This window comes from Cinclus cinclus, chromosome 29 (genome assembly GCF_963662255.1).
Source record: "Cinclus cinclus chromosome 29, bCinCin1.1, whole genome shotgun sequence".
Taxonomy (NCBI): Eukaryota; Metazoa; Chordata; class Aves; order Passeriformes; family Cinclidae; genus Cinclus; species Cinclus cinclus.
This window is the reverse complement of record NC_085074.1, coordinates 683,534-822,413: the sequence shown is the minus strand read 5'-3', so window position 1 is coordinate 822,413 and position 138,880 is coordinate 683,534. Positions and strand designations below refer to the sequence as shown.

Genomic DNA, 138,880 nt, shown 5'->3' with positions numbered 1-138,880 from the left:
GCCTCCCAGTGTGAGCAGTTGCTGTGGAGCTGTTTGTTCTCCCCAGCTCTGCCAAACAACAGCAGATTGAAATGTCTGTGCAGGCTCCAGCAGACACAGCTCCAGCCTCCCTCAGGCACCCAGAGGCTCTTGCTCTCCTGTTTCTGTGTCTCAGCTCAGCTCAGAATGCCAGCTCAGAAATGCCACTCTGACCCAGGAGAACCCAGCAACCTGTCCCTAAAACATCTCCATCATGTGCTCAGAGGGGAGGCAGGTTCCTTTCTGAGCAGCAGGAAGTTCTGGGGGAAGGCCAGAACCACCCACTGAGTTTTGTGCTCCTTTTGTGCCTAGCTGGTGCCTGGTGCCTTTTCCTCCTTGATTTCCTGAAAGCAACAGCCCCTGAAGTGAGTGCTGGGGGTCCCAGCAGAGGGGGAGCTCCTGCTGAGTCCCAGGGATGTGTGATTTCCATGGATCCTGTGTGATTTCCATGGATCCTGTGTGACTTCCACGGATCCTGTGTGTGCAGGCTGCGCCTGGCTCCTGACACATCCTTTGGCTAAGCCAAACCAAGCTGGTACTCTGGGATCGGGGGATGAATTTTCTCTGCTGTTTCAGCCACTCTGCAAACATTCCTGCTTTCTGTGATGTTGTTATCTGCTAAAGGTCTCCAGTTTTAGGCATGTCCTGATTTCTGTGCCTGTTTTCAGCTGGTATGTGGAATATGGTTATTTTAGGATGGGGAAGGGAGTCCTACAACAACATGAATGGAACCTGAGCTTTTTGTAGGTTTGTTTTTTTTTTTTTTTTTTTTCAGACAACAACCAAGCAGCCAGGTGCCAGCTTGGTGGGGGGACATGACAACTTGACCTTAATTTCCCTGCAGGTAATGTCACAGCACAAGACCAGGGTAAAAAACACTTGCAAAAAGACCCCCAGTGCTTTTTTGGGACCTTCCTGCAAATCAGGCCTGGAAGTTTGATTTTCCCCTCTGGTTTTTATGATCACCAGACTTCTCTTGTTTCACCCTCCTGAGCTGCAAACCCCTGGGTGAGAATATATTGTAATTTGGGAGTTATGGGATGAATTTTGGCTGTGATGTCACCCTGGTGGGTCTGGGGGACACAGCAGCTCTAGAGGTTAAAGAGGGGAGAGGAATAGAGCAGTTTTCCCAGATGTAGGAATTAAAGCCCCTTCTGGAAAACATTGAGGTTTTCATTACTGAGGCCGCTGGGTTTGTATTCATTAAATTAATTGCATTTGTTTTGATCCTGCAGATGTTCTCAGAGGTGAGAACAGAGGTACAATTGCTCCATTTAGACCCAGCAGTCAGCTCTGTTGCCTGAAAAAGCAACACTATTTTCCTTTCAGCATTTATTTTACAGTAACATTTTCTGTCACAGTTTTTTGTTAAAACCTGGCAGGAAGTCTTAATAAAACAGTGCCTGGAAAGGAAAGTATCTAAATAATGGCATTTCTTGAGCTAATTTAATCTGCCAGTATTGAATACTTTACTATATATCTATACTGGGTAGAAAAATTTTGGCAAGGAGAGAGCAGGCTCATTTCTATGGCAACTGAGATAATGTCGTGGATATTTGTGTAAAAAGCCCTGTGCACACGGCTTCCTCTCTGAGAAAACCATGTCAGTGTGAACACAAATTTCTTGCCACCCTCTTGAAGGAGTCGAGTTGTTTAAAGAAAGCTCAGATGAATTCAGTTCTCTGTGTATCTTTTCTTCAGGATGATAAAATATCTGTTGACAAATGCTGCACGGAGCTGTTGATTTCATGAATAGAAAAAGTGGACAGGTATCTGGATTTTCCCAGCTCTGGTTCAGCAGTCAGGACAGACAGCCCTTGCAGAGATTTGGGGTTTTACTTTCTCCTCATCACAGCTTGTGTAGAAATCAAGGAAATAGGATAAATCCCCATCTTGGCTTTATTCCTGCATTCCTTTTACACATGGTTCTGTAAGAAGCCTTCAATACTGAGATGATAAATGGAAGAAGGAGCCCTGGGCTCACCTACAGGGTTGGACAAATAAGCCCTTCAATTGAATAACCCCGTAGTGGTTAAAAAGCCCCACTGCCCGTGGGAGCAATGCCCTGGGATGGTGATCCTGGAGGGGATATGTGAGAACTGTCCCCAAGGCAGTGCCTCAGGGTGGCCCCAGGCAATGCCACAGGTGGCTTCAGTGGCCCACCCCGGGGTGCACTAGCACAGGCTTGAACACATTATTTAGCACCCACTCAGCTGCTTAAAGAAATTATTTGTAGACAGATGGGGACAATTTGCATAAAAGGTATAAAAATAGTGCCAGTTACTGTAGCCTATATCTGGCACAATGTCCTATAAAATCTGGCAGGGATCAGCTGATCTCAGTCCAGGCTGTGACAGGGACCAGGCTGTGACAGGGATCAGCTGAGCTTGGATCAGACTGAGCAGGGATCAGGCTGTGACAGGGACCAGGTTGTGACAGAGATCAGCTGAGCTTGGATCAGGCTGTGACAGGGATCAGAGTGAGCAGGGACCAGGCTGTGACAGGGTCCAGGCTGTGACAGGGACCAAGTTGAGCAGCAGTCAGGCTGTGACAGGGATCAGGACATCAGCTTGCTTCCACCATCAGGTTCCTCATTTCTTGAGCTTTACTTTCATCACCTTCCCAGGGTGGAAGTGAGGAAGGCACAAGTGCTCTTTCCCTTTCTTTTGGTCTCTGAGCATTTTGGGAGGCTTCTGATCCTCCTGGCCCCAGGCAGGAATGATTTTCCTGCTTTGCACTTTGGGGAGTAAAACACAGGGACGCTGCTTGGATCTTTTACCAGGCTGGTGACCTGTATGGGGTGAGGGACACCAGGGCTGTGTGAGAGACGTGCTTGAGGATTTGGAGTTTAGTACAGAGGAGAAGCTGTTTTTGGTCTGGCTGGAGCTATTTCCATCGCTCCCAGGGGAGTTCTGGAGAGAATCCTTTTGTTGGACAACACTTTGCAATGGGAGCAGAGGCTGGAGCTAAATACAGAGCACAGATTGCCCAAAACCTGACCTGTGCTGTGCTGCAAGATGCCAAATCTGTGCTCTCCAGGGAGTTTTATAATTTCCAGTCTCTTTGCCTGCTGCCATTTGCAGCTGCCTTATGGATTTGTGTTCCCAGGTAAATGGCACTAAATCTCTCCAAAATCTGAGGTCCAAATGGATTTTATGGGTCAGTTAAAAAACACCTGAATAAAAGCCAGGTAGCATTTCAGTGCCAGCTCCCCAAAGCCATATGAGGGCTGGCAGAGGTGCTGGGCTGAAAGCAAACCCAAGCTCTTCCTTCCCAGCGGATGAATGGAAAGGAGGAGCACAGAGGCAGGTGACGAGGAGATGACACTGGGTACTACTGGTGGTGGCTTATATCCCTGGGAATAATCTCTGACATCACCGAGGTATTTTTAGCTGCCTCCACCTGCCAGTGCCTCCCTGTCCTTGTCTGATTTCAGATCCTGGCCTGCAGCCATTGACACGTTCCACCTTGGGGAGTAATTACTTTTTCCTGTATGAAATGAGAGAGCAGCTCTGGCCTTGCTGCTCTGCTGAACTGCAGACACCCCCACCCATGAACTGCACCCAGCAGATCTGATTGTTCTGGAGCTGCCTGGAAGCCCCAGGGGATGAAGTGTCACTGTTTGCAGAGCTCCCAGCATTTGTCAGCTCAGCTCCCTCTGTGCTTTTACTGCAGGCAAAGTCACTTTTCGGGGAGTTTTCAGAGAGCCAAGGCCATGAACTCTGCCTTGCCTGGATGCTCCCCAGGGCGTGGCCTTTTCCTTCCATGCTTCCAGGAGCAGGATGAAGCTGTGCTGCTTGAAATGAGGGGTGAAATGTGGAGCTGTGTTTGTCCTCTGTTCAGGGGCTGGGTCAAAGTGAGAAGTGCCACTGGGAAGAGCCAGGACTCACCTGGAATCCCCTTCTCAGGGCTGGGCTGGGGCAGAGCCTTCAATAACCTGCCTCTCCTGGGTTAATTCCCCCCTCAACACAGGACTTTGCTCGGGGCTGAGTGCTGGAGCAGTCCAAGGGGCAGGGAAAACACAGAGCATGTGTGTCCCTCTGCAGCACCTCGGGTTTCTGCTGGGGCCAGAGGGGATGGTTGGGCCAGGGTGATAAGCCAGGCTCTTCCTCCTCAGCTGCCTGACGCTGGGCTTGGTGTTTGGTGTCCTCAAGTAGTCAGCACTTCAGGAGGCTGTCTGGAAACCTCGAGCCTGTCCACTTGGAGGCCTTTCTTCCTGGCTGATTTGGGCAGTGTTACATTCTTTGAGAACTGCCTGGGGATTGGGACCTTGTAAAAATTCTTGCTAACAAGCCCTGGAGCACTTGCTGCTCTTGGAGATGCTCATTCATCAACCTCGAGGCATCTGTAACTGCGTAAGGGAAACAGGCCCTCTTCTGTGCCTGCTGCTGAGGCTGAGAGACCATCAAACCCCTCCTGGATGCCACCTAAAACACCTGGGGATGTTTCTCATGTGTTTACCCCTGTGTAATACCCAGAATATTTTCCTCTGCTCCCTCTCTCGTGCAGAAGCAGAGTGGTGGTAGGTGTTGGAGCCAGTGGGTTGGCCCAGGTTCCTCCAGATTGGCTGCTAAAGCTCTGTGGCTCTCTTTGTCCTGCAGGAGTCAGAGTCTGAGAACAAGCTGGATGGAGAGACAGCATCAGACAGCGAAAGCAAATCTGAGTTTGGGGGTTCATCCCCAGTGCCGACCTCGGATGACACCCCAGAAGTGCTGAACAGGGCCCTCTCCAACCTGTCCTCGAGGTAACACTCCCTGAGCAGGCTCTGTCCATCCTGTCTGTGAGGTGACACTCCCTGAGCATCCTTTTGTGCCCTCCCAGGGCACAAAAAGCCACCCTGTGGCTCTGGGGCTGCTGGAAGCTGGAGGAGCAGCCTCTACCCAACCCCTTCCTGCCCCTGAGGCCATGGGAAGCAGCAGGGTCTGGGCAATACTGGGGTGGAGGTGTCTCTGCTGCATCCTGGCAGGTCCAGGCCTTGGTGGGGCACACCCACAGAACTCGTGGGTGGCTTTGGCAGCACAGGTTTGAGCTGTGGGGGTTTTCAGCCCCTGCTGTCATTGAATTCTGCAGGAATGCTTGAGGAGTTAAGGACTGTTAAGGACAGAATTTGGGAACAGGCTGGGGATGTTCTCCACAAACTGCCTGGGGGAAAATTCTCCTGTTTATATCACAGGAGAAGGTGTCGTTCTTGAGTCTGCTGTGAAGATGGGAGAGGGTCTCAACAGGAAAGCAGTGAGGGTACAACATGTAAGAGACTATTTGTCCTCACGGAGAGCAGTGTAGAGAGGGGGAAGAGGTCCCCATTTTATTTGAATTTATCCTGCAGCTTGTCCGAGGTGTGGGAAAGCTGCAGCAGGACAGAAACAGAGGGTGCCCTGGCCCATCAGTGTCCTGGGAGATGCTCAGCTTTCTGCATTTAGTGAGGCTGGGGTGCAGCTGATGCAGCCAGGCCTTTATCAGCACATCAGGGTCTCTCTGCACCACTGAGAAGAAACTTGGGCTTTCCAGGGCTCAGTTTGCTTCCTGTGACACACGGAGAGAAGTGCTGCTTTGCTCTGTCTTGTCTTCTTTTGATGTTTTCCTTCTCTGTGGCCCAGATGGAAGAATTGGTGGGTGAGAGGCATCCTCACGCTGGCAATGATCACCTTCTTCTTCATCATCATCTACCTGGGCCCCATGGTCTTGATGACAATAGTAAGTGCTCCAGAGAGGTGTTCTGACCTTCCCTGCAGCAGGGAGGGGTTGCTGGGGAGCTCAGGGCCTCCTCTTCTAGAGATTCTGGATTCCTGTCTCCATGCAGGAAACCTGAGAGGGATCTGCTGGTCAGTATTGGACTGCAGTTGGAACTCACACAAGGGGTTGTTAAAAACCTCCTGCAGAGCAAAGGGGAGGGAAAAAAATGCCATCCTGAGCATCCCATGTGGGACTGGGAGGGAAAAATGACCCCTTGAGCTTTCCATGTGGGATTGGGAAGGAAAAAATACACCCCTGAGCTTCCCACGTGGGACTGGGAGGCTCCTGCAGTGCTGATGGCAACTGCTGAAGGACCTTGTGCTCTGCACATGCTTGGTTTTTATCTCATCAAGGGAAGAGGTGTTTAACCAGCAGGAATTCCAGTGCCTGAATATCCTTTCTGTGCAGGTGATGTGTGTCCAGATCAAATGTTTCCACGAGATCATCACCATTGGCTATAACGTGTACCACTCCTATGACCTGCCCTGGTTCAGAACGCTCAGCTGGTGAGTGAGGGGCTGCTCTCCCTCCCCTGTGGACCCTGAGCCCTCGGCTGGGCACATAGGGGACACAGAGCCACATCCCCTGGGCTGCCAGTGACCTGTGCTGGCATCGCTTGGAAAGGAAAATCACAGAATCCCAGTGTGGTTGGGCTGGAAGGGACCTTAAAGCTGCTTATTAAGGCAGCTCGGTGCCACCCCTACCCTGGCAGGGACACTTCCCACTGTCCCAGGCTGTTCCAAGCTCATCCAACCTGGCCTTAGACACTTCCAGGCATCCAGGGCCAGCCACAGCTTCCCTGGGAATTCCATCCCAGATTTTGTGAGGCACAGGATGGGGGATTCTGGGAGGCAGAGGCCAGTTGAGCATTGCCACCTGAAGGCCAAACCCAGAGCCCAGCTGTGACCTGTCCCAGCATGGGGTTGAGAGATGCAGTCACTCCTTGGGATGAAGGAGACATTTCCAAGCTGGGGGAGGTAGTTCTGGCTGGCAGAAGCAAAACCAGTGTCAAGACCTCAGGGATCAGCCTGAGCCTTTTAGGGCTCCTGCTGATGAAGTTCCTGCCCTCTCCAGGTACTTCCTGCTGTGTGTGAACTATTTCTTCTATGGCGAGACAGTGACAGATTATTTCTTCACCCTGGTGCAGAGGGAGGAGCCCCTGAGGATCCTCAGCAAATACCATCGCTTCATTTCCTTCGCCCTCTACCTGACAGGTGGGCACCACCCTGAACAATGGCTGGGCTGGAGGGAAGAAATCTGCCCTGGAGTGCTGTGTCCAGAGCAGGATCTACACATGCAAATCATCTCTGCTCCCCAGGGATGCTGGAAGCTGGCAAATCTTTTTGTAGTAGTGGTGGCAAATCTTTTCCATGAGGTTCTGGAGGAGAAAACTCCGTAATCTTCATGGGGGAGCCAGATGGTTCATCTGTCCAAGTGCTGCTTGGTGTGACTTCCAAAGCAGTGCTTTCCCCACTGCACAGGACTCCTTTATTCCAGTCAAACCCCCCAAATTCTTTATTCCAGTAAAATCCCCAGCAGCTGTGCAGTATTGTGACCCAAATGTTGTTCTGGCTGTTGAAAGCACATTTCCCACCTCTGACTTTGCTCCTGTCTCTCCTCAGGTTTCTGCATGTTTGTCTTGAGTCTCGTGAAGAAACACTATCGCCTCCAGTTCTATATGGTGAGGCTAAATTCAGGGCCTGGTGAGGTTAAAATATGTGCTTTGGTGAGGTTACAATCAAGGTCCCGGTGAGGTTAAGATTCATGTTTTGGCGAGGTTAAATCCAGGTCCTGGTGAGGTAAAATTTGGGGTTGGAAAATGAGTCAGTCAGAAATCCAGCTGATCTGTTCAGATCTTCCTTCAACAGTGAGATGGTTATTGGCAGCTGGGAGGTGCCAGGCCAGTGTTGGCCCCACAGGGCCAGAATAACTCAGTACAAGACAGCTTGTCCTGTTAATCTGGCTGGTTAGCAAACAATAGATAATAAATGAGCTTTCTGAGGGGTGAGGTGCCCTGGTGCCCTGATGCTGGAGTTGTTCTGTGGAGCTCTCTGAGCTGGGCAGTGGCTCTGGGCAGGCTGGACAAGGTGCTGTCCTCTCTTGCAGTTTGGCTGGACCCACGTGACGTTGCTGATTGTTGTTACCCAGTCCCACCTCATCATCCACAACCTGTTTGAAGGAATGATCTGGTGAGTTTGCTCTGCCCCCTGAGCTGCTGTGGTTTCTGCAGCCTGAAAAAATGCCTGTGTTTTCATAGAATCCCAGACTGGTTTGGGATGGAAGGGGCTTTAGTGATCATCCAGTGCTGTGGGCAGAGACCCCTCCCATTGTCCCAGGTTACTCCAACCTGGCCTGGAGCATTTCCATGGATCCAAGGGAAGTCCAGAACCTCTCTGAGCAGCCTGTGCCAGGGCTTTACCACCATTATAGTAGGAATAAATTCCTAATACCTAACTTTTTTAAATCTCGAAACTTGGTTTGGAGTTAAAATTGTTCTCTCAAAAAAGCAAATGGCCAAGGAGGAGGTGCTTCCTGTGAGGGACCAGTCTTTTCAGAGCAGCAAAAGATCAAGGGAGCCCTCAGAGACTTAGGCATTGCTTTGTTCCACTTCACCATATAGAGAGATACTGTAAAGGAGAATTTTGTAAAGTTGCTGTGGGGTGTAGGGACCTTTCAGGTGTCTGGCATTGGGTAGGTGCTTTCTGCTGATTCCCCAAATGGCTGGGAAAGTGCTGCTCCTCTGGTAAAAACAGCACTGAAGGGCAGGAGGGGGAACCTGCCACACTCAGTGCAGCTGCTGTGCACAGGGGAGGCCTCTCTGGTGCTCCTGCCAAAACCACCAAGGCCAGTAATGAGTTCTGGCCACTTGAGGGTTGTGTGTTCCTCAGTGTGTCACACCAGCCCAGCGTGCTCTGGGATCCTCCTGCTTAGGGCTAAAATGCAGGAAATATTTACACAGGAGCTCAGGAGGGGGGGTGTCCCGTGCCTTGCTGGCTGTAGCTAAAGAAAAGCTGCTGCAAACAGGCCCTTCTGGGGATACAACCTGCTTTTTAGTCACTGGAGTCACCCCCAGATTCCCCTTGGAGCTTCTCTTGGCTGTTCCTTGCACTGAGCTGGAGGAGGGGGTGTTGGGGTGGTGGCCCCGCAAGGTGCCCTGTGTTGGCAGCTACTCACTGAGCCTTGGACATGTGTTGTGTTGGCACTTGCCAATGGTTTGACTCTTGTCCCCTGCAGGTTCATTGTCCCCATCTCCTGTGTGATCTGCAATGACATCATGGCTTACATGTTCGGGTTCTTCTTTGGCCGCACGCCACTCATCAAGGTTTGGGACATTTTGAGGGACAAAATGTTGAACTTTGGGTCTTAGCCCTGTGCTCCCAAGCTCCTGCTTTGTCTGAAGCAAGTGTCCAAATTAAACCTGGTGTACATCCAAGTCTTTGAGGCTCTGAAATGAAATCACTGAACCACTGAGGCTGGAAAGATGATTGAGTCCAGCCATGAATGAGCCATTTCATACTGAGGCGTTGGGCTCAGCTTCTGACCAAACTCCTCTTTGTGGGTTGGTGGCATCACTTTGTGTTGCCTCAGCAGTTCACAAGTGAGGAAGAGTTGCAGAGGTGTATCAATAATTGTCCCCTTTGCTCTCTCTTTCTGGCAGCTCTCCCCAAAGAAGACCTGGGAGGGTTTTATTGGAGGATTTTTTTCCACCGTTCTGTTTGGATTGCTGGTAAGCGCCCATTATGGTACTTCCTCCACTGGAGTTTTCCCTTCAAAGGGTCCCAGTGTTCTGTTTAAAGAATGCAGTCGGGCTGAATCTCTGTCAGATATGTCACCTTTTCTTGCTGCCCAGGTTTGAAGTGGCCCCTGGCTTGTGCAGGCACTGCTGATGGAGCTGAGTGCTGGAGGAAGTTTTAAATCCCTGTTAGACCCTGTGACATGCTCATTGCAATAATTAACCATTTTCCCTCTGCTGCCATTGGATGGTGCTGTGCATCATTTCAGGGGCTGTGTGGGGAATTCCACACTCTTGGAATGTTTTACCGTGTTTTTATGACCCTCTCTGTGGCTGCTGTTGCTGTCCCTCCACCTCAGGCTGCAGCCTTGCTCTTCCTCTGCCTTTAGCCACTTCCTGCTGCTCAGGGGGGTAATGTCCTTAATGAAGCTGGGAGCGTGGTTCCCTCCTCCTTCATCTCCTTGCATGGCCTTTCTCCTTGGGAAATCCCTGAGGAAAACATGAATCCTGTTTTTTTTTCTTTTTCCTGGAGCTGTCCTACGTGATGTCTGGGTACCGCTGCTTCACCTGCCCTGTGGAGTTCAACAACGACACCAACAGCTTCACTGTGGACTGTGAGCCCTCAGAGCTGTTCCAGCTGCAGGAGTACAACATCCCCGTGGTGCTGCAGTCTGTGGTGGGCTGGGTACGACCCTCTCTGCTCCCTGGCTCTTACTTAGTGGGGTAGGATTACGTAAAGTAAAGAGTAAAGAGCGGGGCTGTATTCTGAAGTGAAAGAAAAAAGGTGCATCCCAAAAACAGGGAGATTGAGAGCCCAAAGGAATTATCCCAAGTCTGGTGGGACATTACCCCACCTGAAAACCAACTGAGCTGAAGCCTGGGGGGCAGAGAAGGAGGGGCAGGCACTGAAAATCCTCCTGTGCTGTTTGTCCTGCAGAAGACTGTGCGGATGTACCCCTTCCAAATCCACAGCATTGCCCTCTCCACCTTCGCCTCCCTCATTGGGCCCTTCGGGGGCTTCTTTGCCAGCGGCTTTAAGAGGGCCTTCAAAATCAAGGTGAGGAGCAAGGTCATGGAGATGTTGGGGAGGAAACACAAAGTGGGTGCTGCCACTCGGGGGGAAGGGAGGTTTGTTCAGTCACAGATGAAATGCTGGATCAAGATCTGGGTTTTTTGATCAAAAGGGAAGAGACCTTAAAGATTTTAACCATGATATTCTAAACCCTGCTGTGGTGCAGGTAGAGGAAGGAAGACCTAGCCAGGAAATTTTGTAATCTGATGTTTCCCTTGATGTCTTGCAGACTGATTTCACATATAAACAGCCTGTGCTCAGTTCAGATGCCTTGAAAGTTAACACAGGGTGGTAGCAGATAAACATTTGCTTTCCCTGACCTTTGAGTAACAGAGCTGAGTTGAGCCTCACTGCCCCTCATGCACCAGCAGCTTCATAAAGGAGAAATTTCCAGAACCAGGGAGACATTAAACAAAATATTTCCTTGGTCTGACTTTGCCTTCTGGGAAGGACTGGGGCAGGGGATGAGTGTGGTGAGTGGGGGTACCAAAGCCAGCACAGATGCTGGGAAGGGCTCAGTGCCATCCCTCTGCTTTGCCAGGACTTTGCCAACACCATCCCAGGGCACGGGGGGATCATGGATCGCTTCGACTGCCAGTACCTGATGGCCACCTTTGTCAATGTGTACATTGCCAGCTTCATCAGGTGGGTGAGCCCTGCTGGGTGGGGCTGCTGGCACTGCCAGGGCACGGGCAGGCTGGCATCAGAGCCACTTGTGCTTTCTGACTGATTTAACAGCTGAAAATACAAGGCAGAGGAAGCTGGGGCTTGGGGAAGGGAAGGATCTTCAGCAAAGCTGGAAATGCAACCCTCATTTCCCATGGGCTGTTACTTCAGTCCCACTGTAAACTCCTCAGTGTCCCTTCTGGGAATCCTGGACAGGTTTCTAGAATCAAACAAGCAGGGAAATCTAATTTTGAAGCACTGACAAGCATTCTGTAGCCAAGCACAGAGGAAAGAAGCCTGTGGGTACATAAAGGATGTGCTGGGGGAGCTGAGGAGCTGGCTGTGTGTGGCTGCTTTAAATTCTGATGGGCAGCACTCAGAATTGTGCTGATAAGATGCACAATCCTCTTCAGATAGATTGGGTTTGGGGGTGCTATTTTGTGTTTACAGTTTACCCTCTCGTGCCTTTTGAGTCCATTTCCAGATCCCAAATGGAGTTAGGCTCCCAGGGTAGGGCTGGGGAAGGAATGGACAGCCCAGCAATGAATGGAGCCCCATTGCTGACAATGCTTTTGTGTTCCAGAGGCCCCAACCCAAGCAAACTGATCCAGCAGTTCCTGACCCTGAGGCCAGACCAGCAGCTCCACATCTTCAACACGCTCAAAGCACACCTGGTGGACAGGGGAATTCTGGCGAGCCTGGAGGATGCATAAGACAGGAGGTGGTTGGAACAGGACTGAGAACAGACAGGCCTCCTCCAGGGAATTCCTGGCTTGCCCGATTTAAGACAATAACATGGCCTCATTTCACTGTAACTTTTCTTCCTTTCTTGGTAAATGTTTGCATTTGTGGTTTATTTTTTTAAATAATATATTTATGGAGCTTTGGCTCAAATAAGCAAATCTTGGGTTTGTAGCTGAGAAGGAGTTAAGGCTTGGAAGGGTTGAGTGGAGTAGGAGGGTGTGGCTATTCTGGTGGACTGTTCTGGACCCGTGGGGAGTGTGGGCAGAGCTGAGCTTTCCCTGAGAGTGGGTTTGGCAGGGCATGCAGAGCCTGGCAGGGGAGGGGGGCTGAGCTGTCCCCTGGCTCTGGGAGCATTCTCCTCTCCAGGGGCAGCTGGGGGTGCAGTGGGAATTGTCCCAGCAGTTCCTGCTTGTGGGAATCCCCTTGCACAAGGAAGATCTTGTACTAACCCAGCCCCATTTCCTCTGCCCAGCCCTGTACCTGCAGCTGCTCTCACCTGCTGCTTAAGCAGTGCTTCTCACATTCCCTCCCTCCCTGATTTGGCAAATCAGATTTTTGTAACCAATCAAACCAGAAACACACTGGGGATGAGGAGTCAAGGAAGTGGCAGTTGTGTGTGGGAATGTGGGAGGTTCAGATTCCTCCAAAACTGGTGCAAGTAAATAAGTTTTAAAGAACATTGAAGTTTAATTGAACAATTCCTGCCAAGTGAGAACAAACTTTTAAATCACTTGGTTTGTTTTCGCCCATTAAATAACCTTTAAAAACCACACTTCTTCATTTCTCCAAGGTTGGAAACCCCACACTGGGATATTTGAAGTAACCTGGGGAGCAGTTTCTAGCCAGTTTTGTTGCTGGGTGGGCTCCAGCTGTAGCTGGGGGTTTTGTTTTCTTTCAGGAATCATGTCTGTTCCTTACTTGAGTTGTAGAAGTCATGCTGCTGAGTTTACCACAGTCTGTGTTGCATTTCAGTCTGGCTTCATTTCTCTGCAGACTTCTGTCCTGCTTTTCTCACTGAATCTTGTCAGAAATAGTTCGTACTTTATAGCTGCAAGTTTTATTGAAGTCCTTTCCTTTATTTTGTCATACTTTTTTATTATTTAAAAGCAAGAGCCCTAAAGATTGAAAAACTTTCCTTATTTTTTTTTTGTGGTCAGATAGTGAAAATATCCCCATTTACACCTCATGCAATGTTCCCAAACATGAGGTGAATCTAATTTTCCTTCTTTCCGTAGTTTGTGCACGGGAGAGAGAAACTTTACCTTATTTTAACCTGGGGAATGAGTAACAGGGAGAGCTCATACAGAAGTACACTGGTGTTTTCAAGCAGTTGCTGCCACAAGCCTTTAGCCACAGACCCCCCACGTTAGCTCTGCACCTGCTGCATGCTGGCTTGGCATCAACAGACAATAAACCACCTGAAAATGCCCCAAATTCAGAGCTTTTACTGCATATTCTGATTATGCCACTGCTTCCATGTACCCTGAGTGTGTGTAAATACACAGCACAGGTCCCAAACTCTCTCCTTCATTTCTGTAGGACTGTGGTGGGCTCTGCTCTGCCTCCCTGAGCAGGAGCTGAGGTTTGTGCTCCAAATGCAGGTGTTTGATGGAAAACACAGGCTGCAGACAAGGCTCTGTTCTTACAAAGTATTCTCAAATGGTGCTGGCAACGTTCTGCACTGAGTCAGTTCAGGACTGGGTTTGGTGTTCATACAGATTTTTCCTGGTTCTGGAAACTGTTCCTTTCCAGCTTGAATTAGGGAGGGTTTTTTTTTTTTTTTTTTCTGTCGATGGAACAAAGTTTGGTCCAAGCCCCTGACACAAAAACTCTCGGGGAGAATTGAGATGCTTCCATCTGGCATTGCCCAGGGACAACATTTGGGTTGTGTTTAATGAGGGCTTGCTTGAGTTCAGGGAGGCACAGTGGGGCCCCTGCCACAAGCACCCATGGGAGCAGGGTGGAAGTGCTTTGCCCTGGGGGCTATACCAGCTGGTTCTGTTCTGAATTCTCCCTGCCCATTGCCAAAATCCTTTCTTGTGGCAGTTGGGCCACAGGCAGAAGTGACAATGTTGATAAATATTACAAAGGTGTGCTCTGTTCATAGCGAGAAATTTCTTTGGTGGGTCTGTAGTCTCCTGCTTTAAACCTTCTGTTCCTCTTCTGTTGTCATCAGTAGGGCAAAGCTTTGCTGCAGGCTCTGGTTTGGGGCAGGTCTGGGCCTTTCCCGAGGATGTCAATGCTGGATGTGGGCACTGGAGGGCAAAGCAGTTCCACGGAGTAGCTGCAGGAGAAGCAGCAGCAGCTCTGCCTGTGGGTGGCTTCCCTGGTCAGAAATTCCCAGACAAGGCCCTGATCAGCTTTATTCCTGCTTCCTCCCTTCCAAACCTGGGCCTGCTTCTCACAGGGAAAGCTGCCTGGGACGGGTTTCCTGCATGGAAAAAAACCCCCTTAAAATTCATTAAAGTGAGTGGGAACAGGGGTGCAGGGAGGAGGAAGGGAGGGAGGTGGAGGTGGTCGAGATTGTTTGCAAGTTGTGCACCTGCACTCATGGGATCAGGAGTTGGATCCTGGGTTTGGGTTGGAGGGGGCCTTAAGGTCTTGTTCCACCTCCTCTCCCATGGGCAGGGAATGTCTCCTCCAAGTCTGATCCTGAGCACTACCAGGGACAGGGAGGTTGTGACTCCCTGGGCAAAGATGAAAAGCTGCTGTTCCTGCCTTTGGCTATTTCTGGGGGTGGAGCTGATGTGCAGTAGTAACACATGTGGCCCTGCAGGGCCCTGGTGATGCTGCAGCTCTTGAGGATTGTGGAGGGGCCAGAGTGACCCCAGGGATGCAGGGAAGTTCTGCAGCTGCAGGGCTCAAGCTCAGCATGGCACAAGAAAAATGGTTCCCAGTGGGCTCCTACAGCAGGGAAGCTCCAAAGGGAAGGGGAGGTGGTGCCAGCTGGGATTGGTGTGTGACAGGAGGGATTTGTCTGGTGTGAAGGTCACAGGCTGGTGTGGGAGCCACCTCTGCACCAGGGTCACTGGCCAGGCAGCCAGGAAGGTGGGATATCCATGGGGATGGCCCTGGGCAGCTGCTGGGGTGTGCTGGGCAGGACACTGGACATCCCCAGCGTTTGTTTTTTAGGGGCTGCTTAGGTTTGGACATGGGTTTGACCCAAAGCTGAGCTGCACCTGTGGACACCTGTGTTGGGAATTTGCTTTTCTCTGCCTGCTTCGAGCCCAGGTGAGAGGCAGGAGGGGAAGCACCAGACCTGGTTTCTGCAGCCATGCTGTGGGATCAGCCTGGTTAAACAGAATTCCCAGGGTTAAACCCACATTCCCTGGGCTCAGCAGTGCCCCTGAGCTGAGGGGCAGCTCTCATGTGGTTTGTGGAGCTGGGATCCTGCAGCAAAAGCCCCCAAAACCTGGCTGTGGAATCCCAGTGTCACATTCCAAGGAATGTCACATTCCAGGGAATGTCCCCTGTGTGCAGGGAGCCCCTCAAGTTTGGCTGTGGGGGGGTCTTGCCTTCTCTCCCTTCCCCCTCAGTGGGGTGGGAGCAGGGCAGGGCTGTGTGGGCCCATCCAGCCCCTCCTGGGGACAGCTCAGTCCCAAAAGCAGCACATGGAAGTCCCAAGGTGGCAGCTCTGTGCTCCTGTGCGATCCCTGTTCTCACCATAGGCTTCTTTCTCTGTGCATTGTTATTTTGATTCCAGTTTTAGCTACACAACGTAGAGTTGCCTCTCTTTGAATGTTCAAATGTGAAATATTGTATATTTTAAAGTATTTACCCTATTTATATACTGTATGTTACTGTTAAATAAATATAAATTCCATTATCCGGGGAGGAGTTTCATTCACTGCTGTGGGATGCTCCATGTTTTCCAAGCTCCCATTCCCTCATTCATTGCCCTATGCTCTCCTTCCTAAGGGATATTCTGGGGAGCAGACCTCGCTGTGGCAAGGACACTGGAGCTGAACATGAACAGCCACATTCCCTGTGGGATTTGTGGTGACCCCTGGCTTGGATCATCCAGGCTCATCTTGATCAGTGATGAGGGAAGTTTGGCACTGCACCTCCCCACACCCCCAGCAAAATCAGCTCATTCTACCTGAAGATTTCACTGGGAATGTGAAAAATCCTTGCAAATTCCACTTGCCATAAATTATTCCTTAATTTCAGCCCTTTCTCCTGACTTGCTGGGGGTCAGGAGGGCAGAATCCTCTGTTTACCCAGCAAGATGCTATTTTTGGTTCTGGTGTTATTTTGTCTGTTTTTTTGACTTATCAGCTAAGCCAAAGCAGCCCCTCAGCTGCCTCATAGGGCTTCCTGTCACTGCGTGGGCACTTGCAGACAAATTCAGCCTCCAGCAGCAGCAGAGCTGGATGGAAACCATCGAGGTGACTGCAGACCCAGCTCCCACATTCACCAGGGGCAGCAATATTCAATATTGAGCAAGATGTGGAGCAAGTTGAGGGCTGACCAGTCCTTTGGGGATAAATCTGCCAGAAAAGGGACTTTGGGGTGCTCAGGCAGCCGTGGTGTTGTCACATAGGCACTGGGGCTGTGTGACAGTGCCAGGCAGAGGTGATGGCACAGCCTAGCCCAGTGCCAGCCTTTCAGCCAGGGCTCCCCCCTACTTTCTCCCCATCCTGTGCCAATTAAATTTGGTCACACTTGGAAAACTGCAGATTCCCAGTGGGAATCCTGGTTCTCGCTGTGCTCCAGCCCCAGTGAGCCTAAAGCCCAGGCTCCCTCCCTATGACCTGCTGTGCATGAGATCTTGATGGAAGAGGGATGGAAAAAAAAGACAACTTCAGGGGTTCAGATTTGCCCTTTTTAGGTCCTGCTGAGGCATGGAAGGTTTAGATGGGATATTGGGAAGGAATTGTTCCCTGTCAGGGTGGGGAGGCCCTGACACAGGGTGACCAGAGAAGCTGTGGCTGCCCCTGGATCCCTAGAAATGTCCAAGGCCAGGCTGGACAGGGCTTGGAGCACCCTGGGACAGTGGAAGGTGTGGAAAGGGGTGGAGCTGGATCATTCCTCAGGTCCTTTCTAACCCAAACCCATCTGGAATTCCATGGTTCAGCTCAGCAACAAGCTGCCCTGAGGGGTGGCTAAGAAAAAATTCAGTCTAGTGTTATCCTTCCCCAGTTCTGCCAGGTCCCTGAGCAGGAGGGGCTGAAGCAGCTCTGGGGTGCTCCCAGGGGCTGTTTTGGGGTGCCAGGGAGGGCTGAGCTCTATGGTGTGACCACAGCCTTGGGCTGAACTGCAGTTTTGGGCTCAAGCAGTTTCCGTTCTGGAGGAGGGGACAGGGCCGCGTGACATCCTGCCCGTGACATGGCTGGGAAAGGGCTCCGAGCTGCCAGAAACTGCAAACAGGGTCAAAATGTGTGAGCCCCTGGAGCTCCTTCTGGTGCCAAAAGAGGCTGCCTGGAACAGAGGCTGGACAGAGTTAAAGGAACAACATAGGGATTTATAAAAAGGCTTCAAAGGATTCACCTAGGGCAGTGCAAGAGCCTGGCCATGGCTCCACCCAAGATGGATCCTGGTCACGAGTTCTCACACTTTTATAAGTTTTGGTCCATTTCCATGTTGGGGTTCATTGTCCAATTCCAGCTCCAGGTTCTGCAGTCTCATCCTCCCAGATTCTCTCCTCAATTCCCTGCTGGTTGCACTTTTTGGGGCTGAAGCTGCAGCGGTGTCCTTGGTTGTGGGGTTGGAAAAGGATTGTTTCATGTGACTGAGCTGTGAGGAGAATTTGTAACACTTTATATGGAGTTCAGAGTCACACACCAATGCAGGACAGAATCTGGGAAATATAAAAGTTAAACCTTAAGGCATTACTTCAGCTGTGTGCAGATACTACTGAGAATTAAAACTGGTGCTTAATCCAAGGTTTACTCAAGACCTTCTGCTTGGGGAACAGAAAGGGAGCCAGTTGAGGAGTTTGGGTCCAGAGCAGGGTTTTGGGTTAATCTTGTCAGGCTGGGGGAATGTCCTGGAGTGCTGTGCTGTGAAATTCCACACTGTCATATTCTCTGCACTTTGGGCAGTGGAATCTGTGAGTTGGGGATCTCTGAGCTGGCTCCAGTCACTGCCCAGAGCAACAAAGTCGTTTTTCAGCTGTGATTAACAAGTTAATAAACCCCAGTGGGCTCCACCCTGCCTGTGATGGGGCACCCAGCACTGGCTCCAGCTCTTCCCTTTCCTCAGTTTAAGTCACAACACTGAACAAAATCCCCTTTGCAGGTGGCTCAGTGGCTCCTGGGCACAAAGCTGGTCTGGGAATCCCAACAGGAACTGATGGCCACGTCCTTGTTCATCCCCCTGCTGCTGTTCCTGCTTCTGCTCGGGGCAACTTCCCTCTCCACAGGGCCTGGGCTTTTCCAGGGTGGGGGAGATGGGGCTGGAGCCTCCACCAGGCGTCAGGGGGACCGTGCCATGGCTGGGAGGTCAGAGAAGTTCCCATCAGTTGTTGTGAGATTTGGTGGAATCCATTTCCTGAGCTGTCACTGCTGGCTGGCTGGGCACAGTGGGGATGAAAATTTTGGGAGAGCAAAACTGCAACAGTGCTCAAGCTCTGCTTGCTTTTATCATTGCCAGGTTTTAGGGTATTTATGAAATTTAGGTTAAAATTAGTTCAGGTTAAATAAATTCTGGTTAGATATAGGGAAGGACTTGTTCCCTGTGAGGGTGGGCAGACCCTGGCACAGGGTGCCCAGAGAAGTTGTGGCTGCCCCTGGATCCTTGGAAGTAAGCAAGGCCAGGCTGGACAGGGCTGGGAGCAATCTGGGAGAGTGGAAGGTGTCCCTGCCCATGGCAGAGGGCGGCACTGGGTGGGCTTTAACGTCCCACCCAACACAACCCCTTCCATGGCTCCAAGATCCCTTGGTGTTCTGATTTCCATGCCCTTTCCTCCCACAGCTGCCTCATTTCATCCCCATTTGGCTTTTACCACTGTAAAAACCTTCAATCAGCCATGGGGACAAGTCAGCAATTAACAGGAAAAATCAAAGCCCCCAGTGCCATCAGGGGATGCCCCAGCACAGGCACAGACGTCACCTTGAGCTCACACCTGAGCTCTGCCTCTGAGAAGAACACTTCCCGAGTGCCCCGAGCTGGGCTGTTCCTGCTCAGAGCAGCTTTCAGAGCCCCAGGAGACACCCAGAGCTCCTGACACCACTTCCTCAAATGCCCCGAGCGGCACGCGGGGAGCGGCCCCGGCCTGGGCTGCGTCCCCTCAGCCAGCACAGGGGACAACGAGGGCAGCACACCTGGCATCACCTGAGAGCATCGCTGGAAAAGCCAGAGCTGGGCAGGAAAGCAGGGCAGGAAAGGACTTTTATGGGGTTTTGCACAGCTGCTCTCAGAGGCAGGAAGCTCGCTGGCAAAGCAACCCTCGCCGAGCTGCTGCTCTTTGTGGGGGGACCCCCCGAGACCATCAGGGCCTGCTTCCAGCCCATCTCCTAAGCAAGCTCACCTTGAAGAAAAAAACCCAAACCTTCCTGACCCAAAATGTCACTCAAGTTGCCACGGAACTGGGATTTCAACCTGAAGATGGATGCTGCAAAAATAGGTACTGTGAGTGTTCCTTTGTGCCCTCCTGTGCCTGAGTGGGTGCCCAGGGCTGGGCCAGGAGCTGGGAGTGGCTGTAGCCAAGCCCAGCTGAGATTTTGGCTCTGGCCTCAGTGGGGGGACCTGGGCCCCAAGTGCCATTTTGGAGAGAGACCGGATGGTTTGCAAAAGATTTGCAAGAAGTGATTTATGAAGCTGTAGGCTAGGGATGCTCTGGGGACAGAGGAACAGGGCTGCTGCACCCCCAGTTCCAGGTTTTGGAGGACTTAAACCACGCAGGCCTGCTCTGGAGGCACAAACCCTACAGAGGCAAGGCTCAGGCTGAGGGATGTGGCCCAGGCTGGAGGGAACAATCTGGTCCTGGCTCGGGTGTCCCAGCCCCTCTGACATCTGTGGTTTCCTCTCAGGGGTGCTGAGGAGCTCCCAGGGCCATGGGACAGCCTCACCCTGGGATCTCCTGAACCCCCTCCTGCCCCTGGCCAGGCTTTGCAGGGCTCTTACCCACCCTGGGATCCTTCTCCAGCCTGGAAACCATGGGAGAACACCTTTGGGAAGGGGTGTGGGATCCTTATGTGGGCTCTGAGCACAGAACCCCAGAGCCTGGGGCTGGGTCAGGCAGCCAGGGAGGGGATTTAGGGTGATGCTGGTGTTGTCAGGGAGGGCTGCAGAGCCCAGCCTTGTTCATGCTCTGAGGTCAGACCATCCATGCTCCTGGCACTGGTGCCAAAACGTGGCCAGGGCCACACTGGGGCTGGATTTGTCCCCAGAGCAGAGGTTGGCCCCAGCTGCTCTCTGCCAGGCAAGGGTGGCCTGGGTGGATTTTTGTGCAAAGACAACTTGGATTTCTATCTGAGGCCACTTTCATCAGAGTGGCCAAACCATTCTCTGCACACAAAGCCCCAGATGAAGGGATGGAGGCCCCAAATGCAAGATAAGATATAGGATGGCCCAGAAACTCGAGCTGGGAGAGGCTCAGTGCCATCTCCCACACTCCAGGGGAGAAATCCCCACAGAATTATCACAGAAGCATCCTGGACTCCTGCACTGCTCATTCTTAGGACAGTTAATATTTCTTTTGCCCAGAGGCTATGGAGCAGTGAGTGAAGTCAATCAGCAGCTCAGAAAAAAAAGCTGGGGGAGACACCAAGGGTTCAGGGGAGCAGAGGGTGGAGATGGGACACAGGCTTGAACCTGTGTTAGTACCAGGAATTGCTGTTTTTCAAGAAAATTTGCTTGTGATGAAATCCCTGGTGCTTCTTGAAGCTTTCAGCTGCTGGATGAGCCTGTGAGTTTGTGTGTGTGCACTGTCTTCGGGAGCGCTGTGACTTCGTTTGCAGAAATGGAAAGTCACATTTGCGAAAGTTTGCAATATTTGCAAATTGCCATTGCCCTCATTTGCTCCTCCTGGCCTGGGGACGCTTCCCCCTCCTCACACCCAGCCCTGGCTGTGGCACAGGAAGTGTTTGGAAAGCCCAGAAAACTGCAGAGCTCTTTATTCCAGCAAAACAGAAATTACTTGGCGAAATCTTTTACTGTTTTTTGTTACAGGCTGCCCAGGTCCTTCCCCTGGGGCAGGAGCAAGGGGTGCCAGGGAGGCTCCTGCCCAGGACAAGGCTCTGGCCGGGGCCAGTGTTGGTGGTGGCCCCTCTGCCCTTTCTTCTGCCACACTTTGGCTCCTGTTTTTAGGGAGAGGGCAGCAGGATGTGGGCTCCTCTCCCTGCTGGAGATCCTGGGGCTGCAGGACCTGAGGACATTTTGGAGGAAATGCCCAACCCCAGCGGCCGTTAATGCAGGAAACACTTTGGGGGCACCACCAAGGAGGTTTCTTGCTCTGGGTGATTTGGGGAGGGGAAGTGGGGAACCCCACTGGAGCCCTGGCTTCCAAGTGTTTTCCACCTCAGGAAATCATCACGTGCAGACCCCAGTGAGGCTGAATTCCCCTGCAGCCAGGGCATTATTTTTGCCTTGCAGCTGTAAATGCAAATTCTGCCCAGCTGGGTTGGCTCGGGTTGGGGGGGGCTGGGGGGGGGGGGGGTGGGCGGTGGCGGTGGTGCAGTGCCTGGTCCAGAGGCAAAAATTCAGTCTGGATGTGATCCCTGCAAGGCATTTACTGTCACAGAGGCATTTGGAGATGCCACAGGGCCGTGCCACAAGCCCTGGCACCAGTGGGGCCACACAAACAACAGACAGGGACACTGCTTTGCCCAGTGCCAAATCCACGCTGGTGTTCTTTCCATCCTTGGAGACTTTCCAGGCCCATAAATGTGAGTTCTGCCCCCCTGGGACCACCAGGCTGTCCCAGAGCAAAGCTGTGACCTCCAAACCTCTGCGGTCGCTGCTGCTCTGGGGAGGGCACAAAACCCAAACACTCCCATTAAAAATAAACCAACAACCCCAAAAAAATAGTGCTAATGATTTTGTTGTCACTTGCAAGACAATTCCTCCCACGCAGGAAAAAGGAAGCACACGCTGGCAGCTGCTGCAGCCACTTCCTTTGTAAACTGGGGCCAGTTCTCGCAGCAGAGCACAGGGCCGGGAGCCTCTCCCCATGTCCCTCTGTCCCCACCCCCTGTGTCTCTCTCTGTCCCCACTCCTGTGTCCTTCTGTCCCCACACCAAGTGTCCCCATTCCCTGTGTCCCCGTCCCCATTCCCTGTGTCCCTGTCGCCATTCCCTGTGTTCCTGTGTCCCCACACCTGTGTCTTTCTCTATCCCCACCCCTGTGTCCCGTGTCCCCACAGCCGTGTCCCTGTCCCCACTCCCTGTGTCCACAGCTGTGTCCTTGTCCCCATTCTGTGTCCCTGTCCCCACAGCCCCTGTCCCCATTCTGTGTCCCTGTCCCCACAGCCGTGTCCCTGTCCCCATCCCGTGTCCCTGTCCCCATTCCCTGTGTCCCCACAGCCCGCTCCCGGAGTGTGATGAGTGGGGACCCCTCGGGTGCCGTGCCAGGCTCCCCCAGCCCTGGGGTGCGGCCGCTCAAGCTGGGCTGGCTGAAGAAGCAGCGCTCCATCGTCAAGAACTGGCAGCTGCGCTTCTTCGTGCTCCGGGGACAGCAGCTGCTCTACTACAAGGATGAGGACGATGCCAAGCCTCAGGTAGGGCCAGGCCACTGGTCCCAGTCACCCCGGGCTGGGCATTTTGGGCTGTCATGCCAAAAGAGGCTGACCTGGAACAGAGGCTGGACAGAGTTAAAGGAACAACATGGGGATTTATTAAAAAGGCTTCAAAGGATTCACCTTGGGCAGTACAAGAGCCCGGCCATGGCTCCACCCAAGATGGATCCTGGTCACGAGTTCTCACGCTTTTATAAGTTTTGGTCCATTTCCATGTTGGGGTTCATTGTCCAATTCCAGCTCCAGGTTCTGCAGTCCCATCCTCCCAGATTCTCTCCTCAATTCTCTGCTGTTTGAACTTTTTGGGGCTGAAGCTGCAGCGGTGTCCTTGGTTGTGGGGTTGGAAAAGGATTGTTTCGTGTGACTGAGCTGTGAGGAGAACTTGTAACACTTGATATGGAGTTCAGAGTCACGCAATAATGCAGTGCAGAATCTGGGAAATATAAAAGCTAAACCTGAAGGCATCATTCCCTCCCTAGGGAATTGGGAGTGTCTGCACTGGAGTGGAGAAACTTTGGGGTGATTTAATAGTGGCCTCCCAGTACCTGGAGGGAGCAGAACAGAAGGATGGGGAGAGACTTCACCAGGGCAAGGGGGAATGGCTTCCCACTGCCAGAGGGCAGGGATGGATGAGATTTTGGGAAGGAATTCCTGGCTAGGAGGCTGGGGAACGGCTGGGATGGAATTCCCAGAGAAGCTGTGGCCGCTTCTGGATCCCTGGCAGTGCCCAAAGCCAGGTTGGTCATTGGAGCTTGGAGCAGCCTGGGACATTGGAAGGTGTCCCTGCCCATGGCAGGGGGTGGCACTGGGTGGGCTTTTCCCACCCAAACCATTCTGGAATTCTGTAATTCCATGAAATGTTTTGGGATGGGTCTAGGGTTGGGTATTAAAGGAATTTTCTGCCTCTGGACAGTAACAGAGATGAAACGTCCTGATCAGGAACCTCATTGATGCATTTCAATTCCTCAGGTCCCACAGAGCCCAGCAACTTGGGTACTGGGAAAACTCAGTCCAGTCACCAACTGGGCACTGTTACCATTTCCCTGGAGAAACGAATTTTATTTTATTTTATATTTTTTGTTATATTTTATATTGCATCGTGTATTTTATTTTATTTTACATTTTATATTTTATTTTATTTTATTATTTTATTTTACTTTATTTTTTTTTATTTTCCCACCATTTTCTCCATGCTGTAACTCACTTTTAGAGTACCCACCACCTTTTCCTCCTTTGGAGAAATTTCAGGGGAAAGTCCCCTCTGCTGGAAAACCTGTTCCCCCTACAAAATTAAAAAAAAAAAAATTATAATAATATCTTGGTAACCTCTACAAAGTGCTACCAGAAGCAAAACTCATCTCAAGACAAAAAGAACACTCCCAAAGGGAAGGTGATCAGTGGATCCTCGGGTGGGAGCCTTGTGGGATCCAGCTCCCATTTCCAGGGTGATGGGGAGGAGCTGGAAGTGGGATGTGGGAACAGCAAAGGTTTTCATGGCACTTCTGGCAGCATCCAGCCCTGCTTGGTGCCTTCAGGAGGCTGAAATTGCTGAGAAATTTCATTTCCTGGCCCTCGAGGCCTCCAGGGCTGAGTCACCCCAGCCCCTCCACCCACAGCCAGGGGAAGGAAGGACCACCTGTTTTTCACTTTATTTATCAATTTCCTATCCGTTTTCTCCTTTTTCTCTACTCCTCTCCTGCCAGCTTTGGGCTGGCTTTTGGGTTTAAGTAATGCTGTATTAAAGGAATGTTTTCCTGCCCCTGCCCAGCAGAAACAGCATGTTCTAGGGTTCTGCCCAAGTCCATTCTCCTTCGTTCTCCCTTCTTCCCCTCCCAACAAGGGCTAAAAGGACATGAGAAGTGAGGAAAAGAAAAATAGGAAAGAGCAAAAAAACCAGTTTTCTCTTTCTGAGAATCGCTCCACTGGAAAAAGTGGCATTTAAGAAGTGACCCTCATTGCCTGACAAGTCATTGAGTACACCTGTAGGAATATATCTGTATAAAATGATCTCCTGGAAGGTGCTGGAGGGCAGGACTGCCCGCCTGGGTGGCAGTGTGACCTCGCAGAGGTGGCACTCAGGGCTTTGCTCTGCTCTGTCCTAGGGATGCCTGTCTCTCCAAGGCAGCACCATCAAGGTGGTGGCCACTAACCCAGAGGAAGGAGGGAAATTCATCTTTGAAATCGTCCCAGGTGAGGATGCTTCACTCCTCCTCCTCCTTGCAAGTTTTTGGGCTGGGCTGGCCACCCAAAACCCCTCGGGAAACCCCTTCCCTGTCCCTGTGCTCCCACTTCTTCCCAGAGCACTGCGCCATGGCAAGATGAATTTCTTGCCCTCGATATCCAGAGCCCAGGGCTGGGCAGAGCCCAGGGTGAGGAGCAGCTCTGCCAAGCTGCAGCTGCAGCAGTTTCTGTTCCTTCCTTGCACATCTCACAGTGGGAAAGCCAAAGCTCCGCTTCCCCTGCAGCCAGCGGGGCTCCGAGAAGCACTTAACAAAGAAAACAACAAGGATGTGTCTTTTCTGCTCCTGACATGTGATTTTTTGCAGGAGTGGCTGGGGAGCAGAGCCGGGCAGGGCAGGACTCGTGTGTGCTCATGGCCAGCTCGCAGGCAGAGATGGAGGAGTGGGTGAAATCCATCCACAGGGCACTGGGCTCGGCTGCTGGAGGTAAAACGGGAGCAGGGACAGCTCCTGCAGCCGGTCTCCCCCTGTCCTCCTGCACTTCTGGGTGAGGGTTTGGCTCAGAAATCCCTGGAAAATGGGGCTGTAACATGTCTCTTGTGACTGCCCCGGGAGCTGCTGCAAACAGAAGCAGTGGTGAGGAGCCTGGATGAATATTTCTGGGCTGGCTTCATCTTCTTTTGTCAACTTCCTCCTGAGCCTTTTGACGCTGAAAATGTTCTTGAGAACAACCCTCATTCAGCGATAAAGCTTTGAAAAAAAGGTGGTATTTCACCTGCAAACCCCCTGGCTTTGCTTTTCCCCTGGCTTTTCTTGCTCAGCCCATCCTTTCTGCCCCCATTTCCTCTCTAGCCTGCCTGGGTCACACCCTCACCCTCCTCACACCCAGGCCTGGAACAGCTGGGAATTCCTTCCCAGAATCCCATCTAAATCTCTCGTTCAGCTCAAAGCCATTCCCTGTGTCCTATTCCTCCATCCCTTGTCCCCAGTCCCTCTCCAGCTCTCCTGGAGTCCCTTCAGGCCCTGCAAGGGGCTCTGAGCTCTCCCTGGATCCTTCCCTTTTCCAGGCTGGACACCCCCAGCTCTCCCAGCCTGTTTTTCCTATTTTTCCATTGCATCCCTGAGTTTTTCTGCCTCCAAACCAGACCAGGCTGTGCCCTGGGGGCAGCAGCATCACCCAGCTGAAAGGAGCATTGAGCCAGGAATTTCCAGGGCACTGTCGAAATGGGCTCTAATATTTAATGACAGCTCCGCCCCATCCTTTTTAAGCTTAGGAGGCTGTTGGTCTCTTGCAGCTCAATTAAGTGACACTACATGAAAGAAAATGCAAATTTATAGCAGCACAGAGGACAGCAGAGAAGTCAGCGACTATGGAGCTGCATTTTGTGACAATACAGAGGTTAACAGATCCCAAAACTCCCAAAACTTGAGGCTTTTGGCTTCAGTCTAAGCTGGGGCAAGATGAGCATTTAGAGGAACCCCTGCATGGGAGAGGTTTTGGCCTGGGGAGGTTTGGGCATGGGGAGCAGCCCCATGGCCCAGGTCCTGTGAACTCGTTGCACACTAAGAAGCAGAAAAGCTGCAGAGTGTGAAAAAAACTGCAAAAGCATCTCCAAGATCTCGGTGTGGTTTTGCAGGGTTGGCTGCCACTCCCACGGCCCCGGGGAGGTGTCCTCAGAGCAACAAACCTGCAGTGAAATAACTAATTCAATATCAGCTACCAAGGCAAAGAGGCAAAAAAAAGGAGAGAGATTTGCTCCTGGTGTGCACAGGGACAGGTTTATGGTCATTATTTACAAGTGTGACCCGGTGACAAATGAAGAAGCCCCAGGAGCAGGCAGGTGCTGACAAGCCTGGTGGATCCAGGTGAGACGCCCTGCATTTTCCTGCTCTGGGAATGATTTCAGCCTTCAGAGGTAAGCACACCACAGGCACACTGCTAGGGCAGGAATGTGGCAGAGGAACAGGGGACCCTCTGCCACTGACATTCCAGAGATTAAATTGGGATTTACCATGTCTCTGGCCATGGCCCAGGCTCTGAGGAGGAGGAGCTGGGATCCAGGCTGCTGCTCCTGCTGCAAGTTCAGGAGGAAAATGCCACTTCTAATGCCAAGGGAAGGTACCAGCCCCTGTGGAGCACAGCTGCCCTCAGAGCAGGACAGTTTCAGGAGAGGGGACGGGGAAGAAAAGCAGCTGGATCAGGAAGAATTCCAGCTCCAAATCCCTGCAAGGATTATTTCTTATTTCTTGGTGGTCTCCTGTGCTTTCTACACCTCTCAGCTTTGTGGGATGAGCTTCCTTCCCTCTCTGTTCCCTGTCCCTCTCTCCCTCTGGATCAGCATCCTCCTCACAGGCAGCAACCCCCAGGACTTGCCTTCAGTAGTTTTGAGAACTGTCAGCTATTTGGAGGAGCAAGGAGGTTTTGTTTTGCCATTTTTTTCCTCAAGAAAAGCTCTGCTTCCTGCAGAACTTTCTTCCTGCAGAGGGGTTTGCAGTGTTCTGCTGCCTGTCAGAGCAGCAGGTCCTGCTGGCCCTGACACCTGGGGCAGGTGAGGTGTCCTTGATGCCTTGAGAGGCCACCTGGAGCAGAGGCTAGACAGTGTTAAAGGAATAAAGTAGATATTTATTAAAAGACCTTTAAAGGATACACCTTGGGCAGTACAAGAGCTACACCCAAGATGTAGCCCTGTATCCTGGTCACGAGTTCTCACACTTTTATAAGTTTTGGTCCATTTCCATGTTGGGGTTCATTGTCCAATTCCAGCTCCAGGTTCTGCAGTCCCATCCTCCCAGATTCTCTCCTCAATTCTCTGCTGTTTGAACTTTTTGGGGCTGAAGCTGCAGCGGTGTCCTTGGTTGTGGGGCTAGAAAAGGATTGTTTTGTGTGACTTAGCTGTGAGGAGAACTTGCTGACACTTAGTATGAAGTGCAGTGTCACACACCAATGCAGTGCAGAATCTGGAAAATATGTTAGCTCTGTTCAGCTTTAGTTAAAGCTGAACTTCAAGGCATCCCCCAGAGCTGAGCTCTGCCCTGTGCCCTGTCCCCAGCTGTGTTCGGGCAGCCCCTGGCAGACACCATGGCCTACGAGCAGAAGCTGGGGCAGCACCAGGTGCCCATCCTGGTGCAGAAAAGCGCCGAGTTCATCCGGGAGCATGGTGTGGGTGAGGAGGGAATCTTCCGCCTGCCTGGCCAGGACAACCTGGTCCGAGAGCTCCGGGATGCCTTCGATGCCGGGGAGAGACCCTCGTTCAACAGGTAACACTGCTTCCCCCTCTCCCACCCCTGAATTCCAGGGAAAAGCAGCCAGTCCCACCCCCTAGAGCCCAGAAGTGCCCTGCAGGAAAGCTGAGCCCTCCAGAATGGCTTGAGGAGGAGAGAGGACTCGGCAGAAAACACAAGAACAGAATCAGAGGGGAATGAGAGTAGATTCCTGGAAATAAAGGAAAGCACACAGCCAGGGCAGGATTGAGGGGGGATGTTAGAAAGCTCTTGCTGCAGTCCAGGCACCCAGGGTGCCCAGTGGAGGATATTGGTAGGTCCTACAAAAACACAGCTCTGAAAACGTCTCTCTGTGTTTATGCATGTTTGTGAAAATAATAGTATTTTACAACCCCAACCAATACTAAAAATAACTGACCTGGGGAACTTTTGCTTGAAGTTTATAAGAGTTTAGCAACTTCAAGGTAGGTCAGATCAGAAGCCCATGGTCTTGACAGTGTCCCCTTGACAGGATATAAAAATACAAGGTCTGCAAAGCTGCAAACATCTGTCCTGGCAGAACATCCCCAGGAATTGCTGCTGCTTTGAAATCCCAGAGCTCCATGCTGGGGAAGGTGGCTGAGCAGGGGAGGATCTGCACCTGGAACCCTGGGAGCCCAGCACTGGCTTTGCTTGGAGTGGGAGTTGGCAGAAAGGTTTTGCCTGAGATGGGACATGGGAGAAGGGCTTTGCTCCCTTCTCCTTTGCTCTCTGCCCCTTTGAATGCAGTGACAAGAGCCGGGCTGGTGCTCCAGAACTGTTAAATTGTAAAATAAGGTGGTTCCGTAGGTAAGTGAAGAAAAGTGTTTTTAGGTTCACAAAGCAGAGCAGGGAGATTGAGACAATCCCCGTGCCAAGGGCACCTGCTCTTGGCTTTGGTTCCTGCAGTGCCCAAAGCTGTGCCCAAAGCTGTGCCCAAAGCTGTGCCAGGGTGGTGGAGCAGCCAGAACAGGCACTGCCTGTCAGGCTCCAGGATGTATAAGGTAAGGGCAGCTGGGTAAAGCTGAGACTGTGACTCTGTGCTTGCTCAAAACTCGGGTTTGGGAGGGGGCAGGAGACCTCTAAGTGAATTTCCTGCTACCCCAGCTCAGCCCAGGTGTGGACACTGGGACCTGCTACTGCAAGGCAGGGAGAACCTTCCCCAAGCCTTTATTTCCCTGGCTTTCCATTCCCTGGGTGCCCCCAGGTTGCTCTGGCCTCCCTGTTTCCATCTCTCTGTCTCCACAGCTGCACACAGAGCTCAGGCAGAGCACTGTGGGGACCTGCTGGGTTTGAGTTTCCCTTTGCACGTTGCAGGGACACCGATGTCCACACCGTGGCCTCCCTGTTCAAGCTGTACCTGCGGGAGCTCCCGGAGCCCGTCGTGCCCTGGCTGCAGTACGAGGATTTCCTGCTCTGTGGGCAGGCTCTGGAAGCTGATGAGACAAAGGTAGAGATGCTTTTGTTTTCCTCCTCCTGGCCTTAAAATCAGATTCAATGCCAGGGCACGCTGGTGAGCTGGAGGTCCCGTGTGCATGGCAGTATCAGCACAGGTTTGGAATCTGGGGAAGGAAAAAAGAAAAAAAAATTAAAAAGAAAATCTCCCCCAAAGCCACTGGGGTTTCCCAATTTGGCCACATGGGCTTGTGAGTTTTAAAGCTTAAGTTTCTGCTTTTCTTTGGGGTTAAAGGTGTTTCCACACAAGACACCGGAGGAGATGAGGCAGGATCAGCTCTTGCAGAGCTCATCCTGCACATGCTGGGCTGGAAGGGACCCTGTTCTTTCTGTGGCTGCCCCTCCTTGCTGAGCCCTGCAGAACCTCTCTGTGTCCCACAGAGAAATGGAACTCCAAGGGGAGCAAATGCCAGGAGAATCAGTCATGGAATAACTAAGTTTGGAAAAGATTCCCAAGATCATCAACTATGACCCAGCTCCAGACCCAGGGTCACCACTGACCCCTGTCCCCCGAGTGCCACCACCCATGTCTGGAACACTCCCAGGGCTGGGGGCTCCCCCACTGCCCTGGGACTGGGGGGTGGCAAGGAGGAGACCCCACACAAGCCTGGCTGGGGTGACCAAGAGCTGGGTCCAGACATGCCTGTGAATCCTCCTGGAGCTCTTTTTCACCACTTAGGGCCACCAGGAGCTCCTGAAGCAGCTGTCCCTCCTCCCCAGAGACAACTACAACCTCCTCAGCTACATCTGCAGGTCAGTGCTCTGCATGAGGCATAGACAGCTCGGGTTTGGTGTTGGGGAGCAGAAATGTCATCCCAAAGGACGACTTCTCCAGGCAGAGCCTTCTTAAGCTGTGCTTTGGGTCCCTTTGAGCCACCAGATCCCAATTTCTGTAGAGAATTTCAGCCCCTGGGATAAGCCCCCTGACAATGTCTGAACATGAAGCACTACCCTCAAACTCACTTATAAATGAAAACCAGGTGTAGTTTTCCTGGACAAAAGCCTTGTGCACCAAAACTTCTGGGCTTCGCCCAACCTGGGTGGTTTTTCTCTGGTTGGAGGTTTGAGGCTGGGATTCCCTTCTTTTTTGATTTGTTTCTGAGGAGAGCAGCTCCTCACATGGTGGTTTTTTTATTCTGGTGCCAGTAAGACCCAGCTCCAGTTTAGTTCTAAGGCTGAGTGTTTCTGTCCTTGTGACTGAGAGGAAGAGCTGGGAGGATGAATCAGGATTTTTTCACCAGCAAGGCTTTTTGCAGTCTTCCACCTCTGATGTGAAATATTTGCTCTGGAATTCTGGCAGGTTCCTCCATGAAATACAACTGAACTCCAGCATCAACAAGATGAGTGTGGATAATCTGGCAACAGTGATTGGAGTGAACCTCATCAGACCCAGGATAGAGGACCCTGCAATTATCATGAGAGGTAAAAGGGACTCCTGAAATAACTGCCCTAGGAACACCTGGCATGCTGAAATCATGAGCTGCATCCACAGCCTCAAAATTAAAGATTTTCTGTGGTGGAGCTGAAAGAAAGCCAGAAATGTGCCCAGGCACAGTGAGTACACAGTCAAGCCATGTGTTTGATGGGCTGTAAAGGTGTTTATGATGGCAAAAACCCCTCAGGAACTGACAAAATGACAAAAACATCCCACTGCATGTTCCCTTCATGGAGTTCAGTAGGTTCAGGAATTTGGTGAGGTCATCTCTGTGCTGCTTAGAAATGTGGTTACTAATTTCCTTTTGCTCATTATTTACTTTCTTTGGCTTTATGATCCTGCTCCTTGTTTTCTGTTCCATCTCCATTTCAGACACCAGAAAGACCAAGCAGAAAACCCAAGTGGTGGGAGGGATCCTGTGGCACTGGGTTTGCCCCTGACAATCTCTAGTTCCTCCAGGCACACCCCAGGTCCAGAAGGTGATGACTGTGCTGATCAGTGACCATGAAAAGCTCTTTCCCCCATCCAAGGATGTGCCTCCCTCCCCACTTGCCCAAAAAGCCGAGAAGAAAGCTCCTGTCCCTCGCAGCTCCGTGGGCTGGGGAGCTGCAGAGGACCCCACAGTACTCAGAGGCTCCACCCAAAGGCAAATGGTGAGGATGGATCCCCCGGGGAATCATCAAAGCTAGTTAATTGAATGTGTGGTTAACTGTGGCAGGCTCTGACAGGGCAGTGAGCCCTCCAAGCATTAGCTATTAATAGGCTAAAAAGCTGTGTCTGTCACTCGTGGAATATTTACATCAGGAAAATGATGTAGATAAACTTTCCACTTTCCTGTGGAAAATCTGCTGTTCTGGGGAATATGAAAACTCCCAAAGCTTTTTGGCTGAACAGCCAAGCACATGAAACCTTTTCAGCTCAGGCTGATGAAGGGAAAACACTGAGGATTAAAGGCTTTTTTTCAAAGGAATCTCTGCAAAAGTGGTAAACGTGGTGCAATTCAAAATGGCTTTTTATGGAAAAGTATGGCCATTCTGCCAGCATGTTGAAATGCTTTGTAAAGCTTGCAGTGACAGCAATGGCTGTGACCTGTCTACTCCAGGGCTGTTTTTCTGTTTTCCAGAGGGATCACCCCAATTCCAGCAACACCCCTGGCCCAGCTGCCACCTTGAGTATCCCCAGGGAGGACACGGAGTCCGAAGACACACTGGGAACGTGGAATACACAGCCAAGGAAAAGAACTCAGACTTTGCCTATGAGGAAATCCCTCCTGGCAGTGGCTGCTCCGGGGGAGAAGGGCAGCAAGGAGAGAAATGATGTCCTTGCCAGTGACTTTTGGAAAAGCAGCACACGCCCCATGGCCTCCGATGGACACAAGAGAACGTTGTCTCATGATCTTTTTAAACTGTTGGACCTGCACAGGGCTTCAGCCTGTGAGAGTGCTCCCCCCTCCCAGGCAGAGAGTGGTGGGGAGGGCAGCGGCTCCAGCCCCAGCCCTGCCAGCAGCATCTCCGAGAAGGAATTCCTGCCCTGCTTCAGTCCCAGCCACGAGCCAAAGGAACCAGCCAGTCCCACCAGCAGCCCTGCTGAGAACCCCAGCCCGGAGCAGGAGAGCAGGGAGTTCCTGCAAAGCATGATCCTCAAGCTGGAAAAGGACATGGAGGCACAGAGAAATGACTACGAGGAGCAAATTAAAAGGTAACTGCAGGGAGCTGCTTTCTGCAGAGTGGGAAATGTGCAGCTCATGTTGTGACAGCAAACACTACCAGCAATGTCAGGTGGTATATAATTGCAGTGATTAATGATGAAACACAGTATTCAGCAGGCTGTCTAAAAATCACTGTGCTGCACTGCACGAACTGTGCTCTCATCACAGTGGGTGATGTATTATTACAACATCAGTACTCCACAGCTCTTATTACATCATTCAATGGCACTGCAATGTTCCTACATTCCTTTGCACTGTCATAATACCTGTTATTACCATGACATTGGCTGTTAGACTCTCCAGAATTCACCAGTAGCATTATTACACCATTGGTTGTAACCATCTGCCCCACATGTTGTTACTATATTATGATTATTATCCCATTATCAGTACACATATATCACATTTATTGATTTATTACATCAAGTTATGTGGCCACTGGTGGGCTCAGGACAGCATCTCTGGCTTGTTTTGGGGCTGAGGTGAGACTCCCTGAGAACCAAATGATTTCCCAGCCCTTTTCCAATCCAATCCAATCCAATCCAATCCAATCCAATCCAATCCAATCCAATCCAATCCAATCCAATCCTTTTGTGCTTTGTTTCCCTTCACAGTCTCCAGGAGGAGAACTATGAAGCCTGGGCCAAAGTGGTGAGGCTGAACCAGGACATGGAGCAGGAGAAGAAGAAGTGTGGGGAGCTGGAGCTGAGGCTGATGAATGCAGAACGCTCAAAGGAGGAGCTGGAGAAGAAAACCAAGATGCTTGAGGAGGAGTTAAAAAACTTAACCCACAAGTAAAACTGGTGCCAAAACCAACTAGGAGGAGACACCCAGCTTTTCACAGACCCCAAATGCAGGTGCACAAATGCATAGGAACTGCAGGTTCAGAGCCAGGGTCTTGTATTGTCCACTGTCCTGCTCCTGCCCACAGGCCAAGGGGGAGGAAGGAGACCAGAGCTTAGAGGCTGGTTCATGCTCTGAACTAGAAAATCTCAAAAATATCCTTTAGTGCTTTTTTGGGTGTGTTTATTTCAACTCTTCTTTCAGCTGCTCAGGTTTCCTGGAGAACAGACCAACACTTCCTGCTGCTCAGTCAGAATTGCACTCAGAAGTTTGGGTTATGGGCACGTTGTGCCTTGACAAAAAGAAATCAGAAGTGTTCCTCCTCCAGCTGCCTGTCTCCTTGCTGGAGATATGCACAGGCAAAACATCCATGGATCCTGGATCTGGGCAGGCAGAGGAGTCCCAGGCCCGGGGAGGCACAGCCCTGGCTGGTGGCGATGTTCACATCAATCCCCAGCTGGTTCCTGCTCTCCTGGGGCAGCACAAGGCTCTGAGATCTCCTGCAGCATCACCTGCTGTGCTGTGCCAGCCCCCACACCAAGGCTCCAGGAAGAAAATCCCACCATCACACAAACCTCTTCAGTTCGGGGCTGTCCAGCTGTTCTGAGTCACTTCCCCACAGCTGGCTGTTCCTAAATGCAGCACAGCTGACAGAGCTTGGAAAGCACCTCACCCAGCTGTACCTGCAGCTCTTTGTGCAGGAGTAGTCCATTAGCAACTCCAGCACAGAAATCCTGCATTTTCCCTGATGGACACACTTCAAAGGATGACAAATCTGGACTTTTTTAAGGCCCCTGCTTTGGAGCTTTGTTGTTTCTGAAGTGTAGAACAGGATTTCCTCAGCCGGCTTATGGAGCCCTGGGTTTGCACCCCAACGAGGATGTTGGGTCTTTCCCCACCAGTGCAAAGATCCCCTGGACCCAAAAGTGTCCCTGTGGTTGTTTGTGACCTTTCTGCTTGTCCTCACCCCTGCCAGAGTCCTGGCAGCAGCACCACAGTGCTACCACAGCTTCTGGTGGAGGAAAGAAGAATGACAGGACTCTGGACAGTTATTTTCTTCTACAGTAAAAAAACCTTTCATTTATTTATTTGAGTAGGGGGAACATCCCAGCCTAGAGTCTTGATGGGGACAGGAAAGGGAAAACCACAGAGATCTGCAATTTTCAAGTAGGGCCAAGCTCTGTGCCAGGAATGGTGAGGGGAATCACAACTCTGGGTTCTGCCTGCTGAGGACTTGGTTTTGGTGAGGTGAAAGCTCACCCCCATACAGGCTGCAGAGCTGTGTGACAGGGAAAATGAGCTGGAGAAGAAAGGAACACAGAGGAAAATGTGGGAAATGAGGGGAGGTGGGAGTGGGAAAATGTTATTGGAAAATAAAAGCCAGTGTTGGCTATAAAGCACTTGCTGCTCTCAGCCTTTCTGGGGGTAGGGGGCGACTGGTTTAGCCCTAAAACTGAGCCCAGACTCATTCTCAGATACAGTTTGGTGCATTGAACCCACCTTTGCTCAGCTGTGGATATAAAGTCTGGGGAAGGAACAGTTTGTGAAAGCTGAGCTGCATTCAAAAACCCAAGCCCTGAGTGGCTCATTTGACCTATAGACCCTGACTCCAGGGGTTTTCCTTTGCACAGAACACCAGAGACCATGGAGCTTCTCACTGTCTTGCCCACAAACCTTCACACCAGGGAATGACTGTTAGAGAAGCCTCCCGGGTCTCCTGCAAAATCCCAAGGACCCACAGCCAAGGTCCTCTGCTCTGCCAGGGATCAAACCTGAGCACAGGGTTTTAAATCTGACTGAAAGGTTTCAGATCTCAGTCTTGGCGATGGGAAATCTCAGTGAAGATCATGGTGAGGATCTGCACTGGGTGGTGTGCTTGGACCTACTGGTGCAGCTCCCCAGCTTTGTGGAGGGATGGACATCATGGAGAGGAGTCCCAAAAGAGGGCAGGGTGGGCTCAGCCATCCTCCATGACCACCCAAAGCTGCCCTCCCCACACCTGAAGGTCCCACACACCATGGGAGTTGTGTCCTGAAGTCTTTTTCATTTTCTTTTTGCTGCTCTCCAAGTCCCCACCGTGGGACCTGTGACTTCTCAACACTCAGAGGTTCCAAAGTGTCTGCCACCATTTCACAGCTGCCACTCACAAGTCTTTCCTGGGATTTCAGATGACCTTGACAGAGCTACTTCAGTGTTTATTTGATTTTTTACCTCTGCAAGAAGCTCCTCAACAATCTGAGCATGAGGCCCAGGAGTCATTAGGGAGAAACTTCTCTGAGGAGTTCAGGAGCAGCATCGTAAACATCTGGGCTGGAAATGCCACACGCTCCTTTCTGCAAAGATCAAAAGTGTGAAGAGGCCAGTAATTCCTTCACAGCAGACTGTAATGACGTGCAAAGGCTTGGCTGAAGCTCAGAAATCTCCACGATGAGGACAAGTGCACGTTATTTAAAATAAACTGCACATTCCTCCACTTCCTCTCAGATAGGCAAAACAGCCCCGTGGCTGTGAGGATCAGAGGGACTCCTTTGAAGATATTTCACCCATTAACATTTGCAGTGTTTATAGAGGTCATCTGTGAAAGAGAGACTTTCAAATAGAGGTCAGGTGGGCTGAAAATTCCTGAGAGCCTGGAGGGGAGAAAGACATGGGCACCTTGTGAGCTGCTGCTGCTGCCATTGGGTGCTGTAAGATAATGAGGATTTTTTTTTTTTTTTTTTTTGTAAATGAGCTTTTTCCAGAGACAGAGAACCATGAACTGCCCATTCCAGAGCGGTGAAACTGCACCCTTTTCATCCCTGAGGGGGTGGGTGCCCTCTCTGCTCAGCCCAGAGCCTGCTCTGGATTTTCTGCACTTGCACATCTTCTGTGGAGACCCCACAAGGTGAGATTCCCCAAAAACTGACTGGTGCCCATCCTGTATTTCCTCCCTCCCTCTACTTCTGCAGCCAGGCCATGAAGCTTTTTGGGGTGCGAGCAGCAGAGAATCTCTCCTGTTCCTGGGCCAGGGGTTGTAAAGGACATTATAAACTCACAGTGGGGGTTTCGTGGCCTTTCAGCTTAGCAGGTTTTGGGCGTTGATTCAGGATCCCGTGGAGAGTGTGATGCTGCTCCTGTCACATAAAAACACAACAGAATGTCTACCACAGAGAAGAAAGATCCTTTCCAGCCCTGTCCTGTAGGCTTGGAAATCCCTAAAAAGAGTTTTTTCACCCCTTAACCCTCCCAGTGCACTGTGAGGACACAAGAGCTTTACCAAGATGATAATGCTGAGATCAGACTGAAGATTTTCCTCTCCCTTTAAATGTGATGTGGCTTTCCAAATTAGAGCTATTAAACCACAGATCCCAATGCATCAAAAACTGTTAAATCATTCAATGTGGGGTGAGGGTAAGATACCATTTAGGCCATCCTTTCAGTCCCCTCACTGCATTCTTTGTGCTAGAGCAGAAAGTCTGCTTTGCTCTTCTCGGTATTTACTAAATAAATTAATTTAGGAGTTCACTCTCTTGTTGTTCGGTAGTTGTAAAATTATCCTTCTCACATTATTATGTTTGGATCCCAAGCCAGTCACGCTTATTGTGACTTATCCCCTCATATTTATCAAAGTTGTGTTTTTGGCACGATAGTAGCCTTCCTTTTTTAGCCTGGCCACTGCACAGAGGAGCACGTTGCTGTGGGAGGCGAGGTGGACGTGCAGGAAGTGTCCAGCCGTGGCTGAGGAGGCCTTGTCCAGACCCCAGGGGCAGTGAGAACATGTTGTTCTCCCTGGCAGTTCCAGAGGGATGCAGTCCATCCATCCTTCCTTTACTTGGGAGCTGAAAGGTGCCCCCAGACCAGGCTGCTTTTGGGAAGAAAACACCACCAGGCTGGGTGTAGGAGCAACTCTTCACCAAGGTGGGGAGGAAAACGAGTCCTAAAGGTTGGCAGCAGTCTCCCTGTCCCACTTCCTTTGGGTTTTCCTGCCACCTTGCTGCAGCACTGGGATCTACGAAGCCACAGTGGCCTGCAGGAGAAATAACCTGGGAAAAAGAAACATCCTGATAATGCCAGGGAACAGCAGCAGGAAGCATCTGGGGTAGCAGGGGCTAAGAGTTGTCCAAATGAGATCTTTGGAGAAAATTCTCATCTGTTCCAGCCCCAAACCTGCCAGTTTAGGAGCTGTGAGATGTTTAACTATCCTGAGTGCTGGTGTGTTGAATATGGCACAGAGGCTCCAGTCCTTGGAGAATCCATGCTGCCGAAATCTCCCTGCATGAGGATCCCCACCAAGGGCTCCCTTCGAGCAGGAATTCTGCCTTTCCTCTGCAAGGTGATTACCATGAACAGGAGTGCCCAGCAGGCAACTGGGGTTTCTCAGTAACTTCAAATACAGAGGCAGGGATTTGGGTGTGATTTTCCTGGCTGTGGGGCAGAGCAGAGGCCTTGGTGGTGCTGCAGGACTCCGGGCTGTGCTCAGCCTTCAGGAAACATCCGAGAACCCACCGAGGTGAGCGGCCTGCCCAGCAGAGAAGGAAATATCACATTTTCTCCTGTGCCCATCACGGGGGGGGGGGAAGCTTCACCAAAAGTCCTTTTCACACAGAACCCTGTCCCTAAGGTGTCTGTGCACCCCCTGAGTGGCCAAGGGCACCGACGCTCCTGGCGCCGTCAGCGGCCACTGGTGCAGCTTGTGAAAATTTGCTTTATCACGCGTAAAAACATGATGTGATATTTCATCCCTCTTCACACAACGTCCCGATAACAGGGGCTGGGAACAGGGCAGCATTCCTGTAATCTCAGCTGGCCCGAGCCTTTGCTGCATCCAGGGAGAGATTCTCCCCCAGCCAGGGAGGCAGGGGCTAGGCTTTGACCTCTGGCTAACAAAATGAGGATAAGCCTTGGCCTGGCACCTGCATTCTGAGCATGTGAGAGGTAAATCTTTCCTTTCCCTGGCAGTGCTGCCATGTTTCCTTCCTCATCTCCCTGATAAAGGCTGTCTTAGGCTGCCATCCAGCCGGAGAGGCTCCCCTTGAGCTCCACGTGCTCTGGGTGAGATCCACACTCAACCCCTAAGGCCAGTGGGGGCTTTGAGTCTTTTCAGCGACACCTTTACCCTGTGTGTCCCTTCCTGTAGCTCCAGGGATGGATCTTTGAGCGCTGTCAAGTGTTCCCTTCACATGCATCCATATTTCTGATGCCACTAAAAGTCTGGTGCTCATTTGAAGTGCTGAGAGCTCTATGGAAATGCCTTTCCAAAAGGAGTCAGGAGGTCAGCCAAGCACCCCAAGGACAGTTGTTCCCAACACATCAGCTACAGACAGCGCTGAGGAGTGAAAGGTCAAAATATCCACTGGAAACTGGATGCTGTCACACTCTGGGAAGGGATGTTTCCACTGGGGGACTGGGAACGTGTAGCTCCCTTACTATATCACTCCTATCTGGGGTAAAGAAAGCTCTGTAAAGTGTGAAATGGGGATAAATCACATTTACAGTTTGCAGGAGATGGGACACATGTTCAGAGACTCCTTAACTCCACAGAGCTGGATCTATCCCCTTGCTGGCAGGGGAGAGGCATTGGTGTGGGGTCAGGGAGAGCACAGCGGGGGATGGAAAGGCAGCAGCAGATTAAATTGCTGTCAGGCATCCTGACTTGCTCCTGCTCACCCAGAACTGAAGCCCCACTGGTGATGGCAAGCAGGATGGCTTTTAAAAATAAAATTGTCTTTGCTCCATTTGTCAGCTGTTGAGAAATCAGAGGCAGAGAGAGCAGCAGGGGCAAAGCTTCCTCACATCCCACCCCAACCTTGGAGCTCGGATGTGGTTTGCAGGGCTCAGGCTGCTCTTTGGTTCCCCTGCTTGACCTCCCCATCCTCACTGGGCTTTGGGACCAGAGCAAGGAGCCCTTGGCCCATGGTCCTGCACCAGGATGCTGCACCTGCAGTACCTGGGCCAGAGTCTGCACCTGAGTGCTCAGCTCAAACCAAACTGATTCCTCTGTCTGTCCCAGTGAAGGTCAGGCCATTGAGGGTGCACATTTTTGCTTTTCCAAAAGGCACAGAAGTGATGAAACCTTTGAAAATATCTGCAGGGTACATATGAAGCAGAGCCAAGAGTTGGGGGTCCTGAGTCCCAATTTAGAGTAGAAATATTTCTGATAATAACTTGATCACCAGGTTTGACCCTTCCTTTTAGTAACTTTGGGCTGAAGGTTTGAGGCCAGAAGTGTTAACAACATCAGTGTCTATGGTGAAGACAGTGGCTTCATCCCCTGGGAGGAATGATGCAGGAGCAGGATGGTTATTGACAGGAGAGCAGCTAGGAGTGGCCAGAGAGGTGCAATTCTCCATTCCCAGAGGTTTTATGCTGTCCCAGTGGCTCCCAGTCCCTCTGGAGCTGCTGTGTTCCCATGGCAAGGCCCAGCTGCCCCAGCTCTGTCCAAGGGGTGACAGAGCAGGGTTAATGCAGCTCTGGGAGCTTGCTAAGCCCTTGTTTAAATCCTCTGCCTGCTCTGGAGCTCATTAGTGCTGTGCACTGAGCAGTGTCAGGGCTGGTGAGGGGCAACCCCGCCAAGCACTGCCTGCTCTGCTCCCCTGCCATTAACTCCCTGCTCATTATCTCCAGTGCACTAATTAGGGCCCACAGAGGAAGCACAAGACACACAATCAATATTATTGGGCCAAATTTGCAGCTGGTGTAAATTGCTGATGGGCAGAAAACAAGAAATCCCAAGGAGAGAGGAGGGAACACATCAAGGAAAGTGACTGTGGATGAAAGCAGCTGTTTTCCCTGCCAGAATAATGTCAAAACTGGTGCAAAGCTCCAGAGAATATTTAGGATTGCAGGCTATTGCTATTTTCTGTCTGTCTCAGCAGCAATCCACTGCTGTAAGTCAAAATTGAATCACTTCAACCCTTTTTGACAGCTGCATCAGCCCATGGGTCTCACACTCCCTCAAAGAGGGTGGATCCCTCTTTTAACTCAGGGGGATTCAGTGCAGACCAGGTGAGGAGCACAGCAAGCAACACCTGCAGAGCCCAGTCCCAGGGGCTACAGGAATGCTGCCAGGACTCATTTTCCCTCCAGTTCATTTGCTCTGCTCCAGGGGTCAGCCTGGAGAATCCTCTGGGCTGAGCTGGGCATCTAAATTCGGGAATCATGGAAGGGGCTGGGTTGGAAGGGACTGAAAGCTCATCCAGTGCCACCCTCTGCCATGGGCAGGGACACCTTCCACTCTCCCAGATTGCTCCCAGCCCTGTCCAGCCTGGCCTTGCTTACTTCCAAGGATCCAGGGGCAGCCACAACTTCTCTGGGCACCCTGTGCCAGGGTCTGCCCACCCTCACAGGGAACAAGTCCTTCCCTATATCTAACCAGAATTTATTTAACCTGAACTAATTTTAACCTAAATTTCATAAATACCCTAAAACCTGGCAATGATAAAAGCAAGCAGAGCTTGAGCACTGTTGCAGTTTTGCTCTCCCAAAATTTTCATCCCCACTGTGCCCAGCCAGCCAGCAGTGACAGCTCAGGAAATGGATTCCACCAAATCTCACAACAACTGATGGGAACTGCTCTAATCTCTGGCAGATAAGGAGTTGCTACAGCAAAGCCAACATAAACCTGAGCTCCCTGGCAGGCTGGGCTGTTGTTTAGCTGCTGTTGCTAGCCAGCTACTGTACCTGATTGCAGAGACCACCCTGCCTCTAGACCTTCTCACTTAACTCGACACATACATTTTCAACACCATGTGAAGCTCCCAGCCTGGACAGGCTCAGTCACACAGAGCTGAAGGACATTGCCTGGGGAGCTTGAGGGCTGCAGCCAGCATCCCTCAGCCTAAAGTCACCACAGGCACAACTGGCAGTAGCTCCTGCAGAGGAGTTATGTTCATATGGAATGAATGCAGCTGCCCAGCTAAACTAAAACATAGTGTGTTGTCTTTGTTGGTCGTTGCAGAAAACAAAATATTTGGAGATAAGGAACAAGCCAACACCCTCCTGTTCAGGAAGCATTGCTCTGTGTCACGGAAATCCATTCCTCTTGTATAATTTCCTTTATTGCAGGCTTGTGGATTGCTCTTATCCCTTCTTTTTCCTATCTTTACTTAAAAAATACAATCAAAAGTCTTGCTAAGCCCTTGAAATGCTGAGCAGGAGGTGGATTTGTGCTGGGAACAGAATCACACTGAACATGTTCTCAGGGCCAGACAAACCTGGGTGACTCTGGGCCATGCCAGGGCTTAGCCCCGAACCTTTTCACACCCAGGAAAATCACACCATTACTCTGCATGGCTCAATAGAGGGGAAAACCCACAGCATTTCTCCTTTTAATATCAAAGTAGGAGTTTTGAGTAAGATGAGGGTCCTGTTTTGTGGCTGTTTTCTGCTTTCTGTGGCACAGCACATTCCTGGCTGCCCTGCACCCCTGACACTGCCTGGGCCAGAAACACCCAGCTGTGGCCAAAGGCCTGGTCCCAGCACTAATACCCAGCAATAATACACTCCACATCACAAACCTCTTCTTCCAAGGGGTGCTGATAAGAATTTCCATTTTTAGTCGAGGGCAAATGAACCATTCGGCCTTCATTTGTTGCTGCTGCACTTGAAGAAAGAGCAGAAGCTAATTTTTTAACTTTTCCTGTAAATAATGCATTAATGAAGACAGATGGGTCAGCAACATAAACAAAAGCTCTATCTCAAGCTGGTTTTGTTCTGGTTTTGTTTCCCAATATAGAAAGCAAACCACCACCACCCCAGTTCCCATCCTATTAACAGTGTTTGCACTCCAAATGTTGAACTGGGTTATAAGGAAGTTTAAATTAACACTGGGCTGTAGTTTTTCAAATGTTTGAAGCAGATGTTCAAGTGCCACTAAATCTTCCTGGTTTTTTTACTTCTTCCCCCCCCCCCCCCCCCCCCTTACAATCCCAGTAGATTTTGCAGGGCTTTGGCTCAGTGTGTGTCACAGAAAATCCTAAACTGCACCTCTCCCATTGTGCTGTGGGTAACCCAGGCACCAAACTGCCTGGGGCTGTCAAAAAATCACATTTTTCTTTGGTAATTGTGCACTGCTGCAGGTTCTGGTTTGCTTTGCTCTCTGAGCAGTCTCAGAAGGGTAGTGCAGTAGTTTAGGGGAGGAGGAATTTGGAATAGGTTCCAGCTGCTGCTTTGGATGATTTTTCCAAAGTGAGCTCAGATTTGGGGAGGTTCATCTCGTGCCTGTATCTCCAGAGGTGCTGCTCACCTGGCAGGGTACAGACACCTTGGAAAGAGATGTGTCCACAATATCGAGGAACACATTCTTCCCCCCGACAATTGGCATTTGGTCCCCCCCCACCCCAAACAGGATGGGCGTGAGCCGGCACAGGCACTGCAAGGGAGAGGGGTACCCTGCTGTCCTGGCTGAACAGCTCCATGTCCCCAGGCTCTCAGACCACCCCAAAGAGCCCAAAGCAAGGGCAGGGCCAGGAAAACCTCACTGAGCTGTTGGGTTTGGCACTCAGAAAGTTGGGAATCTGTATCCTCAGTCAGCTCCACTGCAGAGTGAGCCTGGACTCCGGGGTCACAGCCCAGGGAGGGATAATACAGGGAGGCTTTGGGGAGAAATCTCTTTGAGGAATTGGAGCCCACGTGCAGAAAGCTCAGAGATAGGGATCCTTTAAGGGAACCTCAACCTTCCAAATGCTTGGTGAAATCTGGCCTGGGTGCTGAGTGTTGGCTCAGGAGACAGAGCTGTCACCTTTCTTGCACAGGTCCAGGAATGAGGAGGATGTCTTGAAGTTCATGCTCTTCTGGAGGCTCTGTGTGTGTGGCTTTAGGAGCAGCAGTCCAAGACCAAAGCTATTCCCTCAGCTCCCTCTCTGACCTGCTCTCCAGGCTCTTCCTCTCTGGGATCATTTGTTTTGCTCTCACCCCTTTGCCTGTTCCTGCCTGTTTAGCCTGAAAGCACTGCCTGGAATTTTATACAGCATCCAGCAAAAAGGGGGCTCCACAACTGCTCACAATTTCTTATACATGTTCAATTAGAAACAGATAAAAGCAAAAATCCTTCTGATGCTGATGATTTCACTGAGACAGGGTTGTTTTAGTTGCTTACAATAATTCAGAGATGGATGGATGGATGGGTGGATGGATGGGTGGGTGGATGGGTGGGTGGATGGATGGATGGATGGATGGATGGATGGATGGATGGATGGATGGATGGAAAGATAGATACTTCCACAGTGAAGTCATGTTTTCCCAAGCCTTTCTAAAATGAAGACTGAAGATTTAAATAAAAAATCTGCTGACATGTTGAGATAAAATAGATCAGAAATGAAAGGAGAATAAGTGCACACCAGAATTTAATGTGACAAATAAAGTCTTTTAGAAACAGAATTCACAGTACTAATGTGGATGGGTGGATGGATGGAAGGAAGGAGCACAGAAACAAAGAAAATTAAAACATGCAGTGGAACATTTCTTCAGGGACTTGGAATATTTTTTTCAGGGACTTCTGGGACTTCCAGCTTGGCAGCCCTGGCTCTTGTCACACCCTCACCCTGTTCTTTGTGAGTGTTGTGTCTATTTGGACAGGGGTTTTAAACCCAAGCACTTCTGAACTTGTAGGAACAGCTTTGATTTGCTACCTGGGGAAAGATCTTTAAGAAATAACTTTCCCCCTGGCTTTTTTTAAAATCTGATCTCTGTCATTGAACTGCATGAACATCCAAGAAATGCCTTTGTAGGGTTATGTTGAAAAAAAGGGCAAAGGGAAGATTTTGCTCATAAAGCAGCTATGGAATCCTGACAGACACCCCTGATAAATGAAACAACATTCCCAGGAGTTCTGATCTCAGGTGCAGCTGAAGGATTCAAGAGATGCTCAGTTTTCTCCCAGAATAGCACAATGAGACACAGCTTCACTTCTTTCACCACAAACTCTGGCTGAAATCCTCCTTGATCAGCAGAACAGTCTTCATTTCTTTATAAAGAGAAGTTACTCACATCAACAGACTGGCTGCTCCCTGATTCTGATGGACTTCCATTGGTATTTATTGACAATTTTACTGATTTTGTAGAAGTTCACACATGCAGCTGATAAAATGACATATTGCCTGTGTTTGCTTTGTACCAGCAGTGCTCCATCAAATCTCTGACAGACAGAGAGTGAACCTCTGAAAGACACAGGGTGCAGGCACTTCTCTGCTTTGCAGTGTGGCCACTTGAGAATTTAGTGAGACTTTCACATGTTTATGGGTGATTGCAGTGGGTTATTTATTGGTTTTAAGGCACAGCTTTCCCCACAGCCTGTTCAGAGACTTTGGTGCTGTCAGGGGAGGACAGGGGGAAAGGCAGGAGGGCAGATCTCTGCCACGGGACCGCCCGCAGAAATGAGATGATAAAAGCAAATGTCGGATTATCTCCCTAATGCTGGATTATCACTCCTAACAAGGTGAATGGCTTGTCTTGGCAAATGGCTTCATAACAATTGTGGATAGTTTTGAAAGGGTCTGTGTGGTCACACTTCAACCGTTGGCTGCTGCAGCTGATGTCAGCAGAGCAAATGTCACACCTCTCCCAAATTCCTCCAGTGTGCCATGAGCCATGGGCTCTGATTGCTTGGGGGAAAGATCTGTCAGAGGTGTCAGTCACTCACAGGGTGAGGAATAAAGCAATATCACAGCCCAGGGTGCAAGCCACTATCTGGAGACTGCATAACTCTACATTAAACTACACAGCTGAGCACTTAGAGCTGTGATACCCCTGCAAGAGGAGCTGTAAATTGGACAGTGCTCCAGAACTCCACTGAAATCACTGCAGTGAGGGAGCAGCTCTGCAAGTGAGGAGGTAACTGAGCCATGTGGAATTTGCAAGTATCTAGGGGAGGAAAAAGAAGTCAGCAATCTCATTTTGTGTGCCATACAACTCAACAGAGGTATCATGTAAAGTAGGATCAGTACAAGGTTTCATCCAAGTGGGATCACACACAAGCACAAAAATAAAACATTCTCTATTCTACATTATATTACAAAGGCAGCAGTCAATAAATAGGTCAATAAATTATGGGAAGCACAGAAGAGTATGTGTGAAAATGGGTGAAATTTGGTTTAGCTGGTGCGTGATAAAGTCTTTGGTGTTCATTCCCATGAAGTGTTGGAGTGATTCTTTCAAAGACCCTTATCACTTCCAGGGAAGATTACTTTCCCTTAAAAGTGTAAAACAGATGCAGGGACAGTGCAGTAGGCTCTGGTACAGGCTAAAAGAGCCAACATCACTTACACTTTCCCAAGAATCTGACAAATTTGCAGCTTAGTATAAATAAAGTGACGGGTCTATTGTTTCTCAGCTCCAACACCTCCTTATCACCATGATTTGTTGCAGAAGAGTGGTGGAAACATGGCATGTGACTCCATCTGTAGAGTCTGCGGGGAGGAATATCCCTGGGAATCAACAATTCAGCACTTAGAGAAAGGTAAGATGCTTGTGTCCCACTGGCACGAAGGGCTCTGCTGTTCTGCCTGTCACTGCTGGGCCATTCAAGTTGGATTATGCAGTTGCATCTCATGGGATTTACTGACTGGGAACAGGGATTGGTTCTTAGCTGGTGGAAATTTTGAGGACAATTTTAGCTGGTACAATTCCAAGGGTTCAGGAAATTTATTGCACTTCTTTCTGCCACCTAAAGCTCTGGCCCTGGAGAGCCAACCCCCAGATGCTGCAGCAAAGCCAGAGCTGCCTCAGTGATTTTGTCATAAACCTGCATAGGGGGAATTTCTTGCCTTGGCCCATGCCTGACACTGCTCCTGGGCCATTTGCTTTCCTTAGAAAGATGGGAAAGGGGATGGTGCCCTTCTGCTCCAGATGCCAAATCTTCCCTGCCAGTTACCTTTGACTGAAACAGGGAAAGAGTGAAGGAAGTATTAAGAAAAAAGGAAAAAAACACCCTTCTTTGTGCCTTAGTGATTCAGAAGCTTCAGAATTATCAGGACATAAGATCTACAGAGATTAATTAAGAAAAAAATGAGCACGTAAAGACCTTTATAAAGATATTACAGAACACTGAACAATCTAGGTGTGATTGCCCATCACTCACATATCTTTAACAGCTCTGGAAAGCCCTGGAGATGCCAATCAACATTGATAAAGTACAAAAATACGCCTTTATTTCCGTGAATTTAGATCTGCCCTTTTGGCACCAAGAGCCCTCCCAAACAATCCAGTGATCAGATCCATGCCCTGACAGGAGGAGAGACTCAGTAGCGATCTGGACAGCGAAGAACAGCGAGAAGGAAGCAAATGGAACAAAATATACAATCCCTACATGACGTGCCCATTCCCCATGACAGGAAACATACAATTATCTGTACAGGCCTCATTAAATAACCTCATTAAATAGCAAATCCCAAATTTACAAATTTACAGACTGAATAATTAAATACTCCCCCTGTGCCCTCCCTGTGCATGCATTCCCTCCTACTATCTGCAGCCACATTCTGACACCACCATGCCCTCGTACTTGAACTTGTAGGTGACCACCCCTGCATCCAGGTAGAGGATAGAGATGGGGTCGAGTTTGGTGGGCACGCAGCAGGCCTTGGAGGCTTTCTGGGGGTTCTTCAGGTGAACCAAAGTCTTGACTATGGCATGTTTGGTTGGTGTGACGTGCTCTGTCAAGGGGTAGGCACACACCCCATGGCACTCATAAGCTTCGTACCCCGCTGGGGCAATGATCCAGGAGTCCCAGCCAATCTCCTTGAAGTCGATGTAAAGCGGAGTCTTTTTGCAGTAGTTGCCTTTGGCATTCCTCCGGATGCGGGCGGTGGAGTCGTAAATGATGTTGGAGCGCATCTGGAGCAGCGCCTCCTCCCCGGGCTGGTCGTGGAAATTACCGACCTCCAGGTTCTCCAGGTCCAGGAGCTGCTCGTGGTCTATCATCTCGTTCAGCTCTTCCTTCTCCTCCTTTTTGTCATTGCTTTGGTCGTCAGAATACACAACTAACAGGGGCACGTGCTTGGCCTCAGAGTTAATGTCGATATCGAGTTTCCCTTCCCCGTTCTGCTCCTCCCCTTCCCTGCTCTCAATGTGAACTTCCAGCCGGTGCGTGGTCAGCCCTGCCCTGCGCCAGCGCCGGATGGCCTCAGTCACCTCAAAGCTCTCCCACTCGCTGCTCGTGCCGTAGATGTGCCTGGAGGCCAGGGCCACCATCTTCCTCTCTTCCCCAGCCCCCATGTGGATGTTCTCCAGCACTTCAAAAATGGTCACCTTCCTGTCAAGCCCTTCGTAGAGCCTCTGGTCCCTCTCTACCAGGGTGTAGAGCCTCAGCTCTGCCATGGTGATTTCCTCATGGTGAGGGATGGAAATGTTGAACAGGAGTGGGTATTTCCGAGTTCCCGTAATGCCAATAGGGTGGGAATCCAAGTCTGCAAAGCACAAAAATCAAATGTTTTTGGATAGTCAATACATCGAGAAGCACACATGCTGAAGGCCATCCAGCATGCGAGGTTTCACATGGACAGCTCCAGGAAAATGTTATTTCAGCACTTCCTACAACTGTTCTTGGAAACAGGGCTGAGGTTATTTTAGATGTGTAAGGACAAGAAGTGCCCAGACAAGCTACAGACCTGGATTTAGTGATCCTCCTTCTGTCCCCAAGCTTTTCAGGGACCTCCTTGCCAACTGGAAGGTTTATATATTGAAAGCGTGTTGCCTAATATTGACGTAAAAACCACTTTTAGGTTGCTGCACAGCAACTATTTAATAAACAAGGGAAAACATTCATTGGTGCAGGAAGGCAGAAGGATGTGGCACTGGACCCAACATGAAATGGGCAACATAAAAACTGCAAGCACAAGAAATGTGTGTGCTGTTGTGTTCCTGTGCTAGTAGGAATTCCCTGCTGCTTAGACACCCCCCAGATATGGAAAGGGCCAAGCACTAGGGGAAGAAAAGCTGCTTTGGAAGATGTTTTACATCAGGAAGACCAGGTGGTGACACCAGGGTGACCTGGCAGCCATAGCTCCCCGCCATAGGCTTTGGGTGAGCAACCAGCTGCCCTCAGCCAGGCCCCCTGGGCACCTTTAGCAATAGAACAGGTGTGAAGGACAATGGCTGGTGTCACCTGTGCTGCCTGTCCTGGATGCACTGCTAGTGTCTGCACAGCAGCATTAATTTCTTCCCAGAGTGCAGGATCTGCTCACAAGGGTGTGCTTGCTGCCTCCTTGCAACCCAGAAGGCACATTGGGACACAGAGCCTGGAACTATAATTAATGCAAAGGCAAACTGTTTGTGGCCTCTTACTCCCTTCATCTCTACCTTGCCCTATTTCTGTGTTTGTAGAAAAATTACTCTGATAAAGCCACAAGGCCTGGCCATGCTCCATCAGGGCACTTAGGCAAGCCATGAACTTCAGCACATGACTTGTGCTGTTTAACTCCAGTTTGTAGGCTTTAAGCCACCTGCTCTTTCTTTTTCTTCACAAATAAAAAAAATGTGGGGGGATTCTGCTTCCATTCCCCTGTCAGCTGGTAAAGGTGGGAACAGGACCCTCTGTGCAGAGCCAGGGTAGGAGATGGCCCTGAGCACCTCTCATATAGCCAGGATGTGGCTCTGCTCTTCAGCTGCAAAGTCCATAGGGTGCCAGACCTCCTCCTGTTTCCAGTACCCTCCTGGGAGGGTTGGGAAGGGAGATTTGGAGTCCATAGAAAAATAAAAATTTCCCTTAAAAGTTTCCCTTTATTTGAAGTATTAAGCGTGATTACAGTCCCATTTACAAGTAAACTGTTATGGTCAATGGGTTAAAACAAAGAGCTAATTCCAGCCATGCCACCTGTTATATTTCTATAATAAAGGATTTAATGGATAGTAATGAAATTGAGATTACTGCCAGTTTTCAGCAGAAAGTGAACAAAACAATTCCATGGTCTGTTTCTCCTGTCCTTCTCATTGTAAGCATTTAATTTCTCTATCAAAAGAGCTCTTGAGCATGAAAGGGATAGTTCTTAATTATACAGACTTTGAGGACACATGAAAAACATGAATTACACAGTCCTTAAACTGCACGCATTTGTGAAGTTGTGTTCCCATCAATAGTCTTGCTTTGCATCTTGCCAGTTTGGATTGGAAGAGATGAGAGAAAATCTGAAATGGCAGAAATTTAAGGGGAGTTTTTGGGAGCTTTCCCCATTTTATGCAGCACTTCTGCAAGAGGCACAGCAGAACAGCACAGAGCTGCCAACACCACCTGGCAAAGACCAGTTTGTGCTATTTCACTGCTGCAAACCTGAATTTTTGCAGGTGGAGTGATTTCATATTTGCATCACTAAACCACAGGGTGTTTTATTCTTTACCACACTGTACTTGGCAATCTTTGTCCCTTTTTCAGCTAACACAAAATGAAAACAGCACCTCCCATGTGTGTGCCTTCACTAATGCTGCTGAGTAGAGACAGGCATGGCAAGGTGAGCAACTGGCCACCATTGCCTGCAGCTGGTTTGCCACCAACTCTCCAATAAATTTCTCCACGCTGCAGAAAAGGATATGGAAAGAAACTTTAAGCCACAGTGCAGAGTCTCTTCATACCAGAAACGTGCTGCTGGTAAAGAGTGCCTGGGCCTGGAAGGAGATGGGAGCAGAGCAGGGCTTTGGGATTCTCTCCTGGCATCTCACTGCCCTGCAAAACTCAAGTGACTTCCACTCAGCCTCTCCTGACAGCTCATCATTCTGAAATGGCAAACGTTGAGGAAAAAGCAATCATGTCTTTAACTTCATTAATTAAACCAACAGAGGATGAGAGAGGCCTCGTGGCAGCTTGAACAGCCACCTGTGCCCCATGAACATCAATCAAAGCACTTGAATTTGCCATGTGGATTAATGGACACTTGGAATTGTTTAGTTAAAAAATGCTTTTAGCATAAAACCTGTTGGTGCATAAAGGTATTGGCAAATTATTGAATATTAGTGCTGCAGCATTATCTCATCCTCATTGAACTGAGGGGAACATGGAAGGAAAACCAGAAGAAAACAGAGAGGGAAATGGCACAAGGGCATTTGCTCGGTTGGAGCAGAGGGTGAATAATGCCAAGGGTATGTCTTTGATCCCTGTGTGGGCCATTCACTTGAGAATTGGATTTGATGATCCTTGTGGGTCCCTTTTAATTCAGAATATTCTGCGATTCTGTGATATTTAGGTTTCTTCAGGTTTTGTTTGTTTGTTTTTATTAGGATATAGTCTCGTACTCCAAAGTAAAACCTATTGGTTATCCAAAATTCCTCTCCACTTATTTCTGGAGAAAATAAGTGAAGAAAATAATATTCTGGAGAAAAATTTTGTATTTTCTGGACTTTGCACCAATGCCAAAGGAGGAAAACTTTACAAATGCCATGGGAATCAACAGTGAAAAGCTTTAACAGAAAGCTGTACTTGATTAAGCTCATAATTTTAAAATATTGTATTCAAATATATTTATTAGAAAATACACTTTGAACAGTGTGTAAAATGAGCCTTGCTTTAGTTTCAAATATTACTTAAGGTATCCATTTAAAGAAATCAACCTGATTACAAATTATGTGTGTGACTGTGTGTCTAAAGAAATTGATACATCGAAATTACACTTGGTGCTGCACAAATGTTAAAGAAACACCTTCCCCCAAAACCCTGCAGTCTCCGGAGCAAAGGACAAGGACTCTCTCACCAGAGCTGGAGTCAGGGCAGCCCTGCCACAGCTGCTGATTTCCAAGGCCATACTCACCAAAATGCCTTTTCCCCGGCATGCTTCAGGCTCTTTACCTGGTCAGGATATTTCACACTGGCTCTCTAAAGATGCTCCTTTCTATCCACTTCTCCCAGAGATGAGCAGCTCTTACCTTCATTTTTGAAGCTCCTTATGATGTTTGCAGAAGGCATCGATGTCCTATCTGTGGCAAACCTGTTGTACAGTTCTAGCATGTACTCTGGTGGGTCCACCTTGGCTGACTCGTGTAGAGGGATGTCAGAGAGGTTCAACGTCTTCAAAAACTCATTTTTCATGTTCTGGAGCAGCGTGTTGAAATCAACTCCATCTTGCTCAGAGAGGATCTCATCAAAAAGAGGCACATCTTCCTCCAGGGAAGAGTGCTCCAAGCTGAGGATGGGACTGCAGGCTGCAAGGTGAACCAGGAGAGAGAGGACAGCCCAGAGCAGGAGAACAACAGAATCCATGGCTTCGCCCGCGCCTCCAACCGTGCTCAGCGAACTCTGGCTCTCGTGTGGGCTCGGTGGCGGTTTTATCCGCTGGGTTGTGCGCGGCTTGTGTCACAGAGGGATGACAAGTTTGGAAACTCTTGTCTTGAAACTTGTGATCTGTCCTGTCTGTCTTTCCCTTCCCCCTCCCCAAAACCAGGTCTCGGTAATTGGATCTCGCTCTCCTCTATGGCCGCCTTGCCTCTTATCTCAGCCAGTGGAAGCTGCTCACCAGATTTGTTGCTATCTCGCCATCCCCTCTCCCTTAATGAGCGTTTTGTAAACATTCTGAGCGGGACTCTCAGAGATAGGACAAGTTTCTCCTCAGAGAGGAGCTGCCCTTCCTTTCTCCCTCCCGGTAGCTGACTTTGCCTGCCGTGCGTGAACCGTTTCCATCTGCGTGGATTTCAGGCAAACACGTAAATTCCATAGAACCTCTCTCCAAATGCACCCATTTCACACCAAGGGCAAACAACAGCTCCCTCTGCCCTTTTCAAAACTACTTTACAGTCAGGTCTTTGTGTTAAACTTAAAAAGGGATTTCTTAGGGAAAAATTCTCTTCTTCTGTACTTGTGCAGTGCAAAACCTGGGAGAAGAGCTCTTGGTGCTACCACAGCACAGAGTCACCAGGGCCTGGATGCAGAGGAGAAGAGCTCAGAGTGAGCAAGGAGAATCACATCCTCTGAGGGGCACGGAGCTGGACTAAGTGATCCTCCTGGGTCACTTCTGACTTGAGGTATTCGATGATTCCATGACTGGACTATTTGCAAACGATTCAGGGAATCTTAATTTCCTTCATCTTTCATATGTGACTCAGCAAATCACAGTTATACTTGACTTAGTAACAGCAGTGGTAATTAAAAATTATTAAAAATACCAAAGGCCAACAGGTGAGTCCGATTTCAGGTTCACATCAATTCAAACAGATCAGGCACACAGTGTGGAGAATACCGAAATGGCTTTGCAAAAACATGCGCTAAAATTAATGGCGCTTTTTGTGTTAGCATGCAAATGTCAACAAAATATGAGCAGTGTGCAGGTAAAAATTGGTCTGGTTCACAGATGACATTGTCCACTTAAATCTCCCTGCTCTCCATGGACTTTCCAAAGTGCTCTTGTTTTGGCAGAGTGGCCAGAGCTCAGTGCCTGTCCCCAATGGGTTCAGCACTCAAGATAAAGAGGCATTTCTGCTCATGCTGCAGAGCTTTTCCTTGCACTAAGGACTCTACCCAAGGACTAAACCACTCACCTGCTGGATTTTCTGGACTCTGCTTTTTGTCTAAGCACATCCATTGATTTGCTGCCCCATCTCTGTAATTTTCTTCCTTCGTCATTTGCCTAAATCTATCACAAACAGCCACAACAATGAGAACCCCACTCAAGTAATGCGTGTTTAGAATCCATCCTCTATGTCTTTAATTAAATATCTGTATTTTTGTGAAAATCATGTGCAGTATGGCTATCAGGGAGCCAGACACTGTCATGGTATTTTTACCTCATTTTATTCAACTTTTCTTCTTCTGAACATGGGAAACCTGATGCTAGAGGAAAAGTGTGCTATCAAAGTCCCTGTTATTGCTACACCACCTTAGAAGTAGATATTTGAGTTTAGCAAGATTAATTTAGACCTCACTGTGGAGTTCATGGCTATCTGTAAATCCTCTACAGCCTTATCAAAAGCTGATCTCTGGATATTTTGGTTTTCCAGAGCTGAGCACAGAAATCTTGGAGAAATTTTGGGGCAGTTCCAGTTGCTTCTGTTTGTTAATAGAAAAGCGCAGTCTTCTTTTTGATGATGATTCATTACCAAATTAAGGTCTTTACTTCCACAGGAAGTGAGGTTAACATTAAAACCCCTGAGAATTGGCTCAGCCTTAACTCTTCGATGCTCCACAGCAATGAGTCCTGTAAAGAAAAGTCTTTGGGGCTGTTTGTCACAGCCAATGATGCAGGACATTCATGAGGGTGATAATGCCTCCAGAGCATTTCCTTTTTTAATGCTTCAATATTAATTTCAAAAAATGAACTGATTTCATATATATATATATATATATATATATAAATTATATATATGTATACATAAATAATCAGCTAAGCACATTGTAAGAGATGCTGCTGGCTGCACTGGGATTTGTGGAACTCCTTTCAAAGGGATTGGGTGTTTCTTTGAGGCTCAGGGTTGAAGGCTTTGAGTTTAAAAAGATTTCTTCAATATTTTTGTCACTCTGAGTTTTTTAGTTGAGTTTCCTCTCTCACTATGAACACACTGAGTATTTTGGGGTCTGCAGCTCACCCTTGATGTGAGACTGAATGAAATTCTCTGTTACTTCGTTGATGCAGATGAGCAGTTCCAGAGCCAGAGGAGCTTTTTTAGCTTTGTTCCCCTTTTCTATGAACTAAGCCTCAGCCTGTTGTGCAGCCCTGGATGTCTGAGTGCCAACAACATCACAGCATCATCCCAGCTCTGGGGTGCTGGGAGCAGCACAGGGGCAGGGCTGGGACCTCCCTGGGCCCTGCTCAGCCCAGACACGTTTGTTCTGAACCTGTCATTTCCCACCCTTGCAAGCATCACTGTGTAAAGCAAAAAGCAGTTTTGAGCGCAGGGATCTGACATCCATTTCCTCACCCACAAGTGTAATCTTGCCTCAGTGGCTCATTAGGAACACAGTTCCTGCTCAGACATTCCAAGTGTTTTTGCATTTCCTCTCTGGTTTTGATAAGTCCTTGAACAATGGTGGAGTTCAGGGCTTTGTGCTGAGTTTCCTGACTTATTCCATGTAGACCTGGCTGGGGATCTGCCAGATGAGGAATACCCAGAGAGCACATCTGGTATAAAAGCAGCTTCCTGTTTCCTTAGGCTGCAGGCTGATGATTTTAACACACTGATAATTGTTTTTTCTGAATTGAATTGTGTACCAGAGGGCTTTAGTTCATGTCACTGAAATGGTTTGTCCTTTTCCCCCCATATGCACTGCAATTGGCACATATAGTAAGTATCCTAGAAAGAAATTGCTATTAAAAAAATCAGTGCTAACTAGATCACCTGAGGTAGCGGGAGAGGGAACATTAATAAGCATCACAATTTAACTATGATTCAATCTGTAGCATCAACAGTGACCCCTTTCATCAGCAGGAGGTGGTTCATTGGGCAGCCTAGGTTACAGAAAGGTCACAGAAACGTCTCCTGGCCCTCACTGTGAGGGAGCTGATGTTCATCTCCCACTTAATCTGCAGTTGTGTGTGGGAACATGAGTGCTGGGGAAGAGCCACTGGAACTCCCAGATCACCAGGCGATCCCTCCTCACCTTCCTCCTGGATCTGCTGGTGGTGGAGAGGCACCACGGGCTGGACAGGATCCCTTCCTCTGCCATGGGAAGAACTGGAGAAGAAAATCAGCCCAGGGAGCAGAGAGGCCCTACTTGCCCCCAGTGCTCAGCAGAGAGGGCAGGAACAGCTGAGCTTCTGCAGCCACTCCTGGGAACCCCCAGCTTGTCCAGAGGGTTCATCCTGAGGATTTTGGGGGTCCAAAATCCAAAAGGCTCTAATCTCAGGCACCCCACTTCTTCCTCCCAGCTGATGCCTCCAGAGCTCCTTCTGCCAAGAGGAGCAGCAATGTGGGGGCAGGAATATGGGGGCTGGAGAGTGTTGAAGGTGGGAAGTGAGGCAGGGCTGAACCGACTGCCAAGGTCGGGATACACGAGATCCAGAGGGGGTGATGATCCTCTGGGCAAGAAGGAACATGAAGTCATTTTTGAGTATCCTCACCCTTCCTTAACCTGTTTATTGGGATGGAGGAACACCTGCTCTCAGACAGAGGCTTGGAGCAGCCTCGGAGGGGGAACCTTTCCCAGAAGGTGATCAATATTTGCTTGAGTGCCCTGGGCTTTCTGGGCATGAATAGTTCCCCAGAGGACAAGAATTCAGCCACTTACAGTGTCACATCTCATTTCCCCACCTGTAAACTCATGTGGGTTTTGGTTCAGCAGCCCATACCTTAAAAATTTCATTATCACTTTTAAATTAGAATGTTACGGCATAGTAGTCTTCTTTCAAAATGTAAAAAAAAAAAAAAAGTTTCACTGGTCCTTTTTTTTTCTTTTTTCAGGGATTTTGGGTCAAGGCTGCTCTCTAATCAGGGGCCTCAGTCACACCATTGCAGGGAAGCAGGAGAGGGATGCAAGCAGGCTGTTGCAACCACAACATGTGATTTGAGGTTTTCCAAAATACAGGGATGGAATTATTGCAAAAATGCCCCACAACGGTCCCTGTCAGGAGATAGCTGTGGCATGAGGCAACTGCTGGGTGTGAGATGGGAGATAAAGAGGAGTGTGACACTGACAGTGTGATGAGCTTGCGATGGAATAACTAAAATTAGTTTCCATTCCTGCATCTGCCCAAGTCCTTATTCCTGTATGCCTTGGTTCATGGCTGCTCTGGATTCCCTGTCCATAAATGGGCTCTTCCCAGGGGCTCTATTCCCACTTCAGATGTCACTGGAAAATGAAAGGATGGTATTTATTGATGGGTGGTGGGGGGGGGGGGCGGCAGTGGGGGGAGAAATGTGGCAGTGTATTACAGCCTGTGTGATCAAAAAAAAGAAACAGGGCGAAGAAGGAAAGGGAGAAAGCTGGGCAGCCACAAGGCAGGGAATTCCTTAACCTGAGAGACAGCAGCTCCTCCTGATCCAGGCGATTGCTTAACCTGTGTGGCACCAGCTCCTCCTGACCTGGAGCACCACTGGCTTTGTGTGGGGAGCCCAGGGCTCATCTCCCTCATCCATTCCCAGGCAAGTGAGAAGGATGGGGATCCCACAAACCAGCAGAGCACACAAACAACCTGCACTGCACTGGAAATTCCCTTTCCTCCCTCCTTCCATGCTGTTGAGGTGGCAGAAGCTTCAGGCTCCAGGCAGGGACCCTATCCATGTACATTTGCTCCAGAGCAACCTGGGCTGGTTCATGGGTCTGCGGCCACGTGGCAGCCCCAAGAAATGAGGAGAAGCCGGGAGTTCCAAGCCAGTGCAAAGCCTGAGGAACTGAAACAGAAAGAAAAGAGCTGGAAAAATAGCTGGACGTGGCCTTGCTGTCAGTGTGCTCTCAGCCACGTGCAGCAAAGGCCCTGTGATCTTCCAGCTCTTCCAGCAGATATTTGGAGGAGCTGCCACTTCCATGACTGGGCTTTGCACCCACCTGGGAAATCTGTAGCACCCACCAAGTTCACTGCTCAGCCCTGCAGTCAGAGAGGGATTCCCAGGAAATTCTTAGATCCCTTAATGAGATAGTCACGGTCCAGCACTGAATCTGGTTTTTTTCCCCTGCTCGTTCTAAAATGAATAAACACAGGCAATAGAAATACACACATAATCCAAGGGGCTGGAAGTTAATTGCTTATATCATTTACAGGATGAGACATGACTCAAAGTCTCTTGATTTTTTTCCCCTTCCATGAGTTTGGTATCTGCCTTGGTAAATATGGATGCAGTCTCTAATAATAGTAAAAACGTAATACCTTTTATGGTCACACAATTTATTAATTCAGTCCTCAATTAATTCAAATCTGGTGAGACATGGTAAAAAATAAATCAATTCCTATTTGATATTTTCACACAGAAAGGGAAAGTAGTGCTAATGAACAGAGAGGAGCTGCTGTTTAATCCCAGGGGTTTGGACTCTGCAGGTTTCTTATCACACTCCCTTCACAGAACAGTTTGACAGAAAAAGGTCAAGAGAAAGTTTTAATTTTACATTTTTGAAATTCTTTCTCTCATCATGCAGTTATTTTGTGGTGCTTTGGTATTCACGTGGGTGTTAAACTTCAGGAAACTTTCCGGGCAGTTCCAGTGACACTGATAAAAAAAGATTGCAGAAGAAAACCTTTTAGAAACCTCCCAGACTTGTCCCCTTTCCTGTCAGCTCTATGTCCAAGTAGGCTTTTTGAGGGATAGCATTCTTTTCTTTAATGAGAGCTCCATTTAAAAGCTCTCACAGCCCTAAATGAACAAAGTTCTTGGGAATAATCACTAAATTTTCTCCTTGGGTTTGAAAACTGAGGAGTCCTAATCTCCAACAATGGGGAAAACCAGACTTGGGCCAACATAAATTATTTTGTTGACAATTTTGATTAATAACATGAAATTATTTAACTGACAACTTGAGTGCTAAGCAGAGATGCAATATATTCTGGCAGTGTTGGCATGAGATATTAATGATTGATTGAGTCAACAGCTTGTAATCACATCAGCAAAACAAGAGGAAAAATTAGACAAGCATGTCTAATATTTGCTCTGTTTATTTAATGTTAGGGTTGGAATCAGAAAGGGAAAGCAAATTGCACATAACAGTAGGGAAGATTGATTCATTAAAAAATAGTTTTTTAAGATTAGCCTTAAAAATTCAGAGATGAAAGTGTATTATTCTATTTTCTGTAACTCAGTGACTGGAATTACACTGGGTAAATTAAGGTTGTCAGCAGCCTCTCTCTGCTTTGATTGCCATGCAGCTGAATATAAAATTTTTTCTTTCCCATCCTTTTTTTTTTATAAGGGAAAGTGGCTCAAACACCTCACTAATTTTGACTTCAATTGCAGCAAAAAAAATTACAAATAATTTCTGTTCCCCTTGGCCTGGCTTCTGCAACTTTGTTGTCTGGGGTGCTCAGAGTAGATGTGCATTGGTCAGGGGTCTGGCCAGAGCTCAAAGGGCAGCTGTTGAATGCTCCTCACCTGGAAAATCTTACATCTATCCAAGACAACAAACTGAAGCACTGATTCCTCTCCAAATTTCATGAGGACATCAACATGTCTTTTTTTTTTTTTCTTGGCAGCTTTTAAAAAACAGTTCACAAGCGGCAAAGAAAATGAGGGTCCAGTGGCAACAGCTCCTGCTGATGTCATTATAGGCAGGAAATTATTTTGTGGATCCATGGCTTAGTTTGTGAGGAACTGTCACAGCAGCCTGATTCCATGCCCACATCAGTTCTCATCCCAGTACCCAATACAAACTGATATTTTAAAGATGTTTTCTCTTTCAGAACTGCTACAAAAGGATTGTCCTTACGCTACATTTGCTTTTCTACCCAACAAAATATAGCTATTACCATCCTCTCTTGGCACACACCCTCAGAAAATTAACTGAAGTGGAAACTGCTAAATCACCTGTGTCTGACTTCCTCTTGGTGAGCTGCAAAAAGGGTAGGAAAAAAGACTCACAGAAGGATGGGAGACACTAAATCCAGCAGAGTATGTGGCCATGGGGAGTGGTGGCACTGGCAGGACCTGCCTGGAAGGAGCCCAGAGCTGGCTGCAGAGCTCCAGCCAGGCTCCCAGCCCCCTCTGCCCTTGGTCCCTCCTGCCGGGATTGCTGCTCTCTTGACAAGAGCTGAGCAGTTGTTAGCTGCTATGAAGTTGTTTACTGTAAAGGCGCATCAGTTGCAAAAGGCAGAGTCCCAAGTGTCCAAGTCCATGCTGAAAGCTTTTGGCATAGAGTTCCAAATGGAAGTAAGATCCTGATTAGAAGTAGAAGCAGCTCCTGGAGAGGCTCGAGTTGCAGCCTGGTACAGAGCCTTGAGAGGCAGATGCTCCCTCGTCTTTTCTTCTTTTGTTCTTTTCTTCTTTTTCTTCCTCTTCTTCTTTTTCTTCCTCTTCTTCTTCACGTGGTGGTAGTGATGATGATGGTGGTGGAGGAAGAGAGAGAGTGAGAGAGCTCTCACTTCAATACACAGATTCTTATTTACAAATTACCCAATAAGATGGAAACACGAATCTGAAGCACTTCTTCTTTACCTATTAGAATTCTAATTTCTTAGTATGAAAATTTACGTATAATCTATGCATATAATCTTATCTGATCTATTTGAAAAATGTAAGCAATATTCTTACTGTATTTTTATTATGTCTAAAACTATATTTTGGAGCTTTCACAGAGACTTGTTTTTAAGACTTGTTTTCTACACTGATATCCAGGACTATGTTTTTCAGTTCACACTGAAACTTATTTTTTAAGGCTTGATTTCTACACTGATGTCTAGTGCTTTTACTTTGTAAGGCACTTAAAACGTATTCTTACTTACTTAAACTTGCTTACTTACTTAAAACTTATTATTAACTTAGTATTAAAACCTCTATTTCATGTCTGTGTTGCTTAATTTACTTTAATCCATCCAAATGTTTTAACTCAAACCCTACATTTTGATCTCTCTCTGAGGAACTCAGAGAGGCCTCTGTTTTTCAGACTCCAACACCCTCTAAAAACCCAAATGAAAGAAGAGCCAAGAGCACAGAACCCCTATGTGGACCCTTCACACCCAGGGACAGAGCCTGGCAGAGCAGGGCTGGGCAGGGGAGGGACAGAAGAGCTGCTTGGGTGTCTCTTGGTGGCACCAGGGTGGTGAAAGGAGAGGCATAAGGAGACCTGGGGCTGCTTCCTTTACCTGTGCTCATGACTGGCCTTTGTCACACTGACCCTCCATCTGCTGCTGGCCCCCTTTTCTGAAGGTGAAAGGATTTAACTCATTCATGTTTGAGCTTGTGAGTCTTTGCTACTTTTGTTTCTGGAGCACTTGGGTATATTTGATTGATAAACCTTGTAAAAAGGCAATGTCTCATTATATAATAGAATATATAGAAATATGCACATATATTAGAGAGAAAAAAATAAAATCATTAAGAAATAAAAAAGTAGTCCAGTGACTCACCGAATGGGTCATAATTACAAGTGAAAATAAACATCCCACTGGATTGGAAACCTGAAAGAATGAATTCTAATGCTTTGTATCCTAAATCAGCTTTTACTTCCTGGGGAACAGGTTGACAGGATTAAATCTGTTTTATTTTTGAGCTCACAGTCGGTGATTTTTCCAGCCTAATGACAGCACATCTCACTTACCCACATAGGTCCCGACTGCCATCAGAAAACCCTGACTCCCGAGGTTGGTGGAACCATTTGCCATCTAGTGGACAGTGGAAACCTCACTCCGTGCTTGGCCCGAGTAGAAAGAAGTACACCTGGATTGAGGTGTATTCCTTGGAAATCTGGCCTGGCTCATTGGCCAAGGCATTCACTTTTTATAAATAAGTAATGGTGCAAGATCCAGCTCACCTCCTGATAATTTATAATCTGAATGTTTAAAATCAGGCACCTTAATTGAAGCTGGAGTGAGCAATTTGTCCTCTTTTCCTCTTGCACATGGATCTTGCTGTGCTGTTCAGTGTTTGACCAGAGCAATTTGTAGTGGTTACAGACACAGTCGAGAGGAAAAGTTTGGTCTTCTAAAATATATGACTTTCCTCTCCTGACTGTGCCTTGTTAGTCCAAAAAAAAGGGTGGGAAGACCCATGAGATGAAGAAACCCATTCACACCTTTGGCCTGCCCAGACTACCTTATTTCTATTTAATTTAGCAGGCTTAATTCTCCAGTCTGGCTTAATTTTTCCCTACTGGGAATTCTTTGTATAAGGGAAAAAGTCCCTTTTCATGACTTGATGCAAACTGGAAACCTTGTTTTGACCTGTCAGACAAGATGCATGAAAATCTGCCATTCCTCCTAATTTAAGTAATTTAAATGCATTTAAAAGATATTTCTCAACAGGGTAAGAGTTTCCACATTAATCTCTGGGTTTGAAAGAATCACCAGTAGTGCAGTTGTCACACCTTGACCTTGGTAAATGGTCCTGTACACTGGGAAATTTGGGGAGGTGGGAGGTTCACAGGCGAATGGGCTCAGTGGTAAAAGAATCTTGGATCAATGTGCAGCACAGGTGACTGCAAAATCTGATGTCTTTGGCAGTGAGGGACCACAGATGTTTCCTGCCACAAGGATCAGGAAGGTTGAGCTGCAGAGAGGTGGAGACGTGACCAGAGTGGGCTAATCCTGGTGCCCTGAATGCCTGACATGTTTTAGCTGTCAGTGGCATCAATAATACCATGGCTTGTATTGCAGGAATGCTTTCAAACACCATTCAGGCTTTTTAAAAAAAGTTGGAAGCAAACAATCAGCATTATCTTGATATTCCATTCATGAATAAATATGATTTTAATTTACTGAAGCTGCCAGTGCACACACACACAGATACTCACTCAGGCACACCCAGACACTCCCACTGAGCTCTCTAGCCTGTCCCTTCCAGCTCAGAATATTCTGTGATCTGTGATCTTCCACATAAAATAAATACCCTGCTTTTTATGGAACAAGCCTGGCTGGGAAGTTAGATAAACTAAACAGAATGTGCCTATTTGGTGGAGAGGAGCTCTTGGGAAGATCAGGTAACATTCAATATAATGAATCACATCCTGACACCTTTTCCCTCTCTAGACTCTTACAGCCAATGTGTTTTTAGGATCTAAGCTCATGCTCTGGCTCCGTTTTCATTTTAGAGACAGCTCTGGGTTCCAGTGCCAGCAAGGCAGCCCTGCCACTCTCCTGCTGCTGTTCCCAGGGGCTATGCTGGTCTCCAGGTGTTAACTTTGTGCTCAGTGCCAATGAGCTCCACCTTATCCACCTGCACGTTGACCTTGGGTGGTTATCAGGACAAGCTCTGGGCTTTATGCACTGAGAACACAACTCCACCATTGTTCCTGAGACTGGCTGCTGGGCCCTGGGTGCCTCCCATGGAAATTAGTGGGAATTTTCCATCCATCCCCCTGGAAAATCTCATGGATCACAATGCACAAAAATCCTCGACCAGAAAATGACCCACAAAGATACTGATACCTAATGAGCTCTAGGACAGCAGATGTTTCATACCAGACAGAGTGTGCTAAGTTAACTGGTTCATAGAATTAAAGGTTTGATATGTTAGTGTGTTCAGCTTTTGGCCCCTTATGGCAAGAAAGACTCTGAGAGGCTGGAGTATGTCTGGAGACAGGAATGGAGCAGGGGAAGGGGCTGGAGCCCCAGGAGAGGCTGAGGAGCTGGGAAAGGGGCACAGCCTGGAGAAAAGGAGGCTCAGGGGGGACTTTGTGGCTCTGCACAACTCCCTGACAGGAGAGGACAGCTGGCAGGGTTGGGCTCTGCTCCCAGGGAACAGGGACAGCAGGAGAGGGAACGGCCTCAGGCTGGGCCAAGGGAGCTTCAGAGTGGATACTGGGTAAAGTTCTTCACTGTGAGGGTTGTAAAGCCCTGGCACAGCTGCCCAGGGCAGTGTTGGAGTCCCCATTTCTGGAAGTGTTCAAAAAACCTGTGTATGTGGCACCTGGGGAATGTGGTTTGATGGTGACCATGATGGTGGTGGTTGGGCAGTTGAACTCAATGACCTTGAAGGCCTTTTCCAACCTTAGCAATTCCATGATCCGGATTTCCTTCACAGCATGAACATTCAGTGCAGAGCCTTTGCTGAGAGAGGGTGGATTTAGAGATTGACATCTTCAGACTACAGGCAACAACTGGATCTGATCTTCAGGGACATTTTACCTATTGCTGATTTTTACCTCTTTGGTCTTTCCCTGTAGTCCAGTTGTAATATCAAGCACCTGCAAGATAAGAAAAAATAGATTAACTATAATCCAAGACAGGTCCATAAGGCATATTGTAAACTGTGCCCTAGTCAACAAGGAATGAAATGACAGGAAATAGCAAGGGCATGTATAGTATCAATAAATAAAATATGAAACTTCTTTGTCCTGCCTAAGGCCTTTTCTCTGGCTTGTTCAGAGCTGGCTGTACATTCCTGTTTGCCCTGTGATTAGTTATTTTAAATTGAGAATAAATTTCTTTTGCTCTGCAGCCTTTTCTAGCATGATCTTTATTGTTGTTGGTGATACCAACAGGCTGAGGCTCGAGGGCTATGAATTCAGACCTGCAATTTGCCCATCTGTGTGCTCTTATGGGAACAGAGGGAAAACTCTTCCAGAGTTTTTCTCTGGAAAACTGGGGGAATCAGAGCATGGCCATATGGATTGTGTGGTTTATGGTTCTTCCTGTGCTTCCTCCTCTCTTTGTTGGGAGCTGCACCCCAAGAGGTGCAGTAGCCCTACAACAGATTTGGCCCTGAGATGTTTCATCCACAAGTTTCCTATGAGCTGGACACCTGGGCATTGGGGCTGTGAGAATAGATGGAGAGTTGAACCTTCATTTACCAAACAACAGACAGAGAGGTCAAAATGCAAACATAATATATAAAAATATATTCATCACAGGCCTGATACCATGTGACCACAAACTAAAATTAAATATAGAAATAATATTCTTCCATTTGTGAGGAAGGCCAGGAACTAACTCAAAATTAAATGTCAGATAATGGGTTATTGAGGCTGGTTTCAGGGTTCACAGAACACAGAACAACTATTCCTGGATTTAATTAACAAAGTTTGACACTCCAGAAACAGTTTTTGGATCACCAAGAACCTGCAGCCTATGGTGAATGCAATTAATAAAAAAGAACATCTTCACCATGTGTTGGGGGTTGGTTCTTTCCCTTTTCCCTCTGTGGAATTTTCCCCATTGTCATGCTAAGATACCTGTTGACTGGGCCCTGGTGACAAGGGGGAGGAGAGAGAGGAGGGAAACCCCACAAGATTCAAACATCCAGAAGAGGAAGCGGAAGGTTCTGGCTTGCCCCATTTTTCCCCCGTGGAGTTCGGATGAGAAGGACGATCTCTGCCTCAGTCCCAACCCTGCCATCCCAGTGCCGGGAGCCATCCCCACTGCTGTTGGACCCTGCCCTGCTGCCTTCTCGCTGTGAACTAGCACCATCCAGCACTCTGCTGAGCACCAGGACCCACACCATGAGCGGAGGGCTCTCTCCATCTCTCTCTCCCCCTGGGACAGCGCTGCCATCACCCCCAGCCCTCCTGCGGCTCTGCGGGACCTGCCCGCCCCCAGCACCGGGAACTGCAGCTCAGGGAAAAGGTGCCTGCAGCCAAAAAACACTGGGACTGAGTTACTGTTCTGTTTGTGGGTAATTTCATAGCTGGTGTTGTTCTTGTTTGTCTTGTTAAATATACTAGTAAAGAACTGTTATTCCTACCCCATATCTTTGCCTGAGAGCTCCCTTAATTTCAAAATCATAATAATCTGTAGGAAGGAAGGATCACATTTTTTCAGTCCAAAGGGAGGCTTCTGCTTTCCTTAGCAAACACCTGTCTTTCAAACCAGGACATCATGTGATGAAATGCTCTTTTATTAAATGAGCAGATGGTTTGACCAGGAGCCTGATTTGAAAATAACAAACTGTAGACCTGGAGCCATTTTCTTCCAAAGGAATGTCTTGCCCTCTGGCAGCCAATCAAAGCTCCAATAAACAGTGAACATACAGTCTTCATCCCCACAACCGACACCTCTTCCAAACCCTGGAGGGAAGGATGTGTGAATTCAACCATTCTCTGGGATCTGCCCCAGAGCAGGCAGGTGGCCCCAGCACTGCCCCATCCTGGATTTCCATCAGCTCCTGACACAAAGCCCTCTCCAAGGCACATGGGATACTCAGCAAGTGGTCACAGCTTTGTGCCTTGCCATTGTGTGAAAGGAAAACTTTATTCCAAGGTACAAATTTTTAGGGCTGGGACAGTGTCCTCTATCCAGGCTTGGAAAACATCCAGAACAAAAATCTCTTTGTCCCGCTGCAGTTATTCAAACTGCTGCAAATTTTCAGTGGCCCTGCAGAATTCAAGCTGCTTTGCAAAGGTGGGTAACGTGCATCTGCTCCCTCCCTTTATCTTCATTCACTTGTTTGCACCCTCCCCCAGCCATCCTACATAAGGTGAGCCAACACCTGGATGCTGATGCCAAAGTGAAATTCTCCACTGGAAAAATCTGTTATGTTTTAGTTTTTTCTCTTTATGAAGCACACACCAGTGCCTGGGCCATGCTGCAGCCCCAGCACAGGAATGAACCAAATGGAAATTTCTGCTGGGCAACTCACAAGGCCCACTGTCATTCTGGTCTGATTTTGGGTAGAAGAATCAGGCAAATAATTCTATTTATTTATTAAAGCATTATATTTATTTGTTTGTCATAGGCTTGCTATGCATCAAAGCTTTGGATAGGCAGGCTGAGCCTTGTGCCTGAGTCTGTTCCAGCTGGAGAACATGGTTACCATCACTAAAACATGCAAAAAGGCATTTCCTTGTGACAGAAATGTCAAGATCCAGTTGCAATGAGTTCTTCACAGATTTTAAGGCCCAAAATGCTTGGAATCCCGGCGCTGGCACAGCCATCAACATTCATTAGTGCTAAAAAATCCAAAGAAAATGAAGATAGTATCAGTACCAGTATTTATATCAGTTTATATCTCAGTATCAGTGTCTCCTTACCAGATGAGATCCCTGTATCCAGATAGGAAAAGTCTTAAATACACAAATCTCAACCCCCAGTTATGTCCCTATTCAAGGCTTCCATTTGTCTCAAAAATGTTGAAAACACTTGTGGTGCAACTCAACAGGAAGAAAAGTCTGCACAGCTCCAAGGTACCATGAGAATTTGGGTTCAAATGGGAGGAAGGTTCTGGGGCAGAGCCACAATGCCCTGATCTGTGACTTACGTTCAGTGGCCACCAGCTGGTAGAGGGGCAGCCCCATGCAGAGATTTTCAATGTGTTTTCCATAGATAATCCAGTCTTTAAAATCCCCCAGCCTGGAATTGCCAGGTTGGAACTGGGCCCACACATTATTTGGAGAGTATACATCCTTCATGGTCTGAGAAGAAAAGGTCAAATGCCATCAGAAATGTAGCTTTAGCTTCACTCTACTTTCAGAAGGACACCCTTTCAGAAGGTTCCCAAACATATAATCACCTTCCTTTGCCTCACTAAAAAAACATTAGATAAAGAAGCTTCATGCTTTAATAACAATAATAATAATAAATTATTCAGTAACAAAATTCACTAGATATTAATTATGTCAACACAGCAAGCCTGAGCTGTATTGCTGCCATAATAAGTTATATTATTGGCATCAAGTTTTGCTGTAAATGTGCTACTGGGATGACACAAAATGGACCAGAACTCCAGTTCACCTCCAGGCAATACTTCCAGTCTCCTTCTGAAACCTCAGCCTGAATAGGGAAGTCAAAATCCTGTCAAATAAATTGATCTCTACCTTCTGTTCTGAGGAAAAAAAATAAATCAGGCAATGTCAAGGTCAAAATATCAGCAGGACAATGGATAAAGGGAAAATTTGCCTGAACTTATACTGTGATCCTGTCAAAATAGCCATATCACATCAGTTCCAAGGACAAGGGATTGTACAGCTCAAGACACCTCAACAACTCCCCATAAAACTGCAGGGGGACCATGATGGTTTATTATCTTAAAAGAATGTTCTGCATGATATTCCCTTCAAGTTGTGTCTTGTCAGAACAATCCATCATTGCTAAGACAGCACCAGTCATTCCTGAGCTGCTTTAGGGGCAGAGTGTAGGGTCCCCCTCACACCACACTGCTCCCATCCCTTCCTTGCCAGCAGCGAGGGTTCCCCACAAAGTCACCTCTCTCTCAAAAGCCAGATGTCCAATCTCGTGCAGCTCTGGGATAAATTCCTTCTTTATTTTCATGATAAAGCAGGCATTTCGTGAAAATAACCTGGTTGCAATATACCCCTGTGATGGAAAGAATTGAGGTTAAATCATTAGAAATGGCTAACGCTGACATCCATTGATGCTCTTTACTCTTTGGGGCAATCTGAAGGAACAGCAAGTGGCTGCAGAGGCTGCTGTGGATTCACTCACATGTGTGTAGTCAAAAATAGTGTCAGAGGAGTAGACGCCAGAACGGACATGGACATCAACAATGTGCTCCTCATTGTGGATGGTCATGGTCCCAGTGACATAGTTGCTGACAGGATCTCGCAGGACAAAGGTCTTTGGTAAAAAGCACAAAATCATTGCTCATCACCTGGCTTCCATCTTTAGCAGGCGCAACAACCCCCAATGCTTTCTGCTTCCCCCAGTGCTTTAGTATTTAGTAAACACTAAATCCCTTAAGAACCCTGGACCAGTCTGAGGAGGCTCTTGAGCTGGAGGTCAGTTATCAAACACGCCCTTCTGCAGGCTGAAGAAAACCTGCATGGGATATCTCAGTCATTCTGGGCAGCAGGGACTGGCAGAAGACTGCTCCAGTCTCCAAATGTTTGACTGAGCTAAGGGGATCTCTGTCCCCCTCACTTCTTTTTACTTTGCACCTGTACAGGACCTCTGGCGAAAGCTATTTTTCTCCATACTGGACAATAAGCAACTTGCTGGTTTTAGTTTCTCTGTGGTTTTCCTCCTATTCTATTCCTCCTGGCCAGGGATCCAACACATTTTAAACACTCATGTGCAGGACAAGGCTCATCACTCTACTCACGTTCAATGCAGAAGTCTGAGCCCAAAAAACTCCCAGGCAAATGAGGGCTGCAGCCTGTGAAAGGAATCAGAATTCTCACTTGTCAGAAACACCAGGCAGTCCCATAAAAAACCCAGTCCATGAACTGGGGGAAGGAGCTGGAGCATCAGTTTGAAAAATTACCCACTTAGCATGTATATTAGCTGAAAACAACTACAATTCCTCATTATAAAGTTTTTGCTATCAGGCTCTACTTTGCCTGTAACTGAAAACGCAGAAAAACTTAACCATTACATTTCTGCAGTTTTCAGAAATTCCTCCTTGATGCCATGTTACTTCTTGATTTGCCTCTACAACTGCACTTATTAAATCATAATAAATAATAACCCTCCCCTTCTGAACAGTCACTAATTCTGCATTCTTTGCTCAAATGAGGCTTCCACTGACTTTTCTGACCCAAGAAATGTAAGTTCTCCTCTTTTCACCCAAAGAAACAACACAGAGATCATATTATTGTACCACTGTATTGCACCACTTACTTGAGCATCTTCTCCTCTATCCTTTCATTTTTAAAAGTGAGGACCTTACAGTATTAAAAGTTCAACAGAAATGGAGATACTCACAAATCTCTTCATTTTTCTTTCAGATGAGAACAAGAGGCTGCAGAAGGTAAGAACACAAGGAAATCCCAGAGACCTTCAACTTTTATATCTTGCTGGAGGTGTGGGAAACACTTGACAGAACTTTCCTTCATGACTTGAACAAGTCCATATCTACATGTCGTAAGCCTCCTATCTGAATTTTGGGTTGGCACAGATAACCTGACCCAGATATATTTAAAGCACTCAGTAAGTCTCAGTAAATCAATCACTCTGCAAAAGGCTATTATTCACTGGTTTAAACTTTAGTCTTGCTGGTTCTATTTTTTTAAATATTTAACAGGATATTATCCAAAATTAAATGACATTGGGAATAACACTGCTATTTATTCATACAAACTGCATTTTGTCTTCTGAAACACAATCCCTAACAGCCTGATGGGTAGTCTGCAGAGAAATGCTAGGAAGAAACACCCGTGTCATGGTGGCCTCCATGTCAGCTAACAAACAGACCAACTCTTCAGCCACTTCTTTCATTGAAAATATTGGATGGGCCCTTAGCCACCTGACAGTGACATCCCTGCCCATGGCAGGGGGTTGAAACTCAATGATCTTTAAGGCCCCATCCAACCCAAACCACTGTGGGACTCCATGATTGCATTCTATGTGCAGGGACTCAACAAGAAGTGCTGCTCATTTTTTATCAGTTTCCACCATGAACAGAGCACATGCACTGAATGAGTGACAGAGCTGGGAACAACAGCTGTGCTTCACAGGACAGCCTGGGGCACTTCTGGCTTCCTCAGCACATGAAAGACTGACATGAAAACTCAGAAGCTCCGTGGTCACAGAAGGTCAGAAACAAAAGGAGCAGGATGGGGATTCCCCCTTTAAAGCTGCTGATTTCCGCATTTTGTGAAAACGCCAATGACCACAACGTTGCCATGAGAATGTTCTCTGGTGTTCTCAGGTGACTGTGACTTTGCCTGGACTCCTCCTCATCCGCTATTCTGCACCAGCCAGTGCTGGCACCTGGATGAATCACATGCTACTTTCTACTAGAAGGTCGTAATCAAGACTGGTTCCCTCCTAATACAACAAGAACTCAAACTAACAGCAAGCACATTTCTGTAATTTCTCTTATCAGAAAAAAAAAAAAAGGAGAAGGAGATTGTACAGAAATATCTCTCAGCAAACAGGCCTCAATGGAAAAAGAAAAAAAAAAGGAAATTGCACACATTTGCTTTATGCCACCTAAGTCCACACGAGAAAAGGTTATCTCAAGCGTAACAATGCTGTGCTGCTAAGCAATATATCAGAAAACACATAAACAGATATCAAATTCTGCTAAACCCTGTTAGACTAATTAGGTTGATGTTGCACTTTTGAAAGCTGGCTCTGTCTCTTCTTCTTAAAGGATTCTTTATTTTTAAGATTACAGGTACATCAGAAATAGAGTAGATTTTGACCATCAGGTATTTCACAGCAGAATTATAACAGGGTTCAGGTATGGCAAGTTAAAAAAAAAAAAAGCTTAATTTAACTTTACCTCTGTAATTATGCCTTCATGTACTCATTTTGTCTGAAGAACACTTGAGAAGCAGCAGCTTCTGATTCACTCAGCATCCATGTGCTTAGGCACAGGGAAGGGCAGAGCAGCAGGGGAGATCTGTAGTTGTTTCCTGAAGGAGAACTACAACAATAGCAATGATCTCAACATCTGCACTTGTACTGCACTGAGTGAACTCCACTGATCCCATCAGACAAGGACAAAAACTAAAGGTAAATTTCTAAAAAGCATTTTCTAATTAATGTGATTGCAAGAGGACACAGCCCAGGTTGTTTGTTTCAGACAAAGCCTTTGATATAATTCCAATAGGCAGGCCTTGCTTTGTGGAGACTTTTTGCCCACAGTTCATCTCCCAGGAACACAGCTGAAATCAGCAAGCAAGTGCTTGAACCCAAGCGCCAGAGTCCTAGAGGCACCCTCCAATGGGAAGTAGCTGAAGGAAGGAGCTGCCTAAGAAGGGCTGAAACCCCTCTAATTTCACTTTGGCCAGTCCTCTGGCAGAGTGAGGCTTATCTTACAAAGCTGTGACTCAGAATCCCTCAGTGAACCTTGCTACCTCTAGTTTCTGGTCCCTTTCTCAAATCAGCCCTTAGTCCATAATCAGGTGCTACTCTCCTGAAAAGGCTCTCAGAACATGCAGGGCCATGTCTGACAAACAGAAAGCAGATTCTGAATGAGCTTGGAGAGGAAGGTCAGAAAAAGAACTCAGCAATTCCTGTGATTTAGAACCAATCTCATCATCTCTGGGGACTCATTCAATATTTTTAACACAGCAAGATAACCACCCCCCTTGGTTTGAATTGTGTTTTTGGTTAGAGACACAACTTCAGGCTGAGTCTTTTGCCACATTGGCACAAAGCATCAGTCACTACAAGTTTACTGGGAATCTGTGCTCTGCTTCTGATGAGCCTTGGTTTCCAGTTAAAAGTGCCTGTTAAACACATTGAGCTTACCATGCCCAGTTTTCTCTCCCTTCCCTGTATGCAGTGAATTCAGTCAGGCAGGTATCAAAGCCTCCTCTTATCAGAGCACTTCCCCAGGAAGCTCGTCATGCTTCTGTGAACACAGGGCACCTGCCAATAAGGTAAACCTATGTTCAGATTTAACTTTGGGATATTATGTATAAAAAGTAAGAGTACACATCAATTAGCAGCAGAGCTGGCCTGGCCTACCATCCAAATGAAGTTGCCTGTAAGTATATCTACCACTTTCTCATAAAACTCTTAAGGCTGGGCAGCTTTTAAATGGTTTTGAGCTTTTCATGACACTGTGTAAACTCTTAGGGATTTCTGCAGGGCTCAAAAAGTGAAAATGCCAAAGGGGTGGGGACTACAGGGGAGAAATCTCCCTTTTGGCAGGGATGGAACTCCACATGCCTACTCAAACGTGAAAGAGAGAAGTGCTCTGTTCCAGGGGCAACACACACTCGTGACACACCACACAACAATATTCTCTCCTTCACAACTCAGAGGCAAATCAACAGTCTCAGCAAGCCACATAAAGTTAGGGCTCAGCTGTTTGCTGAGAGTGTGACACATGAAAGACTCCGGGTGCAGGATGGTGACACCAAGGTATTTACAGCAGCCTGAAACTGGTGCGGGAAAAATTCCCAAGCATTACTTTTAAATACTCTAGGTGAGACTTTGACCTTTTTCATCAAAATCCTTCTTTGAAGGAGATAAAATCTGGGACTGAATCAATATTCACAGGACTTTCTTCAAGAGAATAATTGGTCACAACAGTTAACACAAAAGAATTTTTCATTGTAACAATAGGAAATCTCTCCAAAAGGTATCACAAGATATTTGGACACACCTGAGCAACAGCAACCTCATGCATTGTTGAAACTGTGTGGCTTTATAAAGAGGTAACAAATGTTTGATGTCCCAATTTTATGAATGGAAGGGCTTGTGCCTTCCTTTAGACTATTAATCCTGTATTAGGAGGATGAGATCACCGTGAAGATGCTCAGGTCCAGTTGCTGCTGTGTTCCAAGTACAGAGCTGAAATGTGCACCCATATTCCAACTCTTCACAGCAGGTGCACATGGACATTTCTCAGATCTGCTTCACCTCCAAAATCAAAAGCTTGAGGTGAAAAGTTCACTCTTGCAAATAATTATTTCAGAGCACATTTTCCCAGTAAGTTACTGAATTCGGGCTGGGCAAGTTTTAGAACCCACTGTGTTTCAGTGACCTTCTTGCTGGGGCTAAGAGCCATTTCTATGCATGTATTCTGTGAACTCATCAACAAATAATTCTCCTGCATATTTAAATCCTCTTCAGCTGGGCCCCACTGCAGAGTGCTGAATCTGTATACAAAGTAAACAGGAAGTAAAAATTATTTCAAGACAGCACATAATTTGATGCAAGATAAGTAGCATGTTCTTCAGGTGTTTTGAATTTCAAATGTTCATTTCAGATTGTGATTGCATCTCTTCTTGGAGTTTTTCTGGCTCCTGCTCTTGCCAATCATGTAAGTATAGAGCTGAACACAGCTACTCACTACTGCCACAGGAACAACTGGTTTTAGCTCTTGTCTCTGAGAAATGTGTTTCTGGAAGTGAAGCTGCTTTTTAAAGCCTGTTATTTAGAAGAAAATTGCATTTCAATTTTTATGTGATAATGAAGAAATTATTTTCATGCTTGATGTTTCAAGGAAAAAAGACAGTTACCATATATGGAATCAAGAGTGTCTATCTTGAGATGAGCATAAACACTGAAAATAATGGTGGGGAGAGAAACAAATATTAACCTGATTGATCTGACCACAAAATACAGTAGAATACTGTAAGTAATGTGGTGCCAGCAAGATCCTGCTGGGGAAAGGACAGTAAGGAATTATTTTTACTTCTTAGAAAGTAAAGGCTTCCCATCTTCATTCTGTGTCAAGAAATTTTCTCCCCTTTAATCTGATCTCCAAGAGCAATAATTTCCCAAAACATGGCTATTAGAGCTAATGCTTTATTGAGTGAAACACTGCTGGAAATCTTTGAAGCTAAATCCTTACCTCTTTTAATCTTTTCCAAAACTCAGAACATGGCAAACAACTTTAATGAGCAGCCCAGGGAAAACTCAAACCACTCTGAGATCAGGGTCAGCACCAACCCAAAGGACAGATCTGAGGCCTGGAAAACCATCTGGGACTTCAAGACTGTAAGTAGCTGCCACCTCAGCACAAGAAAAATGGCAAAAGAGAAAAAAGTTTTTTAAAAAAGCACCAAAGCTTCAACAAAATTTCATCATATTTTAGAGGACATGATTGAAAACATGCTCCTTCAGCCTTGGGACTGTTTCCGGTTCACTGTGTGCTGCGTTAGCTTTTCAGCAGCAAATTACTTCACGTGTCCTAAGCAGCAGAACACATCATACACGTGGCATTACTGGAGGAGGCAATTCCTTTTACCAAAGTCTCTTGTCAGCCTTCATGACACATTTACCTAAACAATATAATTGAAAGCACCAATATTTTTCTTTCCCTTTGCACTATTTGTAGGAAGCCTTTCTTTTAACCAGTGCCTCTCTCTAGCAACACACTTCTCTTTCCCTGTATATTGTTTGCAACAAAAAGGGGTTTTTGTTTAATTTTAACAGGGCTATGTTGCAACCAAGGTGTTTTCAAAGAACACCTGCATCATTGCAACAACCAGCAAGAGATTTTGGCTTGGCAAAAACTTGCCTCCACCACCTCCAGGAGACCAGGTAGGATGGTGGTTGAAAGTGGAGCAAAAGCTCATTGATTATCAGTGAAAAGCACTTGTTCTACACACGCAGGAAAAAAGGCTCCAGGAACTGAAGAGAACCTTCTCAGCTGGCTGAATCTCTTTAGAAGTTCTTTGAAAAGTTGCAATGCCCATGAGTAACCCCAATTACTGTTCAGTCTGGCCTTGGACACTTACAGAAATGAGGCAGCCACAGCTTCTCTGGGCAACTTGTGCTGGGGCCTCCCCACGCTTATGAGGAAGAATTTCTTCCCAGTATCTCATTTAACCCTTCCCTCTGGCAGGGAAGCCATTTCTCCTTGTCCTTTCAGTCCAAGCCCTTGTAAATAGACTTGCCCAATCTTTCCTATTGGCTCCTTCGGATACTGGAAGTCCATGATGAGGTCACCTACAGCTTCTCTTCTTCAGGATGAACAGTCCCAATTATCTCAGCCTTTCCTCATAGCAGAGCTGCTCCATCCCTCTGATCATGCTAGTGGCTCCTCTAGACTTTCTTCAGCAGCTCCAGCTCCTTCCTGTGCTGGGCCCATGGGCTGGGGGCAGCTCTGAAAGTGGGGTCTCACCTGAGCAGAAGGGAAGAATTCCCCTGGAGCTGCTGCCCATGTTGAAGGTCAGCCCAGGACATGGAGGGTTTCTGGGCTGTTGGTCCACATTGATGGATCATGTCCAGCCTGTCACCCACCAGGCCCCAGGTTTTTCTTGGCAGGGCTGCTCTCGATATGTTCATTACCAGCTCTGAACTGCTGGTTTTCTTAGATGCTGTTTTCTGGCTTTGTTTCTTTGATGCTCAGGGACTTGGGCCTTACCAATTACCACCCAGAGAGAATCGCTTCATTATCTCCAGGAACAGACTCCAAAGCTTGAGCCCATATGGAAAACGCATCCAAGCCCTGTGCCGAGGAATTCCCTCCTACCTCGCTTACCCAGCTCCTGGTGAGTCTGCTGCTGACAGACTTTGTGTTCCAAAATGAAGACAGGTTAACAGGATTACAAAAAAAGATTCAAGCAAACATAAGCATGTCACTTACTGAAATCCTGTGGTTTTCTATGACTTCTTATACATGCCTGTGTACACACCTAAGGAAATGCAGCAGGTCTGTCACTCTCCTGCATGCAGTGACCTGGAGTGCAGACATTCTCAGGAAGGTTCTGGGATCTAGCTCTTGACATAAGCCTGAAATTTTTAGGCAACTAGTTGGAAGCATTTCGGATACATTTGTATTTTTATATTTTCTTTGTCCAAAACTAATCCGTTTTTCATTTTCTCTCAGGATCAAACTTTTTAAGAGGATCAAACTTCTCATCAGGATCCAGCTTCTTAGAGCGAGATATTTCATGACTGAAATTTAAGATTAATGAACTGCCTGGTTATTACTGTGGTTACTCCTGGAAAAGTCTGCAGAAGAAAATTCATAGAACTGTGTACCCATAAGTAAGATTTTTCTCCTTGATAATCTTCTCTGGATCATATTTTCAATCATTTATCTTTCTTCTGCTCTGTGTGGAAGATGTTGAGTCTCAATAAAATTTATCATCAACCTACACTGATCTGTGCTATGTTTTTACAAACACTTTGAAAAAGCAGAAGCAATTCCAAAGATAAGTTGCAAAACTAATCTTCTTCCAAAATCCCAATTTTGGCATTTAAACCTCTTCCAGTACAACTTCCCATGGAGAGTTCGAATGCTGCCTTGGGCAATTATTCATCAATACTAGAAGAAAACGGTGCTAAACTTACTACAATATCCATATTTAAAGTAACATGAGATGAGTATAACTGATTTTTATTTTGATTTCTGATTAACACAGTAAAATGCAGTAATGTAATGCAACATGTAATGTTTTGCTTTAAAAATAAATATTGCCATGCATATGACCAATTGCACTATTGCTCTGATCAGCCCAGAAACTGAATTGCAGATAACAGAATTAAGAAGTGTATTAAATGCAATCTGGAGTTGAACACAGATGCTATTTAAGAATGTTTCATAAAGTTTTAACACAGGAAGAAAAGAGGCATACTCTAACCAACTGCAAGTTGGTTGAAAGCATCAAATTATAGTTAGGCTAAAAGGAAAGCAAAAAAGCCCGAGCCTACTTTCTTCATCGAAAACTTCAGCAACTCACTCTGTCTGGAAAACACATCTTCACCTTCCCTCCTCTCTCAGGGGCCCTTCCCTTGCTCTTTGAAAGGAGTTACTTCAAGAGACACTTTACCCGCTCAGGAACACCCCAGGGTTACTCTAAGGACACAGCAGCCTGTTCTCTTCAGGAAAAGCCTTCTGGGGACTCTAAGGGTCAACTGATGTGAAAAACAAAGCAAAACTGCACCCAAAAATGTTTTAGCACCTCCAAAGAAAAGCAACTGTAGGGTTGCAGCATTTAAACAACAGTTCCTGCCTGACCTGCCTGGGGTTTCTGGAGAGACTCTCCTCTCCTGTTCCAACTTGACACTGTGTTTTCCTTGGGATCCCACTGGCGCAGCTCTCTTCCCTGGTCCTGTTGGGAGGCACTGGGAATGTCTCCCTGGGGGCCGTGAGCCCTGTCCCAGAAGATGATGCCACGCACCCCCAGGCAGCCAGGATGTGACCTGAGCAGAGACTGGGGTGGATCTCGCAGCCCCACGGTCACCGTGCAGCACAAAGAGCCCAGCAGCCTCGTGGGCAAACAAGGGTAGCCACTGCCCGCCCAAACCTGAGCCTCCCTGGTCTCCAGGCAGGGAAGAGCAGGGCACAGCTGCTCCTGGCAAGGGACAGTGCCTGCTGCAATACCGTCCTGCTTAAAGCCAGAGCTCCAACAGGAGAGCAAAGCACCGGCAGCAAGGTCCAGCTGCTTGCAAAACTGCGTTCATTTCATGCACTTAGGAGGAAAAATCTGTCAAGTATTGTAAATTAATAAAGCTGGAAAGGTGTAAATGTCTCAGGGCTGCTTTGACAAGGCCATGGAGGCACAGATGCCTCAGCCCTCACTGCTGTATTTTAGTGGGCGCTATGGTGATCTGATAACATACAGTATATTTTGGAAGGTAAAAAGGCTTTCACACATTTTGTCTAATGCAAAGCTTTTTATGCTCTTGTTTAAGCACTACGGTATCTCCGGTCTTAAGTTTGATGTGAATTTTCAAAAGTAAATAGTACATGTCAGAAAAATGCAAAAACATATTTAATTTTTCACTGCAAATTGACTCCTATTTGATAACTATCAGATTCCAGCAGGTCAAAATGTTCAGAAGTACAATCCTCATGTTTATCAACTAGTTACACGAGGAAATAATTTTCAGGGAGAAGTGACAGGGAAACAAATGACAAAATAATTTTATTGTACCACTTAGCACTTCCACAGCAAATTCAGAAAACATATAAAAGGTGGAGGGTTCACACTGTTCTTTCTACCTGCAGGAGCATCAGCTCTGCAGTCAGGATGAATCTCCCTGTGAGTATGCATGCTTTTCTTCCTTATATACTGAAACTTTGATTCAAACCCATTCCTTTATCTCTCAGAAGGGTTCTGCCTCTCTGGGGCACTAAGGCTTTCTCTGGAGACATTTTGCTGCTCCAGAATGAGCAACTCACCCTCTGCTCCCCAGAGGAGCTGAGGAGGTAAAGGATTTTTTCACAGCTTGGCTGTACATTATTCAGAAAACAGGAAGCCTAATCCATGTCCATTATTGTCAATGCTTTTGCACAACTGGAGCACTGCACTAGGGGATCAAGCCCTTCCCTGTAATGCCAGAGCAGAAGAAAAGGAAAAGCTTTCTCCTCACTCTTGTAAAATACCTGTGTGAGCCTGCACAGGTCTGAGAAACAACTTGAGATTCAGCTCCTGAAAGAGCAAGTGTGAAATGTGTCTACTTTGCAGTGCCCTGGGGTAAAGCAAGAGTGCCTCCCTTTTGGGGCACTGATGCAATCCCAGCATGAAAGCCAAAAAGGATCCAAGGATCCCTTAAACACCAGATTAGGAAAAGGGAAGAAGGATTCTCATGATCAGATTTGTCAGCCAGAGCTGCAATTACACATTTGTATTTGATTTTCATTTCAGATTTTGACTGCCGTCCTTCTTGGACTCATCCTGACTCCAGCCCTTGCTGATTATGTGAGTACAGTGACCAATTTCCACATGAATGGCTGCTCTGCCTCTATTCCCTGTTCCATGAAATACTTTTGATTCTTTCTTCACCCCTTTGAAGGAAAAGAATTGAAGTCTTCTCAAACAGATGAAACTCTAAAGGCACTAGATGACAGGTGTCAGATGCAGCAGTGATTAATGGAATGCTTGAATGGAATTCTTATGGCTATTGCCCAATGCCAATGCCTTGATTTTGGGTCTATTTGAAAATACTGAGGGCACTACTGGCTCTTGAGGGCGAGACAGATCTTCTATTGTTGAAAGGGTTTTGAAAAGCATTGGAGACATCACTGACTAATGTTACCATCTAAAAGCACACCATTTGATTTTTCAGTCTCAGCAGCAGCAGACAAATCAAAACCAGGAAATCATCTTTGGTGGAGACTCCCAAATCACTATCACCGGTATCTCACAAAGCGTAAAGATCAATAGCCAGACAAGAGTGGCAATCATTGAGCAAAAGAGCAAAAATTTATCATGGAAAACGATCTGGAACTACAACACGGTGAGTGGAAGGAAGGAGTAAAGTTAAAAAGGTGATGCAAGGATGAGGGCAGCTTCTATATTCTAAATATTTAAAGTAAATGATGTGGGGTTGAAAATCCCAGTATTCATTACTGTTTGCACCCCTACTTTGACACAACCTCAGCAGTCAGAAAACCTGAACACTGAATGAGAAAAAATTCTATTTCACAGGGTGTCATTGCAACCAAAGTCACACAACAGAACACCTGCTACATTTCCATCATGAACAGAACTGACATGCCAAGCTTTGATAATCTGGCCCGACTGGCAGCAGAGAGCAGGGTAAGATTCCAAAGAAGGAGCAGCTTCCTGGCCCTGGAGATCATTGGTTGGTTTTTTTCTTCTGTTTTTCTTTCTGGAGAGGATCACATTGTCTCTAGTGGCAGAGCCTCCTTTCTCTAATCAGTAATGCATATAGGGAGTTTATTATAGAAATGACTGGCCTAAAGAAGGAAGGGGCTGTATTATCCTTCCCCCAGCTCCACTTTCTCTGAGGATGTTGAGCTCTGCAGTTTGCTGCATAAAGCAAAGGGCTCTGAGGAGCCTTTCAAGGGCTTTAATCTTTTTGGAATGCCTAGATCTCAAAGTTCTTCATAGACGGCTCAGTACCAAACTGCATTGGTCAGCTCCAAACTTGCTGTTGCAGCTACTCTTGGCCAGATTCCCTTGTCCTTTGGGGCATGAGAGAGCGTCTCCCTATTCCTGAACCCTTCCCCCACATGCCTGGAGACTTGTGGCCCTAGCTAAGGAAGGAGCTAGAGAGCAGAGGGAAGCAGAGGGCATGAGAGAAGACAGCAGGAAGGCAGCAAGGGACTTGAGCCGGGCCACAGATCATTCCAGGAGGACAAGAGAGGAGCAATTTATTTGAAACAAAGCCCGTGGGAGTTGTTCAGAAAGACCTGTCCCACTAGAGCACCCAGGGGGTCACAGAGAGGGGCCCTAAGCACCTCCTGCAAATAGTCAGAGAGCAAATGTATCTGACCAGCCTTGCTCCTGTTCTCTTGGGTTCCAGGTTAGAACGGGCGGCAGGAAGAGACTTCTCCTGCCGGCCTTCCAGCCTTCCAGCCTGAGTGCCTCTGAGGGACCAGGGCAGCAAATGTGCAAATGCTTTGGAAGGAGCTCTGGCTCCACAGAGCGGCCACACTCCTCATCTCCTCTTCAACGCTTTCCTTGCGTTGCCACTTCCCCTCAGGCTCCCTGCACCCTGACTCCCTTAGAACGAGCTCTGCCTTTGGAGCTGCCTACAAGGCTTGCTAGTCGTCCCACAGACCCCCAGGGAATTCAAAGATGTTCCTAAAGGCACGTTGGGCTCAAACAGCCAGAGGAACAGGCCTTGCAGGAACTAGCTCCTGACACTCAGCTTGCTGCATGCTGGTTTTTCATGTTTAGAACCTGCTCGGTCTTGGAAGGCCGACCAAGAAGATCACCTTTGTCACCAATGGATTGGTCAACAACCTCAACTCCTACGGAATAGACATCACCGCTATGTGCAGCGGACTCACCACCTACATGGCTTACGAAGTTCACAGTGAGTGCAAGCATGGGAATTCTCAGTGTTACTGCTCTGGTCTTTTAGTCTCCTGGGGCATGACTAAGGCACAGTTGCTGCTCTTGCACCTCAAAACCCACAGACGCCAAGGGTTTTCTTTCAGCAGTTGCACAAAGGGTTTGGCACCTCTGCCCATGGGGACTGCAAGAGGCTGGGGTCACAGCCCCCATAAATGAACCAAACCAAATCCTTACAGCTCATCTCCAGGTTGCCTAACAGAGCCTAAATTTGGATCCGGAGTGTTTCCAGCCACACTGTGCTCCATTGTAAAGCCCAGTCAGGAAGAAGTGTCATTCTAAGAACCACTGTTTTTCAGAACAGATACTGATGATGAGCTAACCCAGGAAGCCACCAAATCCGTGTGCTTCACATCATTAAATCAAGTGCCTTCAATCCTTTTAGGTTTTTTCCTGGGGCAATGATCCCATTCCTCAGGGCATTAATGACCTTTACATGGTAGGCTTCTTTCAGAATGTCACAGCCCGTGTGACTGGGCCCATGAACTGGCAGCAGCCTCACTGTCTAATGATCAACCTTCAGGACTCTCAGGAGCCAGTGCAATATAGCCTCAATTTCTGCATGGGAAATCCCAAAGGGTTTTCAAGACTACGTCTTTGTGGGCATTCCCTGCTGAGCCACAGAGCCAGTGCTCCATGGGGATTTCAAGAGAATCTGTCTCTTGTACAGCTCAAACAATCCAGGTGCAGCAATTCTTCAGAACCTGGCTGGCTCTCAGGAACACCAGAACCTTCCTGTATAAAGGCAACCAAATTTTAAGACATGTGGTCACAGGCTTTTTTTCTCCTTTTGTTACCTACACAGGCCTCCAAGGAAATCTGGGATCATGCGTAACCCTCAATATCTTGCAAGCTCTCGATCTGAAGTACTGCAATACCAATGGGAATGGCAACTGGAATGGTGGCTGGAATGGCAATAACATTGGAAATGGCAATTGGAACGGAAATTGGAATGGCGGTAACAACTGGAATGGCAATATCAATTGGAATGGACATTGGAACGGCAATGGCAATTGGAATGGCGGTAACAATTGGAATGAAGGTTGGAACAGTGGTAACAATTGGAATGGAGGTTGGAACGGTGGTAACAATTGGAATGGCGGTAATAATTGGAATGGCGGTTGGAACGGCGGTAACAATTGGAATGGCAGTGGCATTTGGAATGGCAACTGGAGTGGCAACGGACAGGTGAGAAATCCTTAGCCCTTACCATTGCTTAGACCAAATGGGGGGACTCCAGAGCTGCTGCCCAATGCCAACCCTGATGCCCTTCTTGCCTGGCATCTCCTCATCGACAGCTTCCTGCTGGAGGCTGCAGATGCTTCAAAAGAGCAATGGGTGAGAAGAGGTTGCCATTCAAGACCTTGAGCACAGATTAACTGTGGCCAGGGCTCTTGCATACGGCATCGTCCAAAGGCACCAAATAACAGCTGGCATATGCGGCAATGATTCCCTGAATCCATGGAAGGATTTCTTACAGCCTCTGCTCAAAAGCAGGCATTGATTCGGGGTTTTTTAGAAAAGATTGCGAGCAGTGCCGACACTTCCCGGAGGCAGCAATCCTTCCATTGCAGCAGGGATTTTTCAGAAGCTTTGGGCACATCACTGGCTCCCTTCAAAGGCAAAATGTCTTCTTTCCCTTGGCTTTTCAGTCTCAGCAGATTCCAGGCATCATCCTCAACAACACACAAGTCATCATTGGTGGCCAGTCCCAAATTGTGACCATCAACAGGCAATGGCACGTGGCAATCATTGAGCAAATGACTGGCAGCTTCTCCTGGAAAACCATCTGGAACTACAACACGGTGAGTGGCAGGGACAGGGCTCATTCAAAAAGCATCCAGGTAGTCTGGCTCCTTGTCCAGCCGGCCCTGGGTCGGCGATTGTTTCTTATTCTAACTATTTGGAGTTCACGATGGAGGGTATAAACTCCCAGCATTTGTTATCGTTTCCCTCCTGATTTTATGTCAATACTAACAGTTGGAAAAAAACCTGAATTGTGAGAGCTGAATAACTTCATTTCACAGGGCGTCATTGCAACCAAAGTCACGCAACAGAACACCTGCTACATTTCCATCATGAACAGAAGCGAGATGCCCCGCTTTGACAATCTGGAGCGCCTGGCACAAGAGAGCAGGGTAAGATTCCAAAGAAGGAGCAGCTTCCTGGCCCTGGAGATCATCGGGCCATTTCTTCATGTGCTTTTCCTTTCTGGAGAGGATCAGATTGTCTCTAGTGGCAGAGTTTCTTTGCACTCAGTACTAGAGTAGATGAGAAATTTGTTGTAGGAATGCCTGGCCTAAAGAAGGAAGGGGCTGTATTATCCTTCCCCCTGCTCCATTTTCTCTGAGGATGTTGAGCTCTGCAGTTTGCTGCGTAAAGCAAAGGGCTCTGAGGAACCCTTCAAGGGCTTTAATCTTTTTGGAATGCCTAGATCTCAAAGTTCTTCATAGACGGCTCAGTACCAAACTGCATTGGTCAGCTCCAAACTTGCTGTTGCAGCTACTCTTGGCCAGATTCCCTTGTCCTTTGGGGCATGAGAGAGCGTCTCCCTATTCCTGAACCCTTCCCCCACATGCCTGGAGACTTGTGGCCCTAGCTAAGGAAGGAGCTAGAGAGCAGAGGGAAGCAGAGGGCATGAGAGAAGACAGCAGGAAGGCAGCAAGGGACTTGAGCCGGGCCACAGATCATTCCAGGAGGACAAGAGAGGAGCAATTTATTTGAAACAAAGCCCGTGGGAGTTGTTCAGAAAGACCTGTCCCACTAGAGCACCCAGGGGGTCACAGAGAGGGGCCCTAAGCACCTCCTGCAAATAGTCAGAGAGCAAATGTATCTGACCAGCCTTGCTCCTGTTCTCTTGGGTTCCAGGTTAGAACGGGCGGCAGGAAGAGACTTCTCCTGCCGGCCTTCCAGCCTTCCAGCCTGAGTGCCTCTGAGGGACCAGGGCAGCAAATGTGCAAATGCTTTGGAAGGAGCTCTGGCTCCACAGAGCGGCCACACTCCTCATCTCCTCTTCAACGCTTTCCTTGCGTTGCCACTTCCCCTCAGGCTCCCTGCACCCTGACTCCCTTAGAACGAGCTCTGCCTTTGGAGCTGCCTACAAGGCTTGCTAGTCGTCCCACAGACCCCCAGGGAATTCAAAGATGTTCCTAAAGGCACGTTGGGCTCAAACAGCCAGAGGAACAGGCCTTGCAGGAACTAGCTCCTGACACTCAGCTTGCTGCATGCTGGTTTTTCATGTTTAGAACCTGCTCGGTCTTGGAAGGCCGACCAAGAAGATCACCTTTGTCACCAATGGATTGGTCAACAACCTCAACTCCTACGGAATAGACATCACCGCTATGTGCAGCGGACTCACCACCTACATGGCTTACGAAGTTCACAGTGAGTGCAAGCATGGGAATTCTCAGTGTTACTGCTCTGGTCTTTTAGTCTCCTGGGGCATGACTAAGGCACAGTTGCTGCTCTTGCACCTCAAAACCCACAGACGCCAAGGGTTTTCTTTCAGCAGTTGCACAAAGGGTTTGGCACCTCTGCCCATGGGGACTGCAAGAGGCTGGGGTCACAGCCCCCATAAATGAACCAAACCAAATCCTTACAGCTCATCTCCAGGAAGCTAATGGGGCTTAAATTAGGGCCTAGAGAGTTTTGCTTCAAACTGTTCTTTCCTGAAATATCCCATCAGGAAGAAGTGTCATTCTAAGAACTGCTGTCCTTCAGGTTAGAGCTTACTGCTGAACTTTGCCCAGGCAGCCACCAGACCCTTGTGCTTCACAATACTAAGCCATGTGGCTTCGATCCTTGTAGGTTTATCCTTAAGTACTTAAATGACTTCCAGTTGGTAGGAGTCTTTCTGAATATCATAGCCCATGTGTCTGGGCCCATGAACTGGCAGCAGCCTCAATGTGCAATGCCCATCCTTCGGGACTCTCAAGAGCCAGTGCAATAGAGCCCCGATTTCTGCACAGGAAATCCCAAAGGGTTTTCAAGACTACGTCGTTGTGGGCATTCCCTGCTGAGCCACAGAGCCGGTGCTCCATGGGGATTTCAAGAGAATCTGTCTCTTGTACAGCTCAACCATTCCCAGTACAGCAATTCTTCGGAACCTGGCTGGCTCCGAGCTACCCCAGCACCCCCCTAAAGACAGCAAGCCAAGGTCTAAGGCATTGGCGCATGGGGTTTTGTCTTTTCTTTTCCAGTTTCCCAAGGACCCCAGGTGCCTCTGGGATCATGCATTACCCTCGATGTCCTGAGAGCTGTGGAGCTGAAGTACTGCATTGGCAATGGCAGTGTCAATTTCCCGGTGAGAAAACCTTAGCTCTTACCATTGCTTAGACCAAATGGGGGGACTCCAGAGCTGCTGCCCAATGCCAACCCTGATGCCCTCCTTGCCTGGCATCTCCTCATCGACAGCTTCCTGCTGGAGGCTGCAGATGCTTCAAAAGAGCAATGGGTGAGAAGAGGTTGCCATTCAAGACCTTGAGCACGGATTAACTGTGGCCAGGGCTCTTGCACACGGCATCGTCCAAAGGCACCAAATAACAGCTGGCATATGCGGCAATGATTCCCTGAATCCATGGAAAGATTTCTTACGGCCTCTGCCCAAAAGCAGGCATTGATTCAGGGTATTTTAGAAAAGATTGCGAGCAGTGCCGACACTTCCCGGAGGCAGCAATCCTTCCATTGCAGCAGGGATTTTTCAGAAGCTTTGGGCACATCACTGGCTCCCTTCAAAGGCAAAATGCCTTCTTTCCCTTGGCTTTTCAGTCTCAGCAGATTCCAGGCATCATCCTCAACAACACACAAGTCATCATTGGTGGCCAGTCCCAAATTGTGACCATCAACAGGCAATGGCACGTGGCAATCATTGAGCAAATGACTGGCAGCTTCTCCTGGAAAACCATCTGGAACTACAACACGGTGAGTGGCAGGGACAGGGCTCATTCAAAAAGCATCCAGGTAGTCTGGCTCCTTGTCCAGCCGGCCCTGGGTCAGTGATTGTTTCTTATTCTAACCATTTGGAGTTCACGATGGAGGGTATAAACTCCCAGCATTTGTTATTGTTTCCCTCCTGATTTTATGTCAATACTAACAGTTGGAAAAAAACCTGAATTGTGAGAGCTGAATAACTTCATTTCACAGGGCGTCATTGCAACCAAAGTCACGCAACAGAACACCTGCTACATTTCCATCATGAACAGAAGCGAGATGCCCCGCTTTGACAATCTGGCGCGCCTGGCACAAGAGAGCAGGGTAAGATTCCAAAGGAGGAGCAGCTTCCTGGCCCTGGAGGTCATCAGGCCATTTCTTCATGTGCTTTTCCTTTCTGGAGAGGATCACATCACAGAGGTCTCTAGTGGCAGAGTTTCTTTGCACTCAGTACTAGAGTAGATGAGAAATTTGTTGTAGGAATGCCTGGCCTAAAGAAGGAAGGGGCTACATTATTCCCTCCACAACTCTCTCTGAGGATGTTGAGGATGTCTGCAGCTGGCTGGGCAAAGCTGTTCTCTGTGGAGCCCTACAGTGCTTCCGTTGTGCTACCACTTGCCCTCAGGCTCCCTGCACCCTGACTCCATTAGAACGAGCTCTGCTTTTAGAGCTGCCTACAAGGCTTGCTAGTGGTTCCACAGACCCCCAGGGCATTAAATGGCATCTGTAAAGGCAGGTGGGACTCAAGCATCCATGCCTGAGTCATTATTCCAGAGCTAGGAATAGCCCGAGCTGGAACGAGCATCTGACACTCAGTGTGCTGAATGCTGGTTTTTCATGTTTAGAACCTGCTCGGTCTTGGAAGGCCGACCAAGAAGATCACCTTTGTCACCAATGGATTGGTCAACAACCTCAACTCCTACGGAATAGACATCACCGCTATGTGCAGCGGACTCACCACCTACATGGCTTACGAAGTTCACAGTGAGTGCAAGCATGGGAATTCTCAGTGTTACTGCTCTGGTCTTTTAGTCTCCTGGGGCATGACTAAGGCACAATTGCTGCCCTTCCACCTCAAAAGCCACAGACACCAAGGGTTTTCTTTCAGCAGTTGCACAAAGGGTTCGGTCCCTCTGCCCATGGGGACTGCAAGAGGCTGGGGTCACAGCCCCTGTATTGACCCAAAACAAACCCTTGCCAAATCTTTTCCAGAAAGCTTGATGGGGCTGAAATTTTGGTTCAGAGTGTTTCAGCCGGCACAGAAGTCCCCACTAATTCCCAGTCAGGAAGAAGGGTTGTTCTAAGAACCACTGTCCTTCAGCACAGAGCTTGCTGATGTGTTTACCCCAGCAGTCACCTAACCCATGTACTTCACAACAGTAAGCCAAGAGTCTTTGATCCTTGTAGGTTTTTCCCTGGGGCAACCATCCCATTCCTCAGGGAGTTAATGACCGTTACATGGGAGGATTCTTTCAGAATGTCATAGCCCATGTGACTGGGCCCATGAACTGGCAGCAACCTCACTGTCTAATGCCCAGCCTTCAGGACTCTCAGGAGCCAGTGCAATAGAGCCCCAATTTCTGCACGGGAAATCCCAAAGGGTTTTCAAGAACACGTCTTTGTGGGCATTCCTTGCCAAGCCACACAGCTGGTGCTCTTTGGGGACTCCAACAGAATCTGTCCCTTGTACAGCTCAAACATTCTCAGTGCAGCAATTCTCCAGACCCTGGCTGGCTGACAGCAAAACCAGCACCCTCTTGTAAAAATACAGCCAAGGTCTTAGGTACTGGCTCATGGGGTTTTGTCTTCTCTTGTATTCCAGCTTTCCAAGGACCCCAGGTGCCTCTGGGCCCATGCATTACCCTCGATGTCCTGAGAGCTGTGGAGCTTCAGTACTGCAATGGCAATGGCAATTGGAATGGCAACTGGAATGGCAACTGGAATGGCAACTGGAATGGCAACTGGAATGGCAATTGGAATGGCAATGGCAACTGGAACGGCAATTGGAATGGTGGTAACAATTGGAATGGCAATGGCAATTGGAATGGCGGTAACAACTGGAATGGCGGCAACAATTGGAATGGCAATGGCAATTGGAATGGCGGTAACAACTGGAATGGCGGTAACAATTGGAATGGCGGTATCAATTGGAATGGAGGTTGGAACGGTGGTAACAATTGGAATGGCAACTGGAATGGCGGTTGGAACGGCGGTAACAATTGGAATGGCAGTGGCATTTGGAATGGCAACTGGAGTGGCAATGGACAGGTGAGAAATCCTTAGCTCTTACCATTGCTTAGACCAAATGGGGGGACTCCAGAGCTGCTGCCCAATGCCAACCCTGATGCCCTCCTTGCCTGGCATCTCCTCATCGACAGCTTCCTGCTGGAGGCTGCAGATGCTTCAAAAGAGCAATGGGTGAGAAGAGGTTGCCATTCAAGACCTTGAGCACGGATTAACTGTGGCCAGGACTCTTGCACACGGCATCGTCCAAAGGCACCAAATAACAGCTGGCATATGCGGCAATGCTTCCCTGAATCCATGGAAAGATTTCTTACGGCCTCTGCCCAAAAGCAAGCATTGATTCGGGGTTTTTTAGAAAAGATTGCGAGCAGTGCCGACACTTCCCAGAGGCAGCAATCCTTCCATTGCAGCAGGGATTTTTCAGAAGCTTTGGGCACATCACTGGCTCCCTTCAAAGGCAAAATGTCTTCTTTCCCTTGGCTTTTCAGTCTCAGCAGATTCCAGGCATCATCCTCAACAACACACAAGTCATCATTGGTGGCCAGTCCCAAATTGTGACCATCAACAGGCAATGGCACGTGGCAATCATTGAGCAAATGACTGGCAGCTTCTCCTGGAAAACCATCTGGAACTACAACACGGTGAGTAGCAGGGACAGGACTCATTCAAAAAGCATCCAGGTAGTCTGGCTCCTTGTCCAGCCGGCCCTGGGTCGGCGATTGTTTCTTTTTCTAACCATTTGGAGTTCACGATGGAGGGTATAAACTCCCAGCATTTGTTATTGTTTCCCTCCTGATTTTATGTCAATACTAACAGTTGGAAAAAAACCTGAATTGTGAGAGCTGAATAACTTCATTTCACAGGGCGTCATTGCAACCAAAGTCACGCAACAGAACACCTGCTACATTTCCATCATGAACAGAAGCGAGACGCCCCGCTTTGACAATCTGGCGCGCCTGGCACAAGAGAGCAGGGTAAGATTCCAAAGGAGGAGCAGCTTCCTGGCCCTGGAGATCATCAGGCCATTTCTTCATGTGCTTTTCCTTTCTGGAGAGGATCAGATTGTCTCTAGTGGCAGAGTTTCTTTGCACTCAGTTCTAGAGTAGATGAGAAATTTGTTGTAGGAATGCCTGGCCTAAAGAAGGAAGGGGCTGTATTATCCTTCCCCCAGCTCCACTTTCTCGGAGGATGTTGAGCTCTGCAGTTTGCTGCGTAAAGCAAAGGGCTCTGAGGAGCCCTTCAAGGGCCTTAATCTTTTTGGAATGCCTAGATCTCAAAGTTCTTCATAGACTGCTCAGTACCAAACTGCATTGGTCAGCTCCAAACTTGCTGTTGCAGCTACTCTTGACCAGATTCCCTTGTCCTTTGGGGCATGAGAGAGCGTCTCCCTATTCCTGAACCCTTCCCCCACATGCCTGGAGACTTGTGGCCCTAGCTAAGGAAGGAGCTAGAGAGCAGAGGGAAGCAGAGGGCATGAGAGAAGACAGCAGGAAGGCAGCAAGGGACTTGAGCCGGGCCACAGATCATTCCAGGAGGACAAGAGAGGAGCAATTTATTTGAAACAAAGCCCGTGGGAGTTGTTCAGAAAGACCTGTCCCACTAGAGCACCCAGGGGGTCACAGAGAGGGGCCCTAAGCACCTCCTGCAAATAGTCAGAGAGCAAATGTATCTGACCAGCCTTGCTCCTGTTCTCTTGGGTTCCAGGTTAGAACGGGCGGCAGGAAGAGACTTCTCCTGCCGGCCTTCCAGCCTTCCAGCCTGAGTGCCTCTGAGGGACCAGGGCAGCAAATGTGCAAATGCTTTGGAAGGAGCTCTGGCTCCACAGAGCGGCCACACTCCTCATCTCCTCTTCAACGCTTTCCTTGAGTTGCCACTTCCCCTCAGGCTCCCTGCACCCTGACTCCCTTAGAACGAGCTCTGCCTTTGGAGCTGCCTACAAGGCTTGCTAGTCGTCCCACAGACCCCCAGGGAATTCAAAGATGTTCCTAAAGGCACGTTGGGCTCAAACAGCCAGAGGAACAGGCCTTGCAGGAACTAGCTCCTGACACTCAGCTTGCTGCATGCTGGTTTTTCATGTTTAGAACCTGCTCGGTCTTGGAAGGCCGACCAAGAAGATCACCTTTGTCACCAATGGATTGGTCAACAACCTCAACTCCTACGGAATAGACATCACCGCTATGTGCAGCGGACTCACCACCTACATGGCTTACGAAGTTCACAGTGAGTGCAAGCATGGGAATTCTCAGTGTTACTGCTCTGGTCTTTTAGTCTCCTGGGGCATGACTAAGGCACAGTTGCTGCTCTTGCACCTCAAAACCCACAGACGCCAAGGGTTTTCTTTCAGCAGTTGCACAAAGGGTTTGGCACCTCTGCCCATGGGGACTGCAAGAGGCTGGGGTCACAGCCCCCATAAATGAACCAAACCAAACCCTTACAGCTCATCTCCAGGAAGCTAATGGGGCTTAAATTAGGGCCTAGAGAGTTTTGCTTCAAACTGTTCTTTCCTGAAATATCCCATCAGGAAGAAGTGTCATTCTAAGAACTGCTGTCCTTCAGGTTAGAGCTTACTGCTGAACTTTGCCCAGGCAACCACCAGACCCTTGTGCTTCACAATATTAAGCCATGTGGCTTCGATCCTTGTAGGTTTATCCTTAAGAACTTAAATGACTTCCAGTTGGTAGGAGTCTTTCTGAATATCATAGCCCATGTGTCTGGGCCCATGAACTGGCAGCAGCCTCAATGTGCAATGCCCATCCTTCGGGACTCTCAAGAGCCAGTGCAATAGAGCCCCAATTTCTGCACAGGAAATCCCAAAGGGTTTTCAAGACTACGTCTTTGTGGGCATTCCCTGCTGAGCCACAGAGCCGGTGCTCCATGGGGATTTCAAGAGAATCTGTCTCTTGTACAGCTCAACCATTCCCAGTACAGCAATTCTTCGGAACCTGGCTGGCTCCGAGCTACCCCAGCACCCCCCTAAAGACAGCAAGCCAAGGTCTAAGGCATTGGCGCATGGGGTTTTGTCTTTTCTTTTCCAGTTTCCCAAGGACCCCAGGTGCCTCTGGGATCATGCATTACCCTCGATGTCCTGAGAGCTGTGGAGCTGAAGTACTGCATTGGCAATGGCAGTGTCAATTTCCCGGTGAGAAAACCTTAGCTCTTACCACTGCTTAGACCAAATGGGGGGACTCCAGAGCTGCTGCCCAAAGCCAACCCTGATGCCCTCCTTGCCTGGCATCTCCTCATCGACAGCTTCCTGCTGGAGGCTGCAGATGCTTCAAAAGAGCAATGGGTGAGAAGAGGTTGCCATTCAAGACCTTGAGCACAGATTAACTGTGGCCAGGGCTCTTGCACACAGCATCGTCCAAAGGCACCAAATAACAGCTGGCATATGCGGCAATGATTCCCTGAATCCATGGAAAGATTTCTTACAGCCTCTGCCCAAAAGCAGGCATTGATTCGGGGTATTTTAGAAAAGATTGCGAGCAGTGCCGACACTTCCCGGAGGCAGCAATCCTTCCATTGCAGCAGGGATTTTTCAGAAGCTTTGGGCACATCACTGGCTCCCTTCAAAGGCAAAATGCCTTCTTTCCCTTGGCTTTTCAGTCTCAGCAGATTCCAGGCATCATCCTCAACAACACACAAGTCATCATTGGTGGCCAGTCCCAAATTGTGACCATCAACAGGCAATGGCACGTGGCAATCATTGAGCAAATGACTGGCAGCTTCTCCTGGAAAACCATCTGGAACTACAACACGGTGAGTGGCAGGGACAGGGCTCATTCAAAAAGCATCCAGGTAGTCTGGCTCCTTGTCCAGCCGGCCCTGGGTCAGTGATTGTTTCTTATTCTAACCATTTGGAGTTCACGATGGAGGGTATAAACTCCCAGCATTTGTTATTGTTTCCCTCCTGATTTTATGTCAATACTAACAGTTGGAAAAAAACCTGAATTGTGAGAGCTGAATAACTTCATTTCACAGGGCGTCATTGCAACCAAAGTCACGCAACAGAACACCTGCTACATTTCCATCATGAACAGAAGCGAGATGCCCCGCTTTGACAATCTGGCGCGCCTGGCACAAGAGAGCAGGGTAAGATTCCAAAGGAGGAGCAGCTTCCTGGCCCTGGAGGTCATCAGGCCATTTCTTCATGTGCTTTTCCTTTCTGGAGAGGATCAGATTGTCTCTAGTGGCAGAGTTTCTTTGCACTCAGTACTAGAGTAGATGAGAAATTTGTTGTAGGAATGCCTGGCCTAAAGAAGGAAGGGGCTACATTATTCCCTCCACAACTCTCTCTGAGGATGTTGAGGATGTCTGCAGCTGGCTGGGCAAAGCTGTTCTCTGTGGAGCCCTACAGTGCTTCTGTTGTGCTACCACTTCCCCTCAGGCTCCCTGCACCCTGACTCCATTAGAACGAGCTCTGCTTTTTGAGCTGCCTACAAGGCTTGCTAGTGGTTCCACAGACCCCCAGGGCATTAAATGGCGTCCGTAAAGGCAGGTGGGACTCAAGCATCCATGCCTGAGTCATTATTCCAGAGCTAGGAATAGCCCGAGCTGGAACGAGCATCTGACACTCAGTGTGCTGAATGCTGGTTTTTCATGTTTAGAACCTGCTCGGTCTTGGAAGGCCGACCAAGAAGATCACCTTTGTCACCAATGGATTGGTCAACAACCTCAACTCCTACGGAATAGACATCACCGCTATGTGCAGCGGACTCACCACCTACATGGCTTACGAAGTTCACAGTGAGTGCAAGCATGGGAATTCTCAGTGTTACTGCTCTGGTCTTTTAGTCTCCTGGGGCATGACTAAGGCACAATTGCTGCCCTTCCACCTCAAAAGCCACAGACACCAAGGGTTTTCTTTCAGCAGTTGCACAAAGGGTTCGGTCCCTCTGCCCATGGGGACTGCAAGAGGCTGGGGTCACAGCCCCTGTATTGACCCAAAACAAACCCTTGCCAAATCTTTTCCAGAAAGCTTGATGGGGCTGAAATTTTGGTTCAGAGTGTTTCAGCCGGCACAGAAGTCCCCACTAATTCCCAGTCAGGAAGAAGGGTTGTTCTAAGAACCACTGTCCTTCAGCACAGAGCTTGCTGATGTGTTTACCCCAGCAGTCACCTAACCCATGTACTTCACAACAGTAAGCCAAGAGTCTTTGATCCTTGTAGGTTTTTCCCTGGGGCAACCATCCCATTCCTCAGGGAGTTAATGACCGTTACATGGGAGGATTCTTTCAGAATGTCATAGCCCATGTGACTGGGCCCATGAACTGGCAGCAACCTCACTGTCTAATGCCCAGCCTTCAGGACTCTCAGGAGCCAGTGCAATAGAGCCCCAATTTCTGCACGGGAAATCCCAAAGGGTTTTCAAGAACACGTCTTTGTGGGCATTCCTTGCCAAGCCACACAGCTGGTGCTCTTTGGGGACTCCAACAGAATCTGTCCCTTGTACAGCTCAAACATTCTCAGTGCAGCAATTCTCCAGACCCTGGCTGGCTGACAGCAAAACCAGCACCCTCTTGTAAAAATACAGCCAAGGTCTTAGGTACTGGCTCATGGGGTTTTGTCTTCTCTTGTATTCCAGCTTTCCAAGGACCCCAGGTGCCTCTGGGCCCATGCATTACCCTCGATGTCCTGAGAGCTGTGGAGCTTCAGTACTGCAATGGCAATGGCAATTGGAATGGCAACTGGAATGGCAACTGGAATGGCAACTGGAATGGCAACTGGAATGGCAATTGGAATGGCAATGGCAACTGGAACGGCAATTGGAATGGTGGTAACAATTGGAATGGCAATGGCAATTGGAATGGCGGTAACAACTGGAATGGCGGTATCAATTGGAATGGCAATGGCAATTGGAATGGCGGTAACAACTGGAATGGCGGTAACAATTGGAATGGCGGTATCAATTGGAATGGAGGTTGGAACGGTGGTAACAATTGGAATGGCAACTGGAATGGCGGTTGGAACGGCGGTAACAATTGGAATGGCAGTGGCATTTGGAATGGCAACTGGAGTGGCAACGGACAGGTGAGAAATCCTTAGCTCTTACCATTGCTTAGACCAAATGGGGGGACTCCAGAGCTGCTGCCCAATGCCAACCCTGATGCCCTCCTTGCCTGGCATCTCCTCATCGACAGCTTCCTGCTGGAGGCTGCAGATGCTTCAAAAGAGCAATGGGTGAGAAGAGGTTGCCATTCAAGACCTTGAGCACGGATTAACTGTGGCCAGGGCTCTTGCACACGGCATCGTCCAAAGGCACCAAATAACAGCTGGCATATACGGCAATGCTTCCCTGAATCCATGGAAAGATTTCTTACGGCCTCTGCCCAAAAGCAAGCATTGATTCGGGGTTTTTTAGAAAAGATTGCGAGCAGTGCCGACACTTCCCGGAGGCAGCAATCCTTCCATTGCAGCAGGGATTTTTCAGAAGCTTTGGGCACATCACTGGCTCCTTTCAAAGGCAAAATGTCTTCTTTCCCTTGGCTTTTCAGTCTCAGCAGATTCCAGGCATCATCCTCAACAACACACAAGTCATCATTGGTGGCCAGTCCCAAATTGTGACCATCAACAGGCAATGGCACGTGGCAATCATTGAGCAAATGACTGGCAGCTTCTCCTGGAAAACCATCTGGAACTACAACATGGTGAGTAGCAGGGACAGGACTCATTCAAAAAGCATCCAGGTAGTCTGGCTCCTTGTCCAGCCGGCCCTGGGTCGGCGATTGTTTCTTTTTCTAACCATTTGGAGTTCACGATGGAGGGTATAAACTCCCAGCATTTGTTATTGTTTCCCTCCTGATTTTATGTCAATACTAACAGTTGGAAAAAAACCTGAATTGTGAGAGCTGAATAACTTCATTTCACAGGGCGTCATTGCAACCAAAGTCACGCAACAGAACACCTGCTACATTTCCATCATGAACAGAAGCGAGACGCCCCGCTTTGACAATCTGGCGCGCCTGGCACAAGAGAGCAGGGTAAGATTCCAAAGGAGGAGCAGCTTCCTGGCCCTGGAGATCATCGGGCCATTTCTTCATGTGCTTTTCCTTTCTGGAGAGGATCAGATTGTCTCTAGTGGCAGAGTTTCTTTGCACTCAGTTCTAGAGTAGATGAGAAATTTGTTGTAGGAATGCCTGGCCTAAAGAAGGAAGGGGCTGTATTATCCTTCCCCCAGCTCCACTTTCTCGGAGGATGTTGAGCTCTGCAGTTTGCTGCGTAAAGCAAAGGGCTCTGAGGAGCCCTTCAAGGGCCTTAATCTTTTTGGAATGCCTAGATCTCAAAGTTCTTCATAGACTGTTCGGTACCAAACTGCATTGGTCAGCTCCAAACTTGCTGTTGCAGCTACTCTTGGCCAGATTCCCTTGTCCTTTGGGGCATGAGAGAGCGTCTCCCTATTCCTGAACCCTTCCCCCACATGCCTGGAGACTTGTGGCCCTAGCTAAGGAAGGAGCTAGAGAGCAGAGGGAAGCAGAGGGCATGAGAGAAGACAGCAGGAAGGCAGCAAGGGACTTGAGCCGGGCCACAGATCATTCCAGGAGGACAAGAGAGGAGCAATTTATTTGAAACAAAGCCCGTGGGAGTTGTTCAGAAAGACCTGTCCCACTAGAGCACCCAGGGGGTCACAGAGAGGGGCCCTAAGCACCTCCTGCAAATAGTCAGAGAGCAAATGTATCTGACCAGCCTTGCTCCTGTTCTCTTGGGTTCCAGGTTAGAACGGGCGGCAGGAAGAGACTTCTCCTGCCGGCCTTCCAGCCTTCCAGCCTGAGTGCCTCTGAGGGACCAGGGCAGCAAATGTGCAAATGCTTTGGAAGGAGCTCTGGCTCCACAGAGCGGCCACACTCCTCATCTCCTCTTCAACGCTTTCCTTGCGTTGCCACTTCCCCTCAGGCTCCCTGCACCCTGACTCCCTTAGAACGAGCTCTGCCTTTGGAGCTGCCTACAAGGCTTGCTAGTCGTCCCACAGACCCCCAGGGAATTCAAAGATGTTCCTAAAGGCACGTTGGGCTCAAACAGCCAGAGGAACAGGCCTTGCAGGAACTAGCTCCTGACACTCAGCTTGCTGCATGCTGGTTTTTCATGTTTAGAACCTGCTCGGTCTTGGAAGGCCGACCAAGAAGATCACCTTTGTCACCAATGGATTGGTCAACAACCTCAACTCCTACGGAATAGACATCACCGCTATGTGCAGCGGACTCACCACCTACATGGCTTACGAAGTTCACAGTGAGTGCAAGCATGGGAATTCTCAGTGTTACTGCTCTGGTCTTTTAGTCTCCTGGGGCATGACTAAGGCACAGTTGCTGCTCTTGCACCTCAAAACCCACAGACGCCAAGGGTTTTCTTTCAGCAGTTGCACAAAGGGTTTGGCACCTCTGCCCATGGGGACTGCAAGAGGCTGGGGTCACAGCCCCCATAAATGAACCAAACCAAACCCTTACAGCTCATCTCCAGGAAGCTAATGGGGCTTAAATTAGGGCCTAGAGAGTTTTGCTTCAAACTGTTCTTTCCTGAAATATCCCATCAGGAAGAAGTGTCATTCTAAGAACTGCTGTCCTTCAGGTTAGAGCTTACTGCTGAACTTTGCCCAGGCAGCCACCAGACCCTTGTGCTTCACAATACTAAGCCATGTGGCTTCGATCCTTGTAGGTTTATCCTTAAGTACTTAAATGACTTCCAGTTGGTAGGAGTCTTTCTGAATATCATAGCCCATGTGTCTGGGCCCATGAACTGGCAGCAGCCTCAATGTGCAATGCCCATCCTTCGGGACTCTCAAGAGCCAGTGCAATAGAGCCCCAATTTCTGCACAGGAAATCCCAAAGGGTTTTCAAGACTACGTCTTTGTGGGCATTCCCTGCTGAGCCACAGAGCCAGTGCTCCATGGGGATTTCAAGAGAATCTGTCTCTTGTACAGCTCAACCATTCCCAGTACAGCAATTCTTCGGAACCTGGCTGGCTCCGAGCTACCCCAGCACCCCCCTAAAGACAGCAAGCCAAGGTCTAAGGCATTGGCGCATGGGGTTTTGTCTTTTCTTTTCCAGTTTCCCAAGGACCCCAGGTGCCTCTGGGATCATGCATTACCCTCGATGTCCTGAGAGCTGTGGAGCTGAAGTACTGCATTGGCAATGGCAGTGTCAATTTCCCGGTGAGAAAACCTTAGCTCTTACCACTGCTTAGACCAAATGGGGGGACTCCAGAGCTGCTGCCCAAAGCCAACCCTGATGCCCTTCTTGCCTGGCATCTCCTCATCGACAGCTTCCTGCTGGAGGCTGCAGATGCTTCAAAAGAGCAATGGGTGAGAAGAGGTTGCCATTCAAGACCTTGAGCACGGATTAACTGTGGCCAGGGCTCTTGCACACGGCATCGTCCAAAGGCACCAAATAACAGCTGGCATATGCGGCAATGATTCCCTGAATCCATGGAAAGATTTCTTACAGCCTCTGCCCAAAAGCAGGCATTGATTCGGGGTATTTTAGAAAAGATTGCGAGCAGTGCCGACACTTCCCAGAGGCAGCAATCCTTCCATTGCAGCAGGGATTTTTCAGAAGCTTTGGGCACATCACTGGCTCCTTTCAAAGGCAAAATGTCTTCTTTCCCTTGGCTTTTCAGTCTCAGCAGATTCCAGGCATCATCCTCAACAACACACAAGTCATCATTGGTGGCCAGTCCCAAATTGTGACCATCAACAGGCAATGGCACGTGGCAATCATTGAGCAAATGACTGGCAGCTTCTCCTGGAAAACCATCTGGAACTACAACACGGTGAGTAGCAGGGACAGGGCTCATTCAAAAAGCATCCAGGTAGTCTGGCTCCTTGTCCAGCCGGCCCTGGGTCAGTGATTGTTTCTTATTCTAACCATTTGGAGTTCACGATGGAGGGTATAAACTCCCAGCATTTATTATTGTTTCCCTCCTGATTTTATGTCAATACTAACAGTTGGAAAAAAACCTGAATTGTGAGAGCTGAATAACTTCATTTCACAGGGCGTCATTGCAACCAAAGTCACGCAACAGAACACCTGCTACATTTCCATCATGAACAGAAGCGAGATGCCCCGCTTTGACAATCTGGCGCGCCTGGCACAAGAGAGCAGGGTAAGATTCCAAAGGAGGAGCAGCTTCCTGGCCCTGGAGATCATCAGGCCATTTCTTCATGTGCTTTTCCTTTCTGGAGAGGATCAGATTGTCTCTAGTGGCAGAGTTTCTTTGCACTCAGTTCTAGAGTAGATGAGAAATTTGTTGTAGGAATGCCTGGCCTAAAGAAGGAAGGGGCTACATTATTCTCTCCACAACTCTCTCTGAGGATGTTGAGGATGTCTGCAGCTGGCTGGGCAAAGCTGTTCTCTGTGGAGCCCTACAGTGCTTCTGTTGTGCTACCACTTGCCCTCAGGCTCCCTGCACCCTGACTCCATTAGAACGAGCTCTGCTTTTAGAGCTGCCTACAAGGCTTGCTAGTGGTTCCACAGACCCCCAGGGCATTAAATGGCGTCCGTAAAGGCAGGTGGGACTCAAGCATCCATGCCTGAGTCATTATTCCAGAGCTAGGAATAGCCCGAGCTGGAACGAGCATCTGACACTCAGTGTGCTGAATGCTGGTTTTTCATGTTTAGAACCTGCTCGGTCTTGGAAGGCCGACCAAGAAGATCACCTTTGTCACCAATGGATTGGTCAACAACCTCAACTCCTACGGAATAGACATCACCGCTATGTGCAGCGGACTCACCACCTACATGGCTTACGAAGTTCACAGTGAGTGCAAGCATGGGAATTCTCAGTGTTACTGCTCTGGTCTTTTAGTCTCCTGGGGCATGACTAAGGCACAGTTGCTGCTCTTGCACCTCAAAACCCACAGACGCCAAGGGTTTTCTTTCAGCAGTTGCACAAAGGGTTCGGTCCCTCTGCCCATGGGGACTGCAAGAGGCTGGGGTCACAGCCCCTGTATTGACCCAAAACAAACCCTTGCCAAATCTTTTCCAGAAAGCTTGATGGGGCTGAAATTTTGGTTCAGAGTGTTTCAGCCGGCACAGAAGTCCCCACTAATTCCCAGTCAGGAAGAAGGGTTGTTCTAAGAACCACTGTCCTTCAGCACAGAGCTTGCTGATGTGTTTACCCCAGCAGTCACCTAACCCATGTACTTCACAACAGTAAGCCAAGAGTCTTTGATCCTTGTAGGTTTTTCCCTGGGGCAACCATCCCATTCCTCAGGGAGTTAATGACCGTTACATGGGAGGATTCTTTCAGAATGTCATAGCCCATGTGACTGGGCCCATGAACTGGCAGCAACCTCACTGTCTAATGCCCAGCCTTCAGGACTCTCAGGAGCCAGTGCAATAGAGCCCCAATTTCTGCACGGGAAATCCCAAAGGGTTTTCAAGAACACGTCTTTGTGGGCATTCCTTGCCAAGCCACACAGCTGGTGCTCTTTGGGGACTCCAACAGAATCTGTCCCTTGTACAGCTCAAACATTCTCAGTGCAGCAATTCTCCAGACCCTGGCTGGCTGACAGCAAAACCAGCACCCTCTTGTAAAAATACAGCCAAGGTCTTAGGTACTGGCTCATGGGGTTTTGTCTTCTCTTGTATTCCAGCTTTCCAAGGACCCCAGGTGCCTCTGGGCCCATGCATTACCCTCGATGTCCTGAGAGCTGTGGAGCTTCAGTACTGCAATGGCAATGGCAATTGGAATGGCAACTGGAATGGCAACTGGAATGGCAACTGGAATGGCAACTGGAATGGCAATTGGAATGGCAATGGCAACTGGAACGGCAATTGGAATGGTGGTAACAATTGGAATGGCAATGGCAATTGGAATGGCGGTAACAACTGGAATGGCGGCAACAATTGGAATGGCAATGGCAATTGGAATGGCGGTAACAACTGGAATGGCGGTAACAATTGGAATGGCGGTATCAATTGGAATGGAGGTTGGAACGGTGGTAACAATTGGAATGGCAACTGGAATGGCGGTTGGAACGGCGGTAACAATTGGAATGGCAGTGGCATTTGGAATGGCAACTGGAGTGGCAACGGACAGGTGAGAAATCCTTAGCTCTTACCATTGCTTAGACCAAATGGGGGGACTCCAGAGCTGCTGCCCAATGCCAACCCTGATGCCCCCCTTGCCTGGCATCTCCTCATCGACAGCTTCCTGCTGGAGGCTGCAGATGCTTCAAAAGAGCAATGGGTGAGAAGAGGTTGCCATTCAAGACCTTGAGCACGGATTAACTGTGGCCAGGGCTCTTGCACACGGCATCGTCCAAAGGCACCAAATAACAGCTGGCATATGCGGCAATGATTCCCTGAATCCATGGAAAGATTTCTTACGGCCTCTGCCCAAAAGCAAGCATTGATTCGGGGTTTTTTAGAAAAGATTGCGAGCAGTGCCGACACTTCCCAGAGGCAGCAATCCTTCCATTGCAGCAGGGATTTTTCAGAAGCTTTGGGCACATCACTGGCTCCCTTCAAAGGCAAAATGTCTTCTTTCCCTTGGCTTTTCAGTCTCAGCAGATTCCAGGCATCATCCTCAACAACACACAAGTCATCATTGGTGGCCAGTCCCAAATTGTGACCATCAACAGGCAATGGCACGTGGCAATCATTGAGCAAATGACTGGCAGCTTCTCCTGGAAAACCATCTGGAACTACAACACGGTGAGTAGCAGGGACAGGACTCATTCAAAAAGCATCCAGGTAGTCTGGCTCCTTGTCCAGCCGGCCCTGGGTCGGCGATTGTTTCTTTTTCTAACCATTTGGAGTTCACGATGGAGGGTATAAACTCCCAGCATTTGTTATTGTTTCCCTCCTGATTTTATGTCAATACTAACAGTTGGAAAAAAACCTGAATTGTGAGAGCTGAATAACTTCATTTCACAGGGCGTCATTGCAACCAAAGTCACGCAACAGAACACCTGCTACATTTCCATCATGAACAGAAGCGAGATGCCCCGCTTTGACAATCTGGCGCGCCTGGCACAAGAGAGCAGGGTAAGATTCCAAAGGAGGAGCAGCTTCCTGGCCCTGGAGATCATCGGGCCATTTCTTCATGTGCTTTTCCTTTCTGGAGAGGATCAGATTGTCTCTAGTGGCAGAGTTTCTTTGCACTCAGTTCTAGAGTAGATGAGAAATTTGTTGTAGGAATGCCTGGCCTAAAGAAGGAAGGGGCTGTATTATCCTTCCCCCAGCTCCACTTTCTCGGAGGATGTTGAGCTCTGCAGTTTGCTGCATAAAACAAAGGGCTCTGAGGAGCCCTTCAAGGGCCTTAATCTTTTTGGAATGCCTAGATCTCAAAGTTCTTCATAGACTGTTCGGTACCAAACTGCATTGGTCAGCTCCAAACTTGCTGTTGCAGCTACTCTTGACCAGATTCCCTTGTCCTTTGGGGCATGAGAGAGCGTCTCCCTATTCCTGAACCCTTCCCCCACATGCCTGGAGACTTGTGGCCCTAGCTAAGGAAGGAGCTAGAGAGCAGAGGGAAGCAGAGGGCATGAGAGAAGACAGCAGGAAGGCAGCAAGGGACTTGAGCCGGGCCACAGATCATTCCAGGAGGACAAGAGAGGAGCAATTTATTTGAAACAAAGCCCATGGGAGTTGTTCAGAAAGACCTGTCCCACTAGAGCACCCAGGGGGTCACAGAGAGGGGCCCTAAGCACCTCCTGCAAATAGTCAGAGAGCAAATGTATCTGACCAGCCTTGCTCCTGTTCTCTTGGGTTCCAGGTTAGAACGGGCGGCAGGAAGAGACTTCTCCTGCCGGCCTTCCAGCCTTCCAGCCTGAGTGCCTCTGAGGGACCAGGGCAGCAAATGTGCAAATGCTTTGGAAGGAGCTCTGGCTCCACAGAGCGGCCACACTCCTCATCTCCTCTTCAACGCTTTCCTTGAGTTGCCACTTCCCCTCAGGCTCCCTGCACCCTGACTCCCTTAGAACGAGCTCTGCCTTTGGAGCTGCCTACAAGGCTTGCTAGTCGTCCCACAGACCCCCAGGGAATTCAAAGATGTTCCTAAAGGCACGTTGGGCTCAAACAGCCAGAGGAACAGGCCTTGCAGGAACTAGCTCCTGACACTCAGCTTGCTGCATGCTGGTTTTTCATGTTTAGAACCTGCTCGGTCTTGGAAGGCCGACCAAGAAGATCACCTTTGTCACCAATGGATTGGTCAACAACCTCAACTCCTACGGAATAGACATCACCGCTATGTGCAGCGGACTCACCACCTACATGGCTTACGAAGTTCACAGTGAGTGCAAGCATGGGAATTCTCAGTGTTACTGCTCTGGTCTTTTAGTCTCCTGGGGCATGACTAAGGCACAGTTGCTGCTCTTGCACCTCAAAACCCACAGACGCCAAGGGTTTTCTTTCAGCAGTTGCACAAAGGGTTCGGTCCCTCTGCCCATGGGGACTGCAAGAGGCTGGGGTCACAGCCCCTGTATTGACCCAAAACAAACCCTTGCCAAATCTTTTCCAGAAAGCTTGATGGGGCTGAAATTTTGGTTCAGAGTGTTTCAGCCGGCACAGAAGTCCCCACTAATTCCCAGTCAGGAAGAAGGGTTGTTCTAAGAACCACTGTCCTTCAGCACAGAGCTTGCTGATGTGTTTACCCCAGCAGTCACCTAACCCATGTACTTCACAACAGTAAGCCAAGAGTCTTTGATCCTTGTAGGTTTTTCCCTGGGGCAACCATCCCATTCCTCAGGGAGTTAATGACCGTTACATGGGAGGATTCTTTCAGAATGTCATAGCCCATGTGACTGGGCCCATGAACTGGCAGCAACCTCACTGTCTAATGCCCAGCCTTCAGGACTCTCAGGAGCCAGTGCAATAGAGCCCCAATTTCTGCACGGGAAATCCCAAAGGGTTTTCAAGAACACGTCTTTGTGGGCATTCCTTGCCAAGCCACACAGCTGGTGCTCTTTGGGGACTCCAACAGAATCTGTCCCTTGTACAGCTCAAACATTCTCAGTGCAGCAATTCTCCAGACCCTGGCTGGCTGACAGCAAAACCAGCACCCTCTTGTAAAAATACAGCCAAGGTCTTAGGTACTGGCTCATGGGGTTTTGTCTTCTCTTGTATTCCAGCTTTCCAAGGACCCCAGGTGCCTCTGGGCCCATGCATTACCCTCGATGTCCTGAGAGCTGTGGAGCTTCAGTACTGCAATGGCAATGGCAATTGGAATGGCAACTGGAATGGCAACTGGAATGGCAACTGGAATGGCAACTGGAATGGCAATTGGAATGGCAATGGCAACTGGAACGGCAATTGGAATGGTGGTAACAATTGGAATGGCAATGGCAATTGGAATGGCGGTAACAACTGGAATGGCGGCAACAATTGGAATGGCAATGGCAATTGGAATGGCGGTAACAACTGGAATGGCGGTAACAATTGGAATGGCGGTATCAATTGGAATGGAGGTTGGAACGGTGGTAACAATTGGAATGGCAACTGGAATGGCGGTTGGAACGGCGGTAACAATTGGAATGGCAGTGGCATTTGGAATGGCAACTGGAGTGGCAACGGACAGGTGAGAAATCCTTAGCTCTTACCATTGCTTAGACCAAATGGGGGGACTCCAGAGCTGCTGCCCAATGCCAACCCTGATGCCCCCCTTGCCTGGCATCTCCTCATCGACAGCTTCCTGCTGGAGGCTGCAGATGCTTCAAAAGAGCAATGGGTGAGAAGAGGTTGCCATTCAAGACCTTGAGCACGGATTAACTGTGGCCAGGGCTCTTGCACACGGCATCGTCCAAAGGCACCAAATAACAGCTGGCATATGCGGCAATGATTCCCTGAATCCATGGAAAGATTTCTTACGGCCTCTGCCCAAAAGCAAGCATTGATTCGGGGTTTTTTAGAAAAGATTGCGAGCAGTGCCGACACTTCCCAGAGGCAGCAATCCTTCCATTGCAGCAGGGATTTTTCAGAAGCTTTGGGCACATCACTGGCTCCCTTCAAAGGCAAAATGTCTTCTTTCCCTTGGCTTTTCAGTCTCAGCAGATTCCAGGCATCATCCTCAACAACACACAAGTCATCATTGGTGGCCAGTCCCAAATTGTGACCATCAACAGGCAATGGCACGTGGCAATCATTGAGCAAATGACTGGCAGCTTCTCCTGGAAAACCATCTGGAACTACAACACGGTGAGTAGCAGGGACAGGACTCATTCAAAAAGCATCCAGGTAGTCTGGCTCCTTGTCCAGCCGGCCCTGGGTCGGCGATTGTTTCTTTTTCTAACCATTTGGAGTTCACGATGGAGGGTATAAACTCCCAGCATTTGTTATTGTTTCCCTCCTGATTTTATGTCAATACTAACAGTTGGAAAAAAACCTGAATTGTGAGAGCTGAATAACTTCATTTCACAGGGCGTCATTGCAACCAAAGTCACGCAACAGAACACCTGCTACATTTCCATCATGAACAGAAGCGAGATGCCCCGCTTTGACAATCTGGCGCGCCTGGCACAAGAGAGCAGGGTAAGATTCCAAAGGAGGAGCAGCTTCCTGGCCCTGGAGATCATCGGGCCATTTCTTCATGTGCTTTTCCTTTCTGGAGAGGATCAGATTGTCTCTAGTGGCAGAGTTTCTTTGCACTCAGTTCTAGAGTAGATGAGAAATTTGTTGTAGGAATGCCTGGCCTAAAGAAGGAAGGGGCTGTATTATCCTTCCCCCAGCTCCACTTTCTCGGAGGATGTTGAGCTCTGCAGTTTGCTGCATAAAACAAAGGGCTCTGAGGAGCCCTTCAAGGGCCTTAATCTTTTTGGAATGCCTAGATCTCAAAGTTCTTCATAGACTGTTCGGTACCAAACTGCATTGGTCAGCTCCAAACTTGCTGTTGCAGCTACTCTTGACCAGATTCCCTTGTCCTTTGGGGCATGAGAGAGCGTCTCCCTATTCCTGAACCCTTCCCCCACATGCCTGGAGACTTGTGGCCCTAGCTAAGGAAGGAGCTAGAGAGCAGAGGGAAGCAGAGGGCATGAGAGAAGACAGCAGGAAGGCAGCAAGGGACTTGAGCCGGGCCACAGATCATTCCAGGAGGACAAGAGAGGAGCAATTTATTTGAAACAAAGCCCATGGGAGTTGTTCAGAAAGACCTGTCCCACTAGAGCACCCAGGGGGTCACAGAGAGGGGCCCTAAGCACCTCCTGCAAATAGTCAGAGAGCAAATGTATCTGACCAGCCTTGCTCCTGTTCTCTTGGGTTCCAGGTTAGAACGGGCGGCAGGAAGAGACTTCTCCTGCCGGCCTTCCAGCCTTCCAGCCTGAGTGCCTCTGAGGGACCAGGGCAGCAAATGTGCAAATGCTTTGGAAGGAGCTCTGGCTCCACAGAGCGGCCACACTCCTCATCTCCTCTTCAACGCTTTCCTTGAGTTGCCACTTCCCCTCAGGCTCCCTGCACCCTGACTCCCTTAGAACGAGCTCTGCCTTTGGAGCTGCCTACAAGGCTTGCTAGTCGTCCCACAGACCCCCAGGGAATTCAAAGATGTTCCTAAAGGCACGTTGGGCTCAAACAGCCAGAGGAACAGGCCTTGCAGGAACTAGCTCCTGACACTCAGCTTGCTGCATGCTGGTTTTTCATGTTTAGAACCTGCTCGGTCTTGGAAGGCCGACCAAGAAGATCACCTTTGTCACCAATGGATTGGTCAACAACCTCAACTCCTACGGAATAGACATCACCGCTATGTGCAGCGGACTCACCACCTACATGGCTTACGAAGTTCACAGTGAGTGCAAGCATGGGAATTCTCAGTGTTACTGCTCTGGTCTTTTAGTCTCCTGGGGCATGACTAAGGCACAGTTGCTGCTCTTGCACCTCAAAACCCACAGACGCCAAGGGTTTTCTTTCAGCAGTTGCACAAAGGGTTTGGCACCTCTGCCCATGGGGACTGCAAGAGGCTGGGGTCACAGCCCCCATAAATGAACCAAACCACATCCTTACAGCTCATCTCCAGGAAGCTAATGGGGCTTAAATTAGGGCCTAGAGAGTTTTGCTTCAAACTGTTCTTTCCTGAAATATCCCATCAGGAAGAAGTGTCATTCTAAGAACTGCTGTCCTTCAGGTTAGAGCTTACTGCTGAACTTTGCCCAGGCAACCACCAGACCCTTGTGCTTCACAATATTAAGCCATGTGGCTTCGATCCTTGTAGGTTTATCCTTAAGTACTTAAATGACTTCCAGTTGGTAGGAGTCTTTCTGAATATCATAGCCCATGTGTCTGGGCCCATGAACTGGCAGCAGCCTCAATGTGCAATGCCCATCCTTCGGGACTCTCAAGAGCCAGTGCAATAGAGCCCCAATTTCTGCACAGGAAATCCCAAAGGGTTTTCAAGACTACGTCGTTGTGGGCATTCCCTGCTGAGCCACAGAGCCAGTGCTCCATGGGGATTTCAAGAGAATCTGTCTCTTGTACAGCTCAACCATTCCCAGTACAGCAATTCTTCGGAACCTGGCTGGCTCCGAGCTACCCCAGCACCCCCCTAAAGACAGCAAGCCAAGGTCTAAGGCATTGGCGCATGGGGTTTTGTCTTTTCTTTTCCAGTTTCCCAAGGACCCCAGGTGCCTCTGGGATCATGCATTACCCTCGATGTCCTGAGAGCTGTGGAGCTGAAGTACTGCATTGGCAATGGCAGTGTCAATTTCCCGGTGAGAAAACCTTAGCTCTTACCATTGCTTAGACCAAATGGGGGGACTCCAGAGCTGCTGCCCAATGCCAACCCTGATGCCCTCCTTGCCTGGCATCTCCTCATCGACAGCTTCCTGCTGGAGGCTGCAGATGCTTCAAAAGAGCAATGGGTGAGAAGAGGTTGCCATTCAAGACCTTGAGCACAGATTAACTGTGGCCAGGGCTCTTGCACACGGCATCGTCCAAAGGCACCAAATAACAGCTGGCATATGCGGCAATGATTCCCTGAATCCATGGAAAGATTTCTTACGGCCTCTGCCCAAAAGCAGGCATTGATTCGGGGTATTTTAGAAAAGATTGCGAGCAGTGCCGACACTTCCCGGAGGCAGCAATCCTTCCATTGCAGCAGGGATTTTTCAGAAGCTTTGGGCACATCACTGGCTCCTTTCAAAGGCAAAATGTCTTCTTTCCCTTGGCTTTTCAGTCTCAGCAGATTCCAGGCATCATCCTCAACAACACACAAGTCATCATTGGTGGCCAGTCCCAAATTGTGACCATCAACAGGCAATGGCACGTGGCAATCATTGAGCAAATGACTGGCAGCTTCTCCTGGAAAACCATCTGGAACTACAACACGGTGAGTGGCAGGGACAGGGCTCATTCAAAAAGCATCCAGGTAGTCTGGCTCCTTGTCCAGCCGGCCCTGGGTCAGTGATTGTTTCTTATTCTAACCATTTGGAGTTCACGATGGAGGGTATAAACTCCCAGCATTTGTTATTGTTTCCCTCCTGATTTTATGTCAATACTAACAGTTGGAAAAAAACCTGAATTGTGAGAGCTGAATAACTTCATTTCACAGGGCGTCATTGCAACCAAAGTCACGCAACAGAACACCTGCTACATTTCCATCATGAACAGAAGCGAGATGCCCCGCTTTGACAATCTGGCGCGCCTGGCACAAGAGAGCAGGGTAAGATTCCAAAGGAGGAGCAGCTTCCTGGCCCTGGAGGTCATCAGGCCATTTCTTCATGTGCTTTTCCTTTCTGGAGAGGATCAGATTGTCTCTAGTGGCAGAGTTTCTTTGCACTCAGTACTAGAGTAGATGAGAAATTTGTTGTAGGAATGCCTGGCCTAAAGAAGGAAGGGGCTACATTATTCTCTCCACAACTCTCTCTGAGGATGTTGAGGATGTCTGCAGCTGGCTGGGCAAAGCTGTTCTCTGTGGAGCCCTACAGTGCTTCTGTTGTGCTACCACTTGCCCTCAGGCTCCCTGCACCCTGACTCCATTAGAACGAGCTCTGCTTTTAGAGCTGCCTACAAGGCTTGCTAGTGGTTCCACAGACCCCCAGGGCATTAAATGGTGTCCGTAAAGGCAGGTGGGACTCAAGCATCCATGCCTGAGTCATTATTCCAGAGCTAGGAATAGCCCGAGCTGGAACGAGCATCTGACACTCAGTGTGCTGAATGCTGGTTTTTCATGTTTAGAACCTGCTCGGTCTTGGAAGGCCGACCAAGAAGATCACCTTTGTCACCAATGGATTGGTCAACAACCTCAACTCCTACGGAATAGACATCACCGCTATGTGCAGCGGACTCACCACCTACATGGCTTACGAAGTTCACAGTGAGTGCAAGCATGGGAATTCTCAGTGTTACTGCTCTGGTCTTTTAGTCTCCTGGGGCATGACTAAGGCACAATTGCTGCCCTTCCACCTCAAAAGCCACAGACACCAAGGGTTTTCTTTCAGCAGTTGCACAAAGGGTTCGGTCCCTCTGCCCATGGGGACTGCAAGAGGCTGGGGTCACAGCCCCTGTATTGACCCAAAACAAACCCTTGCCAAATCTTTTCCAGAAAGCTTGATGGGGCTGAAATTTTGGTTCAGAGTGTTTCAGCCGGCACAGAAGTCCCCACTAATTCCCAGTCAGGAAGAAGGGTTGTTCTAAGAACCACTGTCCTTCAGCACAGAGCTTGCTGATGTGTTTACCCCAGCAGTCACCTAACCCATGTACTTCACAACAGTAAGCCAAGAGTCTTTGATCCTTGTAGGTTTTTCCCTGGGGCAACCATCCCATTCCTCAGGGAGTTAATGACCGTTACATGGGAGGATTCTTTCAGAATGTCATAGCCCATGTGACTGGGCCCATGAACTGGCAGCAACCTCACTGTCTAATGCCCAGCCTTCAGGACTCTCAGGAGCCAGTGCAATAGAGCCCCAATTTCTGCACGGGAAATCCCAAAGGGTTTTCAAGAACACGTCTTTGTGGGCATTCCTTGCCAAGCCACACAGCTGGTGCTCTTTGGGGACTCCAACAGAATCTGTCCCTTGTACAGCTCAAACATTCTCAGTGCAGCAATTCTCCAGACCCTGGCTGGCTGACAGCAAAACCAGCACCCTCTTGTAAAAATACAGCCAAGGTCTTAGGTACTGGCTCATGGGGTTTTGTCTTCTCTTGTATTCCAGCTTTCCAAGGACCCCAGGTGCCTCTGGGCCCATGCATTACCCTCGATGTCCTGAGAGCTGTGGAGCTTCAGTACTGCAATGGCAATGGCAATTGGAATGGCAACTGGAATGGCAACTGGAATGGCAACTGGAATGGCAACTGGAATGGCAATTGGAATGGCAATGGCAACTGGAACGGCAATTGGAATGGTGGTAACAATTGGAATGGCAATGGCAATTGGAATGGCGGTAACAACTGGAATGGCGGCAACAATTGGAATGGCAATGGCAATTGGAATGGCGGTAACAACTGGAATGGCGGTAACAATTGGAATGGCGGTATCAATTGGAATGGAGGTTGGAACGGTGGTAACAATTGGAATGGCAACTGGAATGGCGGTTGGAACGGCGGTAACAATTGGAATGGCAGTGGCATTTGGAATGGCAACTGGAGTGGCAACGGACAGGTGAGAAATCCTTAGCTCTTACCATTGCTTAGACCAAATGGGGGGACTCCAGAGCTGCTGCCCAATGCCAACCCTGATGCCCTCCTTGCCTGGCATCTCCTCATCGACAGCTTCCTGCTGGAGGCTGCAGATGCTTCAAAAGAGCAATGGGTGAGAAGAGGTTGCCATTCAAGACCTTGAGCACGGATTAACTGTGGCCAGGACTCTTGCACACGGCATCGTCCAAAGGCACCAAATAACAGCTGGCATATGCGGCAATGCTTCCCTGAATCCATGGAAAGATTTCTTACGGCCTCTGCCCAAAAGCAAGCATTGATTCGGGGTTTTTTAGAAAAGATTGCGAGCAGTGCCGACACTTCCCAGAGGCAGCAATCCTTCCATTGCAGCAGGGATTTTTCAGAAGCTTTGGGCACATCACTGGCTCCCTTCAAAGGCAAAATGTCTTCTTTCCCTTGGCTTTTCAGTCTCAGCAGATTCCAGGCATCATCCTCAACAACACACAAGTCATCATTGGTGGCCAGTCCCAAATTGTGACCATCAACAGGCAATGGCACGTGGCAATCATTGAGCAAATGACTGGCAGCTTCTCCTGGAAAACCATCTGGAACTACAACACGGTGAGTAGCAGGGACAGGACTCATTCAAAAAGCATCCAGGTAGTCTGGCTCCTTGTCCAGCCGGCCCTGGGTCGGCGATTGTTTCTTTTTCTAACCATTTGGAGTTCACGATGGAGGGTATAAACTCCCAGCATTTGTTATTGTTTCCCTCCTGATTTTATGTCAATACTAACAGTTGGAAAAAAACCTGAATTGTGAGAGCTGAATAACTTCATTTCACAGGGCGTCATTGCAACCAAAGTCACGCAACAGAACACCTGCTACATTTCCATCATGAACAGAAGCGAGATGCCCCGCTTTGACAATCTGGCGCGCCTGGCACAAGAGAGCAGGGTAAGATTCCAAAGGAGGAGCAGCTTCCTGGCCCTGGAGATCATCGGGCCATTTCTTCATGTGCTTTTCCTTTCTGGAGAGGATCAGATTGTCTCTAGTGGCAGAGTTTCTTTGCACTCAGTTCTAGAGTAGATGAGAAATTTGTTGTAGGAATGCCTGGCCTAAAGAAGGAAGGGGCTGTATTATCCTTCCCCCAGCTCCACTTTCTCGGAGGATGTTGAGCTCTGCAGTTTGCTGCGTAAAGCAAAGGGCTCTGAGGAGCCCTTCAAGGGCCTTAATCTTTTTGGAATGCCTAGATCTCAAAGTTCTTCATAGACTGTTCGGTACCAAACTGCATTGGTCAGCTCCAAACTTGCTGTTGCAGCTACTCTTGACCAGATTCCCTTGTCCTTTGGGGCATGAGAGAGCGTCTCCCTATTCCTGAACCCTTCCCCCACATGCCTGGAGACTTGTGGCCCTAGCTAAGGAAGGAGCTAGAGAGCAGAGGGAAGCAGAGGGCATGAGAGAAGACAGCAGGAAGGCAGCAAGGGACTTGAGCCGGGCCACAGATCATTCCAGGAGGACAAGAGAGGAGCAATTTATTTGAAACAAAGCCCATGGGAGTTGTTCAGAAAGACCTGTCCCACTAGAGCACCCAGGGGGTCACAGAGAGGGGCCCTAAGCACCTCCTGCAAATAGTCAGAGAGCAAATGTATCTGACCAGCCTTGCTCCTGTTCTCTTGGGTTCCAGGTTAGAACGGGCGGCAGGAAGAGACTTCTCCTGCCGGCCTTCCAGCCTTCCAGCCTGAGTGCCTCTGAGGGACCAGGGCAGCAAATGTGCAAATGCTTTGGAAGGAGCTCTGGCTCCACAGAGCGGCCACACTCCTCATCTCCTCTTCAACGCTTTCCTTGAGTTGCCACTTCCCCTCAGGCTCCCTGCACCCTGACTCCCTTAGAACGAGCTCTGCCTTTGGAGCTGCCTACAAGGCTTGCTAGTCGTCCCACAGACCCCCAGGGAATTCAAAGATGTTCCTAAAGGCACGTTGGGCTCAAACAGCCAGAGGAACAGGCCTTGCAGGAACTAGCTCCTGACACTCAGCTTGCTGCATGCTGGTTTTTCATGTTTAGAACCTGCTCGGTCTTGGAAGGCCGACCAAGAAGATCACCTTTGTCACCAATGGATTGGTCAACAACCTCAACTCCTACGGAATAGACATCACCGCTATGTGCAGCGGACTCACCACCTACATGGCTTACGAAGTTCACAGTGAGTGCAAGCATGGGAATTCTCAGTGTTACTGCTCTGGTCTTTTAGTCTCCTGGGGCATGACTAAGGCACAGTTGCTGCTCTTGCACCTCAAAACCCACAGACGCCAAGGGTTTTCTTTCAGCAGTTGCACAAAGGGTTTGGCACCTCTGCCCATGGGGACTGCAAGAGGCTGGGGTCACAGCCCCCATAAATGAACCAAACCACATCCTTACAGCTCATCTCCAGGAAGCTAATGGGGCTTAAATTAGGGCCTAGAGAGTTTTGCTTCAAACTGTTCTTTCCTGAAATATCCCATCAGGAAGAAGTGTCATTCTAAGAACTGCTGTCCTTCAGGTTAGAGCTTACTGCTGAACTTTGCCCAGGCAGCCACCAGACCCTTGTGCTTCACAATACTAAGCCATGTGGCTTCGATCCTTGTAGGTTTATCCTTAAGTACTTAAATGACTTCCAGTTGGTAGGAGTCTTTCTGAATATCATAGCCCATGTGTCTGGGCCCATGAACTGGCAGCAGCCTCAATGTGCAATGCCCATCCTTCGGGACTCTCAAGAGCCAGTGCAATAGAGCCCCAATTTCTGCACAGGAAATCCCAAAGGGTTTTCAAGACTACGTCGTTGTGGGCATTCCCTGCTGAGCCACAGAGCCAGTGCTCCATGGGGATTTCAAGAGAATCTGTCTCTTGTACAGCTCAACCATTCCCAGTACAGCAATTCTTCGGAACCTGGCTGGCTCCGAGCTACCCCAGCACCCCCCTAAAGACAGCAAGCCAAGGTCTAAGGCATTGGCGCATGGGGTTTTGTCTTTTCTTTTCCAGTTTCCCAAGGACCCCAGGTGCCTCTGGGATCATGCATTACCCTCGATGTCCTGAGAGCTGTGGAGCTGAAGTACTGCATTGGCAATGGCAGTGTCAATTTCCCGGTGAGAAAACCTTAGCTCTTACCATTGCTTAGACCAAATGGGGGGACTCCAGAGCTGCTGCCCAAAGCCAACCCTGATGCCCTCCTTGCCTGGCATCTCCTCATCGACAGCTTCCTGCTGGAGGCTGCAGATGCTTCAAAAGAGCAATGGGTGAGAAGAGGTTGCCATTCAAGACCTTGAGCACAGATTAACTGTGGCCAGGGCTCTTGCACACGGCATCGTCCAAAGGCACCAAATAACAGCTGGCATTTGCGGCAATGATTCCCTGAATCCATGGAAAGATTTCTTACAGCCTCTGCCCAAAAGCAGGCATTGATTCGGGGTATTTTAGAAAAGATTGCGAGCAGTGCCGACACTTCCCAGAGGCAGCAATCCTTCCATTGCAGCAGGGATTTTTCAGAAGCTTTGGGCACATCACTGGCTCCCTTCAAAGGCAAAATGTCTTCTTTCCCTTGGCTTTTCAGTCTCAGCAGATTCCAGGCATCATCCTCAACAACACACAAGTCATCATTGGTGGCCAGTCCCAAATTGTGACCATCAACAGGCAATGGCACGTGGCAATCATTGAGCAAATGACTGGCAGCTTCTCCTGGAAAACCATCTGGAACTACAACACGGTGAGTAGCAGGGACAGGACTCATTCAAAAAGCATCCAGGTAGTCTGGCTCCTTGTCCAGCCGGCCCTGGGTCAGTGATTGTTTCTTATTCTAACCATTTGGAGTTCACGATGGAGGGTATAAACTCCCAGCATTTGTTATTGTTTCCCTCCTGATTTTATGTCAATACTAACAGTTGGAAAAAAACTGAATTGTGAGAGCTGAATAACTTCATTTCACAGGGCGTCATTGCAACCAAAGTCACGCAACAGAACACCTGCTACATTTCCATCATGAACAGAAGCGAGATGCCCCGCTTTGACAATCTGGCGCGCCTGGCACAAGAGAGCAGGGTAAGATTCCAAAGGAGGAGCAGCTTCCTGGCCCTGGAGATCATCAGGCCATTTCTTCATGTGCTTTTCCTTTCTGGAGAGGATCAGATTGTCTCTAGTGGCAGAGTTTCTTTGCACTCAGTTCTAGAATAGATGAGAAATTTGTTGTAGGAATGCCTGGCCTAAAGAAGGAAGGGGCTACATTATTCCCTCCACAACTCTCTCTGAGGATGTTGAGGATGTCTGCAGCTGGCTGGGCAAAGCTGTTCTCTGTGGAGCCCTACAGTGCTTCTGTTGTGCTACCACTTGCCCTCAGGCTCCCTGCACCCTGACTCCATTAGAACGAGCTCTGCTTTTAGAGCTGCCTACAAGGCTTGCTAGTGGTTCCACAGACCCCCAGGGCATTAAATGGCGTCCGTAAAGGCAGGTGGGACTCAAGCATCCATGCCTGAGTCATTATTCCAGAGCTAGGAATAGCCCAAGCTGGAACGAGCATCTGACACTCAGTGTGCTGAATGCTGGTTTTTCATGTTTAGAACCTGCTCGGTCTTGGAAGGCTGACCAAGAAGATCACCTTTGTCACCAATGGATTGGTCAACAACCTCAACTCCTACGGAATAGACATCACCGCTATGTGCAGCGGACTCACCACCTACATGGCTTACGAAGTTCACAGTGAGTGCAAGCATGGGAATTCTCAGTGTTACTGCTCTGGTCTTTTAGTCTCCTGGGGCATGACTAAGGCACAATTGCTGCCCTTCCACCTCAAAAGCCACAGACACCAAGGGTTTTCTTTCAGCAGTTGCACAAAGGGTTCGGTCCCTCTGCCCATGGGGACTGCAAGAGGCTGGGGTCACAGCCCCTGTATTGACCCAAAACAAACCCTTGCCAAATCTTTTCCAGAAAGCTTGATGGGGCTGAAATTTTGGTTCAGAGTGTTTCAGCCGGCACAGAAGTCCCCACTAATTCCCAGTCAGGAAGAAGGGTTGTTCTAAGAACCACTGTCCTTCAGCACAGAGCTTGCTGATGTGTTTACCCCAGCAGTCACCTAACCCATGTACTTCACAACAGTAAGCCAAGAGTCTTTGATCCTTGTAGGTTTTTCCCTGGGGCAACCATCCCATTCCTCAGGGAGTTAATGACCGTTACATGGGAGGATTCTTTCAGAATGTCATAGCCCATGTGACTGGGCCCATGAACTGGCAGCAACCTCACTGTCTAATGCCCAGCCTTCAGGACTCTCAGGAGCCAGTGCAATAGAGCCCCAATTTCTGCACAGGAAATCCCAAAGGGTTTTCAAGAACACGTCTTTGTGGGCATTCCTTGCCAAGCCACACAGCTGGTGCTCTTTGGGGACTCCAACAGAATCTGTCCCTTGTACAGCTCAAACATTCTCAGTGCAGCAATTCTCCAGACCCTGGCTGGCTGACAGCAAAACCAGCACCCTCTTGTAAAAATACAGCCAAGGTCTTAGGTACTGGCTCATGGGGTTTTGTCTTCTCTTGTATTCCAGCTTTCCAAGGACCCCAGGTGCCTCTGGGCCCATGCATTACCCTCGATGTCCTGAGAGCTGTGGAGCTTCAGTACTGCAATGGCAATGGCAATTGGAATGGCAACTGGAATGGCAACTGGAATGGCAACTGGAATGGCAACTGGAATGGCAATGGCAACTGGAACGGCAATTGGAATGGTGGTAACAATTGGAATGGCAATGGCAATTGGAATGGCGGTAACAAATGGAATGGCGGCAACAATTGGAATGGCAATGGCAATTGGAATGGCGGTAACAACTGGAATGGAGGTTGGAACGGTGGTAACAATTGGAATGGCAACTGGAATGGCGGTTGGAACGGCGGTAACAATTGGAATGGCAGTGGCATTTGGAATGGCAACTGGAGTGGCAACGGACAGGTGAGAAATCCTTAGCTCTTACCATTGCTTAGACCAAATGGGGGGACTCCAGAGCTGCTGCCCAATGCCAACCCTGATGCCCTCCTTGCCTGGCATCTCCTCATCGACAGCTTCCTGCTGGAGGCTGCAGATGCTTCAAAAGAGCAATGGGTGAGAAGAGGTTGCCATTCAAGACCTTGAGCACGGATTAACTGTGGCCAGGGCTCTTGCACACGGCATCGTCCAAAGGCACCAAATAACAGCTGGCATATGCGGCAATGATTCCCTGAATCCATGGAAAGATTTCTTACGGCCTCTGCCCAAAAGCAAGCATTGATTTGGGGTATTTTGGAAAAGATTGCGAGCAGTGCCGACACTTCCCGGAGGCAGCAATCCTTCCATTGCAGCAGGGATTTTTCAGAAGCTTTGGGCACATCACTGGCTCCTTTCAAAGGCAAAATGTCTTCTTTCCCTTGGCTTTTCAGTCTCAGCAGATTCCAGGCATCATCCTCAACAACACACAAGTCATCATTGGTGGCCAGTCCCAAATTGTGACCATCAACAGGCAATGGCGCATGGCAATCATTGAGCAAAAAAGCATCATCGGGTCCTGGAAAACCATCTGGAATTACAACACGGTGAGTGGCAGGGACAGGACTCATTCAAAAAGCATCCAGGCAGTCTGGCTCCTTGTCCAGCCGGCCTTGGGTCGGCGATTGTTTCTTATTCTAACCATTTGGAATTCACGATGCGGTGTAAAAATTCCAAGCATTTGTTATGGTTTCCATCTTGACTTTATTTTAATACTCACTGCTGGAAAAAAACTGAATTGTGAGAGCTGAATAACTTCATTTCACAGGGCGTCATTGCAACCAAAGTCACGCAACAGAACACCTGCTACATTTCCATCATGAACAGAAGCGAGATGCCCCGCTTTGACAATCTGGAGCGCCTGGCACAAGAGAGCAGGGTAAGATTCCAAAGGAGGAGCAGCTTCCTGGCCCTGGAGATCATCGGGCCATTTCTTCATGTGCTTTTCCTTTCTGGAGAGGATCACATTGTCTCTAGTGGCAGAGTTTCTTTGCACTCAGTACTAGAGTAGATGAGAAATTTGTTGTAGGAATGCCTGGCCTAAAGAAGGAAGGGGCTGTATTATCCTTTCCCCAGCTCCACTTTCTCGGAGGATGTTGAGCTCTTCAGTTCTCTGTGTAAAGCAAAGGGCTCTGAGGAGCCCTTCAAGGGCCTTAATCTTTTTGGAATGCCTAGATCTCAAAGTTCTTCATAGACTGTTCGGTACCAAACTGCATTGGTCAGCTCCAAACTTGCTGTTGCAGCTACTCTTGACCAGATTCCCTTGTCCTTTGGGGCATGAGAGAGCGTCTCCCTATTCCTGAACCCTTCCCCCACATGCCTGGAGACTTGTGGCCCTAGCTAAGGAAGGAGCTAGAGAGCAGAGGGAAGCAGAGGGCATGAGAGAAGACAGCAGGAAGGCAGCAAGGGACTTGAGCCGGGCCACAGATCATTCCAGGAGGACAAGAGAGGAGCAATTTATTTGAAACAAAGCCCGTGGGAGTTGTTCAGAAAGACCTGTCCCACTAGAGCACCCAGGGGGTCACAGAGAGGGGCCCTAAGCACCTCCTGCAAATAGTCAGAGAGCAAATGTATCTGACCAGCCTTGCTCCTGTTCTCTTGGGTTCCAGGTTAGAACGGGCGGCAGGAAGAGACTTCTCCTGCCGGCCTTCCAGCCTTCCAGCCTGAGTGCCTCTGAGGGACCAGGGCAGCAAATGTGCAAATGCTTTGGAAGGAGCTCTGGCTCCACAGAGCGGCCACACTCCTCATCTCCTCTTCAACGCTTTCCTTGCGTTGCCACTTCCCCTCAGGCTCCCTGCACCCTGACTCCCTTAGAACGAGCTCTGCCTTTGGAGCTGCCTACAAGGCTTGCTAGTCGTCCCACAGACCCCCAGGGAATTCAAAGATGTTCCTAAAGGCACGTTGGGCTCAAACAGCCAGAGGAACAGGCCTTGCAGGAACTAGCTCCTGACACTCAGCTTGCTGCATGCTGGTTTTTCATGTTTAGAACCTGCTCGGTCTTGGAAGGCCGACCAAGAAGATCACCTTTGTCACCAATGGATTGGTCAACAACCTCAACTCCTACGGAATAGACATCACCGCTATGTGCAGCGGACTCACCACCTACATGGCTTACGAAGTTCACAGTGAGTGCAAGCATGGGAATTCTCAGTGTTACTGCTCTGGTCTTTTAGTCTCCTGGGGCATGACTAAGGCACAGTTGCTGCTCTTGCACCTCAAAACCCACAGACGCCAAGGGTTTTCTTTCAGCAGTTGCACAAAGGGTTTGGCACCTCTGCCCATGGGGACTGCAAGAGGCTGGGGTCACAGCCCCCATAAATGAACCAAACCAAATCCTTACAGCTCATCTCCAGGAAGCTAATGGGGCTTAAATTAGGGCCTAGAGAGTTTTGCTTCAAACTGTTCTTTCCTGAAATATCCCATCAGGAAGAAGTGTCATTCTAAGAACTGCTGTCCTTCAGGTTAGAGCTTACTGCTGAACTTTGCCCAGGCAACCACCAGACCCTTGTGCTTCACAATATTAAGCCATGTGGCTTCGATCCTTGTAGGTTTATCCTTAAGAACTTAAATGACTTCCAGTTGGTAGGAGTCTTTCTGAATATCATAGCCCATGTGTCTGAGCCCATGAACTGACAGCAGCCTCAATGTGCAATGCCCATCCTTCGGGACTCTCAAGAGCCAGTGCAATAGAGCCCCGATTTCTGCACGGGAAATCCCAAAGGGTTTTCAAGACTACGTCGTTGTGGGCATTCCCTGCTGAGCCACAGAGCCGGTGCTCCATGGGGATTTCAAGAGAATCTGTCTCTTGCACAGCTCAACCATTCGCAGTGCAGCAATTCTTCAGAACCTGGCTGGTTCCGAGCTACCCCAGCACCCCCCAAAAGACAGCAAGCCAAGGTCTAAGGCATTGGCGCATGGGGTTTTGTCTTTTCTTTTCCAGTTTCCCAAGGACCCCAGGTGCCTCTGGGATCATGCATTACCCTCGATGTCCTGAGAGCTGTGGAGCTGAAGTACTGCATTGGCAATGGCAGTGTCAATTTCCCGGTGAGAAAACCTTAGCTCTTACCACTGCTTAGACCAAATGGGGGGGACTCCAGAGCTGCTGCCCAAAGCCAACCCTGATGCCCTTCTTGCCTGGCATCTCCTCATCGACAGCTTCCTGCTGGAGGCTGCAGATGCTTCAAAAGAGCAATGGGTGAGAAGAGGTTGCCATTCAAGACCTTGAGCACGGATTAACTGTGGCCAGGGCTCTTGCACACGGCATCGTCCAAAGGCACCAAATAACAGCTGGCATTTGCGGCAATGATTCCCTGAATCCATGGAAAGATTTCTTACGGCCTCTGCCCAAAAGCAAGCATTGATTCGGGGTTTTTTAGAAAAGATTGCGAGCAGTGCCGACACTTCCCGGAGGCAGCAATCCTTCCATTGCAGCAGGGATTTTTCAGAAGCTTTGGGCACATCACTGGCTCCTTTCAAAGGCAAAATGTCTTCTTTCCCTTGGCTTTTCAGTCTCAGCAGATTCCAGGCATCATCCTCAACAACACACAAGTCATCATTGGTGGCCAGTCCCAAATTGTGACCATCAACAGGCAATGGCGCATGGCAATCATTGAGCAAAAAAGCATCATCGGGTCCTGGAAAACCATCTGGAATTACAACACGGTGAGTGGCAGGGACAGGACTCATTCAAAAAGCATCCAGGTAGTCTGGCTCCTTGTCCAGCCGGCCCTGGGTCGGCGATTGTTTCTTTTTCTAACCATTTGGAATTCACGATGCGGTGTAAAAATTCCAAGCATTTGTTATCGTTTCCCTCCTAATTTTATGTCAATACTAACAGTTGGAAAAAAACCTGAATTGTGAGAGCTGAATAACTTCATTTCACAGGGCATCATTGCAACCAAAGTCACGCAACAGAACACCTGCTACATTTCCATCATGAACAGAAGCGAGATGCCCCGCTTTGACAATCTGGCGCGCCTGGCACAAGAGAGCAGGGTAAGATTCCAAAGGAGGAGCAGCTTCCTGGCCCTGGAGATCATCGGGCCATTTCTTCATGTGCTTTTCCTTTCTGGAGAGGATCACATTGTCTCTAGTGGCAGAGTTTCTTTGCACTCAGTACTAGAGTAGATGAGAAATTTGTTGTAGGAATGCCTGGCCTAAAGAAGGAAGGGGCTACATTATTCCCTCCACAACTCTCTCTGAGGATGTTGAGGATGTCTGCAGCTGGCTGGGCAAAGCTGTTCTCTGTGGAGCCCTACAGTGCTTCTGTTGTGCTACCACTTCCCCTCAGGCTCCCTGCACCCTGACTCCATTAGAACGAGCTCTGCTTTTAGAGCTGCCTACAAGGCTTGCTAGTGGTTCCACAGACCCCCAGGGCATTAAATGGCGTCCGTAAAGGCAGGTGGGACTCAAGCATCCATGCCTGAGTCATTATTCCAGAGCTAGGAATAGCCCGAGCTGGAACGAGCATCTGACACTCAGTGTGCTGAATGCTGGTTTTTCATGTTTAGAACCTGCTCGGTCTTGGAAGGCCGACCAAGAAGATCACCTTTGTCACCAATGGATTGGTCAACAACCTCAACTCCTACGGAATAGACATCACCGCTATGTGCAGCGGACTCACCACCTACATGGCTTACGAAGTTCACAGTGAGTGCAAGCATGGGAATTCTCAGTGTTACTGCTCTGGTCTTTTAGTCTCCTGGGGCATGACTAAGGCACAGTTGCTGCTCTTGCACCTCAAAACCCACAGACGCCAAGGGTTTTCTTTCAGCAGTTGCACAAAGGGTTTGGCACCTCTGCCCATGGGGACTGCAAGAGGCTGGGGTCACAGCCCCCATAAATGAACCAAACCAAATCCTTACAGCTCATCTCCAGGAAGCTAATGGGGCTTAAATTAGGGCCTAGAGAGTTTTGCTTCAAACTGTTCTTTCCTGAAATATCCCATCAGGAAGAAGTGTCATTCTAAGAACTGCTGTCCTTCAGGTTAGAGCTTACTGCTGAACTTTGCCCAGGCAACCACCAGACCCTTGTGCTTCACAATATTAAGCCATGTGGCTTCGATCCTTGTAGGTTTATCCTTAAGAACTTAAATGACTTCCAGTTGGTAGGAGTCTTTCTGAATATCATAGCCCATGTGTCTGAGCCCATGAACTGACAGCAGCCTCAATGTGCAATGCCCATCCTTCGGGACTCTCAAGAGCCAGTGCAATAGAGCCCCGATTTCTGCACGGGAAATCCCAAAGGGTTTTCAAGACTACGTCGTTGTGGGCATTCCCTGCTGAGCCACAGAGCCGGTGCTCCATGGGGATTTCAAGAGAATCTGTCTCTTGCACAGCTCAACCATTCGCAGTGCAGCAATTCTTCAGAACCTGGCTGGTTCCGAGCTACCCCAGCACCCCCCAAAAGACAGCAAGCCAAGGTCTAAGGCATTGGCGCATGGGGTTTTGTCTTTTCTTTTCCAGTTTCCCAAGGACCCCAGGTGCCTCTGGGATCATGCATTACCCTCGATGTCCTGAGAGCTGTGGAGCTGAAGTACTGCATTGGCAATGGCAGTGTCAATTTCCCGGTGAGAAAACCTTAGCTCTTACCACTGCTTAGACCAAATGGGGGGGACTCCAGAGCTGCTGCCCAAAGCCAACCCTGATGCCCTTCTTGCCTGGCATCTCCTCATCGACAGCTTCCTGCTGGAGGCTGCAGATGCTTCAAAAGAGCAATGGGTGAGAAGAGGTTGCCATTCAAGACCTTGAGCACGGATTAACTGTGGCCAGGGCTCTTGCACACGGCATCGTCCAAAGGCACCAAATAACAGCTGGCATATGCGGCAATGATTCCCTGAATCCATGGAAAGATTTCTTACGGCCTCTGCCCAAAAGCAAGCATTGATTTGGGGTATTTTGGAAAAGATTGCGAGCAGTGCCGACACTTCCCGGAGGCAGCAATCCTTCCATTGCAGCAGGGATTTTTCAGAAGCTTTGGGCACATCACTGGCTCCTTTCAAAGGCAAAATGTCTTCTTTCCCTTGGCTTTTCAGTCTCAGCAGATTCCAGGCATCATCCTCAACAACACACAAGTCATCATTGGTGGCCAGTCCCAAATTGTGACCATCAACAGGCAATGGCGCATGGCAATCATTGAGCAAAAAAGCATCATCGGGTCCTGGAAAACCATCTGGAATTACAACACGGTGAGTGGCAGGGACAGGACTCATTCAAAAAGCATCCAGGTAGTCTGGCTCCTTGTCCAGCCGGCCCTGGGTCGGCGATTGTTTCTTATTCTAACCATTTGGAATTCACGATGCGGTGTAAAAATTCCAAGCATTTGTTATCGTTTCCCTCCTAATTTTATGTCAATACTAACAGTTGGAAAAAAACCTGAATTGTGAGAGCTGAATAACTTCATTTCACAGGGCGTCATTGCAACCAAAGTCACGCAACAGAACACCTGCTACATTTCCATCATGAACAGAAGCGAGATGCCCCGCTTTGACAATCTGGAGCGCCTGGCACAAGAGAGCAGGGTAAGATTCCAAAGGAGGAGCAGCTTCCTGGCCCTGGAGATCATCGGGCCATTTCTTCATGTGCTTTTCCTTTCTGGAGAGGATCACATTGTCTCTAGTGGCAGAGTTTCTTTGCACTCAGTACTAGAGTAGATGAGAAATTTGTTGTAGGAATGCCTGGCCTAAAGAAGGAAGGGGCTACATTATTCCCTCCACAACTCTCTCTGAGGATGTTGAGGATGTCTGCAGCTGGCTGGGCAAAGCTGTTCTCTGTGGAGCCCTACAGTGCTTCTGTTGTGCTACCACTTGCCCTCAGGCTCCCTGCACCCTGACTCCATTAGAACGAGCTCTGCTTTTAGAGCTGCCTACAAGGCTTGCTAGTGGTTCCACAGACCCCCAGGGCATTAAATGGCGTCCGTAAAGGCAGGTGGGACTCAAGCATCCATGCCTGAGTCATTATTCCAGAGCTAGGAATAGCCCGAGCTGGAACGAGCATCTGACACTCAGTGTGCTGAATGCTGGTTTTTCATGTTTAGAACCTGCTCGGTCTTGGAAGGCCGACCAAGAAGATCACCTTTGTCACCAATGGATTGGTCAACAACCTCAACTCCTACGGAATAGACATCACCGCTATGTGCAGCGGACTCACCACCTACATGGCTTACGAAGTTCACAGTGAGTGCAAGCATGGGAATTCTCAGTGTTACTGCTCTGGTCTTTTAGTCTCCTGGGGCATGACTAAGGCACAGTTGCTGCTCTTGCACCTCAAAACCCACAGACGCCAAGGGTTTTCTTTCAGCAGTTGCACAAAGGGTTTGGCACCTCTGCCCATGGGGACTGCAAGAGGCTGGGGTCACAGCCCCCATAAATGAACCAAACCAAATCCTTACAGCTCATCTCCAGGAAGCTAATGGGGCTTAAATTAGGGCCTAGAGAGTTTTGCTTCAAACTGTTCTTTCCTGAAATATCCCATCAGGAAGAAGTGTCATTCTAAGAACTGCTGTCCTTCAGGTTAGAGCTTACTGCTGAACTTTGCCCAGGCAACCACCAGACCCTTGTGCTTCACAATATTAAGCCATGTGGCTTCGATCCTTGTAGGTTTATCCTTAAGAACTTAAATGACTTCCAGTTGGTAGGAGTCTTTCTGAATATCATAGCCCATGTGTCTGAGCCCATGAACTGACAGCAGCCTCAATGTGCAATGCCCATCCTTCGGGACTCTCAAGAGCCAGTGCAATAGAGCCCCGATTTCTGCACGGGAAATCCCAAAGGGTTTTCAAGACTACGTCGTTGTGGGCATTCCCTGCTGAGCCACAGAGCCGGTGCTCCATGGGGATTTCAAGAGAATCTGTCTCTTGCACAGCTCAACCATTCGCAGTGCAGCAATTCTTCGGAACCTGGCTGGTTCCGAGCTACCCCAGCACCCCCCAAAAGACAGCAAGCCAAGGTCTAAGGCATTGGCGCATGGGGTTTTGTCTTTTCTTTTCCAGTTTCCCAAGGACCCCAGGTGCCTCTGGGATCATGCATTACCCTCGATGTCCTGAGAGCTGTGGAGCTGAAGTACTGCATTGGCAATGGCAGTGTCAATTTCCCGGTGAGAAAACCTTAGCTCTTACCACTGCTTAGACCAAATGGGGGGGACTCCAGAGCTGCTGCCCAAAGCCAACCCTGATGCCCTTCTTGCCTGGCATCTCCTCATCGACAGCTTCCTGCTGGAGGCTGCAGATGCTTCAAAAGAGCAATGGGTGAGAAGAGGTTGCCATTCAAGACCTTGAGCACGGATTAACTGTGGCCAGGGCTCTTGCACACGGCATCGTCCAAAGGCACCAAATAACAGCTGGCATATGCGGCAATGATTCCCTGAATCCATGGAAAGATTTCTTACGGCCTCTGCCCAAAAGCAAGCATTGATTTGGGGTATTTTGGAAAAGATTGCGAGCAGTGCCGACACTTCCCGGAGGCAGCAATCCTTCCATTGCAGCAGGGATTTTTCAGAAGCTTTGGGCACATCACTGGCTCCTTTCAAAGGCAAAATGTCTTCTTTCCCTTGGCTTTTCAGTCTCAGCAGATTCCAGGCATCATCCTCAACAACACACAAGTCATCATTGGTGGCCAGTCCCAAATTGTGACCATCAACAGGCAATGGCGCATGGCAATCATTGAGCAAAAAAGCATCATCGGGTCCTGGAAAACCATCTGGAATTACAACACGGTGAGTGGCAGGGACAGGACTCATTCAAAAAGCATCCAGGTAGTCTGGCTCCTTGTCCAGCCGGCCCTGGGTCGGCGATTGTTTCTTATTCTAACCATTTGGAATTCACGATGCGGTGTAAAAATTCCAAGCATTTGTTATCGTTTCCCTCCTAATTTTATGTCAATACTAACAGTTGGAAAAAAACCTGAATTGTGAGAGCTGAATAACTTCATTTCACAGGGCATCATTGCAACCAAAGTCACGCAACAGAACACCTGCTACATTTCCATCATGAACAGAAGCGAGATGCCCCGCTTTGACAATCTGGCGCGCCTGGCACAAGAGAGCAGGGTAAGATTCCAAAGGAGGAGCAGCTTCCTGGCCCTGGAGATCATCGGGCCATTTCTTCATGTGCTTTTCCTTTCTGGAGAGGATCACATTGTCTCTAGTGGCAGAGTTTCTTTGCACTCAGTACTAGAGTAGATGAGAAATTTGTTGTAGGAATGCCTGGCCTAAAGAAGGAAGGGGCTACATTATTCCCTCCACAACTCTCTCTGAGGATGTTGAGGATGTCTGCAGCTGGCTGGGCAAAGCTGTTCTCTGTGGAGCCCTACAGTGCTTCTGTTGTGCTACCACTTGCCCTCAGGCTCCCTGCACCCTGACTCCATTAGAACGAGCTCTGCTTTTAGAGCTGCCTACAAGGCTTGCTAGTGGTTCCACAGACCCCCAGGGCATTAAATGGCGTCCGTAAAGGCAGGTGGGACTCAAGCATCCATGCCTGAGTCATTATTCCAGAGCTAGGAATAGCCCGAGCTGGAACGAGCATCTGACACTCAGTGTGCTGAATGCTGGTTTTTCATGTTTAGAACCTGCTCGGTCTTGGAAGGCCGACCAAGAAGATCACCTTTGTCACCAATGGATTGGTCAACAACCTCAACTCCTACGGAATAGACATCACCGCTATGTGCAGCGGACTCACCACCTACATGGCTTACGAAGTTCACAGTGAGCGCAAGCATGGGAATTCTCAGTGTTACTGCTCTGGTCTTTTAGTCTCCTGGGGCATGACTAAGGCACAGTTGCTGCTCTTGCACCTCAAAACCCACAGACGCCAAGGGTTTTCTTTCAGCAGTTGCACAAAGGGTTTGGCACCTCTGCAGATCGGGACTGCAAGAGGCTGGGGTCACAGCCCCCATAAATGAACCAAACCAAATCGTTACAGCTCTTTTCTATAAAGCTTATTGTGCATTTTGGCCCACACCCTAACTTCCCCGTAATGTCCAGTCAAGAAGAATTTTTGTTCTAAGAACCGCTGTCCTTCAGGTTAGAGCTTACTGCTGAACTTTTCCCAGGCAATCACCAAACCCATGTACTTTACAACACTCAGCCATGTGGCTTCGATCCTTGTAGGTTTTTCCCCATGGGCAACAATCCCATTTCTCTAGGCGTTAATGACTTCACATGGTAGGATTCTTACACAACATCACAGCCCATGTGACTAAGCCCATGAACTGGCAGCAGCCTCACTGTCTAATGCCCAGCCTTCAGGACTCTCAGGAGCCAATGCAACAGAGCCCTGATTTCTGCATGGGAAATCCCAAAGGGTTTTCAAAAGCACGTTTTTGTTGGCATTCCCTGCTGAGCCACACAGCTGGTGCTCTTTGGGGACTCCAACAGAATGTGTCCCTTGTACAGCTGAAACATTCCCAGTGCAGCAATTCTTCAGACCCTGGCTGGCTCACAGCAAAACCAGCACCCTCTTGTAGAAACACAGGCAAGGTTTTAGGCATGGCTCATGGGGTTTTGTCTCTTGTTTTCCAGCTTTCCAAGGACCCCAGGTGCCTCTGGGATCATGCATTACCCTCGATGTCCTGAGAGTTGTGGAGCTTCAGTACTGCATTGGCAGTGGCAATGGCAACTGGAATGGCAATGGCAGTGGCAATTGGAATGGCGGTTGGAATGGTGGTAACAACTGGAATGGCAGTTGGAATGGCGGCTGGAACGGTGGTTGGAATGGCAGCTGGAATGTCAGTTGGAATGGCAACGGACAGGTACGACATCTTTAGCCTTTTCCATGCCTTAGACCAAATGGGAGGGCCCCAGAGCTGCTGCCCAAAGCCAACCCTGATGCCCTTCTTGCCTGGCATCTCCTCATTGACAGCTTCCTGCTGGAGGCTGCAGATGCTTCAAAAGAGCAATGGGTGAGAAGAGGTTGCCATTCAAGACCTTGAGCACGGATTAACTGTGGCCAGGGCTCTTGCACACGGCATCATCCAAAGGCACCAGATGACAGCTGTCAGATGCGGCAATGATGTCCTGAATACATGAAAAGATTTTTTACAGTCTCTGTCATGCTGTACAGCCTTTTCTTGTTTTTATTTCTAATATCTGTCTATCATTTGAAAATATACCTCCACTGCCCTCTCTTCCTGGATCAGAGTACTTATTCTTTTCTTGTAGTTATTTTTCTAAATATATAGTGTGTGACCCAGCTACTTGCACAGTCTGAAAGTATTTAATGTTGCTTTCTTATCTCAGCAGACAAATAACCAACAAATCATCACTGGTGGAGATTCTCAAATCTCCATCTCTGGTGTCTCTCAAAGCATGAGTATCAATAGTCAAACACAAAAGGCAATTTTTGAGCAAAAGAGCAACCGTTTGTCTTGGAAAACCATCTGGAACTACAACACGGTGAGTGTCAGGGAGAGGTCTTGTTCAAGAAGTATATGAGTGCACTGGGTGCTCATGCAGCTGGCCCAGGGATGAGTTCTGTTTCCGTTATCCTAAATTTTGGAGTCAACGATATGGGTAGAAACTCTCGGCATTTGTTATTGTTTCTGTCCAAACTTTATTCCAATGTTAACAGTTGGAATAAAATTAATTGTGAGTGCTCAATAATTTTATTTTACAGGGTGTCATTGCAACAAAAGTGATGCAAGAGAGGATGTGCTACATTTCCACCATGAACAGAAGTGAGATGCCCACCTTTGCTGCACTTATCAAAGTGGCTGCTGAAAGGAGGGTAAGAATTTAAGGGAGGAGTCACTTAGAATGTTGCTCAGTACTTGAAAGCAAACAGATGTGGAAGACTGCTATTTTCAAGGCCTTTTAAACCATGAGATATTTAGAAGTGATTTATATCACACTGTTAATTATGTAGTTCAGTTTATTTTGAATTATATTTTATTTTAAAAGATATCTTGGGCAATTTTTACATTGTTTGCAATGAGTTTTTATACTGACCTATTTTTAATACTCTCTAATGAGTCAAGAGTGTAGATGTGTGCTAAGGTACCCTTTATAATCTTCCCATTCCTTGAATGGTAAAAAAATTAAGTTCTTGGGTTGAGGTGCATTTGATAAAAAACAAAAATCCCAATAAGCTGGAAAATCTTAAATCATCTCTCAATACGTTTGCAAATAACTACCATGATAGCATGAGCTCCACCCACTAAATTAACATGGACATTTTAAAAATAGTATTAGCATTTAGCATACTACTCAACTTTGGTAGGCACTGACATCCACTGAAGACTCAGAACTGACTCCTTAAAAACATCCAGGCTTTAAAGAGCAAGAACACCTAGGGGGCAGAAGAAAAACAGCAGAGTGTTATCAGTAAAGGCATAAGCAAAAAGATTCAGCTTTAGCTATAGATCATGGTCTGCTTCAAGGCTTAACTCATTAGAATGAGCTCTGCCTTTGGAGTTGCATATAAGACTTGCTAGTGGTCCCACAGGCCCCCAGGGGATTAAACGGTGTCCCTAAAGGCAGGTTGGACTCAAACATCCAGGCCCGAGTCATCGTTCCAGAGCTAGGAATATGCCAAGAGGGGAAGCAGATCCCAGCACTGATCTTACTGAATGCTGGTTTTTCATGTTTAGAACCAGATTGGCTTTGGAAGACCTACCAAGAAGATCACCTTTGTTGCCAACGGACTGGTCAACAACCTCAGCTCTTATGGATCAGATGTCTTCTCCATGTGCAGTGGACTCACCACCTACATGGCTCATGAAGTTTATGGTGAGTGCAAAGGAATTCTGTCTCTAAGTGACCTGGCATTTTTTTCCTTTGGGAATGAACAATGCACAATTGCTGCTCTTCTACTTTGAGACGCACAGAAACCAAGGGCTTCAGCAGTTGCACAAAGGGTTTGACATCTCCACAGCTCTCTCACGGGACTGAAACAAGGTTGAGTCACAGCCTCCATAAATGACCTGATCTATACCATCACTCCCCATTTCTGTGAAGTTTAAGGTGACTTAAGTTATTGTGTAGGAATTTACACACTGATATCCTCTACACTACACTAAGAGAAAGTATAGCTCTAAGCACCATTTCTCTCTCATTTCTGTATTATAGACCCAGTGTTGTTTCGTGACTTCAAAGAGATTCTTTGTCTATTAAAAGATTTCTTATACAGCAATTATATTCTTATACAACCTAGTTTACTAGACTAGTTTTCATTTTTGTTACTACAAAGCAACAAAAATGAGCTCTCATCGATTACCTAAGAATATCTTCCCTATGAAGTAATTGTAATTTTTTTGTTTGTTTTTTTTGAAGGGCCCCAATACAATCAACAATCATGCACTGCACTTAACGTCTTGAGACTTGTGGAGCTGAAGTACTGCAGAGGCAATGGTCACATCTGAAAATCTTACCTTTCTTGAATCAAGATCCAGTCTTCAGAGCTGCTGCCCAAAGCCAACCCTGATGCCATTCTTCCCTGACATTTCTTCTTTCAAGAGTTTTGTTCTTGATGGTTCAGATGCTGAAACAGATAATTTGTTGACTAGAGCTTTCAAATAAAAACCTGCATAGATGACTTCTGGTTTGTTTCTCATTACTCTACCCTTCAATCATCTTTGAAACCTCCATGGAAATATTTTTATTGTCTCCCTTCTGCCCCATTTGAGCCTTTCAAGTGCTCTTTTCATTGCCAGCTCTCAACACAGGGCACTGCCAGAGAGCTGGACAAGCCCCAGGATGTGTATGGTACAAACAAGACATTCACAATTAGGACCTTCCTTCCCTGTTTGGGGAAAGATACCTCACATTAAGAATCTTGATTCATGGGGCACAAAAAGCAGAAAGAAAGAAGTTCAAAGCAATGAATTTGCCTTCTTTAAGGAAAGGGGAATCTGTGGAATTTATCATGTTGTTCTTATTGAGCCCTCCATTTCAGTTTCCAGGGCATAGTAAGGACTGGCTACAGGGCACCGTGCTGAACACTGAAGTGGATGAAAATGTACTCCAAAGATGCATACACAGTATAAACACAACTGCTGATACCTTAAGACAGTGCAATATTCCCACTCATCTCCTCCCAAATGCCTTTAGTTTAGACATGAACACACAAAAAAATTTAAAAGCTGTCTTCCTTAATGCTGTAATGTTACCTATAAGAAGATGAAAGATTTCTTCCATTTTTGCTGCCAGGAACATGTCTCTTTCCTGACAGCAAATTCCAGATTCCCTCTATGAGATTCTCCCAGTGTTCAGTACTATAAATTAGACATGAATCAAACTAGGAATAGAGTCATGTTTCTGTTAGGCTAACAAGAGCATTTGACAAAACGTCAATCCCTATCTACTGTGACCCAACACCTAACCTGTAGTTTCAAAGTTCACTTTTATGGATGTGTTTGTTTCTTTGTTTGTTTGTTTATTGTTTGGTTTATTGTTGTTGTTTCTGTTTTTTTTTTAACAAGTGGGACTTGAGGGATGCAATTATCCTGGACTCTTGTCCTACAATAAGAACTTTCCCCTTCTCAATCATTCAGTAGACTCGTGAGTACATTTTTTTTTTAAATGGTCAAGCCACTGTCATAGAGAAAAATCAAAGAGAGTGAGAATCCCAAACAAGTGACAGTTGAGAATTTTAGAGGGAAATTAGAATAGATTTTTTTTTTAGCAAGCCATGTTCCCAGTTTCTCAGGATTTTAGAACCAAGATTATTTCCTCTCCTCTAACAGAAATGGCAGGAGGCCACAGGTTATCCAGGTGAATACACATCTGCCTTTAGCACCAACACCAGCCAGGGAACATCCCTCAGTTTCTGATGCCCTCTCACTGGCCCCAGAGGTTTTATTCTGAAACAGGTTGCAAGGATGCAGAGTTCACTGAGTTCACTGAGGCACCTCTCAGACGAAGGTATCTGAATTCTCAAATTCACATTCTCAAAGTCAGGCTTGTGCTTTCCATACTTTAGACCTCTCAAACCTCTTGGAGCCTCTCCAACCTTTCCTCAATTAAAATCACTTTTTCCTCAACTGTTACACTTGCAGGCAGGTTGGCTGTATCAGGGAAGACAAAACAAAATGTAATATGAGAAATGTGCAGAACAACTAACCTGGTGTAACAGCTGCAGCACAGGAATGGTTATTTTCACACAAAACTAAATTTCTCTGTTTTTTTCATAAGGCCAAATATTTTTAAATGCATTCCATGTTATCCTGATGAAACATTATAAAGCTGCAGAATTACTCTTAACTTATAAACTTATAAACTTATAACATTGCCAGAAGAATTTGACCCATTATTTGACGCTGTCATCCACTAAAAACCAGGTAAACAAGAGAACCCTGACTATCAAGTGAAAAGTAAAATTGCAGCATTTCAGTTCAAGTCTGATTAACAAACAGAAATTTAAACACATAAAGGAGGATTCAATCAAGTTATGCTGAGATTATATGATCACAATAAACTCTCATGGTGACTCATGGGGGTTTTTCTCCAGGTACTTATCATAAATATTTACTTTACTGGGGAGTGAGTAGGTAGTAGGGAGAAAAGGTAAAGAGTGAAGCAACACCTCTAAAAATCAACATAATCCTCCATGCTACCATTTGCACCCAGGTGGGCATGTCATGCTCTAGGTAAAGGCAGCCTGAAAACTTCTATAGTCTAGAAAACTGTGGCTGAAGGACAGAATGACATTCTATAATTAAGAGAAAACCCTCAAGCTACATCTTCCAAGGATGAAGCCTGAAATAATTCCATCAGTTTTACTCTTGCTAGTCAGCAAGGATCAGAAAAAACACAGGAAAATGCGTGCATAGAACAAAACAGTAATTTGAGGAAAGGGTGAAATCTGGAATGTTTCTTTCCCCTGGGAGGTTGCTGCACAGTGGGACAAGAATTTCCTGTGGAAACAGAATGCTTTAAGCAGAGCTTTAAAGAGGACACAGAGACAAACCTGTACTGGAAAGAAAACAGGGTCTTATGCAGACAAAGCCCCATTCCCTTCCTTTTTTCCTGGTTATTCTACTGCTGTCACTAGTTCCATAAACTGTGCTTAATGGCAAGTCCTGAGCTGTGCGTTCATCACACAAAATGCTCAAGCACTCAGAAGCTGAATGAGGATGAGGAGGGTCAGGGCTTCAAGAGTGATGCATTCTGGTAATAGCCAAGTTGGCTAGTACTGGTGGAAGCCAGATACAAAACTCCTTTCTAACTCATTGCCAACGACACTGGAGAGCTCTGTTTCTCTTGCCTTTCTTGAAGAGTGCTCAATGTATGGAATTTCCAGAGGCTAGAAGAGGATTTTATAATGTACATAATAAGACACTGATTTGTATCTTGGAAGCGAAGGACATAACCTGTCTCCATTTGGCACCCACAAATCAGTATGATTACAAGACCTATAAGTCTTCCCCTTGGTAGTTTATCACTTTTATTCACCACATTTGACACCTTGAGCAAAGTATGAAACAGATGTGAAACAGATGAACAGCTGAGCGGTCCACTCACAGCACTGGCAGACTGCTGCACCTCCTTGTCACCCACAGAGCCCCATAAAGGCCCCGGGTAGGAGCAGAAGGACAGAGTGAGGCCCTGAGCAGCACAAGTGACGACTGAGCTTCCCCTTCCCAAAGAAATTAAGATCCCCTGGCTTTTCCGGGAACAGATGCAACAATGATCCTTGGCAATGGACGGCAGAGAACAATGTTCAGAGACATCAGATCAGAGTGATGCTGAGTCCCCATCATGCCAGTCAGGCATGCAGAGGAGCTTTAGTGTGCAAACCCACCCCAAACTGTAGCCAAGGACACAGTCAGCACACGGGGACCGGCAAAACTGCTGTTAAATACAAAGCACTTGGATAATTGGGAAGTGAGCTCCTCTGGGAGTGCTGCTTCTGGAACCTTGAACAGGCACAGGAAAAAAGCAAATCCAACTTACCACAGGCTCCTGGGCCATGGCTCTGTATATCAAATTCAGAGAAAGATTAAAATCTACTTCCTAAATAACAGGGGACATAAAATGCCCCATGTCACTGCTCCTCCCTCACATGCTTTGCTGCCTCTAGTTTCTGGTCCCTTTTCAAATCAGCCCTTAGTCCATAATCAGGTGCTACTCTCCTGAAAAGGCTCTCAGAACATGCAGGGCCATGTCTGACAAACAGAAAGCAGATTCTGAACGATCTTGGAGAGGAAGGTCAGCAAAAGAACTCAGCAATTCCTATGATTTAGAACCAACCTCATCATCTCTGGGGACTCACTCAACATTTTTAACACAGCAAGATAACCACCCCCCTTGGTTTGAATGGTGCTTTTGGTTAGAGACACAACTTCAGGCTGAGTCTTTTGCCACATTGGCACAAAGCATCAGTCACTACAAGTTTACTGGGAATCTGTGCTCTGCTTCTGATGATCCTTGGTTTCCAGTTAAAAGTGCCTGTTAAACACATTGAGCTTACCATGCCCAGTTTTCTCTCCCTTCCCTGTATGCAGTGAATTCAGTCAGGCAGGTATCAAAGCCTCCTCTTATCAGAGCACTTCCCCAGGAAGCTTGTCATGCTTCTGTGAACACAGGGCACCTGCCAATAAGGTAAACCCATGTTCAGATTTAACTTTGGGATATTATGTATAAAAAGTAAGAGTACACATCAATTAGCAGCAGAGCTGGCCTGGCCTACCATCCAAATGAAGTTCCCTGTAAGTATATCTATCACTTTCCCATAGAAGGGAAGGATGTTGAGATGCTGGAGTGTGTCCAGAAGGGCAACCAAGCTGGCAGAGGGTCAGGAACACAAGCCCTATGTGGAGGGCGCTGGGGGTGTTTAGCCTGAAGAAGGGGAGCCTCGGGGGAGGCTTTACCACTCCCTACAACTCCCTGAAAGGAGGGTGCAGCGAGGTGGGGGTCAATCTCTGCTCCCAAGCAACTTGCAATAGGACAAGAGGACTCAGCACCAGGGGAAGTGTAGGTAGGGCATTAGGAAGAATTTACTCACAGAAAGCATGATGAAGCATAGGAATGGGCTGCCTAGGGAGGTGGTGGAGTCACAGTCCCTGAAGGTGTTTAAGAAAAGACTGGATGTGGCACTCAGTGCCATGGTCTGATTGACAAGGAGGTGTTATGTCATAGGTTGGACTCGATGATCTCAAAGGTGTTTTCCAACCTGGTTGATTCTATGATTCTGTAAGAGTTCACCAGATTTCAGTGGAGATGCGTGAAAACATGCTCCTTCAGCCTTGGGACTGTTTCCGGTTCACTGTGTGCTGCATTAGCTTTTCAGCAGCAAATTACTTCACGTGTCCTAAGCAGCAGAACACATCATACACGTGGCATTACTGGAGGAGGCAATTCCTTTTACCAAAGTCTCTTGTCAGCCTTCATGACACATTTACCTAAACAATATAATTGAAAGCACCAATATTTTTCTTTCCCTTTGCACTATTTGTAGGAAGCCTTTCTTTTAACCAGTGCCTCTCTCTAGCAACACACTTCTCTTTCCCTGTATATTGTTTGCAACAAAAAGGGGTTTTTGTTTAATTTTAACAGGGCTATGTTGCAACCAAGGTGTTTTCAAAGAACACCTGCATCACTGCGATGACCAGCAAGAGATTTTGGTTTGGCAAAAACTTGCCTCCACCACCTCCAAGACACTAGGGAGGATGGTGGTTGAAAGTGGAGCAAAAGCTCATTGATTATCAGTGAAAAGCACTTGTTCTACACACACAGGAGAAAAGGCTGCAAGAACTGAAGAGAACCTTCTCAGCAGGGCTGAGTTGCGTTAAAAATTCCTCCAAAAGTTGCATTGCCCAGGACTAACCCCTTCCCCCATACCAAAGAAGTGTGTACAGGTTCTGAACTACAGTGCTGGTTTTCCTAAATGCTGTTTTTCTGGTTTTGTTTCTTTGATGCTCAGGGACTTGGGCCTTACCAATTGCCACCCAGAGAGAATCGCTTCATTATCTCCAGGAACAGACTCCAAAGCTTGAGCCCGTATGGAAAACACATCCAAGCCCTGTGCCGAGGAATTCCCTCCTACCTCGCTTACCCAGCTCCTGGTGAGTCTGCTGCTGACAGACTTTGTGTTCCAAAATAAACAAGTGTTCCCTGTACAGGTTTAGAATTATATAGCTCAGTTTTTAAGTGACTTTTCCTGGTACATTTCCAAGACTAAGTTGGAAAAATTTCCACTACAATGTTCTCTTATTTTCTCAGTCTAAATCTAATCAGTTTTTCTTTCAGCATCAAAGTTCTTATCAGGCTCAAACTTCTTTAGTGCAAGATATTTCACACTTGCAAGTTAAGATAAATTAACTGCCTATTCCTTTGCTATATCTTCTACATTAACCATTTAAAATCAGGTGAGCTGAAGTCTAGATTTATAGAGATCAGCCTAACAAAGCCATTTTTATTATAACGCCTCAACAACATAGAAGAATTGCAATGTTTTATTTTAGAAATAAGCACTGCCATGCCATAAGGCCAATTGCAAACAGACAGATGCACTATTATTCCAAGAAACCCAGAAATCAAGGTGCAAACACAGAATTAAGAAGTGTATTAAATGCAATCTGGAGTTGAACACAGATGCTATTTAAGAATGTTTCATAAAGTTTTAACACAGGAAGAAAAGAGGCATACTCTAACCAACTGCAAGTTGGTTGAAAGCATCAAATTATAGTTAGGCTAAAAGGAAAGCAAAAAAGCCCGAGCCTACTTTCTTCATCGAAAACTTCAGCAACTCACTCTGTCTGGAAAACACATCTTCACCTTCCCTCCTCTCTCAGGGGCCCTTCCCTTGCTCTTTGAAAGGAGTTACTTCAAGAGACACTTTACCCGCTCAGGAACACCCCAGGGTTACTCTAAGGACACAGCAGCCTGTTCTCTTCAGGAAAAGCCTTCTGGGGACTCTAAGGGTCAACTGATGTGAAAAACAAAGCAAAACTGCACCCAAAAATGTTTTAGCACCTCCAAAGAAAAGCAACTGTAGGGTTGCAGCATTTAAACAACAGTTCCTGCCTGACCTGCCTGGGGTTTCTGGAGAGACTCTCCTCTCCTGTTCCAACTTGACACTGTGTTTTCCTTGGGATCCCACTGGCGCAGCTCTCTTCCCTGGTCCTGTTGGGAGGCACTGGGAATGTCTCCCTGGGGGCCGTGAGCCCTGTCCCAGAAGATGATGCCACGCACCCCCAGGCAGCCAGGATGTGACCTGAGCAGAGACTGGGGTGGATCTCGCAGCCCCACGGTCACCGTGCAGCACAAAGAGCCCAGCAGCCTCGTGGGCAAACAAGGGTAGCCACTGCCCGCCCAAACCTGAGCCTCCCTGGTCTCCAGGCAGGGAAGAGCAGGGCACAGCTGCTCCTGGCAAGGGACAGTGCCTGCTGCAATACCGTCCTGCTTAAAGCCAGAGCTCCAACAGGAGAGCAAAGCACCGGCAGCAAGGTCCAGCTGCTTGCAAAACTGCGTTCATTTCATGCACTTAGGAGGAAAAATCTGTCAAGTATTGTAAATTAATAAAGCTGGAAAGGTGTAAATGTCTCAGGGCTGCTTTGACAAGGCCATGGAGGCACAGATGCCTCAGCCCTCACTGCTGTATTTTAGTGGGCGCTATGGTGATCTGATAACATACAGTATATTTTGGAAGGTAAAAAGGCTTTCACACATTTTGTCTAATGCAAAGCTTTTTATGCTCTTGTTTAAGCACTACGGTATCTCCGGTCTTAAGTTTGATGTGAATTTAACATCACAGATACAGATTCCTGTTTTTATTAAAATATTACACATTGTAATGCATAATACATCTCCAATTTTTTTTTAAATGAAAAGCCCTAATTCACCCTGTGTCCTACAGTAGCATTTCAAACTTTTGCACAACACGTGGAACTAGCACTGAACGAATGAAGTAAAGCAGTTCTCTTTTCAGCCCCAGGGAATGTGCTTGCAATACCACGCCCTGGAAGGTTTCTTGCTCTAATTGGGACATCATTACATTTCACAATGTTCACTAATCAAATTTAAACTAATTCAGGTTTTGACTGATCAAGAAGAGAACGAGAGTGAAAGAGATTTCTAAACAGGGACATGACACCAAAGACTCCAGTGAACCTCAGGCGACATCAACACTGCAACTCTCAAAATATCAATTTAAGTACACAGGTCTGTAAATATTTTTAATAGTGCAGAAGACTGGACTTGCTTACCTTGCTACAAAGAGATCTCTCCATCAAGGGTGGGGCTTGAGCTTCATTTAAGTTCAAATTGTGAGCGGAACCCATAAGCATTTCACATCAGTGTAACAAAATGGCAGGATGTTATCCAGTCATAAGTCTGTTTTTCTGCTCATCCTACAGCAGAGAGAATAAGAAGTTAAAGAGCACCTGAAAAACTATGAACAAAAAATGTTCAAGAATGACTTCAGCATAATTAAAATGCCATCACACCATCTAATAAATCTGTTTGAATTCCCTCATTGTCCTAGTTTGAAAGACAGGTATTTGCTAAGAAAACCAGAAGCCTCCTTTTGAAGTGAAAAATGTGATCCTTCCTCCCTAAAAATTATTATAATTTTGGAATTAAGGGAGCTCTCAGGCAAAGATATGGGGGTAGGAATAACAGTTCTTTACTAGTATATCTAACAAGACAAACAAGAACTACAACAACTATGAAATTACCCACAAACAGAACAGTAACTCAGTCCCAGTGTTTTTTGGCTGCAGGCACCTTTTCCCTGAGCTGCAGTTCCCGGTGCTGGGGGCGGGCAGGTCCCGCAGAGCCGCAGGAGGGCTGGGGGTGATGGCAGCGCTGTCCCAGGGGGAGAGAGAGATGGAGGGAGCCCTCCGCTCACGGTGTGGGTCCTGGTGCTCAGCAGAGTGCTGGATGGTGGTAGTTCACAGCGAGAAGGCAGCAGGGCAGGGTCCAACAGCAGTGGGGATGGCTCCCGGCACTGGGATGGCAGGGATGGGGCTGACGCGGCGATCGTCCTTCTCATCCAAACTCCACGGGGGAAATGGGCCGAGCCAGAGCCTTCCGCTTCCTCTTCTGGCTGTTTGAATCTCGCGGGGTTTCCCTCTTCCCTCCCCTCCTCCCTTCCCCCTGTCATTAGTGCCTAGTCAACAGGTATCTCAGCATGATAATGGGGAAAATTCCACAGAGGGAAAAGGGAAAGAACCAACCCCCAACACTCATGTATTTAAGACAAATTGGGGATTTTAAAAGAACCTGATTTCTGAGCATTTTCTTGTTTTTGTTTTTGTTTTTTTACACAAAATAGGTATTTGGAAACACCACCAGCAGGCCTTATACTGGTTTTGGGAGTTTACCAAGTTAGAATTATCTCAAGAATTGTAAATTAATCAAGCTGCAACGACATAAATGCTTCAGCGCTGCTCTGCTGGGTCCACTGAGGCCCCGCCGCCTCTCCAGGACTTTCCACCCTTTCCCACCCTTTCCCGCTCCCTTCACAGCTCGGTGCCACCTCAGCCCTGCTCCCTCCGGCCCTCTGAAGCCGTCCCACACCTCAGCAAAAGAACTATTGTTTATTCCTTCAGCAAAGGTACAATTCCTCGCAGGCAGTGGAGAGGCTTTCTTGGTGTTTCTTGCCAGGCAGCAGAGAGGGAGGGAGACCGTGCTCCACCCTTCACAAATCCACACCGGCGCTGCTGCTCCTAAAGCAACCAGGAATGTTAATGTCCATTTGGTGTAGCGGGACATATGAAAAATGTTGCTTCGGACTTGGAGATTCAAAAAGTGAAATTGATTCTAGAATTCAGTTTTATATTGCACGTGCAACAACGTTTAGACCTTATTTTTATGTATAAACCTCCATACATTGCCATATTGCCTTTTAAAACAAGCTGCTGGATTGCAGCTGCAAAGTGGTTTCCATGCCAGAGACCCAGGCTGCTCACAGAAAGAAACTGAAAACTTGGCACTGGGCTATGAAGACGGTCTCAAGGAGAAGCCATGGGAGGAACAGCTGAGGGTATTTGGTGTGCTCAGCTGGACGAGGCTGAGGGGAGATTGAGCTCTTCAACATCCTCCCGAGGGGCTGTGGAGAAGCAGCTCCGATCTCTGCTCTCTGTGACCAATGACAGGCCCAGGGAATGGCTGGAGCTGTCACAAGGGATGTTTAAGTTGAATATCAAGGTGGTCCCTAAGGGTGGTCGGGCACTGAACAGGCTCTCCAGGGAGTGGGCATGGCCCCGAGGTTGTCAGAGCTCCGGAAGTGTTTGGACAATACTCCCAGGCATAGGGTGGGATTTTTGGGGTCTCTGTGCAGGGTCAGGGGTTGGACTGGGTGATCGTTGTGGGTCCCTTCCAACTCGAAAGCTTCCAGTATTCTATGACATAAAAACAAGTATTCAACACAAGTATCCAAAACCTGCCTCTTAAGCACTGTGCCAATAAGTATTTACACCAACACAGAAAATAAATGGTTACCACCTAAATTAATAAAGGGACCTCCTTTCCCATATATATTCAACATTTCAGCTTGAACTAGAGTTAAAGCTGGCCTGAACTGTGGGGGACAATAATATTTTCAAATATATGTGTGGCAAAATGTCCAGCCCACAGCTGGAATAACACATCATGCAGTAGGTGAGCAACTGTCTTGATGATCATCCACAAAGGTCAATAGTGAATGGGGTGACATCATGCTGGCACTGGTCACTGGTAGGCTTCCACAGGGCTCCATCCTTGGCCCTGTGCTTTTCAAGACCTTAATAAATTACTTGGGTACAGGACTGGAAGGCATACGAAGCAAGTTTGCAGATGATACAAAACGGGGAGGAGCAGTTGACTCCCTTGAATTCAGGGAGGCCCTGCAGAGGGACCTCAACAAATTAGAGGGGTGGGCCATCACCAACTGTTTGAAGTTGAACAAGGAAATTGCTGGATTCTGCACCTGGGATGGGGTAACCCTGGATATAAATGCAGAATGAAGACCGAGATGCTGGAAAGCAGTGCCTCAGCAGGGGACCTGGGTGTCCTGGTTGATGAAAAGTTGAATGTGAATCAGCACTGCCCCAGCAGCCAGGAAGGACATCCATGTCCTGGATCATCAGGCACAGCATCACCAGCTGGTCAGGGAGAGGAATGTCCTGTTCTACTCTGCTCTGCTGTGCTCTGCTCTGCACTGGGGCAGCCTCACATTGAATATTTTGTGCAGTTTTGATCACTGCAATATAGGAAA

At 48.2% G+C, this 138,880-nt stretch overlaps 6 protein-coding genes across 9 annotated transcripts in view; 4 read left to right on the top strand and 2 right to left on the bottom strand.

The window, feature by feature from the left end:
* CDS2 (CDP-diacylglycerol synthase 2) overlaps positions 1 to 15,740 on the top strand; it is an 18,594-nt gene extending 2,854 nt beyond the window's left edge. The window contains exons 1-13 of one of the 2 annotated variants that reach the window (XM_062510635.1): positions 847 to 862; positions 4,620 to 4,762; positions 5,616 to 5,712; positions 6,160 to 6,257; positions 6,826 to 6,965; positions 7,374 to 7,432; positions 7,858 to 7,940; positions 8,986 to 9,073; positions 9,410 to 9,478; positions 10,017 to 10,169; positions 10,422 to 10,541; positions 11,098 to 11,201; positions 11,806 to 15,740. In XM_062510635.1, the coding sequence (XP_062366619.1) occupies positions 5,656 to 5,712; positions 6,160 to 6,257; positions 6,826 to 6,965; positions 7,374 to 7,432; positions 7,858 to 7,940; positions 8,986 to 9,073; positions 9,410 to 9,478; positions 10,017 to 10,169; positions 10,422 to 10,541; positions 11,098 to 11,201; positions 11,806 to 11,935 (1,101 nt within the window). In that variant the 5' untranslated portion in view covers positions 847 to 862; positions 4,620 to 4,762; positions 5,616 to 5,655 and the 3' untranslated portion in view covers positions 11,936 to 15,740. Of the gene's footprint in view, positions 1 to 846; positions 863 to 4,619; positions 4,763 to 5,615; positions 5,713 to 6,159; positions 6,258 to 6,825; positions 6,966 to 7,373; positions 7,433 to 7,857; positions 7,941 to 8,985; positions 9,074 to 9,409; positions 9,479 to 10,016; positions 10,170 to 10,421; positions 10,542 to 11,097; positions 11,202 to 11,805 lie in introns of those variants that run through there. The other variant, XM_062510634.1, reaches the window with a different exon arrangement.
* A 3,698-nt stretch (positions 15,741 to 19,438) lies between these two features.
* Positions 19,439 to 45,927, top strand: ARHGAP25 (Rho GTPase activating protein 25). 3 transcript variants are annotated; one of them, XM_062510790.1, is made up of 11 exons: positions 19,439 to 19,533; positions 22,433 to 22,626; positions 24,747 to 24,834; positions 25,191 to 25,310; positions 27,875 to 28,082; positions 29,382 to 29,514; positions 30,199 to 30,272; positions 30,820 to 30,941; positions 31,414 to 31,607; positions 32,078 to 32,652; positions 33,277 to 37,009. In XM_062510790.1, the coding sequence occupies exons 1-11, from the start codon at positions 19,473 to 19,475 to the stop codon at positions 33,458 to 33,460; spliced, it is 1,953 nt and encodes a 650-aa protein (XP_062366774.1). In that variant the 5' UTR covers positions 19,439 to 19,472; the 3' UTR covers positions 33,461 to 37,009. The 3 variants fall into 3 exon arrangements, 2 of the variants coding, with proteins under 2 accessions (XP_062366774.1, XP_062366772.1); XR_009934063.1 differs by lacking the exon at positions 19,439 to 19,533 and adding an exon at positions 45,848 to 45,927 and having other exon boundaries at positions 21,989 to 22,626; positions 33,277 to 36,389; XM_062510788.1 differs by lacking the exon at positions 19,439 to 19,533 and having other exon boundaries at positions 21,989 to 22,626.
* Positions 45,928 to 46,942: 1,015 nt separating this feature from the next.
* BMP10 (bone morphogenetic protein 10) lies at positions 46,943 to 51,662 on the bottom strand. The gene is made up of 2 exons (XM_062510749.1): positions 51,329 to 51,662; positions 46,943 to 47,886 (listed from the first exon to the last, which is right to left on the bottom strand). Exons 1-2 carry the CDS (start codon positions 51,660 to 51,662, stop codon positions 46,943 to 46,945), a joined length of 1,278 nt encoding a protein of 425 aa, XP_062366733.1.
* A 14,095-nt stretch (positions 51,663 to 65,757) lies between these two features.
* LOC134054592 (gastrokine-2-like) lies at positions 65,758 to 72,125 on the bottom strand. Its single transcript, XM_062510446.1, has 6 exons — positions 72,063 to 72,125; positions 67,958 to 68,011; positions 67,342 to 67,473; positions 67,102 to 67,212; positions 66,158 to 66,311; positions 65,758 to 65,849 (listed from the first exon to the last, which is right to left on the bottom strand). The coding sequence occupies exons 1-6, from the start codon at positions 72,123 to 72,125 to the stop codon at positions 65,758 to 65,760; spliced, it is 606 nt and encodes a 201-aa protein (XP_062366430.1).
* A 4,615-nt stretch (positions 72,126 to 76,740) lies between these two features.
* On the top strand, positions 76,741 to 90,000 carry LOC134054591 (uncharacterized). Its single transcript, XM_062510445.1, has 18 exons — positions 76,741 to 76,851; positions 78,286 to 78,456; positions 78,648 to 78,758; positions 79,866 to 80,004; positions 80,848 to 80,926; positions 81,691 to 81,847; positions 82,070 to 82,180; positions 83,288 to 83,426; positions 84,251 to 84,333; positions 84,810 to 84,962; positions 85,185 to 85,295; positions 85,817 to 85,955; positions 86,803 to 87,093; positions 87,292 to 87,389; positions 87,704 to 87,856; positions 88,079 to 88,189; positions 89,297 to 89,435; positions 89,801 to 90,000. Exons 1-18 carry the CDS (start codon positions 76,741 to 76,743, stop codon positions 89,998 to 90,000), a joined length of 2,496 nt encoding a protein of 831 aa, XP_062366429.1.
* Positions 90,001 to 90,089: 89 nt separating this feature from the next.
* On the top strand, positions 90,090 to 138,629 carry LOC134054589 (uncharacterized). The gene is made up of 56 exons (XM_062510444.1): positions 90,090 to 90,117; positions 90,251 to 90,354; positions 90,819 to 90,971; positions 91,194 to 91,304; positions 91,820 to 91,958; positions 92,797 to 92,884; positions 93,703 to 93,859; positions 94,082 to 94,192; positions 95,300 to 95,438; positions 96,263 to 96,345; positions 96,822 to 96,974; positions 97,197 to 97,307; positions 97,823 to 97,961; positions 98,809 to 99,245; positions 99,710 to 99,862; positions 100,085 to 100,195; positions 101,303 to 101,441; positions 102,280 to 102,367; positions 103,186 to 103,342; positions 103,565 to 103,675; positions 104,783 to 104,921; positions 105,746 to 105,828; positions 106,305 to 106,457; positions 106,680 to 106,790; positions 107,306 to 107,444; positions 108,292 to 108,728; positions 109,193 to 109,345; positions 109,568 to 109,678; positions 110,786 to 110,924; positions 111,740 to 111,843; positions 112,308 to 112,460; positions 112,682 to 112,792; positions 113,308 to 113,446; positions 114,285 to 114,372; positions 115,143 to 115,299; positions 115,521 to 115,631; positions 116,739 to 116,877; positions 117,702 to 117,784; positions 118,262 to 118,414; positions 118,637 to 118,747; positions 119,263 to 119,401; positions 120,226 to 120,308; positions 120,786 to 120,938; positions 121,161 to 121,271; positions 121,787 to 121,925; positions 122,750 to 122,832; positions 123,310 to 123,462; positions 123,685 to 123,795; positions 124,311 to 124,449; positions 125,275 to 125,495; positions 125,986 to 126,138; positions 126,359 to 126,469; positions 127,332 to 127,470; positions 129,552 to 129,603; positions 137,151 to 137,239; positions 138,430 to 138,629. Exons 1-56 carry the CDS (start codon positions 90,090 to 90,092, stop codon positions 138,627 to 138,629), a joined length of 7,602 nt encoding a protein of 2,533 aa, XP_062366428.1.
* The last annotated feature ends 251 nt before the right edge of the window (positions 138,630 to 138,880 follow it).

What these genes read in the sequence shown, in the direction of transcription:
- ARHGAP25 (XM_062510788.1), top strand. Translation starts at nt 22,081, where the DNA reads ATGTCCCTCTGTCCCCACCCCCTGTGTCTCTCTCTGTCCCCACTCCTG. An exon ending in ACTGGGCTCGGCTGCTGGAG is followed by an intron (nt 25,311 to 27,874) that starts GTAAAACGGGAG and finishes CCCTGTCCCCAG; the next exon opens with CTGTGTTCGGGCAGCCCCTG. An exon ending in GAGAGACCCTCGTTCAACAG is followed by an intron (nt 28,083 to 29,381) that starts GTAACACTGCTT and finishes TGCACGTTGCAG; the next exon opens with GGACACCGATGTCCACACCG.
- BMP10 (XM_062510749.1), bottom strand. Translation starts at nt 51,662, where the DNA reads ATGGATTCTGTTGTTCTCCTGCTCTGGGCTGTCCTCTCTCTCCTGGTT. An exon ending in AAGGAGCTTCAAAAATGAAG is followed by an intron (nt 47,887 to 51,328) that starts GTAAGAGCTGCT and finishes TGTGCTTTGCAG; the next exon opens with ACTTGGATTCCCACCCTATT.
- LOC134054592 (XM_062510446.1), bottom strand. Translation starts at nt 72,125, where the DNA reads ATGGGTGCACATTTCAGCTCTGTACTTGGAACACAGCAGCAACTGGAC. An exon ending in ATCTGGCTTTTGAGAGAGAG is followed by an intron (nt 66,312 to 67,101) that starts GTGACTTTGTGG and finishes TTTTCTTCTCAG; the next exon opens with ACCATGAAGGATGTATACTC. An exon ending in CCAGCTGGTGGCCACTGAAC is followed by an intron (nt 65,850 to 66,157) that starts GTAAGTCACAGA and finishes TGGATTTTTTAG; the next exon opens with CACTAATGAATGTTGATGGC.
- LOC134054591 (XM_062510445.1), top strand. Translation starts at nt 76,741, where the DNA reads ATGTCTCAGGGCTGCTTTGACAAGGCCATGGAGGCACAGATGCCTCAG. An exon ending in CCATCTGGAACTACAACACG is followed by an intron (nt 84,963 to 85,184) that starts GTGAGTGGCAGG and finishes TTCATTTCACAG; the next exon opens with GGCGTCATTGCAACCAAAGT. An exon ending in CCATCTGGAACTACAACACG is followed by an intron (nt 87,857 to 88,078) that starts GTGAGTAGCAGG and finishes TTCATTTCACAG; the next exon opens with GGCGTCATTGCAACCAAAGT.
- LOC134054589 (XM_062510444.1), top strand. Translation starts at nt 90,090, where the DNA reads ATGGGGATTTCAAGAGAATCTGTCTCTT. An exon ending in CATGGCTTACGAAGTTCACA is followed by an intron (nt 116,878 to 117,701) that starts GTGAGTGCAAGC and finishes CAGTTTCCCAAG; the next exon opens with GACCCCAGGTGCCTCTGGGA. An exon ending in ACTGCATTGGCAATGGCAGT is followed by an intron (nt 117,785 to 118,261) that starts GTCAATTTCCCG and finishes TTGGCTTTTCAG; the next exon opens with TCTCAGCAGATTCCAGGCAT.